Genomic DNA, 144,179 nt, shown 5'->3' with positions numbered 1-144,179 from the left:
CTTCCGTCGGGAAGGGAGAAAGGCAGGCGGCTAATGTAAACAAGCCGCCTGTCATTCTCCCCTGTGTAAAAATGGAGATACTATGTAGGACCTTAGATCTCTGTTTTTAGACTAGTAGCCATGTCCAATCACAGTAAGAAACACGCCACTAGGATACACTTAAACCCTCCCTCTCCAATACAGTTAACTCCTTCCCTGCCAGTGTCATTTTTACAGTAACAGTGCATATGTATAGCACTGATTACTGCAGTAATGTCACTGGTAACCCCAAAAGTGTCAAAAATGTCAGTCAAGGGTCCAATCTGTCCGTCGCAATGTCGCAGTCCCGCAAAAAAAAAACGCAGATCGCCGCCATTACTCGTTAAAAAAAAAACAACAAAAATGACAAAAATCTTTCCCTTTGTTAGTAAACGCAATAACTTTTGCGCAAACCAATCAAAATACGCTTTTTGCGATTTTTTTTACCAAACATATGTAGCAAAAACAAATTGGCCGAAAATGTTAAAAAATGTAGATTTTTACATTTTTTTTTTTGGGAATTTCATATAAAAAAATGTGAAAAATATTGTTATTTTTGCAAAATTTACGCTCTTTTTTTGTTTATAGCGCATGATCAAAAAATCGCACAGGTGATCAAATACCACCAAAAGAAAGCTCTGTTTGTGGGGAAAAAAGGACGTCAAATTAGTTTAGGTACAGCGTTGCACGACCGCGCAATTGTCCGTTAAAGTCACGCAGTGCCGAATCGCAAAATACCCCTTGGTCAGGAAGGGGGTAAAATCTTCCGGGGCTTAAGTGGTTAAAGCAACGCAGTGCCGAATCGCAAAAAAACGGCCTGGTCATTAAGGGGGTAAAACCTTTCCGGGGCTGAAGTGGGTGCACAATGATGTTATGATTTAAAAGTCCTGATCTTGTTATCTAAAGACCAAATCTAAGCACAGATTCCTCTACAGCCATCACAGTCATTACTCCAATGTTTAGATTCAGAACTCCGTTATCCATCCACTCATTGGATCAGAATGGAAGTCTTACCAGCGGTGGGGATGATGATGGTCGCTGTATCCTATGACAGTACTTTGTCATATGACAGGGCTTTGTTATTGCTGTGGGGCTTTAAATATGACATTGCTGCATGTGAGTCAGCTGTTTATAGGAAAGGGAAAGCAAAACTTAGAGACAGAGTTCCCTTTTTACTTCTTTACTACAAAGTTATTGTTTTTTTTTTTTTTTGTTTTTTTTTTTGGGGGTGGAGGGATTGGGTGGAAGGGGAGGAAGGAAGGGAGGGAAAAAGAAAGGGGAAATGAAAAGAAAAAAATAGCTGAAGGGTAGCATATATATTTTATGATCTATTGTGAAAAAAATAAATAACATTTTATGGTTTTGTGTAAATTGATGTTTTTGTTTTGTAATGTCATATTTTCACTTGTTATGTATGTAAAGAAATTCAAAAAAAAAATATTTATAAAAACGCTTTACTACAAAGGACAGTATCCAGTACTTTGGCAAACCTTCAACAACCACAAACACGCCCAGAAAATACAATCACTTGCAAAAGAAAACTTTTTTTTTTTTCGACATCCCTTTTTCTTGCCGTGGAATCAACGAAATTATATATAACCACTTCAGCTCCGGAAGGTTTTACCCCCTTCATGACGAGGCCATTTTTTTTAGTTATTCAGCACTTTAACCGGTTGCCGACCGCCCGCTGCAGTTATACCGCGGCAGGCAGCCGCTCCTGCGCGAACCGCCAAAGGTATAGGTCGGTCGCGTGCCTGCAGCTAGGGGGCGAGCGCGCGCCACCCCCACTCGGCAGTGGGGACCCCGATGCACGGGGCAGGTGACTCCAATTGCTGCCTGACACCCGCGATCGCTCCCTGCTGAGAGAGAAGGACGGTCGGATGTTGTAAACACAGCTGACCGTTCTTCTCCCTAGAATAATCATAGAGCCCCTGTGATCCTTCTATATAGGGAACACAGGTCTCTGTGATCATTTCACAAGCCTTGCCCCTATACAGTTAGAAACACACCCCTAGGTACACATTTAACCCCTTGATCACCCACAGTGTTAACCCCTTCCCTGCCAGTGTCATTAGTACAATAACAGTGCATATTTTTAGCACTGTAGTAATGTCACTGGTCCCTCCAAAAGTGTCGAAAATATCAGTTAGGGGTCCGTTCTGTCCGCCGCAATGTCGCAGTCCCGCACATAATCGCAGATCGCCGCCATTACTAGTAAAAAAAAAAAACAATAAAAATTACATAAATTTTCCTGTAGTTAGTAGATGCAATAACTTTTGTGCAAACCAATCAAAATACGCTTATTGCGATTTTTTTTTTTTACCAAAAATATGTAGCAGAAAACAAATTGGCCTAAAATGTTAAAACATTTTGATTTTTACATTTTTTTTTTTTTTTTTTAGGACTGTTATATAGTATTTTTTACAAGGGGATAAAAAAACCAGTGCAGATACTCTAAAATTGGTGAACCATAATAAATGTAAAATTTAATGGAAAAAGATGCTAAATGGTAATAAATACTTATGAATTCTTCATCAATCTCCAAACAATAAATAACAAAATGCTCATGTGCAAAATGGAGTATCAAGAAATATTAATAAAGTGCTAAGAGTGATCTGAAAGGTGATCAGGAAATTGCTAAATCGATTGCAACTCAGTGAATATCCTCTGCGGAGTGAAAAAACATAGTTTTTTTTTTAGCGCAAAAAAATAAAAAACACAGAGGTGATCAAATGCCACCAAAAGAAAGCTCTCTTTGTGGAAAAAAAGGACATTTTTTTTTTTATTATTATTATAAAGACTGAAAATGTTAAAAAAAATAAAAAAAAATGATATTTTCTACTGTCTGTTATAAAACCGATTACGAAAAAATAAAAAATCGAATTTCTTCATAAATTTTGGCCAAAATGTATTCTGCTACATGTCTTGGGTAAAAAAAAACCTCAATTAGGCCCCTTTCACTCGGGCGTTCCGATCAGATTCGCCTGTCAGTTTGTTAGGCGGATCTGATCGGATGCCCCATTCAGCCCTATGGGGCAGCGGATGTCAGCGGTGACATGTCCGCTGACACCCGCTGCCATCCGCATCTGATTCTGTCCGTGAAATCCGGACGGATGGAAACCCTATTTACCATCCGTCCTGGGGATCGGATCGGATGGGATTGGATGAGAGCGGACAAGCGGTCCGCTCTCATCCGATTCCCTATAGAGAGCAGCAGGGCTCTGACACCTCCCTATCCGCACACAGTGCGGAGACGGAGCTGTCATCTGCCGGCTCAGCGGGGATCGGCGGATTGATCCCCGCTGAGCAGAGCACGGTCCGCAACAGAATGCGGACCGTGTGAAAGAGCCCTTAGTGTATATTAATTGGTCTGTGTGACGGCTAGGGTCCTTTCACACAGGCTTTCCGCCCGGCAGACTCCATTTTGCTCAGCAGGGATCCCCGCTGAGCAGGCGGATGGCAGCTCCGTCTCTGCTCTGTGTGCAGAGACAGAGCTGTCAGATCCCCGCTGTCCTCTATGGGAGATCAGATGAAAACAGACCGCCCGTTTTCTTGTGATCCGATCCTCCAGACGGATGGAAAATAGGGTTTCCATCTGTCTGGATTTCACAGACAGGATCGGATCGGATTGCAGCGGGTGTCAGAGGACATATCACCGCTGACATCTGCCGCTCCGTAGGAGTGCATGGAGCATCCGTTCAGGACCACCTGAAATACTGACAGGTGAACCGGATCTGAAAGCCCGTGTGAAAGGGGTCTTATAGGGTCTACAAGCTATGGGATAAATATTTGAAAATTGATTAATCCTGATGTACTGATGGCCTAACTCATTTCTTGAGGCTCTAAAATGTCAGGACAGTACTACTAATACCCCCCCCCAAATGACCCCTTTTTGTAAAGTAGACCGTGTGAGGTATTTAGTAAGAGGCATGGCGGATTTTTATTTTTTTTAATTTTTTTTTATTACAATTTTTTGAAAATGAAGAAAGGTAAAAAAAAACTTTTTTTTTTTTCATACTGTCATCAGTACATAGTTTTTTAGTTACATAGTTAGTGAGGTTGAAAAAAGAAACCAGTCCATCCAGTTTAACCTATAATGAGTGTGTCTAATTATTTATGTCAACAGTACATTGTATACACTGTAAGTTGTGGTTGTTCTGCTCCCTGCTGATACCACTGCTTGTGGAAGAGAATTCCACATCCTTACCGCTCTGACAGTAAAAAAAGCCCTTACGCAGTTTAAGGTTAAACCGCTTCTTTTCTAATTTTAGTGAATGGTTTTTAGTGAGTCCTTTTATATTCCCTTTCGCTGAAAAGTTTGTTCCTTATGCTTGGGTCACCAGTACAGTATTTGTACATTGATATTATATCCGCTCTCAAGCGTCTCTTCTCCAGAGAGAATAAGTTCAGTGCTTGTAGTCTTTCCTCATAGCTGATGTCCTCCATTCCCCTAATTATTTTTGTTGCCCTTCTCTGGACTTTCTCCAGTTCCAGCACATCCATCCTGAGGACTGGTGCCCAGAACTGGACAGCATACTCCAGATGTGGCCGGACCAGAGTCTTGTAGAGTGGGAGAATAATCTCTTTATTTCTGGAGTGAATCCCCTTTTTTATACATCCCAGTATTCTGTTGGCTTTGCTTGCAGCAGCTTGGCATTGAATGCCATTGCTGAGCTTGTCGTCTACTAGTACCCCCAGGTCCTTTTCCATCTAAGATTCCCCCAGAGGTTCTCCCGCTAGCGAGTAACTTGCTCTCGTATTTCTGACACCCAAATGCATTACCTTACATTTTCCAACATTGAATCTCATTTGCCATGTAGTTGCCCACCCCATTATTTTGTTCAGGTCTTCTTGTAAGGTTTCCAAGTCCTGTATAGAAGTTATTGCCCTGCTTAATTTAGGATTGTCTGCAAATAGGGAGATTGAGCTGTTTATCCCATCCTCTAGGTCGTTTATGAATAAATTAAACAGGATTGGTCCCAGGACAGATCCTTGGCGGACCCCACTTTCCACACCCGCCCAATCCGAGTACTCCCCATTAATTACCATCCTTTGGACTCTCCCCTGAAGCCAGCTTTTAATCCAGGTACTCACCCTATGGCCCATACCTATGTACCTTAGTTTGTACAGTAAGCGTTTGTGGGGAACGGTGTCAAAGGCCTTTGCAAAGTCCAGATACACCACATCCACAGGCTTACCTTTATCTAGGTGGCAGCTCACTTCTTCATAGAAAGTTAATAGGATGGTCTGGCAAGAGCGATTTTTCATTTTTCATGCTGATTACTACCGATGATACCATTTTCAGTACTAAAGTCTTGTATATGGTCCCTTATCATCCCCTCTAATATCTTGCAGACCCATGATGTTAGACTAACTGGCCTGTAATTCCCAGGGATATATCTCGGCCCTTTTTTAAAAAATATTGGTACCACGTTGGCTTTTTTCTAACAGCTGTTACCATTCCCATCAGTAGTCTATTCTTAAAAATTAGGAACAATGGTCTGGCTATCACATTGCTGAGTTCTTTAACCACTTAAGCCCCGGAGGATTTGGCTGCTCAAAGACCAGAGCCTATTTTGCGATTCGGCACTGCGTGATTTTAACGGACAATTGCGCGGTCGTGCGACGCTGTACCCAAATGAAATTGGCGTCCTTTTTTTCCCACAAACAGAGATTTCTTTCGGTGCTATTTGATCACCTGTGCGATTTTTACTTTTTGCGCTATAAACAAAAAAAGAGCGAAAATTTTGAAAAAATAACAATATTTTTCACATTTTTTATATGAAATTTCCAAAAAAAATGTAAAAATCTAAATTTTTTAACATTTTAGGCCAATTTGTGTTCTGCTACATATTTTTGATAAAAAAAAATCGCAATAAGCGTATTTTGATTGGTTTGCGCAAAAGTTATTGCGTTTACTAACTAAGGGAAAGATTTATGTCACTTTTATTGTTTTTTTTTTTAACGAGTAATAGCGGCGATCTACGATTTTTTTTGTGGTACTGCGACATTGCGGCGGACAGATTGGACGCCTGACTGACATTTTTGACACTTTTGGGGGTACCAGTGACATTACTACAGTAATCAGTGCTATACATACAGTGCCTTGCGAAAGTATTCGGCCTCCTTGAACTTTGCGACCTTTTGCCACATTTCAGGCTTCAAACATAAAGATATAAAACTGTAATTTTTTGTGAAGAATCAACAACAAGTGGGACACACTCATGAAGTGGAACGAAATTTATTGGATATTTCAAACTTTTTTAACAAATAAAAAACTGGAAAATTGGGCGTGCAAAATGACTCAGCCCCTTTACTTTCAGTGCAGCAAACTCTCTCCAGAAGTTGAGTGAGGATCTCTGAATGATCCAATGTTGACCTAAATGACTAATGATGATAAATAGAATCCACCTGTGTGTAATCAAGTCTCCCTATAAATGCACCTGCACTGTGATAGTCTCAGAGGTCCGTTTAAAGCGCAGAGAGCATCATGAAGAACAAGGAACACACCAGGCAGGTCCGAGATACTGTTGTGGAGAAGTTTAAAGCCGGATTTGGATACAAAAAGATTTCCCAAGCTTTAAACATCCCAAGGAGCACTGTGCAAGCGATAATTTTGAAATGGAAGGAGTATCAGACCACTGCAAATCTACAAAGACCTGGCCGTCCCTCTAAACTTTCAGCTCATACAAGGAGAAGACTGATCAGAGATGCAGCCAAGAGGCCCATGATCACTCTGGATGAACTGCAGAGATCTACAGCTGAGGTGGGAGACTCTGTCCATAGGACAACAATCAGTCGTATACTGCACAAATCTGGCCTTTATGGAAGAGTGGCAAGAAGAAAGCCATTTCTTAAAAATATCCATAAAAAGTGTTATTTAAAGTTTGCCCCAAGCCACCTGGGAGACACACCAAACATGTGGAAGAAGGTGCTCTGGGCAGATGAAACCAAAATCAAACTTTTTGGCAACAATGCAAAACGTTATGTTTGGCGTAAAAGCAACACAGCTCATCACCCTGAACACACCATCCCCACTGTCAAACATGGTGGTGGCAGCATCATGGTTTGGGCCTGCTTTTCTTCAGCAGGGACAGGGAAGATGGTTAAAATTGATGGGAAGACGGATGGAGCCAAATACAGGACCATTCTGGAAGAAAACCTGATGGAGTCTGCAAAAGACCTGAGACTGGGACAGAGATTTGTCTTCCAACAAGACAATGATCCAAAACATAAAGCAGAATTTACAATGAAATGGTTCACAAATAAATATATCCAGGTGTTAGAATGGCCAAGTCAAAGTCCAAACCTGAATCCAATCGAGAATATGTGGAAAGAACTGAAAACTGCTGTTCACAAACGCTCTCCATCCAACCTCACTGAGCTTGAGCTGTTTTGCAAGGAGGAATGGGCAAAAATTTAAGTCTCTCGATGGGCAAAACTGATAGAGACATACCCCAAGCGACTTACAGGTGTAATCGCAGCAAAAGGTGGCGCTACAAAGTATTAACTTAAGGGGGCTGAATAATTTTGCACGCCCAATTTTTCAGTTTTTTATTTGTTAAAAAAGTTTGAAATATCCAATAAATTTCGTTCCACTTCATGATTGTGTCCCACTTGTTGTTAATTCTTCACAAAAAATTACAGTTTTATATCTTTATGTTTGAAGCCTGAAATGTGGAAAAAGGTCGCAAAGTTCAAGGGGGCCGAATACTTTCGCAAGGCACTGTATGCACTGTTACTGTAAAAATGACACTGACAGGGAAGGGGTTTATTTTATTAGTGATCAAGGGGTTAAGTGTGTCCCTAGGGGCGTGTTTCTAACTCTAAAGGGGAGTGGCTTTTGATGTAACCACAGAGACATACGATCCTACATAGCAGGATCGTATGATCTCTGCTGTTACAGCAGGGAGAATGACAGACGGCTTTGTTTACATCAGCCGCCTGCCTTTCTCCCTCTCCACCGGGAGATCGCGAGTGTCCGGCGGACATCGGGTCCGCTGGTCACACGCGCAGGGATGCAGGGGAATGAGCGGGGGCCTGCAGGCTCCTGGGCGAGCGACGTAGTACTACCTCCTTTTGCCCAGGGGGGGCTGACAGCCACAGTAAATATACTGTGGGCGGTCGGCAAGTGGTTAAGGACCCTCGGATGTGAGCAATCTGGTGGCTTATTTATGCTAAGTTTTTCAAGTCTAGTTCTGAGTCTGTCTTCTGTTAACCATGAGGGTGCTTCCTGTGACGTGTTATTAACATTACAGTCTAGGTTGCTGTATCCCCCCAATTCTTTTGTGAAGACTGAGGAGAAGAATTTATTTAGCAACTTCGCCTTCTCTCTGTCCTTTGTAGCCAGGTTCCCTTTGTCGTCCTTTATGGGGCCAATATGTTCTGGCCTCACTTTCTTACCATTTATATACTTAAAGAATTTTATTTATTTATTTTTTTTTTTACTTTTTTCCGCTGTGTGCCTTTCATGTTCTATCTTAGCCGCCTTGATTGAGCTCCTGTATTTTATTTTATTTTTTTCAAAAAAGTTTATTGAAGAACATAAAGTAGAACATTACAGAAAATGTCATTGCTAACATTACAAGGCGTTTACAGGGTAACACAAATTTTTAGCATCAATTATAAAGGTATACTGAAGGACAATGAGATCTTCGCATAAGAATTGCCCAATAGCAAAAATACAAAGGGAGTACAGTATTAACCATAAGGGTCTCATTATGTGGGGGTAATCAGGAGGAATGTAAAAGAATATGATAATAGGCTAAACTGCAAAGAAGTCTAATCATTTCTAGTCTGGAAAAAAGGACAATGACACATAAAGAGGGGAGAATTGTCTCCATTTAGAGTCAGCTCATTAGAAGGGGATATGATTCTGGAGCTTGTGTAACCAGCACAGAAGCTCCGGTGTAATAAAGGGAAATGGGGGGGGGGGGGGGGAGGAAGAAGAAAGGAAAGGAAAGAGAGAAAGAGAAAGAAAAAAAAAAAGGGTGGGGAAGGGGCAAGGGCAGAAGGACTCCATAATATTGTAAAACATTATTAGAAGGAGTTATTTTAAGAGACAAATGTTTATTAGTTCCTGAAGGCTTTGATTTGAAGATATTCCTGCTTGGCGTGAACAGAGATCCAGTTTCGCCAAATATTAACATAATTCCGTGCAGTCTTCAGTTCTTCCATAATTCTCACAAAGTGCTTCTAGACACTCAGAAACGGTACAGCTGGGTTTATCCCGTTTCAAATTCCGAATTACATCAGTAGCTGGAGCTCGCACACTCTCACCCACTCTCTTTCTCTTTACTGTATCAGTCACTTCCCACTCCTCAACTGCTTGAATGGCCTGATCGATCCAGGACCAGGTATCAAAATCATCTTCTCCTGAGGGTGTGGGAACTCTCCCTGAAAAGAACTGTAGCTTGCGATAACCATAATTGACTGGCACTACTGGATTCTTCAGGAGCCCTGTTACCAGTTTTCCAAACTTAGCCACTAGAAGGGAAGAGGAATCTTCAGAGGATGTAGCTGACTTCGTGGTGGTTATCTCTGGGTTGGGCATGGTGGATCCTGAGCTCTCTGGAATAGAGCGTGACTCACCCAGATGAATCAATAGAGCGGTAATATTTGTGGTTAGTTGGAAGCTATCCTTCTTCAGAACTGGAGGGACTCCCTTCTTCCATTCTGTCAAGGCAAAGGTAAGGTTGGAGCTAAGGTCTGTCTTCACCTCCAGTATATAGGCCCTCTGGCCTAGGTCTAAGCTGACCAATGCTTGGTGGATTTGGTCCTCAGTCCATTCTGTGCCAGGGACACTAATCACCACACACAGCTCCACTTCGCCGTTTTCTTCTCTACACCACTTGGGCATGGCCATGGGGTCCATCTCAGAGTCCTTAGGGGTGCTGTCTTGGGAAGTTGATCGCAGAGTAGCGGGAATCCCGGACGAGCCCCCACGTGTAGCGCTACCCCCTCAGGAGCCGCTGAAGTAAAACGTTTCCCTTGCTCTGCCTTTCAACCCCCAAGATCAAGCTCCACCCCACTGGCACACCTGGTAAATTTCTGGGTGTATGTGCCTTTAAGAATACACTTTAACACAATGAAGCACCAGTTTAAGTATTTACTGGAACAACTAATATTGCAAAAGATACAAATCAGCACAACAGAATATGAGATCAAAGATTAGAGAGGGTTTGATCTTTCAGGTCCCGATAATGAATGTAAGATCCAGAAAGCAAACACTACCCAAATAAGATACTTAGCAATGCATAAAAGGGAGTATACAGTCATAAATTCCAAAACTGTAGTTAGTGAGATTGAGTAAGAAACATTGTGGTATAATCTACTATTAAGCAACCTGAAACCAGGTACATTCAAGCAGTTACTGTGATAACCTCTCTATTCTATCTAAATAACTGACATAATATTGATTCGGAGCCCCCTTTAAGGATTATCTGATGTAGTCACTCCCTTGCAAGGCCTTGCGGTTCTTCGCCGGAAGGTCGGAGCTCTTAATCACTTGGGTAAGTGATATTTGTATTCCAAGATGGAGATAGGAACTATTTATGATCCACCAAGAGTAGTGAAGGTATTAACATCCAGGCGCTGTATAGCCTATATGCAGAACAAAGGTCTGTGTGTGTATATGATTCATCTCTCTTCAGCTGCCACACAATACTTATAACATTGAAGTGTCCTATGACAGCCTCTGAATCGCAGTTATGCCTCCTCAGTATCTGTACTGCGTCACAGGTCTTTCTTATTGTGACAATTGAACTACTATAGTTAATGTAGCTGGATGTCTCTCACCAAACCCTTTGATGCTCTGCTGCCTCAGTCAGCCCATCCGGCTTTACTGGCTCTGCCACCGCTGTGTGATCACCGACATCCGCTCTGCTGAGGACGGGCTCCGCTCTCTCGCCAGGCCGCATGCATAAGCCTCAAACATAAACTGTGTCCCAGCACATTTCTCAGGCTGGTCTGTCCTTGCTGAGTTCCCCAGGAGAAGAGAGAGACAGGCTGTGAAGCAGACAAGAGTCTAGCTCTGCACTGATCCTCCCTTTCCCCCCGTTGCATCCTGAGATTGTAGTTTCTTCTGCAATCCAAACAACAGTCTGCTCACAGTTCAGAACTACATTTCACACAATCCTGTTCTTCAATTTCCTGTGGGAGGCTGATCTCTGCTGAAAGCAGTCTTAAAGGTCCACACACTTGAAGCTTGAAGAAACAGGGGGTAAATCTGCATTATCAAAGAATGACAGTCCACTACATATCTGACTGCAATTTTTTTTTTCTTTAAAGCATTCAAAAGATTATATATCTTCAAGGTAAGACTACATTGCTTAAGTTAAGCTTTGTCTTCATATTGCAGCATAGAAAGGTGATGCATGAAAATCCATATCCTACTGATTGCCCAAAACGTATAAAAAATTCTACATATGTGGTTGTGTTATCCAGGCGGATGAGAAGAGCAAACAGCAAACATTCGCAAATGTGCCCAAAAAGTATACATATTTGTTCTCAGTCTCTGCTAGGAATAAATGTGGTGTCCAGAACTGTGAAGTTTAAACTGCGTTAGTTTGTGTTGGGACATAGTAGATGCTGCCAATAGAAACTCCTGTGCCGAAGATGCCAAGGAAGTCCATGCAGCAGTTGTTATCAGTCTTTTCGTCTTCGTCATCTGCCTTTTCCTGATCTCTGATTGGACGCACCTGGCGAGCTGAAACAAAATAAAAGTTAAAGGGCTTTAAATTGGAACTGCACTCTTGCACCCTTCATCTCAAATTCTACCTCTATCATGACTTCCTCAACCGGAAGTTAGCACTCTTTAGAGAGGTCCTCACTTCAAGTTTTGGCTCAATAATGGCTTCATCAAGAGAAAGTTAGCACCCTTCCAAGAGGTCCCCACTTCAAATTTCACCGCTATCATGACTTCATCAAAAGAAGATTGCCATCCATCAGAGAGTTCCCCACTGTAAATTTTTCCTTCATCAAGAGTTCATCAAGAAAAGGTTAGTACTCTTTACAAAGATCTTCACTTCAAATTTCATTCCTATCATGACTTCATTGAAAGAAGGTTAGCACTCTTCAGGGACATCCCGACCTCAAATTTCACCTCTATCATAACTTCCTAAAGAGAAGGTTAGCACTCTTTAGAGAGGTCCCCACTGCAAATTCTACCTCTGTCATGACTTTTTCAGGAGAAGGTTAAGACTCTTCAGGGACATCCCGACCTCAAATTTCACCTCTATCATAACTTCCTAAAGAGAAGGTTAGCACTCTTTAGAGAGGTCCCCACTGCAAATTCTACCTCTGTCATGACTTTTTCAGGAGAAGGTTAGGACTCTTCAGAGACGTCCCTATTTCAATGTCTGGCTCTATCATGGCTTCAACAAGAAAAACTTAGCACCCTTCAGAGAGACCCTTACTTCTAATTCTGCCTCTATTATGACATCATCAGGAGAAGGTCCCTACTTCAAATTCTGCCTTCATCATGAGTTTTTCAAAAGAAGGTTAGCCCCTTCAGAGATGTTCTTACTTTAAATTCCATCTTTATCTCTTTTCAAACAAGTTCCCACCTTTAAATCTTCCTCTATTATGACATCAATAAGGAAAGGTTGGCACCCTTTAGAGAGGTACACAGTTCAAAGTATACCTCTGCTAGGACTTCATCAAGAAAAGGTTAGTACCATCAAGAGAGGTCCCCACTTCAAATTCTGTCTCTATCATGACTTCATCTATGGAAGGATAACCACCCTTCAGATAGGCCCCACTTCTAATTCTGCCTCTATTATGACATCAATGAGGAAAGGTTAGCACCCTTTAGAGAGGTACACAGTTCAAATTATACCTCTGCTAGGACTTCATCAAGAAAAGGTTGACACCATCCAGAGAGGTCCCCACTTCAAATTCTGTCTCTATCATGACTTCATCTATGGAAGGATAACCACCCTTCAGATAGGCCCCACTTCTAATTCTGCCTCTATTATGACATTTTCAGGAGAAATTTGGCATCCTTTAGAGTGGACCCCACTTCAAATTCCACCTATATCATGATTTCAGCAAGAGAAGGTTAGCACCCTTATGAACAGCCCCCACTTCAATTCCATCTCTATCATAACTTCATCAAGAGAAGATTGGCACCCTTGAGAGAGGTACCCACTTCAAATTCTGCCTCCATCACAAGTTCATCAAGAGAAGGTTAATACCCTTCAGCAGTGCCACTGATAGGCCAGTACAACTGGCCCTGTTGTACCGGGCCCGGCGTCCTCAGTTAAGCGTGGTGGGGTGGGGGGGGGGGGCGGCAGCCTCACAGACAGCACAAAATAAAAAAACAAACAAACCAGCTTTCTAAACTACACCCCCACTCAGCTGCTCCAACTAGCTTTGGGTGGTGTATTATTGCCATCTTCCGGGCCCCTTCTCTCTGATGATGTGGGAGTAGAGGGACTTTTTTCTGAGTTTCGGGCGCATGAGCAGTGCATTCTGTGCCCACTCCGCTGCATAAAGTACCAGCCTCCGGCCTGCCGCTGCGGCTGCCTGTTTCCTTCCCTGACGGAGTAATCTTCCTCCGCTCAGCTCCCCACTCAGTCAGTAGTCGGCCCGAGAGACGGGGAGCAAGAGGCTGTGAGGCGAGCGGCAGTGGCAGGCAGCTGCTGGGGGTGGGTGAAGGATATACTACAGTGCACTGTACATTATTATAATGTTACCATCCATTTTACCATCTATAACACACAGGGAGCAGTCAGCAGAGGTTCTCTGTCACAGTGTGTCACAGGACATGGCTGTTGGGTGCTGATTTTGTTAACTCATTGGTCATAAGTTAACAAGGTCAGCACCCGACTGCCATGTCTTGTGACACACTGCGACAGTGCCAGCCATGATAGAGCACCTGCTGACTGCTGCCTGTGTGTTATCCTAATGCTAATAATCTTAAGCTCCCTGTGTTGATGTTCGTTATCAAGGCTTTTACACGGAGTGGAATCTGTTTGTTCAGTAGGGGGATCTGTCCGCTGATCCCCCACTGAGTGAAGTGGGCAGATGACAGGTCTGTGACCACTCAGAGCAGAGTGGGCTGTGTCTGTGTCCACTCTACATAAGCTAAGGATGGCTGGTGTAAACAAACCGGCTGTCCGTTTATACCCGACTGCCCTCCAATTTGATCCGCTAGACCTGTGTTTCTTTTTCAGTCAAGGCACCCTTTAAAAATTATGGACAGTCTCCAGGCACCACATTCTAAAAAGTAGGACTAAAAACAATTGCACTTTTGTAAACTGGTACTGACTGGGATTCCAATGTTTCTCTTCTCTCTCTCCGTTTTTCTCCATCACCCAGGTAATGTGACCCCAGAGTTGATGGAGAGGGGCAGAGGAGGGTCATGCAAGGATACTATGCAGGCGACTGATATCCTCCTTATCAACTGATGACACCATTGGTCGTTTGGACATCAGAAAGTGGATGGTTGAAATGGTGCACAATGAAAACCTGTGACTAATGCCTCGTTTCCACTGAGCGGAATGGTTTGGGTCGGAACAGTTTGGAAGGGTTAGAATGGTCCGGTCTATTCAGGTGAGTGTTTCCACTGCAAGTTGGGCCACCAGGGACCATGCAGGGTTTACACCAAATGAGGTGTTTGTTTTGCTCTTTCGTTTGACATGAGCATTGAAGTTTTCCTGTCCGCCAATCAGTGGAATCTATCGTGTGACGCCAGTAGCTCCGCCCTAACCGTACCGTACCATTTCCTATGGCCCTACATCTGAAGCAGGACCAGGAATGGTGCGGTTTGGTTCGGTTGTATGGGCCACTTTCATAATGGAAACACTCAAATTAGCGTACCGTACCGAACCGGCCCGAACCGATCCGCTCAGTGGAAACGAGGCATTAGTGTAGCTAAAAGGCAGGTCTCATTCACATGCCAGCTTGTATACAATTTTTGGGCAATTTTTAGGAATTTTGCCAGGGCACCCCTAAAGAAACCTCAAGGCACCCCAGAGTGCCTGGGCACCCTGGTTGAAAAAGGCTGCGCTAGACAGAGGGGAACAGATCCCTTTCTGTTTTGTTTAGCGGATCGGATTGGAGGTAGGCGGGTGCAAATGGACACAAGTCCGTTTAGATCAATTGCTCCATAGTAGTGAATAGAGGGTCTGATCAGGTCCGCCTGAAAAATGGACAGGTGTACCTGATCAGACCTGTCATGTGGACCCACCCCCAACTTTTTCCCTTTACCTGCTTTCTGCCCACCCTCAGTAAATTTACAGCAGCAGGGTGGCACGGCAGGCTGGATCACATACATGTACTTCATTCAGTCTGTTCCTGCACTTTGTTTCACAGCGGGATCTGGGGAGGGGCCAGGGGTGGGGTTGAGGGTGGGACTGAAGGGGACCCCGTCAGGTAGGCTGTACGGGGCCCCATGATTTCTATCAGCGGACCTGCCCCCAGTGAGGTCCCCAAATTCCATCCTTATCATGACTTTATCAAGTGAAGGTTAGCACTCTTCAGAGACATCTCAACCTCAGTTTGTACCACTATCATGGACTTCCTCAAGAGAAGGTTAGCACCTTTTAGAAAAGTCCCCACTTCAAATTCTACCTCTGTCATGACTTTTTCAGAGAGGAGGTTGGCACTCTTCAGAGAGGTTCTCACTTCAATTTCTGGTTCTATCATGGCTTCATCAAGAAAAAGTTAGCACCCTTCAGAGAGGCCCCGATTTCTAATTATGCCTCTATTATGGCATCATCAAGAGACGGTTGGCACCCTTTAGAGATCCCCACTTCAAATTCTGCTTCCATCATGAGTTCATCAACAGAAGGTTATCCCCTTTCAGAGATGTCTTCACTTCAAATTTCAACTATATTATGACTTCAATAGAAGGCTGACCACCCTTTAAAGAGAACTTACTACCAATGTTGCCTCTAATATGGCATCAAGGTTTGAGTAACAGGCCAGTGTGCCCCTTTCTGACCTCTCTTCCTCCCCTTGGTACAGCAGGTGGTGTACTTGGATGCTAAGCAACTAAACCAATAACATAAAAGCAGTGTCAGAACTCAGAAAGGGGTGTTGGGGGCATTGTTGCCTGTTATTCAAAGCCCACAATTTGATTCACCCCCCCCCCTCCCATTTAGAGAAGTCCCCACTTCATATTCTGCCTTACAGATCATTACATTCTCAAGAGAAGGTTATCATCCTTCAGGGAGGTCCCTGCTTCAAATTTTACCCTTTATCAAGAGAAGGTTAGCACCCCTTGGAGAAGTCCTCCTCACCCACTTTTCATCAAAAAAATGTATTTGAAGCTTGAGGTTTGTAGAGTCTCTTTCGTTTTGTCTATTTAATCCCCCAGACCTATTTATATTCACCTTTGGCATACTCCCACACTATTCTTATCCATTGCTTTTTACGAACGACCTGAAAAATACCCCGTGCTTCTGGGTTGGGGGGGGGGCATAGAATCTCTTCCTATGATACAGTGCGGAGGTCCATCTGCCACACCTCAATCGAAGATAGGCTAAATTAACCCAACCCCTGACCTAATCCTTGCCCCGATCCCCAACCCATCATTGAGATCTCAGTGGTGGGAGCCAGTAGATGAGCATTTTTCAGGTAATGCAGAATATTTAAGATAAAGTGTTTAGCTCACCCAGCCATTTCCCGAAGTTTGCCAGAAACTGGAAAGGCCATAAGAGGAAAGAGACAACACCGTCCATCTTCAGCCTTCTAATCAGTGAGAAATCTGAAAATATTGAGAACATTCAAATTACATAAGAAAACATACTGTACATACATAAGAGAGATTTACCTTCACTTCCTGTCCCATAAACAAAACAGGAAGTGAGAAAAAATCCCTACAAAGTGAGAGTGGAACTAGTATCCCAATTGGAAGATTTCCTCTAATTCTGTTCTGGTGACAATCCAAAATTTGGGATTTTCTTTCACTTTCAGAGGGAACATTAAACAGAACAAATAGAGAGGGTGAATCTCCCTACCGGGGGCACAGACAGCGATAAAACCCTGGCAAGGGTTCTAATTCCTCTCCACTCTATCCAAAACTAAAGAAAAAAGTTTGCCTTCAGTTACGCTTTAATTGAGGAAATGATTGCCTTTATAAGACATTCTCCTCAACTCTCAATGAGCTTTGGAAAGCCAGAGCATGTTGCTCTGTGGAGAGATACTGGGTGGCGGCAGCTTTGCGAGTAAGGATGACTTTTTTGGGGGTATCAGGATGCAAAATCTCTCTTTTTTTCCCCTCACTTCGATTTGTTGTGAATGAGCACTGCATGTTAGTTGTGGTCATGTGCACTGCTCTATATACACTCCACGTATCCCATAGTCTATAGTCCATCTCAGGTTCAAGCGAGAGAGGATGGCTGCATTCTTACATTCAGTGGGACCATAGAGAACAAACGTAGCCACCCTCTATGTAATGGGAAGTCAGATCACAGCAGCAAAAACAGAGAAATCTAGAGATTTAGAGGAGGCGGAGAATAATAGAATGGACTTTTTTTAAAAATCATTCTTATCTAGGTGGATGTAGCATCGGTCCGTCGGCTCTAAGGCTGAGAACTAAGTGATCAAACACCACTGATCGCTCGGTTCTCATTACTCTGTGAGCAGGGAAATGGTGACTGTCAGTTAACCAGCTCTCTGCTCTACCCATCCACACTCACTGAAGCACTGGGCTGTGGAGGGGTGGGAGCGGTGGCTCAGGCTCTCAGCGGCTTGCTGAGAGGCTGAGCCAGGTGCCGGTCCAGGCATGTGGGTGGATCCCAACCATATGTTCACGATATGGTTGGCTCTGTGATGTCAGCCAACAGTGGGCATTAGCCAGCTGTCTGCTGAAAATGGGTCACAGGAGTGCAGAACGAACTGCACTCCAGTGATCCACAGGACACAAACAGCCAAACAAGCTTTCCCCGTACTTTTCCTTTAAGAATATGTAGCACTGTCCCCGCAGGGCCTGCTGAATAATGACTTGACGGGCTCCCCTGATTACCAACACACAGTTATCTTGAGATATAGTTTGCTGATCCCTCCTTACTCCTGATGGCTCATCACACAAATAAACAGTCTAGGGGTGTTGTTTTTTTTTATGTTTATTTGGAACTGGGATAGGAGAAGGGAATAGTGGGATACTCCAGTTGAATTATTCACATTAGTTGAGGACTTTTATCTTCAAGCCTTCTAGGTTAAATGGAAACAGCTAGCATGCTTAATCCACACTGCCACAAGTGTAGAAAGGGGTTAAGTCTCTTGCTCTTTACTTCCTAGCAAGACACTCTCCCTACCATCCCCTTTCAAGCGACACCCATTCACTGACTATCCTAAGAGCAGGGGTGGCCCCCCTCAGGTCAGGCCATTTGACATGAGATTCTGTACTGCAGAGACAGATCATCCAGTGTCTCCCCTCTCAGTCAGCTTCTCTGGATCTCCGGGTTCAGTTCCTCACTGCTACTCTCCAGGCCCTCAGGATGACCCCCTGAGGCCGCATGGCCGGCCCCCTCCCTTCGGGACTGCGCTATCCAGACGAAAGACCTCGGACACATGTGCTCCTGGCTTTTATACAGTATCCTAGCATGCACCAAGACACTTTTCCTCTGCCAAATCGCCAGGGCTGTATCAAAAGCCTGTGCACCCACTTGTCAGGTTTCCTCCCACTGTCCAATATGCCTCCCTATTGGACCAGTGTGAAACACTCTGCAGACAGAATGAGTTGCATCCTGAGCACAATGAGCAGACCTCACTAACAGATCCTGCTTTCTGGTAGGCAGAGAACAATATAGATTTACCTGCAGCCCCTCTGGTAAGCAGACAGAGCTCAAACTATACTTTCTCTCACTAGCACCTACCTAGGAGGGTGTTACAAATACATTCTGAAATAGAATTTATATTTGTTTAAATATATTATTATTATTTAATTATAAATTTATTATAACATTTTTGTTTCACTTTAAACTAAATCTGGCAGATTTGCTCCTCAAAGACAGTCACTTCATCAGACAGGCACTACCCAGGTCACCTTTTAAAACATCGAAGGAGCCTGGTGGGATACATTTAGTAAATAGTGACTACATCCAATCAGATGCTGTTCTGGTATTCAGACAGCTGCTGGTGCTGCAGGTATCAGAATACAATAGCCAGTAGCCATATGGATGAATCCAGTGGCGGCTGGTGCTCCATCAGTCAGGGGGGGGCGGCAGACGGACCTGGCCGCTGACCCCCCTCTATATCACTCCAGCCTGCACCACCACATCCCCCCCCAGCCACATTACTTACCTTGTTCCTCCAGACTGACAGGCGGCAGCGATGGCGGCGGCTTCCCCCGCAGGCTCCTTCATGTCCCTTCTCGGCGGCCATCTCCTCCCCCCTTCTTGGCTAATAGCATGCCTTCTCCTTTTGGCCAATCGGGAAACAGGTCTCAGGACCCGCTTCCTGATTGGCCAGGAGGAGAATCAGTGTAGCAATAGCGAATATTCGAATATACGTTCACTATTTGTCACACAACTGGGTGGGCCCATGGGCCCACCCTTTTTTGAAGCCTATTAGATCCTCTGTTTAAAAAAAAAACCCCATTGGAATCCATGCACTGGCGTCCTGGATGTAGATTAGGGGGCCGGACACGTGGATAGGGGGGGCTGCACCCCTGCGCCCCCAATGGAGGAATCTATTAGGTTTCTCTTGATCAGGCCCACAATTGTTGCATGTTCAGCTAGCCGTTTTTTTTTTTAATGATCGGAGAGGTTGCAGAAAGGAAACTTCTGGGAGAAAGAATATTCTGCCAAAGTCCCTGAAATGGAAACAACGTACAGAAATGAAAATGCATTCTGCAGGATTTTTTACGGTTAAACGGTTGCGATAAGCGTCTCGCTCTTCTCATTTTATACAAAAGCATCAACCTAGCTATTTATAGAAAGTTGCGTCACGGACTTCTCCGCGTTTCCAAAAAGTGACAAATTTTACGATCTATTATACACAACTTTCTTGTTTAATTGCCGTCTTTAACTCGCCAGCCGCGTCCGACTCTCACAGCATAATACAATTTCCGTTCTATATCACAGGATGATGTTATGATTTAAAGGTCCTGAGTCTGGTTATCTACAGATCAAATCCAAACACAGATTTCTCCATGGCTACACCACATCCTAGTCATTACTCATTTGCCGGAACGTTCCTTAGACGTTCCGTTATCCATATACTCATTGGATCAGAATGGAACTCTTACCGGTGGTGGGGATGATGTTCGGTGTATCCTGCGACAGTGCAGAAACGCTAGGAGACAGTCGCTGGCTGAGAAGTTCTGATTGAGGAAGTGAGACGTCACAGCAGTTAAAGGGCTTTATTATTGCAGGGACTTTGAATACGAGATGTTTATAGGTAGGGGAAAGCACAAGCCAGAGCCGGGATTTTCTTTTTGTCATCAGACTCGGCTGTTACATGTTTTACTTTATGGTGATCAGGGAACTGCAAGTAGAAGCTATGCAAACATTCAACAGGCAACGACATGTTCGTAAAATAATATCTTTATTACCGAACAAAAAAAATCTTTTTTCCGCATTCTTTTTTTTTGCGATTAAATCAACAACATTATAAGTAAAGTAACTAGCTAAAGGCTAAACTTTTTTTTGTGTCCCCATTGTGGAGGTTTTCTTCACTTCCTGTCCCATAGACACAACAGGAAGTGAGAGGAAATCCCTCCAATGTGAGGGAATTCCTGAAACGAGTGTCCCCATTGGAAGATCTCCCTTCTATTCCAGTTCTAGTGACAACCCAAAATGTAGGATTTTCTTTCACTCTTGGTGATAGCAGCAAAAGCAAGAGGTGAAGGAGGAAATCTTCCAATGGGGACACCTGCTGAATTGACACATTGGGGAGATTTGCTCTCACTTCCTGTTGAATTTCTAGGACAGGTAGTGAAGGGACATCATTAACAGCCATGAAAAAGCAATCTAAAAGGGGTCTGAAGTAGAACTAAAGGCACAAATCCTTGTTTATTTTGGATTGATTAAGGGAGGGTTATAACCCATGTAAGTGTTTTTTCCATCTGTGTCCCATTGGGTAGATTTCCGTTCACTGTCTGTCCCAGGAAGGGCACAACAGGAAGTGAGAGGAAATCCCTCTAAAGTCAGGGAATCCATAGAACGAGTGTCCCCATTGGCAGATTTCCCCTCTATCCCTGTTCTGGTGAAAACTCACAATTTGAGATTTTCTTTCACTTTCACTCTCGGTAATAAAGGTAAACAGGGCAAATAGAGAGGGAGCATCTCTCAAATGGGGGCACAGAGAGCAAAAAAAAAAAAACATCACTGTAAGAGGGCTATTCTTCCCACTGACCACTAATGTAAAAGGGTTGTTCTTCCCATTGAAAACCAATGTAAAAGGGTTGTTCTTCTTATTGACCACCAATGTAAGAGGGTTGTTCTTCCCATTGACCACCAATGTAAAAGGGTTGTTCTTCCCATTGACAACCAATGTAAGAGGGTTGTTCTTCCCATTGGCCACCACTATAAGAGGGCTACTCTTCTCATTGACCATCAATGTAAGAGGGATATTCTTCCCATTGACCAGCACTATAAGAGGGCTACTCTTCCCATTGACCATCACTGCAAGAGGGACAGTCTTCTCATTGACCACCAAAGTAGGAGGGCTATTCTTCCCATTGACCACCAATGTAAGAGGGATATTCTTCTAATTGACCATCAATGTAAGAGGGATATTCATTCCATTGACCACCACTATAAGAGGGCTACTCTTCCCATTGACCACCAATGTAAGAGAGATATTCTTCCCATTGACCACCACTATAAGAGGGCTACTCTTCCCATTGGCCATCACTGTAAGAGGGACTGTCTTCTCATTGACCACCAATGAAAGAGGGCTGTTCTTCCCATTGACCACCAATGGAAGAGGGATATTCTTCCCATTGACCATCTCTGCGAGAGGGATATTCTTCCCATTGACCACCAATATGTGTCATGGTCTTACCTTCTTGCTGTTCTCCTTCGTTTGACATGTGCTGGCGGCCATCTTGGTTTCTGGGTTTCTTGTAGCCTCCCACCCTGCGGCTCCTCCTTCCCACTGGGAGGAGCTGGATGCCTAGCTCATATATATAGGAGGTCTGTGGCTTCAGTTCCTTGCTTGGTCCTCCTGTGTTCACATGCTTCTAAGACTGCTGCTGCTTCTGGTTCCTGATCCTGGCTTCGTCTGACTACCCTGCTGGTTCCTGATCCTGGCTTCGTCTGACTACCCTGCTGGTTCCTGATCCTGGCTTCGTCTGACTACCCTGCTGGTTCCTGATCCTGGCTTCGTCTGACTACCCTCCTGGTTCCTGACCTCTGGCTTCGCAAGGACTCTGCCTCGGTTTCGCCATCCGTTTGGACTTTTGCTTTACAGCTTGATTTTCAATAAAGCCTTCTTATTTTCACTTATCTGTTGTTGTACGTCTGGTTCATGGTTCCGTGACATTAGGACCAAGCCATGAATTCTGACGGTACAGGGCCATCCTTGCTACCCACGCTGGTTGCCAGACTTGATCAGCAGGATCACCTGTTGGGTCGGTTCGCCGTGGCGTTGCAAACCCTGCTTGAACGCACGGCTCATTTCGCTCCCGTTGCCGATGGGTCGGTTGTCGCTCCTGGGCCCGCTCCTACTGCCGCTCCGGTTGTTGCGCCAGAGTCTACCCCGACACCTGTTGTTGCGCCTGCGGTGTTTCGGGGTATGACCGGTTCTGCCCCCCTTCCACAGCGCTTTGGGGGAGAGCCAACTCAGTGCCGAGGTTTCCTTAACCAGGTGGGCATTTATTTCGAGTTGCTGCCACATGCCTTTCCTACTGAGAGATCAAAGGTGGGCTTCTTAATTTCGCTGCTTTCGGACAAGGCCTTGGCCTGGGCCAGCCCTTTATGGGAGAACAACAATCCGGTGGTTGCCGAGTTTTCCGGTTTTGTTGCTTCTCTTCGGAGGGTATTCGATGTGCCGGCTCGTGCTGCCTCTGCTGCGAAGCTCCTTATGTCCATCAGACAGGGTTCAAGATCCGTAACTGAATACGCCATTGAGTTTCGTACCCTGGCAGCAGAGGTGGGCTGGAATAATGAGGCTCTGGTCGCTGCTTTCTCTCATGGTCTCTCGGATGCCTTGAAGGATGAGGTTGCAGCTAAGGACCTACCAGTGGAGCTCGAGTCTCTTATTTCTTTCTTGATTTTGATTGACACCAGACTCAGGGAGAGACCTTCCTTTAAGGAGAGTCTGCGGAGGCCTCCTAACAGATTGGCGCCTACCTTTGCTGTCCCACCCGTGCCTCCCTCTCCTCCCACGCCTCCTGGGGATGACTTGGCTGGGGGTGAACCCATGCAGCTGGGCTTTGCTCGCCTGTCCGAGGGGGAGAGGGTACTCCGAAGACGCGAGGGTCGATGCTTGTACTGTGGTCTCGGTGGGCATTTTCGGTTGGCATGTCCGAACCGTCCGGGAAACGCTCGCACCTGAGATCCTGTCGGGGGCAGATCTTGGGTGGAGTCTCCTCGTCCCCGGTTTCCCGTGTTGACAAACCACTGATCACTGTTGTCCTCTCCTGGGTCGGGGGCTCTGTGACGACCCAGGCGTTGGTGGACTCTGGTGCTGGTGGTTTGTTCATTGATAGTGTGTTCGCTGCCGCCAATTCCATTCCTCTGCAGGCCCGAGGTTCTCCACTGGCTCTTGAGGCGATAGACGGCAGACCCCTTCTGCCGCCACACGTGACTCATGAGACCCTTCCAGTGGGGATTGCCATTGGTGCCGTTCACAGAGAGTCGGTCTGCTTCCAGGTTATTTCGTCTCCACACTACTCGGTGGTCTTGGGGTACCCCTGGCTCCAGAAGCATAATCCGACTTTCGATTGGAGATCGGCCGAGATCCTCTCGTGGTCACCGCAGTGTGGGGCTAGTTGCATCCATGGGCCTGTCAAGTTGCTGTGTACTTCCTCGGACTCTCTGTTGCCTCCTGAATACGAGGAGTACCGGGATGTATTCGATAAGGTGCGCGCGGTTGCCCTACCTCCGCACCGCCCATACGATTGTGCCATCGAGTTACAACCTGGTGCCGTTCCTCCTCATTGCAAGGTCTATCCACTGTCGGTAGCGGAGAATGAGGCCATGGAGGAGTACGTGAAGGAGGCGCTTTCACGCGGACACATTCGCAAATCCTCGTCCCCGGCAGGATTTTTCTTTGTGAAAAAGAGGGGCGGTGAGTTGAGGCCTTGCATCGATTACAGGGGTCTCAATCGCATCACGATCAAGAACGCTTACCCGATACCCTTGATTTCCGAGCTGTTCGATCGCCTTAAAGGGGCCACGGTCTTTACCAAACTCGATCTGAGGGCGGCATATAACCTTGTAAGGATCAAGGCGGGCGATGAGTGGAAGACCGTGTTTAACACCAGGACCGGTCATTATGAATCCTTGGTTATGCCCTTTGGGTTGTGCAATGCGCCCGCAGTCTTTCAGGAATTCATTAACGATGTTTTCCGTGACCTGTTGCAGCAGTGTGTGGTGGTCTATTTGGATGACATCTTGGTATATTCTGAATCCATGGAGACCCACATTCTGGATGTCAGACGAGTGTTGCAACGGTTACGAGAGAACAAGCTGTTCGGTAAGCTTGAGAAATGCGAATTTCACCGATCCCAGGTAACCTTTTTAGGTTACATCATTTCCGCTGAGGGGTTCTCCATGGATCCTGAGAAGGTTTCGGCTGTCTTACAGTGGCCCCAGCCCAGTGGTCTTCGCTCCCTGCAGCGCTTTTTGGGCTTCGCCAATTATTATCGGAAGTTCATCAGGGACTTTTCCATGCTAGCCAAGCCTCTCACGGATCTGACCAGGAAGGGCAGTAATTCCCAGGTCTGGCCGCTCGAGGCCATCTGAGCTTTTGAGGCTCTAAAGTCCGCCTTTGTGTCGGCTCCGATTCTGTCGCATCCCAACCCTGGGTTGCCCTTTGTCCTCGAGGTGGACGCGTCTGAGACGGGAGTAGGCGCCCTTCTGTCTCAGCGTAGAACACCAGAGGGTCCTCTGCTTCCTTGTGGGTTTTACTCCCGGAAACTGTCTTCCGCGGAGTGCAACTATCAGATTGGTGACAGGGAGTTATTGGCCATCGTGCAGGCCCTTAAAGAATGGAGGCACTTGCTCGAGGGTTCGGTGGTTCCGGTCCTCATCCTGACGGACCACAAGAATCTGACCTACCTTTCTGAGGCCAAGAGATTGACACCACGTCAGGCCAGATGGGCTCTGTTCTTGTCACGTTTTAATTACGTGGTCTCCTACCTACCCGGTTCCAAGAACATCAGGGCGGATGCCTTATCACGGCAGTACTCCGACCTGTCCAGGGAGGAGTCGATTCCGACTTCGGTCATACCTCCGAATCAGGTCCTGGCCGCCATTCGCACCAGCCTGACCTCTCCCCTGGGTGAGCAGATTTTGGCGGCTCAATCTGGTGCTCCCTCTGGGAGACCCAACGGCAGATGTTTTGTGCCTGAGGAGTTGCGCACTCGGTTGTTGCGAACCTACCATAACTCCTAAACCGCGGGGCATCCTGGAAAGAATCAGCTGTCCTGGGCTGTTTCACGTCTGTTCTGGTGGCCTTCCCTACGTTCCGACATCGCCGCATATGTAGCGGCATGCTCCGTTTGTGCCCAGAGTAAGTCCCCTCGGCACCTTCCGTTGGGCCTTCTGCAACCCATAGCCACCGGGGAGCGCCCATGGTCACACCTGGGGATGGATTTCATTGTGGACCTCCCTGTATCCCGAGGCCATACGGTCATTCTCATGATTGTGGATCGATTTTCCAAAATGTGCCACTGTGTTCCTCTCAAGAAGTTACCCTCTGCACAGGAGTTGGCCACGATTTTTGCCAGGGAGGTCTTCCGGTTGCACGGTTTGCCCAAGGAGATTGTGTCCGATCGGGGGAGTCAGTTTGTGTCCAGGTTCTGGCGCGCCTTTTGCTCCCAGTTGGGGATTCATCTCTCCTTCTCCTCGGCCTACCACCCTCAGTCCAATGGGGCCGCAGAACGATCCAATCAGGCCTTGGAGCAATTCCTTCGTTGCTATGTCTCCGATCACCAAGACAATTGGGTTGACCTCCTGCCTTGGGCTGAGTTTGCCAGGAACACGGCGGTGAACTCTTCCTCTGGGACGTCTCCCTTCATGGCCAATTATGGGTTCCAACCTGCCGTGTTACCGGAGGTATTCTCTTCCCAGGATATTCCGGCTGTGGAGGATCACCTTTCCATCCTACGTGCTTCTTGGGTACAGATCCAGAAGTCCCTTGAGGTCTCTGCGCAGCGCCAGAGACTCCAGGCTGATCGCAGACGAGCGCCTGCTCCTTCCTACCAGGCCGGAGACCGTGTATGGTTGTCCACCCGCAACCTCAACCTTCGATTGCCCACTCCCAAGCTGGCGCCTCGCTTTGTTGGTCCCTTCCGAGTGCTTCGCAGGGTAAACCCGGTAGCCTATGCCCTTGCGCTTCCTCCTGGCATGCGGATCTCCAACGTGTTTCATGTTTCCCTGTTGAAGCCACTGGTGTGTAATCGTTTCACTTCCTCGGTTCCTCGGCCTCATCCGGTCCAAGTGGGCAATCGTGAGGAGTATGAGGTGAGCAATATCCTGGACTCACGCCTGGTCCGCGGTCGGTTGCAGTTTTTGGTTCATTGGCGTGGTTATGGTCCAGAGGAGCGTTCCTGGGTTCCCTCCGCAGATGTCCATGCTCCTGCCTTGCTCCGAGCCTTCCACGCACGCTTCCCTCAGAAACCGTTCGTACTCCGCGGAGGAGGGGCCCTTGAGGGGGAGGTACTGTCATGGTCTTACCTTCTTGCTGTTCTCCTTCGTTTGACATGTGCTGGCGGCCATCTTGGTTTCTGGGTTTCTTGTAGCCTCCCACCCTGCGGCTCCTCCTTCCCACTGGGAGGAGCTGGATGCCTAGCTCATATATATAGGAGGTCTGTGGCTTCAGTTCCTTGCTTGGTCCTCCTGTGTTCACATGCTTCTAAGACTGCTGCTGCTTCTGGTTCCTGATCCTGGCTTCGTCTGACTACCCTGCTGGTTCCTGATCCTGGCTTCGTCTGACTACCCTGCTGGTTCCTGATCCTGGCTTCGTCTGACTACCCTGCTGGTTCCTGATCCTGGCTTCGTCTGACTACCCTCCTGGTTCCTGACCTCTGGCTTCGCAAGGACTCTGCCTCGGTTTCGCCATCCGTTTGGACTTTTGCTTTACAGCTTGATTTTCAATAAAGCCTTCTTATTTTCACTTATCTGTTGTTGTACGTCTGGTTCATGGTTCCGTGACAATATGGGAGGGCTATTCTTCCCTTTGACCACCAATCTAAGAGGGATATTCTTCCCATTGACCACCAATATGAGGACCTTTCCTGTCATTGACCACCAATGTAAGAGGGCTATTCTTTTTACTGATAACTAATGTAAGAGGGCTAATCTACCAATTGACCACCACTGTAAGAGGGCTAATCTTCCCATTGACCATCACTGTAAGAGGGCTAATCTTCCCATTAACCACCAATGTAAGAGGGATATTCTTCCCATTGACCACCAATGTAAGAGGGATATTCCATGTATTGACCATTTCTGTGAGAGGGATATTATTCCCATTGACCATTTGTGTGAGAGGGATATTCTTCCCATTGACCATCACTGTAAGAGGGATATTCTTTCCATTGACCATCACTGTAAAAGAGATATTCTTCCCATTGACCACTACTATAAGAGGGATATTTTCCCCATTGACTATCACTGTAAGATGGACATTCTTCCCATTGACCACCAATGTAAGAGGGCTATTCTTCCCATTGACCACCACTACAAGAGGGATATTTTTCCCATTGACTATCACTGTAAGAGGGACATTCTTCCCATTGACCACCAATGTAAGAGGGCTATTCTTCCCATTGACCACCAATATAGGAGGGCTATTCTTCCCATTGACCACCAATGTAAGAGAGCTATTCTTCCCATTGACCACCAATATAGGAGGTCTGTTCTTCCCATTGACCACCAATTTAGGAGGGCTATTCTTCTCATTGACTACCAATGTAAGAAGGACAATCTTTCTATTGACCACCGGTGTAAGAGGGCTATTCTCCCACTGACCACCAATATGGGAGGGCTATTCTTCCCTTTGACCACCAATGTAAGAGAGATATTCTTCCCATTGACCACCAATTTGAGGACCTTTCCTGTCATTGACCACCAATGTAAGAGGGCTATTCTTTTTACTGACCACCAATGTAAGAGGGCTAATCTACCAATTGACCACCACTGTAAGAGGGCTAATCTTCCCATTGACCACCACTTTAAGAGGGCTAAGCTCCCCATTGACCTCCACTGTAATAGGGTTAAGCTTCCCATTGACCAAAACTGTAAGAGGGCTAATCTTCCCAATGACCAAAACTGTAAGAGGGCTAAGCTGCAGCAGGGGCTGACCTCTGTCAGACATTTGTCAATACTATTACCAGGATTTACATGATTGTGTCATCTCTGAACTAGCCCCACCTGAAGGAGAATTAAAAATTGTAGTTATGTATTATTCATTTCAGGAAAGATAATAGACTCTAAGAAAAATCAACAGCGTCTACTCACTCAGCATGCCATAGAACAGTGTTTCCTAACTCCGTGCCTTATGTTCTCTCAACAGTACCTCATCCGCAAGCGTGCCAGACATTGATCTGCTTCCCTTCACTAAGGCTGAGTTAAAGATTATGTATTTGCTAACCGTAACCAGCAATCCCCAGACACATACCCCCTCCAGATCCTGTGCATGTGCTTCCCAATGCTGTGCTCTATGTGTCATCATCATCTGTATACATGAAACTTTGCAAATACTTTAATGTGATAAACATCTTCCCACCGGCTGCTGAGCCGTAAACACTTTCCCGGAATCAGCTGTTGTTTGTAGGAGTCACACTCCAGAAACAACAAACAAAGGCCAAGCTCAGTGAATCCGTGAAATAATAAAAACTGGTTATTGTAAAGCTAAGGGTTAATCTGCTTATAAATGGTCTTCAGTTGCACTACATACATCATCACTGAGTCTCTGTGCTTCTCTATGCAATGTAGGTAGATCATGGCTGGTGGGAGGGGCCTATGCATAGCTTCTCGAAAACATCGCACCACCCTGGCTCAGTACTCCTCTCAAGAGCCTTCAGCTCTGATGCAAGTAGGGGGCTGGCTCTGTGAAAATAGGAAAACGCCTTGATGGATGGGTGCCCATCTGGAGGAGTGGGCGTTCCTAAGCAGGCTGCATTTACATTGGTAACACCCACATGTGATCCTGAGCCTCCTCTGATTGGAAGGAAATGAGGTGGGCTCAGTGGGGAGATAAGCAAGCAGTAGATTTAAGCTAAAGTAGAACTCAAGTTAGTTTTGGGTAGTATGTGGAAGAATTAGAACTAGGGATCGACAGATTATCGGCAATGCCCATATATCGGGCACCGATATGCACTTTACCCAATATATCGGAATCGGCCCCGGAGGTTACCAATATTGCCGATATTTCGGGAAAGTGCTTGTACCGGAGTGATGTCTGCAGCTAGAGGCATCACCCCGGTACCGGCGTCCATAGCTGACGGTCGGCTGTCATGTAATGACAATCGATGCAGCTGAGAAGCCGCTCGGCTGTCATTACAAGGAGCGGGGGAGATGTCTCCCCCCTCCCGCCACCTTCTGCGGCGACCCGAGCAACCGTCCTGCACGGCCGCCGAAGAGAAGACCCAATCAAAGCCGCATTAAGCTCTGATCGGGTCTCCATGTAAAAAACCCAGAGGTGATGTGGCGTTTTGAATGCTTTTAAGTGCAGAGAAGGGCTTTGGGGTCTTTTAGACCCCCAGATCCATCCACAATAGGACCTGTGAAAAAAAAAAAAAAAAAACTTTTTTAAATGTCCGAAAATATTGGCCAATATCGGCCAATTCCAATATCCGATGACCAAAATATCGGTATCGGTAATAAAAAAAAAACAATATTGGTCGATCACTAATTAGAACCTCTATGGGGTTTTATAGCCACCTGTGTCCCGGCTGGGAAGATTTCCCTTCATTTCCTGTCCATGTGACACAACAGACTTTTAAAAAAATCTTACCAGCTTTATAACTTACAGCCACATAAGCCTTTGTGATGGGAGGTGCCGGATCCTGAACGCCACACTAGGTCACTCATTAACAGGGCCGGTGCTACCACTAGGCAAACTAGGCAGCCACCTAGGGTGTAGCCACGTACAGTTGTTACTGGGTCCAACCCCCCCCCCCCCCCTGAGCATCCTGCCCAAATATCCAGTCAGCGTCCCTGCTGCCACAGCCACACCGCTCAGCAAAAGTGCAGGCTGTACAGCAATCAGAGCTGTCCCTGAATGTACGGCGGATTACAGCCACCCTCTGTTCTCAGTGCTAGGGTTTTGTTGCTAGGACCGCCCATCTCTTAGCAACCAAACCTCCTCCAAACCTATCTGGTCCCAGTGCCCAGCCTTTCGGCTTCCACTTGTCCTGTAGCTGACTGCTGCAATGTGAAGAAATAAATCCTAATGTCACCTGGGGTCTTCACAATGCTTCCTCCTCTCCTGCCACTACCTTTGGGGATGAAAGGGAGATTCTGATGTAAGGGGGAACTCTGGAGTCCCCAATTTAAAGAGGGAGTACTCTAGGGACCCTGATGTTAGAGGGGGCTATGGGGACCCTAATGTAAGGGGGGCTTTGGGATCCTAATGTAAGGGGAGACTTTGGAAACCCTAATGAAAGTGGGGTCTCTGATGTAAGGACGGACTCTGGGGACCCTGATTTAAGGAGAGGGAACTCTTGGGACCTTGATGTAAGGGGGGATGACTTTGGAGACATTGATGAAGGGAGGGAGGACTCTGGGGACCCTGATGTAAAGGGAGAAAATCTATGGGGGCCCTGCTGTAAGGGGGGGGGCTTTGGGATCCTAATGTTAGGGGAGACTTTGGAAACCTTAATGAAAGTGGGGTCTCTGATGTAAGGATGAACTCTGGGGACCCTGATTTAAGGAGAGGGAACTCTTGGGACCCTGATGTAAGTGGGGGTGACTCTGGGGACATTGATAAAATGAGGGAGGACTCTGGGGACCCTGATGTAAGGGGGGCTTTGGGATCCTAATTTAAGGGGAGACTTTGGGAACCCTAATGAAAGTGGGGTCTCTGATGTAAGGACAAACTCTGGGGACCCTGATTTAAGGAGAGGGAACTCTTGAGACCCTGATGTAAGTGGGGATGACTCTGGGGACATTGATAAAATGAGGGAGGACTCTGGGGACCCTGATGTAAAGGGGGGCTTTGAGATCCTAATGTAAGGGGAGACTTTGGTAACCCTAATGAAAGTGGGGGTCTCTGATATAAGACAAACTCTGGAGACCCAGATTTAGGGAGAGGGAACTCTTGGGACACTAATGCAAGTGGGGATGACTCTGGGGACATTGATAAAATGAGGGAGGACTCTGGGGACATTGATAAAATGAGGGAGGACTCTGGGGACATTGATAAAATGAGGGAGGACTCTGGGGACATTGATAAAATGAGGGAGGACTCTGGGGACCCTGATGTAAAGGGGGGCTTTGAGATCCTAATGTAAGGGGAGACTTAGGTAACCCTAATGAAAGTGGGGTTTCTGATGTAAGGACAAACTCTTGGGACCCTGATTTAGGGAGAGGGAACTTTTGGAACCCTGATGTATGTGAGAATGATTCTGGGATTATTGATAAAATGAGGAAGGATTCTGGGGACCCAGATGTAAGGGGGGGCTTTGAGATCCTAATGTAAGGCGGAGACTTTGGGAACCCTAATGAAAGTGGGGTTTCTGATGTAAGGACAAACTCTGGGGACCCTGATTTAGGGAGAGGGAACACTTGGGAACCTGATGTAAGGGGGATGATTTTGGGGACACTGATGAAAGGAGGGAGGACTCTGGGAACCCTGATGTAAGGGGAGGACTTTGGGGAACCTAATGAATAGGGTAAACTCTGATGTAAGGGGGTCAGGTCCAGGGGGCCCAGGCCTAAAGCTGTGTAAGGTGCCCCAAAATCTCTGAATGCTGCCCTGTTCCCCATAAACTGCGGCGACGTTTCGCATACCACTGCAGGATTGGATGATGTTAGCTGCAGACAAAGCCGTCTCCTGCAAACCTCAGCCAATCCGTGTAGAATAGGTGTCCAGCCAATAAGGTGCCGTGTAAGCCATGATGCGCACAACATCACTTCCTTGGGGGTTGGGGGAAGGGTGCAAGTAGCTGCTCTTGCTCTTGCCTAGAGAGCAAAATAGTCTAGCACTGGCCCTGCTCATTAACCACCTAGTGACCATCGGCTCCAATTGTACTGCAGACGAGCGGCTGCTGTAGGCAAAGTGACATACCTGCACATTGCTGCCTACTTCCGGGTTTAGGGGCGCGCATGCGCATGTACACGCGGGAACAATCTCCTTGCAAAGCAGGGATGAGAAGTTTAGAGATCAACTAGTAAACGCAGCACACTGTACACACATTACACATGGTTAGGCACATATTTAACCCCTTGATCCCCCCAGATGTTAACCCCTTCCCAGCCATTGTCCTTAGTACAGTGACAGTGCATATTTTTTTTTAGCACTGATCACCCTATTAAAGCGGTAGTAAACTGATGTGAAGTTTTTTTGTACCCTGCAAGATAAAGCCATCTATGCATCGCATACTAGCACATTATGTGAAACTTACCTTAGAACAAAGCTCTTCCAGCTGACAAGGCTTCCATCTTCACCCGTCTTCCTTCCGGGTTTGTGGATTCTTGCTGTGTGACTGATCGCAGCCATGATGACGTCACTCCTGCGTGCCGCCATTTACGGCACAGGAATGTGAAGGAACGGCCCGAGACTGCATGCGCCGGTGATGTAGCCTCCTAAACGGTGCAGGTTTAGGAGATATTTACAGTACCTATAGGTAAGCCCAGGGGTGGGCAGGAGGGATGGTTGCCCTGGGCACAATGGTTTATTCCAGGGATGGGGGGGGGGCCTTGACCCCAACCCTAAGGGAAGGGGGGGGCGCAGTTTGGCATTCTTGCCCTGGGCACTGGATGACCTTCTCCCAATACTGGGTAAGCCTTATTATAGGCTTACGTATAGGTACAAAATATGCATGGGAGTTGGCTCCCACTTTAATATCACTGGTGATGTCAGTGACAGATAGTCAGTCTCCCCGCCCCCCTAGCGTCAGTTAGTGACAGATTACCCGTTCCACTATTGCAGTTCCATTATAAGTCATTGATAGTAGCCATTACCCATTAGTAGTATAAAAAAAAAAAAATATTCCCGTATATATACCATAGTTTGTAGGCGCTTTAACTTTTACGCAAACCAATCAATATACGCCTATTACGATTTTTTTTATCAAAAATACGAAAAAAAAAATATTTTGGCCAAAATTTTATGAAGAAATTCGATTTTTTGAAATGTTTTATTGGATATGTTTTATGGCAGAATTAAAACATATTGTTTTTTTTTTTCAAAATTTTCAGTTTATTTTTTTTTATTTATATTGCAAAATACCACCATAATACAATCAAATACCACCAAAAAAAGAGCTATATTTGTGGGGAAAATATGTTATAAAATTAATTTCGGTACATCGTTGCATGACCGTGCAATCGCCGATTAAAGTAACACAGTGCCAAATAGCAAAAAAAGGCCACACCTTTTGGTATGAGTCCAGAATATTTATATCTTCATACATAAACAAACACGTTGCGGGGCCCGCTGCTCGCTTCATCAGAGCCTGGATAGTGGATGGAGGAAAAAAGGGGGCATAAAATGATTCATTGTAATTAGAAAAAACTTATTGGAAATAAACCTCCATTCTAAAAAAGAACTGTTTGTATTGCAGTCCCTGCCAGACCAGCTGCTGAAACTCGACACTACAAAAAAAGTCTTGACATAGGCTTATAATGTGGAAAAAAAAATTGTTATTGGGTTCATAAAAAGGTGTGGTGTTCCATTATCCTTTATTGTTGCCTGTGTCCCTATTGCAGGGCTGTCTGTAACGCAGGGCAAAAAGGGCAGCTGCCCCGGGCCCAGTCAATGCTGTGGGGCCCCAGAGCAGCTGACCCTTCAGCCCATGCTGCGTGTAAATAGTTTATAAGTGTATTTTGGGAGGCCACAAGAAAATGTTTGCCCTCGGTCCAATCAATATTAAAGACGGCCCTGCCCTATTGTATAGATTAATATATACACTTCCTGTCTGGGTGACACAACAGGAAATAGAGGGAAATTTGGGGACAAAGACTGATAAAACAGATGCTCCACTCCTTCTCTACTGCATACAAAACTAAAACAAAAAAAATACACATATAATGTATACATATTTATACAGTAGGTAGCAATTTTTTGAGATGGGAACGAGGGAAACCTATTAGCAAAGGTATAAAGGTATGTAGGCATAGGGCACACCCACCTGCCGCACCCCCCTTAAAGGAGAATTATACAAAAACAATATTGTTTAAATCCACAAGTGCTTTTTTTTTTTTTAACCACTATTATTTTTCTTTATATTGTTTTTTTGACTTTTATAAATGCAACATACATGTACACGCATACACACATACATACACACATGTACACACACATACATACATGTACACACATACACACACACACATACATGTACACACACACTTGCATACACACATGTACACACACATACATACATGTACACACACACACACACGTACACACACATACATACATACATACATACATACATGTACACACATACATACACACATGTACACACATATACATACATACACACATGTGCACACATACACACGCATACATACATACATGTACACACATACACACGTACACCCATACACACACATACATACATGTACACACATGTACACACATACATGTACACACATACACACATGTACACCCATACACACATGTACACCCATACACATACATACATACATGTACACACATGTAAACACACATGTACACACATACATATATGTACACACATACACACATACACACACATACATACATGTACACACATGTACACACATACATACATACATACATACATACATGTACACACATACACACATGTACACACATACATACATGTACACACATACATACATGTACACACATACACACACATACATACATGTACACACATACATACATACATACATACATACATACATATACACACATACACACATGTACACACATACATACATGTACACACATACATACATGTACACACATACACACACATACATACATGTACACACATGTGCACACATTTATAAACACAGATCCATACAGAAAGCCTTTTAAAAAACATCAGAGAACTGTACCCTAACTTTCTGCGGGGTATTGCACTGTACGGGGAGGCAGAGAGCACACACTGTGCTTTCACTGTCCTAGGTGTGCCCAGCTCCCTCCCTGCTGATTTACAGTTCTGCTGAGGATCGGGGAGCTCGGTCTCAGCCGCCCTTGCCGCTTCTCCTATCCAGGTATACAGGGAGCCCGCTCGGGCCCCCTGCAACATGAGGCCCGGTTGCGATTGCGACTCTTGCAACCCCTGTACATAATCCCCCCTCCACCTGATTCAAATCAAGGTCCATAAAGACATGAATGAGCGAGTTTGGGTTTGAGGAACATGACTGGCCTACAACCCGATAGAACACCTTTGGTATAAATTAGAGAGGAGACTGTGAGCCAGGCCTTCCCGTCCACATCAGTGCCTGACTTCACAAATGCACTTCTGGAAGAATGGTCAAACATTCCCATAGACACACTCCTAAACCTTGTGGACGGCCTTCCCAGAAGAGGTGAAGCTGTTATAGCTGCAAAGGGTGGGCCAACTCAATATTGAACCCTACGAACTAAGGCTGGCCATACACCATACAATTTTCTTATTCAATTTCCTTTAGATTTACCTTCAACTATGTAGTGCAAGGGCCTGCCTGATTGCATACAAATTGAAAGTGTTCAGGTTTGAACTTATATTATATGGTTTTGGTAAATCTAAAGGAAAGTTGAACAAGAAAATTGTATAGTGTATGGCCAGCCTAAGACTGGGATGCCATTAAAGTTCATGTGCGTGTAAAGGCAGGCGTCCCAATACTTTTGACAATGCAGTGTATATATACTGAAAATATAATATACCGTATATATATATATATATATATAAAATCACATATACTGTATATAGATATATACATACACATTATGTATATTCTCTCTCTCTATAAATATATATTGTATTTGTTTTTTAAATGTTTACAGTATATATATATATATATATAAAACTTAATCAATGAAAATGGACTCTAAATTAGAATTCTAAATTCTAGTAATTTTCAGTGTAGTAGTGTCACCTGACTTTTGCTGTTCGGCAGATAAGAACCAAGTGTCCTGGGACCAAACCAGCACCACTGCGGTGGTAATATTTCCAGTGAGCGATGTTTAGGAGACCCAGCTGCAAGTGTAAGATTAATACAAATACAAGTAGATTTTAACAGTCTGAGTTAAACATTGAGCTGACAAATGTGAAAATTAACACCAAGATCCAGCTTGAAATCCTAAAATGTGTTATCGATTTACTTGGGTAATATAGTGAACGATGAGAGCGGGTGTAAGCTTTTGTGCCAAGAAATTTTGTAGAGGGCTGTGGGACACTTTTGGAGGTTGGGGACACTATGGAGGGCTGGAGGCTCTGCAGCAGGCAGGGGGGCACTATAGGAGCCAGGAAGAAGGTAGGGGAGGGAGAGAGAGGGAGGGAGAGAGAGAGAGATGAAGGGAAAGAGAGAGAGAGAGAGGAGAGAGAGGGGGAGAGAGAGAGAGAGAGAGAGAGAGATGAAGGGAAAGAGAGAGAGAGAGAGGAGAGAGAGGGGGAGAGAGGAGAAAGGAGAGAGGAGAGCGAGAGAGGGGGGGAAGAGAGGGAGAGAGGGGGGTAAGAGAGAGGGGGGAGGGAGAGGGAGAGAGGGGGGAGAGAGGGGGGGAGAGAGGAGGAGAGGGAGAGGGGGAGAGAGGGGAGGAAGAGAGAGGGAGGGAGAGAGGGGGAGAGAGGGAGGGGAGAGAGAGAGAGAGGGAGAGAGAGAGGAAGAGGGGGGAAGAGAGAGAGAGGAAGAGGGGGGAAGAGAGAGAGAGGGGGAGAGAGAGGGAGAGAGGGGGAAGAGAGGGGGAAGAGAGAGAGAGAGAGAGGGAGAGAGGGGGGAGGGGGAGAGAGAGAGAGGGAGAGAGAGGGAGAGAGGGGGAAGAGAGGGGGAAGAGAGAGAGGGAGAGGGAGAGAGGGGGGAGGGGAGAGAGAGAGAGGGAGAGAGAGAGAGGAAGAGGGGGGGAAGAGAGGGAGAGAGAGGTGGGAAGAGAGAGAGAGGAAGAGGGGGGAAGAGAGAGAGAGGGGGAGAGAGAGGGAGAGATGGGGAAGAGAGGGGGAAGAGAGAGAGAGAGGGAGAGAGGGGGGAGGGGGAGAGAGAGAGAGAGGGAGAGAGAGGGAGAGAGGGGGAAGAGAGGGGGAAGAGAGAGAGAGAGGGAGAGGGAGAGAGGGGGGGAGAGAGAGAGAGGGAGAGAGAGAGAGGAAGAGGGGGGGGGAAGAGAGAGAGGGAGAGAGAGGTGGGAAGAGAGAGAGAGGGAGAGAGAGGGAGAGAGGGAGAGAGGGGGGGAGAGAGAGAGAGGGAGAGAGAGAGAGGGGGAAGAGAGAGAGAGGGGGAAGAGAGGGGGAAGAGAGAGAGAGGGGGGGAGGGGGAGAGAGAGAGAGGGAGAGAGAGAGGAAGAGGGGGGGAAGAGAGAGAGAGGGAGAGAGGGGTGAGAGAGGGGGGAAGAGAGAGAGAGAGAGGAAGAGGGGGGAAGAGAGAGAGAGGGAGAGAGAGAGGGAGAGAGGGGGGAGAGAGGGGGGAGAGAGGGGGAAGAGACAGAGAGAGGGAGAGAGAGGGGGGGAGGGGGAGAGAGAGGGAGAGAGAGAGGGAGAGAGGGGGGTAGAGAGAGAGAGGGAGAGAGAGAGGGAGAGAGGGGGGGAAGAGAGAGAGAGGGAGAGGGAGAGAGGGGGGAAGAGAGGGAGAGGGGGAGGGAGAGGGAGAGAGGGGGGAAGGGGGAAGAGAGAGAGAGGGAGAGAGGGGGGAAGAGAGGGAGAGGGAGAGAGGGGGGAAGAGAGAGAGAGGGAGAGAGGGGGAGAGAGAGAGAGATTGAGTTCAGCTCCTCTATAATCAGTAGAGAGAGCGGGGGCTGATTGTTCTAGCCAACTCAGTTTTAGGCAGGCTGCTGGTCTGATTGCTTCCCCCTGCATTGTGGAAGATTCTGTTTGATGGCCTATGTGTCCTGGTCAAGGTAGATATGGATGCGCGTGCCTCCAAATGCACAAGGAGCCCGTTCCAATGTCCCTGGGGTTCCCTCAGATCATGCCCCAAATAGAGAAGGTAGACAGGCCTTAATGTAGTACAGTGTTTCTCAACTCCGGTCCCCAGGGCACACTAACAGGCCAGATTTTAAGTATTACCTTGGGGAGATGCAGACTAGAATACTGCAATCACTGAGAAGCAAAAGATATCACCTGTGATGTATGTCAGTTTTCTTGCAAACCTGGCCTGTTAGTGTGCCCTGAGGACGGGAGTTGAGAAACACTGGTGTAGTATGTCACAATGTTTAATAAACATAAAGCAAAATATCCACTCACAGTTTTAGCGCTATATCATATGCTGATAGTATGGCATCCGTGGCGGATGTCCGGGTGCGGGTGCGTTCCACGATCAGGAACCACTTGTCCATTGCGCAGGATTCCCCCATATAAATATCTTTTCAGGAAGAATGCTTCTTACATTGGTGGTCAGTTGGAAAAATGCCTCCATTCGTTGGTGGTCAGTGGGAGGAATGCCTCCCCTACATAAGTGGTCATTAGGAAGAATGCTCTTTTCATTGGTGGTTATTGGGAGGAATGCTCCTTACATTATTGGTCAGTAGGGGGCGAACAGTTTGACCCAAGCATGAGTTCGCCAAACACTCCAATTTGCAGGGTGTTCGCTCCGCTGAACATCCTGCAATGCACTGAGCGCTGCACAGAGCATTCTGCGCCCTGATTGGGCTAAGCTTTGCCCAATCAGAGCACAGTGTAAGCTGGTTGTTAAGAAGCGGGGCCAGGAAGCCGATCACTGTGTCCCTAACAACCGATGAGTCATCTGCTGTCAATGGGTTTCCCCACTGACAGCTGAATAAAAAAAAAGTGCCAGTTAAACCCCCCTCCAAAAAAAAAATACTGCTTGGGGTCCCCCCAGTCGAGCATACACCAGTCTGTGATGGTACAAGGGGGTGTGGGGCCACCAGATGACCTTGCCAGGTGACCCCGCCTGTACCCATATAAGAACTGTCGAAGCGGAGAGAAGGCATTCAGGAGCCACCCGTCCCAGAAGACAGAGAGTTATTGTTTTTTTTTCCGGGTCGACGATGTGGCGGGCGGCGTGAATAATGATGGATTTGCATCGAGGGACACTGTTTTTTTTTATTTTATAATAAAGGCCTTCCCGAAAACCTGTCTCCCTTTTTTTTTTTTGTACACTTTTGTTGAATGGGTAGGCATACTATGTACCCGATACTTCCTCACATGGCGGACCAGGATCTGGGGGCCCCTTTGTTAAAGCCTGCAGACCCCCCCAAACCACCGGCAATGGTAGTAGGGATGAGGCCCTTGTCCCCATGCAGAGCCCCCCCTGCCCCAAAGCACCCACCCCCACATGCTGAGGGCATGTGGTCTGGTATGATTCGAGGGGGGGGGGGCGCTCGCTCCTCCCCCCCCCCCCTTTTCTGTCCTGCCAAGCTGCATGCCCAGATAAGGGTCTGTTATGGATTTTGGCGGGACCGCCACCAGAGTCATAGCCGACAAAAGTAAAAATGGTGGCACACTGCAACAGAGTCAAATTGTGAAGACGTCTTTATTGGTCAATGCCAGACAAAGAATCACAGAAAGTTTGACGCGTTTCACAGGAGCAATTTGCGATTAATCATAACGTTGTTTACGCATGAATTGCTCGTGTGAAACGCGTCAAACTTTCTGTGATTCTTTGTCTGGCATTGACCAATAAAGACGTCTTCACAATTTGACTCTGTTGTAGTGTGCCACCATTTTTACTTTTGTTGGCCAGGTTGGGAACCGAGATTCGGCCGGTGAGTTGAGAGCACCTGGAGTGGAGCTTCAGCCTGGAATGGGGTCATGAGGAGGACAGGAAGAGGGAGACTGGGAGGGGGGCTAAGTTGCTGCACCATGGGCCTCTGGTTTGTACTTGTCCCCTGGGCCGAAAGTTGCCAGTCAGCCCCTGACTGTTCTTGAAGGTTAGTCTGCCACAATTTGCAAATATGCTGTTTACTCCTAACTTATGTGACATTTGTTCAGAAAATGTAAACGTTTGTCACATAAAACGTACTTTATGCTTTCCTTAGGCCCCTTTCACACTGTCCGCTCCATCGACGGACTGTTTTTCTGATCGATCCCCCGCTGAGAAAAACAGATGTTAACCCCTTCTCTGCCAGTGTCATTTATACAATAACAGTGCATAATATTTAGCACTGATCACTGTATTGGTGTCACTGGTCCCCAAAAACTATCTCTAAAGGCCCGTACACACGTACCGATTGTCAGCCGTAAAGATTCGGCCGGCGACCGATCGGCCGATTGTCGGCTTGTTAGTATGATGCTTCGACAGCCGACAGCGCACTTTCGGCCGAAAAGAATCTGTCGTGCAGGCATTAAAATTTTTGTTGGCCAACACCAGAACGGCCGATTGTTCGCCAGTCAGTACAGAATTTGGCCGACAATCAGCAAATTTGCAAGACTGGGTATGCTCAGAAAAGAAAAAAGACACGGAAAGTTAACCATCACATGACATCACTTCTGCAGTCGGCTGTTGTTGGCCGACAAAATTCGTGTGCAGTCTTTTGCACTTTTCAACAGACAAGACAGCCCTCGGACAAAAGATGGCCGATCGTTCGGCCGACGATCGGTACGTGTGTACGGGGCTTTAGTGTCAGATTTGTCTGCCGCAATGTGGCAGTCCCGCTAAAAATCACTGATCGCCGCCATTACTAATAAAAACAATTTAAAAAAAGCCCATAAATCTATCCCATAGTTTGTAAACGCAATAACTTTTGCGCAAACCAATTATTATACACTTTTTGGGTTTTTTTTTTACCAGAAATATGTAGCAGAATACATATTGGCCTAAACTGATAAAGAAATTAGATTTTTTAAATTTTTTTATTGGAAACGTTTTATAGCAGAAGTCAGAAAGTAAAAAATATATATATATATATATATATATATATATATATATATATATATATATATATATGTATTTTTTTTTTTTCAAAATTGTTGGTCTTTTTTTGTTGATAGCGCAAATAATAAAAACCCCAGAGGTGACCAAATACCATCAAAAAGAAAGCTCTATTTTTGGGGGAAAAAGGAAATTTTATTTGGGTACAACGTTGCACGAACGTGCAATTGTCAGTTAAAGCAACGCAGTGCCATGTCGCAAAAAAAAAAACGGCCTGCTCATTAAGGGGGTAAAATCTTCCGGAGCTGAAGTGGCTAAACTAATAACGAAATTAGATTTTTTACATTTTTTTATTGGATATGTTTCATAGCAGAGAGTAAAAAATATTGTTTTTTTTTTTTTCAAAATTCTCGGTCTTTTCTTGATTATAGCGCAAAAAAATAAAAACCGCAGAGATGATCAATCAAATACCATCAAAAGAAAGCTCTATTTGTGGGAAAAAATGGACATCAATTTTGTTATCTGGATACAGTGTTGCACGACCGCACAATTGTCAGTTAAAGCAATGCATTGCCGTATTGCAAAAAAAGGCCTGGTCATTAAGGGGGTAAAACCTTCCGGGGCTGAAGTGGTTAAAAAAATCCTCCAAGAGTGCACAAGACGCCAATTCTAGGTATGAAGACAACGTCTCTTTTGAACCTGCAAACAGTGGTAAAGAAATGGGGGGTTTTCAGTGGCAGGTGCTCCCCTTTAAGGGTCCAATCAGTGTGGGGATAAATGTCTTTTAGCAGAAAGTAACCCAATAAGGGTTAAGTACGCCCGCCTCCTCCCTTCCTGCCTGTCCTATCTTCTGGGCTCTCGGTAAGCCGGTTATTTGTGCGTATGTGGACTGAGATTAAACACCATCAGGAAGAAGCTGATATTGATGCAGGGCGAGAGGGGGGCTGGGGGGAGCTTATACTGGCATGACATAACATACACACTGGGGGAAATTTAGGAAAATATGTGCAGCGTACAAACTGACTTTATAACACACTCCTCTTTTTTTGGCTGATGTACTTTTCTATTTGTTAGTTTATAATGCATAATACCATTTTTTGGTTTATAATACATAATACCCATTTTTTTTAGTTTATAATACATAATACCCATTTTTTTAGTTTATAATGCATAATACCCATTTTTTTTTAGTTTTTAATACATAATACCCATTTTTACTTTATACTACATAATACCCATTTTTTAGTTTATAATACATAATACCCATTTTTTTTAATTTATAATACATAATACCCATTTTTTTTTAGTTTATAATACCCATTTTTTGGTTTATAATACATAATACCCATTTTTTTTAGTTTATAATGCATAATACCCCTTTTTTTAGTTTATAATACATAATACCCATTTTTTTAGTTTATAATACATAATACCCATTTTTTTTAGTTTATAATGCATAATACCCCTTTTTTTAGTTTATAATACATAATACCCATTTTTTAGTTTATAATACATAATACCCATTTTTTTAGTTTATAATACATAATACCCATGTTTTAGTTTATAATACATAATACCCATTTTTTTATTTATAATACATAATACCCATTTTACTTTATAATACATAATACCCATTTTTTAGTTTATAATACATAATACCCATTTTTTTAGTTTATAATGCATAATACCCATTTTTTTTTAGTTTTTAATACATAATACCCATTTTTACTTTATACTACATAATACCCATTTTTTAGTTTATAATACATAATACCCATTTTTTTTAATTTATAATACATAATACCCATTTTTTTTTAGTTTATAATACCCATTTTTTGGTTTATAATACATAATACCCATTTTTTTTAGTTTATAATGCATAATACCCCTTTTTTTAGTTTATAATACATAATACCCATTTTTTTAGTTTATAATACATAATACCCATTTTTTTTAGTTTATAATGCATAATACCCCTTTTTTTAGTTTATAATACATAATACCCATTTTTTAGTTTATAATACATAATACCCATTTTTTTAGTTTATAATACATAATACCCATGTTTTAGTTTATAATACATAATACCCATTTTTTTATTTATAATACATAATACCCATTTTACTTTATAATACATAATACCCATTTTTTAGTTTATAATACATAATACCCATTTTTTTTTAGTTTATAATACCAATTTTTTGGTTTATAATGCATAATACCCATTTTTTTTAGTTTATAATACATACTACCCATTTTTTTAGTTTATAATGCATAATACCCATTTTTTTTTAGTTCTTAATACATAATACCCATTTTTACTTTATACTACATAATACCCATTTTTTAGTTTATAATACATAATACCCATTTTTTTTTAGTTTTTAATACATAATACCCATTTTTACTTTATACTACATAATACCCATTTTTTAGTTTATAATATATAATACCCATTTTTTAAATTTATGATACATAATACCCATTTTTTAAATTTATGATACATAATACCCATTTTTTTTTTTTTAGTTTATAATATCCATTTTTTGGTTTATAATACATAATACCCATTTTTTTTAGTTTATAATGCATAATACCCCTTTTTTTAGTTTATAGTACATAATACCCATTTTTTTAGTTTATAATGCATAATACCCATTTTTTTTTTAGTTTTTAATACATAATACCCATTTTTTTTTTTAGTTTTTAATACATAATACCCATTTTTACTTTATACTACATAATACCCATTTTTTAGTTTATAATACATAATACCCATTTTTTAGTTTATAATACATAATACCCATTTTTATTTTAGTTTATAATATATAATACCCATTTTTTTGGTTTATAATACATAATACCCATTTTTTTAGTTTATAATGCATAATACCCCCTTTTTTTTAGTTTATAATACATAATACCCATTTTTTTTAGTTTATAATGCATAATACACATTTTTTTTTTAGTTTTTAATACATAATACCCATTTTTTTTTAGTTTTTAATACATAATACCCATTTTTACTTTATACTACATAATACCCATTTTTTAGTTTATAATACATAATACCCTTTTTTTTTTTTTAGTTTTTAATACATAATACCCATTTTTACTTTATACTACATAATACCCATTTTTTAGTTTATAATATATAATACCCATTTTTTTAATTTATAATACATAATACCCATTTTTTTTTAGTTTATAATGCCCATTTTTTGGTTTATAATACATAATACCCCTTTTTTTTAGTTTATAATACATAATACCCATTTTTTTAGTTTATAATGCATAATACCCATTTTTTTTTAGTTTTTAATACATAATACCCATTTTTACTTTATACTACATAATACCCATTTTTTAGTTTATAATATATAATACCCATTTTTTTAATTTATAATACATAATACCCATTTTTTTAGTTTTTAATACATAATACCCATTTTTACTTTATACTACATAATACCTATTTTTTAGTTTATAATACATAATACCCATTTTTGTTTTATTTATAATACCCATTTTTTTGGTTTATAATACATAATACCCATTTTTTTAGTTTATAATGCATAATACCCATTTTTTTTTAGTTTTTAATACATAATACCCCCTTTTTTAGTTTATAATACATAATACCCATTTTTTTTAGTTTATAATGCATAATACCCATTTTTTTCTAGTTTTTAATACATAATACCCATTTTTACTTTATACTACATAATACCCATTTTTACTTTATACTACATAATACCCATTTTTTAGTTTATAATACATAATACCCATTTTTACTTTATAATACATAATACCCATTTTTTTACTTTATAATACATAATACCCATTTTTTTTAGTTTTTAATACATAATACCCATTTTTACTTTATACTACATAATACCTATTTTTTAGTTTATAATACATAATACCCATTTTTACTTTATACTACATAATACCTATTTTTTAGTTTATAATACATAATACCCATTTTTACTTTATACTACATAATACCTATTTTTTAGTTTATAATACATAATACCCATTTTTTTTTTTTAGTTTATAATACCCATTTTTTTGGTTTTTAATACATAATACCCCCTTTTTTTTAGTTTATAATACATAATACCCATTTTTTTAGTTTATAATGCATAATACCCATTTTTTTGTAGTTTTTAATACATAATACCCATTTTTACTTTATACTACATAATACCCATTTTTTAGTTTATAATACATAATACCCATTTTTTTTTTTAGTTTATAATACCCATTTTTTTAGTTTATAATACATAATACCCATTTTTTTAGTTTATAATGCATAATACCCATTTTTTTTAGTTTTTAATACATAATACCCCCTTTTTTTAGTTTATAATACATAATACCCATTTTTTTTAGTTTATAATGCATAATACCCATTTTTTTGTAGTTTTTAATACATAATACCCATTTTTACTTTATACTACATAATACCCATTTTTTACTTTATAATACATAATACCCATTTTTACTTTATAATACATAATACCCATTTTTTTACTTTATAATACATAATAACCATTTTTGATATCATTTTGTTAGTGAAATAGCAAAAAATGTTGTCTTTAGTTTTAAATATTGCATTGTAAGTCACCTCCCACCCCACAGTACAGACTGGTTGGCTGTCTATTCTGGACTGTACAGGGGCAGGTAGGGATCAGGTTTGGGTTCATGACTACCATGGTTTTGGGGAGAATCCTGTGGGTTCCAGATTTGCCATCCTGGTACACTATGTGCAATTTCCCCCGGGAAAAACCCGGGTTTTAAAAACCATAATGCAGGGCCGCTGACAGGGGGGACAACTAGTCCTTTTGTAGGGGGCCAGGGCACACAGGGGGGCCCCAACAGCATGGGGAATCGATGCGGTCGGGCGGAGGGGCAATTACAGAAGGAAGCCCTGTGTGGCTCTCTGCAGCTGCTGAATGGAAGAAGGTACCCTCAGCCCCAGAGCATTTTACGCAGATAGGAGACGTAAATTTACGATACAGGAATTTGGGTGTATAGTACGTTCTATATAGAAATTTTAGCTGGATGACTTTGTCTCTGGAGGAAATTACCAATGGGATTTGTAAAGGAAGGACAGCCTGCCACACCTCCTCCCTAATGTTTGGAATATTAGTCCTCCAAAGGGATTCGGTAGCCGATAATCTATTGGTTTTAGAATGTAATAAAGTGGAATAATACGTGGACACTAGTTTATCATGAGAGGGATTATTGAGTAACTTCTCCAACGCAGAGGGTTGAAGTGAGACATTAGGTAGTCCGAATTGTGCAGCTGCGGTGTGTCTCAACTGGAGATACCTGAAGTGGGCGGTAATAGGTAGCTTGTATGTGTGTTGTAGGTCAGCAAAGGAACGGAAGGTGCCCTTTGAGTATAAGTGAGAGACTAATTTTATCCCATGTTTGGCCAAAAAAAGCACCATTGGTTCTATGAAAGAATTCTTTAAATCTCAGATTATGCCATAGAGGTGCATTAGGGGAGTATGCTGTAGTTGACTCAGATGTGGCCAATTTAGAAGCAGTGAAGACCCTGAGTGTCATAGGGCTTAGGATCTTAACTTCACACCCAAGGTGAGTAATAGAATCTGCTTACCAGATTATAAAACCACTAAATTATAGGCCCATTCAGCAGGCATAAACGAATCCCAGGGGATATGAAATAAGAAAAGCTTCCTTAGTGCATTAAAAGATATCTCTTTAACCACTTTACCACCGGAGGATTTTCCTGCTAAAAGACCAGGGGTTATTTTGCGATTTTTTACTGTGTGACTTTAACGGACAATCGCGCGGTCGTGCGACGCTGTACCTAAACGAATTTCACGTCCTTTTTTTCCCACAAACAGAGCTTTCTTTTGGTGGTATTTGATCACCTGTGCGATTTTTTGATCACGCGCTATAAACAAAAAAAGAGCGTAATTTTTGCAAAAACAACAATATTTTTCACTTTTTTTTATATGAAATTCCCCCAAAAAAAAATGTAAAAATCAAAATTTTTTAAAATTTTCGGCCAATTTGTTTTACGCTACCTATGTTTGGTAAAAAAAATCGCAAAAAGCGTATTTTGATTGGTTTGCGCAAAAGTTATTGCGTTTACTAACAAAGGGAAAGATTTTTGTCATTTTTGGTGTTTTTTTTTTTAACGAGTAATGGCGGCGATCTGCGATTTTTTTTGCGGTACTGCGACATTGCGGCGGACAGATCGGACCCTTGACTGACATTTTTGACACTTTTGGGGGTACCAGTGACATTACTGCAGTAATCAGTGCTATATATATGCACTGTTACTGCAAAAATGACACTGGCAGGGAAGGGGTTAACAGTATTGGACAGGGAGGGGTTAAGTGTGTCCTAGGGGCGTGATTCTAACTGTGTAGGGATAGGTCTACTAGTGTAAAAACAAAGATCAACAGTTCTACATAGTAGAACTGTTTGATCTTCACTTTTACACAGGGAGAACTGACAGGTGGCTTGTTTACACAAGCCGCTCTGTCTTTCTCCCGCTGTAGCGGCGATCGTAGTGTGACCGGCGGACATCGGGTCCGCCAGTCACACTCCCGCACTCCTCCGTGAACGAGCCGAGGCGGGCGCGCGCCTCGGCGGGCGCGCGCCCGCCCGCTATTGGCTCTGGAAGGAGTGACAGGCGAGCGACGTAGACCTACGTCACTCTGTCTGGCCGGGGCCGACTGCCGCAGTAAATATACTGTGCGCAGTCGGCAAGCGGTTAATGAATAAAAGGATAATATTGCACTTATAAAATCCAAGGTATAAAGAAGCAAGTTTGGACCAACCCTAGGGGACATTATCTGTGACGAAATGCGTAGGGGGTCCGCGGCGGCTCCGTCATCATACTTGTTCTATCCGATTGGCTGTTTTCACCTGTAGCCAGGTGCATGAGGAAAAGCCCAGAGGAACACTGCTACACTTGCCATTTACATGATTCTGGGATTTGTTTATGTCTGCTGAATGGGCTTTCCATCCTATGAGAGACCTACTGTTATATGCTTCATTTGACCACCTATAATTTAGTGGTCTTATCTAATTCATCCCAAAGGTGTTCTTTTGGGTTGAAGTCAGGGCTCTGTGCAGGCCAGTTCTTCTGCCTCAAACTTGCTCATCTATGTCTTTATGGACCTTGCTTTGTGCACTGGTGCGCAGTCATGTTGGAACAGTTCCAACAAAGTTCCTACAAAGTTTGGAGCATGAAATTGTCCAAAATGTCTTGGTATGCTGACGCCTTAAGAGTTCCCTTCACTGGACTCAAGGAGCCAAGCCCGACCCCTGAAAAACAACCCCACACCATAATCCCCCCTCCACCCAATGATTTGGACCAGTGCACAAAGCAAAGTCCATGAAGACATGGATGAGCGAGTTTGGGGTGGCAGAACTTGACTGGCTTGCACCCCAATATAAAACCTTTGAAATGAATTAGAGCGGTGACTGCAAGCCAGGCTTTCTTGTCATACATCAGTGCCTGACCTCACAATTGCACTTCTGGAAGAATGGGCAAACATTCCCACAGACACACTCCTGAACCTTGTGGACAGCCTTCCCAGAAGAGTTGAAGCTGTTATAGGTGCAAAGGGTGGGCCAACTCAATATGGAACCCTATGGATTAAGACTGAGATGCCATTAAAGTTCATGTGCACGTAAAGGAAGGTGCCCCAATACTTTTGAAAATATAGTGTATATAAATATGATAAAATAAAAGTTATGCATACACCATTTGGGCCTATTATCCCTGAATAAAACTGTCTTGCTGCTGATTAATTTTATATAGTGCTGTATCGTCTGCATGATTTTAATTTAAATAGTTAAGCTCCAGCCTGTGCTCTTTGTCTTAGTGAATTAGAGGCTAGCATTGCAATTTCAGTGTCATCAGCTCCTTATTCTTGTAGTAAAACACCAGTCTGTATTCTTTTTCTCTAGTGAATTTTGGCAAGTTCTCCCTCATTTAAAAATGTTATATTTTACACTGCTCTATCATCTGTTCAGTGTTGCATTCGAAGCCTCATCAAAAACCCTAATGTATAGTATCTACCATGTCCCCACGACAGTTCCAGCTTTTTACTATTTTGAATAACGGTACATTATTTTGCCTTTTAGCCTTAAAAAAATGGCCAGACTTTAACAAGATTCACACTCTATAGACTTTAATGGGATTTTGACCAAAATTCAGATTTGCCAAATTTTGGATATAATTTCCTGAACCCTTGGTGAATTGAACCTTGGCAGATTCAACCATCACTATCTCTGGGTATACTCTGTTTTCATAAGGAGCTCCATGCTGCTTTCTCAGGACATCAAGTTAGGTCTTGAGAAATAGAACAAGAGCTTAGTAGAAGGCTGTTTGAATAGGGTTGAGGAATTTTGGACCTGAACGTGTTAACATGTAGTGAATTACAGTAGGGATGGATGAAGCTGTACTTGACTCTTGTCAAGCTATAGGAGCCTCGGGGAATGTTCAGTGAGCCTCTGGGGTTAGTGGGCCTAAGCAAAGTGCTTGGTGAGTCTCAGGTGAAGGCTTTATGAGCCTCAGGGTAAGGGTAGATAGGCCTCTTCAAAGTCTTGGTAAACATTGGTGGAATTGTGTTGAGCCTCAGGGGAAGTATTTGGTGAGCTTCAGGGCAAGACTTGGTGAGCCTCAGGCTCATGGTAGTGAAGCCTCCTGAGATGTCTCTTGTGCAGCAGGGGAATTTGACTTTAGTGCTAAAAATAGATTTTTCTGCTTAAAAAAATTAATTTATTTCCTGGGGCTCAAAAGAATTTGTAGGCCTAATCACTGTGCCATCAAGTGCCTAATGACAAATCCAGCTCTGAACATGCTGTCACGGGGTAATGTGGCAGAGCCTGACGTAAGAGGAGTGGCTTACCGGGTAACTGGCGTGGCATAGGTTCACCAGAGGCGCGGAGTCTAAGTGTTAGCCGGTTTTCACCAGGGCCCCAGATGGTGGGGATGGACTTGGCTGCTTGCTAACACCAGGTCACGGTCCCCCGGATTCCCTGGTTGAGCCAGGAACAGGTCCAGGACCAATAGCCGGTAGCAGATAAACAGATCAGGATAAGGCAGGAGAATAGTCAGGACAAGCCAAGGTCAGGGCGGGCAGCAGGTAATCAGAATCCAAAGACAGGTAAACTGGAACAGCAGATAATAAGCAGGCACAGGGTACAGGAGAGCTGATGATCACACAGCAATGACTCAGAGTTATCACTGGCTTCAAAAAGGCCATTTGTCACCAAAAGCGGATTGCGTGCGCATGCGCGTTCTCGCATTCGCGCAAAAAGCAAGATAGCCGCGAACTACCCATGGTAGCCTCAGCGCATGCGCATAGGCGTTCGCCGGTTGCGCCTGCGCAGGGTATTGAGTCCCTGACACATGCTTTTAGTATTTGAAACTCAAAGGGCTTTAAAGGCAATTCTCACAATGCGTGTGAATAATGCATTTCTTGTAGAGATCCATAGGGTCTATGATGTTCAACTATTTTATAAAACCAAAATTTTAGTAATGCGTCTGCAAGCTGCAATAAGATACCTTAGAAAATGATGTTGGAATATTTTGGTTGCGTACTCTCGTTTCTTTCTAGGGTAATCTTTTCTTAATTTCCTCCTGTTTTCTCATGTAATACCCCATTCATTTATCTGATGTTGTTCACAAGTCTTCTGTGTGGGCATTTCAATCATTATAATGTCTAAATGATGGATTTCACGTAGAGATCCTTTAGGTTTATGATGTTCAACTGTTTTATAAAACCAAAATTTTAGTCATGCATCCTGCAAGTTGCAATACAATTCCTTAGAATATGATGTTGCAATATTTGGGTCACGTACTCCCGATTCTTTCCAGGACAGCTGTTAATTCATTTCCTCCTGTTTTCTCACTTTTACCATCTCAGTAATTTATCAGATGTTGTTCATCTGTGTGGGCATTTTAATCATTTTGAATCATTTTAGTTTTTTTTTCTAAAATCATAAAACTCAATAATAAAATTCTTTGGTAATATAAAGGTGACCTGTTGCCCAACCAAGATCCAGCATCATAAAGTGCGTGCCAATTTCCTTAGATGGCATGTCAACGGGCATTGGTCTTGTGTCAAATTCATTGACAGGAGTGTTTATTCGGCAGTTGACCTTCTTCTGACCCTTATTTCACCTTACTTCAAGCAGGTTTTGCATTTCTATAGACTTGTATTGAAAGTTAAGCCCTCACGGTACTAGATCTCTTCACTCAGAGTAACCAAAAAAACAACCCTTAATATTAAAAATTACATTATATTTATTAATAATATTTTAATATTACCCTTAATATTAAAAATGTCTGCACCACCAAATGATATCCCAAAAATATAAACACCTTTTATTAAAGCAATAATAATAAACTATATTACCAAAAGTATTGGGACGTAGTCTTTACACGCTCATGAACTTAAATGGTATCCTTGTCTTAGTCCGTAGGGTTTATTATTGGGTTGGCCCACCCTTTGCAGCTATAACAGCTTCAACTCTTCTGGGAAGGCTGTCCACAAGGTTTAGGAGGGTGTCTATGGGAATGTTTGACCATTCTTCCAGTAGCGAATTTGTGAGGTCAGGCACTGATGTTGAAGAGAAGGCCTGGCTCGCAGTCTCCGCTCTCATTCATCCCAAAGGTGTTCTATCGGGTTGAGGTCAGGACTCTGTACAGGCCAGTCAAGTTTCTCCACCCCAAACTCGCTCATCCTTGTCTTTATGGACCTTGCTTTGTGCACTGATCCAAATCAGGTGGAGGGGTGATTATGGTGTGGGGTTGTTTTTCAGGGGTTGGGCTTGACCCCTTAGTTCCAGTGAAGAGAACTCTTAGGGCGTCAGCATAGCAAGACATTTTGAACAATTTCATGCTCCCAACTTTGTGGGAACAGTTTGGGGATGGCCCCTTCCTGTTCCTACATGACTGCGCACCAGTGCACAAAGCAAGGTCGATAAAGGCGTGGATGAGCAAGTTTGAGGTGGAAGAACTTGACTGGCCTGCACAACCCGATAAAAAACCTTTGGGATGAATTAGAGTGGAGACTGCGAGCCAGGCCTTCTCGTCCAACATCATTGCCTGACCTCAAAAAATGCGCTTCTGGAAGAATGGTCAATAATTCCCATAGACACACTCCTTAACCTTGTGGACAGCTTTCCCAGAAGAATTGAAGCTATTATAGCGGCAAAGGGTGGGCCAACTCAATATTGAACCCTACGGACTAAGACTGGGATATGCCAATAAAGTTCATGTGCGCGAAAAGGCAGATGTCCCAATACTTTTGATTATATATATATATATATATATATATATATATATATATACACACACACACACTGCTCAAAATAATTAAAGGAGCACTTTTTAATTGCTAATTTAATTCAAGTCAATTAAACTCCTGGGATATCGATCTGGTCAGTTAAGTAGCAGAGGGGGTTGTTAATCAGTTTCAGTTGCTTTAACAACAGGGGCAATAGATGGACAACAATGAGACAACCTCCAAAATGGTTTTACAGGTGGAGGCCACTAAAAAATTTTCCCTACTCATCTTTTCTGACTGTTTTCACTAGTTTTGCATTTGGCTAGGGTCAGTGTCACTAATGGTAGCATGAGGCCATACCTGGACCCTATAGAGGTTGACAGGCAGTCCAACTCCTCCAGGATAACACATCAATATGTGCCATTGCCTGAAGGTTTGCTGTGTCTCCCACGACAGTCTCAAGTGCATGGAGGAAATTCCAGGATAGAGGCAGTTACTCTAGGAGAGATGGATAGAGCCGTAGAAGGTCCTTAGCCCATCAGCAGGACCGGTATCTGCTTCTTTGTGCACTGCCAGAGCCCTACAAAATGATCTCCAGCAAGCCCCTGGTGTGAATGTCTCTGGCCAAACAATCAGAAACAGACTTCATGAGGGTGGCCTGAGGGCCCAATGTCCTTTATTGGGCCCTGTGCCCACTGCCCGACACTGTGGAGCTCGATTGGCATTTGCCATTGAACACTAGAATTGGCAGGTCCACCACTGGCGTCCTGTGCTTTTCACAGATGAGTGCAGGTTCACCCTGAAGCACATGTGACAGATGTGAAAGTGTCTATAACATTGTTCAGCATGCCCGGTTTGGTGGTGGGTCAGTGATGGTCTGGGGAGGCATAATAATGGAAGAACGCACAGAGCTCTACAGGCTAGACAATGGCACCCTGACTGCCATTAGGTGTCAAGATGAAACCCTTGGACTCATTGTCAGACCCTACGCTGGTGCAGTGGGTCCTGGGTTCCTCCTGGTGCACAACAACGCCCGACCTCATGTGGCGAGAGTATGCAGCCAGTTCCTGGAGGATGAAGGAATTGATACCATTGAATGACCCCCATGCTCGCCTCCCCTAAATCCAAGAGAACACCTCTTGGACGTTATGCTTCGGTCCATCTGACGCCACCAGGTTGCACCTCAGACTGTTCAGGAGCTCAGTGATGCCCTGGTCCAGATCTGGGAGGAAATACCCCAGGACACCATCCGTCCTCTCATTAGGAGCATACCCCGACGTTGTCAGGCATGTATACAAGCACCTGGGGGCCAAACAAACTACTGAGGACCATTCTGAGTTGCTGCAATGAAATTTCAGCAAAATGGACCAGCCTGCTGCATCATTTTTTCACTTTGATTTTCGGGTTGTCTTTGCATTCGGCCCCCTGTAGGGTGATAATTTTCATTTCCATCAAACAATGTGGCATCCTTTCCTTCCTAACATAACACATTACCCAGTACAAACCAGTATAGATCCTAACACATCACCCAGTCCATACCAGTATAGATCCTAACACATTACCCAGTCCATACCAGTATAGATCCTAACACATTACCCAGTCCATACCAGTATAGATCCTAACACATTACCCAGTCCATACCAGTATAGATCCTAACACATTACCCAGTCCATATCAGTATAGATCCTAACACATTAACCAGTCCATACCAGTATAGATCCTAACACATTACCCAGTCCATATCAGTATAGATCCTAACACATTACCCAGTCCATACCAGTATAGATCCTAACATATTACATAGTCCATACCAGTATAGATCCTAACACATGACCCAGTCCATACCAGTATAGATCCTAACACATTACCCAGTCCATACCAGTATAAATGCTAACACATTACCCAGTCCATACCAGTATAGATCCTAACACATTACCCAATCCATACCAGTATAGATCCTAACACATTACCCAGTCCATACCAGTATAGATCCTAACACATCACCCAGTCCATACCAGTATAGATATCCAGCATGAGATTTTTCCCCACTAAGATCTGATGTGTTTTCAAAGTGTCCCTTTAGTTTTTTTTTTGAGCAGTGTATATACTCTGTATATATATATATATATATATATATATATATATATATATATATATATATACCATATATATACCATATATATACCGTATATATAAAATGTATAGATTTAAATAATCCACATAGAGGCAAAAATCTACAAAAATCAACTTTATTAATTCACAAAATCTCTTCAATATCTATGAATGAATGTCATAGACGAGGGGATGAATATTATATATAACACTTATAGATGGGTTCCTGTTGTGGTCTAGATCAGGAGATGAGTTGGCTTGAGTTGAGACATTCTGTGTAACGTCCGCATTCTCGAGGACAGTGGACAATGTCGGTCACACGCGGCATTCATATCAGGCAGAAAAAAGGTGAAAGGTCAGCGTGACATCATCCGGACAAACTCTGCAGAGGGAGGGCATAGGGTCAAAAGAAGGTTGAAGAAGGTGTCGGGGGTTAAAGTCCCGGACAAAGAGCTTACCTTCAAAATCCACCGTGCCATCTCCGTTCAGATCAGCTTCTCGCACTACGTCAGCAATTTCACTATTGGTCAACTTCTCTCCTAGAAGCCTTTGCATGGCTTGCTGTAGCTCCTCCAAGGTGATCTCTCCATCACCATTTGCATCAAACTGGAAAGAGACAACCAAATTTATTTATTCTATTTATTTTGACTAAAGCTGTCCATAAAAGCTGTCCATACACGCTACAACCTGATTGTCTCTAATGAAAGGTTCTTTATATAAGGCATTAGGTCTTCAAGGACTTAACGTGTATATAAACCCTTAACAATAAATGGATAGAGTAAACCTCTCCAAGTTTTTTTTTTTTTTTTTTGCTGTATGTGACCATTGAGAAGATTGCCCTTTACTTCCTATTCTGGAAAAACAGCAGGAAGTGAGCAGGAATCCCTTCAAAGTGAGGGGACATCCACTAATGTACAGTTGTCACCAGAAGAGGTATCCCCATCAGTGACAGCTGTAAGATTTTGGATGTTTAATCATTTCTGTCTTGTTGACAATGGTCTCCAGGACAGATGGCCAGGCGGGGACACAGATAAATCTGAAATTTAAATGTCACCCTGTAATATTTAAGCCTAAATATGTTCATTTAGTATTACTTATTTAAATTTATTATTACTTATTTTTTCTTATTTTTACAATTTTTTTTATAACAAAAAATAAAAATTAATACAATTAATAAAATCAGTTTTTTTAATTGAATTAAAATACATGTAACAAATCCCCCCCCCCCCATTTGTTGCCATCTTGAATGGGTACCCCCTATTGGAGACTGTTACCCCATACTCCAGAGTTTTATTCAGCCAGGATATCCATTGATGATCGTCAAGCCCAAGTGTGATTACCCCCTGTATATACGCCCAACACCCCTGTAGGGGTACAGTTTTCTGGTGAGTGCCGGTGAGCACCACAGCTACTTCACCGGCACAACCACTTGTGGATCACCTCGAGATTCCTCATTTTGGATCCCGAATTCACCATCTGGACTTTTGTTTTTAAAGCACCTGGTCACTTATGCAATAGTCACTTTATTTATTGATCTATTTATTTATTTATATATCTAATAATTTATTTCATAACACCTACCACCACTTTTTGACCCAGGAAACGCTCCCTGGGACTATTCACTTATATATGATTTATGTATAGAGGCAAGCACTGTCCATTTGCACTATCCAGAGTAATGTTGCTTTATTGCAATCTGTTTTGTAATTTTAACATCAATTTATTTATATATTTAGCACTTCAAAACAGTATTTACTAGTTGCTATTATATACCATCTCACCAATATAGTCACGTATTATCACGGATATTTAAACACCCATGTTTGTAATCAATATCCATAGTAGTATATATATATATATATATATATATATATATATATATATATGTATATTTTTTATTTATTTTTTTGCACCTTCAATTCTTTTTCAGCACCAAGTGTTTTTTGTGCTATTAATTGATTAACTTTTACTGCACCCTTGCACTTAGTATCACCTTTGCACTTTAATTTGATATAATTCATTTATATCATATGATATAAGATGTTTTTTGGCATTCAATGACCTAATTTTTACATTTTGTGGTTTTATGCATTTTTTACCTTCGGTGCAAATCCCATCCAGTATATAAAATTATACACAGCTCATTTATATTAGTGCTCTTCACATATGCACACTTTCATACATATGTGACATAATTGCCGGCCAACTTCTTTATCCTGGGAATATGCCTCGTACACACGCAACGATTGTTGGCCGTGAATTTTTGGCCAACGTCCGATCGGCCGATTGTTGGCTTGTTAGTATGATGCTTCCGACAACCGACTGCGACTTTTCAGCCGAACAAAATCTGGTGTGCATGCTATAAAATTTTTGTTGGCCGTCAACAGAACGGCCGATTGTTCCTCAGTCAGTACAGATTTTGGCAGACAAAAATGTGATGAGCAAGACTGGGCATGCTCAGAGAAGAAAAAACACATGAAAAGTAAACCAGAACATGACATCGCTTCTGAAGTTGGTTTTTGTTGGCCGATAAAATTTGTGTGCAGTCTAGAGCACTTTTCGACCAACACAACAACACTGGACAAAAGACGGCCGATCGGTCGGCCAACAATCGGTGCGTGTGTACGAGGCATAAGTTCTTACCTATTGACCTAGGCAGCGCCATTACCTCCCATTCCCCCCCACATCCAAAAGGAATAGGGCATGACAGGTCCTCTTTATGGAGAGATCTGGGGTCTATAAGTCCCCACATCTCTCCTCTATGCTGGAAAGCCTGCGATCAAAAAAAAAAAATGATCTCAGGCTTTCCAGCTGAACACACGGCAGTGTTTACAACGTTATCACGTCGTGCCCGGCCTCTGAGAGTCATAGAGACGACCAGGGGCCATCTTGTCCTCGGTCAGCTCTATGGTAAACTTCCGCCGCTGGCAGATTCCTTTTCCGTAGAAGCACCGGAGGGCAGCAGAAGGGGGGGGGGACGTCCCCTCCCACTGCCTGTAAAAACAATCAAGCGGCTGAACCGCCGCTACGCTTGTTTATACTGTGCAGGGAATCGCTGCACAAAAAAAAAGATATATGACTGATACCCATCATTCAGATATCTCCACTCAAACCTAAGGATGTCATATGACAGCTGGCAGTATGGAAGTGGTTAAGCAGCTTCTGATGCCAGGAGGCGGGGCTTATAGTTATGTGACTGCCATGATTGGCCGTCACAGCGGTCACATTGCAAGATCGCAAGTAGCGATTAGGAGCTTTTCATCAGGCACCGGTAACTGTGCCAGGAGTGTGTAGGGCGTGTGCTCTTGGCACAAGTTTGGTGAGCAAATATGCAGCCACTCGTCGTCAAAGCCCACCCACCAAGAGACCGCATATTTGCATTATTAGTCAGTATTTGATGCACTAACAGGTCAAAACCTTCAGTGTTCATAGATCAGTGTCGTGTGCAGAACCATTAAATCGTTCCCACATTCATTTTTAAATGTTGCTTCTTTCATATCCACAACACATCAATTGGATGTTTCTTTACATTCTCTGCCGGCCCTACACCCTTCTCACCTCTTTGAAGGCATCTCGGAGTTCCTTCACCCCAATCATCCCCGCCGTCTCCTCCAGCAGCTTTGGAGTCATCAAATCCACAAAGTCCTGGAAGTCTACACGACCACCAACTATGGAAGAAGAAGGAGGTCACCATAAAGAAATGAGCACCGGGTGTAATATAGAGGAGCCGGGTGTAATATAGAGGAGCCGGGTGTAATATATAGAGGAGCCGGGTGTAATATATAGAGGAGCCGGGTGTAATATAGAGGAGCTGGGTGTAATATAGAGGAGCCGGGTGTAATATAGAGGAGCTGGGGGTAATATAGAGGAGCCGGGTGTAATATAGAGGAGCTGGGGGTAATATAGAGGAGCCGGGTGTAATATAGAGGAGCCGGGTGTAATATATAGAGGAGCCGGGTGTAATATAGAGGAGCCGGGTGTAATATAGAGGAGCGAGTGTAATATAGAGGAGCCGGGTGTGATATAGAGGAGCTGGGTGTAATATAGAGGAGCCGGGTGTAATATAGAGGAGCCGGGTGTGATATAGAGGAGCCGGGTGTAATATATAGAGGAGCCGGGTGTAATATAGAGGAGCCGGGTGTAATATAGAGGAGCCGGGTGTAATATAGAGGAGCTGGGGGTAATATAGAGGAGCCGGGTGTAATATATAGAGGAGCCGGGTGTAATATAGAGGAGCGAGTGTAATATAGAGGAGCGGGTGTAATATAGAGGAGCTGGGTGTAATATAGAGGAGCTGGGTGTAATATGGAGGAGCCGGGTGTAATATAGAGGAGCCGGGTGTGATATAGAGGAGCTGGGTGTAATATAGAGGAGCCGGGTGTAATATAGAGGAGCCGGGTGTGATATAGAGGAGCTGGGTGTAATATAGAGGAGCCGGGTGTAATATAGAGGAGCCGGGTGTAATATAGAGGAGCCGGGTGTAATATAGAGGAGCTGGGGGTTATATAGAGGAGCGGGTATAATATAGAGGAGCCGGGTATAATATAGAGGAACCGGATGTAATATAGAGGAGCCGGGTGTAATATAGAGGAGCCGGGTGTGATATAGAGGAGCTGGGTGTAATATAGAGGAGCCGGGTGTAATATAGAGGAGCCGGGTGTGATATAGAGGAGCCGGGTGTAATATAGAGGAGCCGGGTGTAATATAGAGGAGCCGGGTGTAATATAGAGGAGCCGGGTGTAATATAGAGGAGCTGGGGGTTATATAGAGGAGCGGGTATAATATAGAGGAGCCGGGTATAATATAGAGGAACCGGATGTAATATAGAGGAGCCGGGTGTGATATAGAGGAGCCGGGTGTGATATAGAGGAGCCGGGAGTAATATAGAGGAACCGGGTGTAATATAGAGGAGCTGGGTGTAATATGGAGGAGCCGGGGGTAATATGGAGGAGCAGGGGGTAATATAGAGGAGCTGGTTAATTTGCGTATGTACCAAAGATCACTTAATCATAGACGCTTGCAATAACGACGTGATGCTGAGCCTCCATCAGGGCCATCTTTAATATCGATTTGACCCTGGATAAACATGTTCTTGGGCACTCCCAAATCCACTTATCAAATATTTTCAGGCAGTGTGGGCCAAAGGGGCAGCTACTTTGGGCCCCACAACAATGACTGGGCCCGGGGCAGCTTCCCCTTTTGCCCTGCCTTAAAGAAAGCCCTGGCCTCCATGATTGAAAGAACTGCAATTCAGTGAATGATCAGGCCAGGGACAGTCTGGTTGAGGAGGAAAGGATAGATGATGCTGAATGTCCTCCAGCCTCCAGTTAGAAATGAAGCAGACTCTACCGTAATGAGAAGCTCACAGTGTGCAGTAAAATCAGAGTAAGCTATTTAGGGTTCATAAAAGCAGGATTTATCATAGTTTGGCAATTGCAGCTTAAAACATATCACACTAAAAGTGACACTTGTGTTCCTTATGGGCGGGGCTTAGAATGTCCCTTTTTATTTGACCATGTTTAGGATGTGCTCAGTGTTATTTTAACCTGACTGGCTGCTTCTATGAAAATATAACCTGTCTTGGGAGAAATATGCATGCAGCAAACTAATGCCAGCAAATAGTCAGAATTTCTTATCTCTATGGTCGTTCCCAGTCAGTGAGGCAGAAAGTACGGAAGCTATGTGACAGGACACAGGAGAACACGTCTGCACAGATGTGTGGGAAACCCAATTAACATGAAAAATAAAAATAAAATGAATATCCAATTATCCCTTGTTCTAATGGTAGCCATTCCATGTACAGGCAGAAACTTGCTCTCTGCGATCCTCAGGGGTGGGGTCTGTGCTCCCTGTCACATCCTCTAACCACCAGCTCCCAATGCACAGGCTAAGAATGATCACATGAGAATTTGAGATAGACTTTACATGATCTTCTCCTAACCAAAAAAAAATGAATTACTCCATCAATTTAAAGTTTTAACATTGTATTGTCGCTTTTTTCATACATTTGTAGAATTGGGGGCGTGGTTATTGGTGACACCCGCCTTTAGGATAATGCTGAAGCTATTATTGGAAGTCTGGTGAAATGACTAAAGGGTTTTGTTATTCATAACAAGCTCGGTCACAGTAGAGATGTGATATCTTAAAAAGTTACTTTTATGTTTTTGTAGTTAAATGACCTTGGCCAACCAATCAGAAACAGAATTCAGAAAGAATTCAGCATTAAGCCAAAAACCTATACTACAGCATATAAGCATTGACCCCTAGCAGCCCTTGCTGGGAATGTATGGGCCCATTAATCCAAATTTTTACTTAAGATTCACACAGTTTATACCCACTTCAATACCAGGCACTTTCACCCCCTTCCTGCCCAGGCCAATTTTCAGCTTTCAGCGCTGTCACACTTTGAATGACAATTGCGCGGTCATGCAACACTGTATCTATATGACATTTTTATCATTTTTTTCACCCAAATAGAGCTTTCTTTTGGTGGTATTTAATTACTACTGGATTTTTTATTATTTTGAGAAATAAAAAAAGACCAAAAATTTTGAAAAAAAAAAAAAGTTTTATAGGTTATAATATTTTGCAAATAAGTAATTATTCTCCTACACTCAAGTGCACTGATAGGTTGCAATGATGGGCGCTGATAGGTTGCACTGATGGGTACTGATGAGGCAGCACTGATGAGTACTGATGAGGCAGCACTGATGAGTACTGATGAGGCAGCACTGATGGGTACTGATGAGGTTGAACTGATATGCGGCACTAATAGGCAGCACTGATGAGGCTGCACTGATATGGGAAACTGATGAGCACTGATAGGCAGCACTAATGGGCAATGATAGGCAGCACTGATGGGTACTGATAGGCGGCACTGACAGACACTAACAGGTGGCACTGATGGATGGCACTGATGGGCACTGATAGACAGTACTGATGGGCACTGATGAGGAGGCACTGATAAGGCTGCACTGATCTGCGGCACTGATGGGCACTGATGAGGCTGCACTTATATGCAAAACTGATGGGCACTGACAGGCAGCACTAATGGGCACTGATAGGTGGCACTGATGGGTACTGATAGGTGGCACTGATGGGCACTAACAGGTGGCACTGATGGGCACTGATAGACAGTACTGATGGGCACTGATGAGGAGGCACTGATAAGGCTGCACTGATCTGCGGCACTGATGGGCACTGAAAGGCGGCACTGATGGGCGGCACTGACAGGTGGCACTGATGGGCACTGATAGGCAGTACTGATGGGCACTAATGAGGAGTCACTAATAAGGCTGCACTGATCTGCAGCACTGATGGGCACTGATAGGTAGCACTGATGAGCAATGATATGTGGCACTGATAGGCAGTAGTGATGGGCACTGATGGACACTGATTAGCACTGATGGACACTGATGGGGCTGCACTCATAATCAGGACACTTTCCGGTTACCGGCTCTCCTCTCCTCACACTGACAGCACATGAGGAACGTACTGCCAATTACCAGAAAGTGTGTTCACATGTGATCAGCTATGATTGGACACAGCTGATCACATGGTAAAGGGTCGCTGTGATTGGCCCTTTACCCCAATTTGTGATGCGCTGTGTCCTAGGCACACAGCAATCACAGAGTCTTCCCGATATGCGCACCAGGGGGCGCACAGGAAGCTCGTTCTCAGAGGACATCAGTAGACGCCCTCCTGGAAATGTGGGAAAGGCGCTGTAGCCATTATTCCGCTATAGCGCGTTCAGCAAGAGAATAATGGAAAAATCAGTGAATCCTGGGTGAACATTGGGTGAATATTAGGTGAAAATATATATGAAATATATTTATAAATAATATCATGAAATTTCTAAATATCTTTGCAGGGGATTTTATTCCGGTTGTTTGGTTTGAGTTACACCTACAGCTGCAAGCAAGCTTGGGCACATTTTTTTGCGCATTTCCACATATTGTGTGTAGGGAAGCAAACTTATTTTTAGTCCCCTACCCATGGGAAACACAGAAAAGAAGTCCCTGACACTTTTTTTAAAATGTACCGAACCACATGGTGCTGTAAGTGCATTGTACATGCATGGGAGTGCCAATTAAAAATTAACAGTGCCGTTGTGCGCCTGCTAAAGGGCAGCACGTTTCTGTGCATGTCGGGAAAGCCTGCGATTTTGCAACCATTCACAACACGCAAAGATCTGATCCTTAACATGCATGGCTTTAAAGAAGGCTACTTAACCACTTCTGGACCGGAAGGATTTTCCCCCTTAATGACCAGCCCATTTTTTGTGATTCTGCACTGCGTTATTTTAACTGAAAATTGCGCGGTAGTGCAACGCTGTACATAAAAAAAAATTGATGTCCTTTTTTTTCCCGCAAATGGAGCTTTCTTTTGGTGATATTTGATCACCTGTGTGACTTTTATTTTTTTGCGCTATAAACAAAAAAAGAGCGACAATTCTGAAAAAAAAAAACAATATTTTTCACTTTCTGCTATATGACATTCCCAATAAAAAAAATGTAAAAATCTAATTTTTTCATCATTTTAGGCCAATTTGTATTCTGATTCATATTTCTGATAAAAAAAAAAAATTCGCAATAAGTGTATTTTGATTGGTTTACGCAAAAGTTATTACTTCTACAAACTAGGGAAAAGATTTATGTCATTTTTTTTTACTAGTAATGGCGGCGATCAGCGATTTTAAGTGGGACAGCAACATTGCGGCGGACAGATCGGACCCTAACTGACATTTTTGACACTTTATGGGGGATCAGTGACATTACTACAGTAATCAGTGCTAAAAATATGCAGCTACTGTAATAATGACACTGGCAGGGAAGGGGTTAACCTAGGGGTGATCAAAGGGTTAAGTTTGAGCCTAGGGAGTGTTTTCTAACTGTATGGGGGCATGGCTTGTAAAATGATCATAGAGACCTGTGTTTCTATATAGAAGGATCACAGGCACTCTGTAATCATTTCAGAGAGATCGGTCAGATGTGTTTACAACAGCCGACCGTTCTTCTCTCTCAGCGGGGAACGATCGCGGGTGTCCGGCGGCAATTGCAGCCGCTGGCCCCGTGGATCGGCTTCCATGCTGCCTAATAGGGGCGTGCACCCCGCCGGCCCAATGGAGTGCTCTCGCGAACTGACGTACTTATACGTTGGTTTGCGCAGCCGAGCCAGCCTGCTGCTGTATATCTGCGGCGGGCAGCCCTGTGTATCGCCATTCCCGCTGCCTAGTGGGGGCGGGATCGCTCGCTCGCCCCCAAGCACCATGCGTGCGACCGACATAGGGCTACGTCGGTTTGCGCAGGAGAGGCTGCCTGCTGCAGTAAATCTGCGGTTGGCGGTCTTAATGTGCATAAAATAAAATTATTATTATTATACAGGATTTATATAGCGCCAACAGTTTGCACAGCGCTGTACAACATGGGGGCAGACAGTACAGTTACAATACAATTCAATACAGGAGGAATCAGGGGGCCCTTTCATTAGAGCTTACAATCTAGAATAGGCTGTTGATGCACTACAACATCCCAAAAAATGGACATGCAGCATTTTTGACAACACATCGCACCACAACACACATAGGTGCGTGACTGTGCATTCTGGTGTACTGCAGAACACGTGAATTGGAACCCCATGGCCAGAGTGCATCATTCAAAATAAAGGGCACTGCAACAAACTTACACATGTAGTGTGCAATAATGGGTGTTTGGGTATCATGCCCGTTAACGCACGCACTCCCACAATGCTCTGCACTGAATAGGCCCTAATGCACCAAAGCACACCAAAATTGTCCATTTAGTGTTCCTTACAGCACATGTTAGTGAGTTGGTGTTACGTGCCGCGCTACAACACAGGGTCTGCCAGCAAGGTGTGACGGAGGGTTATGTAGAATGAATGGCACGGCAGTGCAAGAACGCACATAACGCATGTTGTGTCAATGTAACAATGTGAAAACTAACGAGAAATAATGTGGTTGCTGATAAACACCAAGGATTTTTTTTTATATAACTATTATGTTACATTCAACTATAATGAACTATTGCTGCCTCATTTCCTGGCAGGAGGACATCGAGCCCAGTGGTCTCCAAACTGTAGCTAGGGGCCAGATATGGCTCTTTGCTTGCTTTTATCTGGCCCTTTGGGCACTATTTTATCCACTGATACCAACAATGGGGAGTAATTTCCCCCACTGACACCAATTAAGAGGCAGAATTTCTCCCAATGGCAGCAATGATGGGGGACTATTTCTCCCAAGGAAACCAATAATGGGGCGAGGTGACACTAATAATGGGGCATAATTCCTCCTAATGATAGAACCAATGAGGCATAGTTCCTCCAATGACACCAATGAAGAGGCACAATTTCTCCCATAGACATCTATGATGGGGTAAAATTCCTCCCACTAACGCCAACAATGGGGTAAACTCCCCCCCCCCCACTGATGCCAACGATGGGGTAAACTTCCTCTCATTGAGGCCAACAATGGGGTAAATTTCCTCCCACTGACACCAACGATAGGGTAAATCCCCCCCTCCCCCCACTGATGCCAACGATGGGGTGAAATTCCTCCCACTGATGCCAACGATGGGGTAAAATTCCTCCCACTGACGCCAATGATGGGGTAAAATTCCCCCCCCCCCCCACTGACACCAACGATGGGGCAAATTCCTCCAACTGACACCAACGATGGGGTAAATTTCCCACCACTGATGCCATCGATGGGGTAAAATTCCTCCCACTGACACCAACGATAGGGTAAATTTCCTCCTGCCAACAATGGGGTGAAATTTATCCCACTGACGCCAACGATGGGGTAAAAGTCCTCCCACTAACACCAGCAATGGGGTAAAATTTCCTCCCACTGACACCAACGATGGGGTAAACTTCCCCCCCCCACTGATGCCAAGGATGGGGTAAAATTCCTCCCACTGACACCAACGATGGGGCAAATTCCTCCAACTGACACCAACGATGGGGCAAATTCCTCCAACTGACACCAACGATGGGGGAAATTTCCTTCCACCAACACCAACAATGGGGTAAAATTCCTCCCACTGACGCCAACGATGGGGTAAAATTTCCTCCCACTGACACCAACGATGGGGTCAATTTCCTTCCACCAACGATGGGGTCAATTTCCTCCCACTGACACTAACAATGGAGTACAATTTCTCCCACTGATGCCAACGATGGGGTAAAATTCCTCCCACTGATGCCAACAATGGGGCATTGTGTTTTTCCACTGACGTCAGGACCTTTTCCACTCACAATGGCCATAGTCTGGCCCCTCTAAAGTCTGCAGGACAGTAAACTGGCCCTTTGTTTAGAAAGTTTGGAGAAAGTTTTGAGACCCCTTGGAGACCCCTAGCCCTTCCCTCACCTGTCTAACTGTCCCTGGCTCAGTTCTTTCAATCATGGAGGCTCATCATCACCTGTAGGTGTTCCCTATGTAAATACAGCCCGCCTAGGAACGCCAACTTCTCCAGACTGACACCCACTTATCCATTAAAGCATTTTGGTATTTGCATAACTGCTTCCATTGCTTGTATAAAGGCTGAGGGCTCCAGAGTCCTGAGAAGAGTACTGAGACAGGGTGCTGTTATGTCCTCATGAAGCTATGTACAGCACATTGCTGCCCCCTCTCACCAGCCATGATCTGCCTGCATTGCATATAGAAGCACAGAGGCCCAGTGATGACATTACTGGCTCTATAATAATATATGTAATCAAAACAGAATGATTTTATTTAACACCTTCACGACCACACTATAGCCAAATGACAGATAAAGTGCAGTTCTGGGAGGGCGTCCATGGATGGTTGCCTCCCGTGCGCTCCCTGGTGTGCGCATCCGACGTGCTCTGCGACTTTGGACTTCGGACACAGCTTATCACAGGTTGTGGTAAAGGGCCAATCACAGTGCCCTTTACCATGTGATCAGCTGTGTCCAATTACTGCTGATCACATGTAAACAGACTTGCCAGTTATCAGCATTCCTTTCCTCCCACGCTGTGTCTGTGTGAGGAAAGGAGAGCCATCAACTGGCAAGCCTATCAGCACAACGTTTACACTGCTAATCAGGGCAGCCTCAACAGTCCCAATCAGTGTCCATCAGTGCCGCCTATCAGTGCCCATCAATGCAGCCTATGAGTGCCACATATAAGAGCCCATCAGAGCCGCCTATCAGTGCCCATCAGTGCAGCCTATGAGTGCCACATATAAGAGCCCATCAGTGCCGCCTATCAGTGCCCATCAGTGCAGCCTATAAGTGCCACAAATAAGAGCCCATCAGTGCTGCCTATCAGTGCCCATCAGTGCAGCCTATTAGTGCCACATATAAGAGCCCATCAGTGCCGCTTATCAGTGCAGCCTGCTAGTGCCACATATAAGAGCCCATCAGTGCTGCCTATCAGTGCCTATCAGCGAAGCCTATAAGTGCCACCTAAAAGTGCCCATCAGCGCAGCCTATGAGTGCTGCCTATAAGTTCCACCTATTAGTGCCCATCAGTGCAGCCTATAAGTGCCCTATCAATGCCGCCTATAAGTGCCCTATCAGTGCAGCCTAAGGGGGCCATCAGTGCAGCCTATCAGTGCCACCTATCAGTGCTGCCTACAAGTGTCCATCAGTGCAGCCTATAAGTGCCCTATCACTGCCGTCTATAAGTGTCCATCAGTGCAGCCCATCAATGCAGCCTATCAGTGCCCTATCAGTACCGCCTATAAGTGCCCTATTATTGCCACCTATAAGTGACCATTAGTGCAGCCTCAAGTGCCCTATCAGTGTCACCTATAAGTGTGTATCAGTGCAGCCTATCAATGCCGCCTATCAGTGCCACCTACAAGTGCCCATTAGTGAAGAAGAAAAAAAATTACTTATTTGCAAAATTTTGTTACACAAACTTTTCGGGACTTGTTGTTTATTTAGCAAAAAACTTAAAACCCCAGTAGTGATGATAAAATACCACCAAAAAGAAGCTCTATCTGGCTCAAAAAAAAAAAAAATGTCATGTGGGCACAGTGTTGCTTGTCTGAGTAATTGTCATTCAAAATGTGACAGTGCTAAAAGCTGAAAAGTGTCCTGGGCAGGAAGGGGGTAAAAGTGCCCGGTAATGGAGTGGTTAAAATAGTTATTATGTAGATGGGGGGGGGGACCAGGGAAGGTGAAATAGAAGCAAATTATACTACACCTTAAAAGCATGACCCCGGGTAGAAGGTGGGTGTACATTGGGCGCCCCCCCCCCCCCCCGGTGCCCCCCCCCCCGGTGCCCCCCCCCTCCCAGCACTCACGATTCATGTTGATCTGCTGCGATAACTCGATCAGCTCCATCTCCGTCGGCATGTATCCCATAATCCTCATCAGGTTGCCGAGGTCCTTGCAGGTGATGAAGCCATCTTTGTCCTTGTCAAACTCTACAAAGGCATCTCGGAGCTCTGCATAGGGGAAGAGAGACTCCGGTGAGATGGTCTGCTCTGTGTATTCCTTCCTGATCTGTGCAGGAGTTCCCTGCAATACAGACCGCTCCCTGCTGCTCACTCCCCTTCTGCATGGTACCTGGTCTTGTCTCCGCCCCCTCCTGTAGTTTTCTTTAGTGGGTGGAGCCTATTTGGTTCCTCTCACAGCCCTACTCTAGTGATAATGGCACTGTTACTTTTACAAAGTAATATCTGGATTTGCAAAGGCATTTGGTGCACACAAAGTTAAAGTATAACTAAAGGCAAAACTTTGTTTTAAATTTTGGATAGAGTGGGGATAGATAAGAACACCTGTCGGGTGTTTTGCTGTCTGTGCCCCCACTAAGGAGATTCCCCCCTCTCTATTTGTCCTGTTTACCATTATCATTGAAAGTGAAAGTAAAAACCCACATTTTGGGTTGTCCCCAGAAAAGAAATAGAGGGGAAATCTTCCAATGGGGACACTAGTTCTGCTGACCCTGGGGGCCCTAAGGGATTCCTTTCATTTGAAGGGATTTCCTCGCACTTCCTGTTTGGCTATGGGACAGGAAGTGAAGCGAAATCCCTGCAAAGGGACACAGATGGCGAAAAAAAAAAAAAATCTGACAGGTGGTATAACCTTCCTTACTCTATCCAAAATGAAAAGAAAAGTTTTGTGCCTATAGTTCTACTTTAATGAAATCCTTTGTGGCCATTGAGGAATGAATTTAAAGTTCAGCTTTAAAGGAGAAATGCAAGATCAGAAATATTTCTGCCCACCCCTGCCACAATATATAGCCAGAGGCCAACATTACTATACAGAGCTGGCAGCCTGAGTTGCCTTCTAGTTTCTGGATCGTTTCTTGCCCACTGAATAACACATAAACATTGCTCAACAAAAAAATTAAAGGAACACTTTTTAATCAGAGTATAGCATCAAGTCAATTAAACTCCTGAGATATTGATCTGTCAGTTAAGTAGCAGAGGGGGTTGTTAATAGGTTTCAGCAGCCTTGCTGTTAATTAAATTAACAAGAGGTGCACTAGATGGGCAACAATGAGAAGACCTCCAAAACAGGAATGGTTTACAGGTGGAGGCCACTGCCACTTTTTCTCCCTACTCATCTTTTCTGACTGTTTTTCTCTAGTTTTGCATTTGGCTAGGGTCAGCGGCACTACTGGTAGCATGAACCCATACCTGGACCCTATAGAGGTTGCACAGGCAGTCCAACTCCTCCGGGATGGCACATCAATACATGACATTGCCAGAAGGTTTGCTATGTCTCCCAGCACAGTCTCAAGAGCATGGAGGAGATTCCAGGAGGCAGTTACTCTCGGAGAGCTGGACAGGGCTGTAGAAAGTCCTTAACCCATCAGCAGGACCGGTATCTGCTCCTTTGTGCACTGCCAGAGCCCTACAAAATGACCTCCAGCAGGACACTGGTGTGAATGTCTCTGACCAAACAGTAAGAAACAGACTTCATGAGGGTGACCTGAGGGCCCAATGTCCTCTACTGGGCCCTGTGCCCACTGCCCGACACCATGGACCTGGATTGGCAGTTGCCATTGATCACCAGAATTTTCAAGCCCGCCACTGCCATCCTGTGCTTTTCACAGATGAGAGAAGGTTCACCCTGAGCACATGTGACAGATGTAAAAGGGTCTTGAGAAGCCACAGATAACATTATGCTGCCTGTAACTTTGTTCAGCGTGACCGGTTTGGTGGTGGGTCAGTGATGGTCAGGGGAGGCATATCCATGGAGGAACGCACAGACCTCTACAGGCTAGACAATGGCATCCTGACTGCCATTAGGTATTGGGATGAAATCCTTGGACCCATTGTCAGACCCTACGCTGGTGCAGTGGGTCCTGGGCTTCTCCTGGTGCACAACAATGCCCGGCCTCATGTGGTGAGAGTATACAGCCAGTTCCTGGAGGATGAAGGTAATTGATACCATTGAATGGCCTCCATGCTCGCCTGACCTAAATCCAATAGAACACCTCTGGGACATTATGTTTTAGTCCATCCGACGCCGCCAGATTGCACCTCAGTCTGTTCAGGAGCTCAGTGATGCCCTGGTCCAGATCTGGGAGGAAATACCCCAGGACACCATCCGTCGTCTCATTAGGATCATGCCCCGATGTTGTCAGTCATGCAATCAAGCACGTGGGGGCCATACAAACTACTGAGGACCATTCTGAGTCGCTGCAATGAAATTTCAGCAAAATGGACTAGCCTGCTGCATCATTTTTTCACTTTGATTTTCAGGGTGTCTTTGAATTCAGCCCTCTGTAGGGTGATAATTTTCATTTCTATCAAAAGATGTGGCATCCTTTCCTTCCTAACACATTACCCAGTCCATACCAGTATAGATCCTAACACATTACCTAGTCCATACCAGTATAGATCCTAACACATTACCCAGTCCATACCACTATAGATCCTAACACATTACCCAGTCCATACCAGTATAGATCCTAACACATTACCCAGTCCATACCAATATAGATCCTAACACATTACCCAGTCCATACCAGTATAGATCCTAACATATTATCCAGTCCATACCAGCATAGATCCTAACACATTACCCATTCCATACCAGTATAGATCCTAACACATTACCCATTCCATACCAGTATAGATCCTAACACATTACCCAGTCTATACCAGTATAGATCCTAACACATTACCTAGTCCATACCAGTATAGATCCTAACACATCACCCAGTCCATACCAGTATAGATCCTAACACATCACCCAGTCCATACCAGTATAGATCCTAACACATTACCCAGTCCATACCAGTATAGATCCTAACACATTACCCAGTCCATACCAGTATAGATCCTAACACATTACCCAGTCCATATCAGTATAGATCCTAACACATTACCCAGTCCATACCAGTATAGATCCTAACACATTACCCAGTCCATACCAGTATAGATCCTAACACATTACCCATTCCATACCAGTATAGATCCTAACACATTACCCAGTCCATACCAGTATAGATCCCAACACATCACCTAGTCCATACCAGTATAGACCCTAACACATTACCCAGTCCATACCAGTATAGACCCTAACACATTACCCAGTCCATATCAGTATAGATCCTAACACATTACCCAGTCCATACCAGTATAGATCCTAACACATTACCCAGTCCATACCAGTATAGATCCTAACACATTACCCATTCCATACCAGTATAGATCCTAACACATTACCCAGTCCATACCAGTATAGATCCCAACACATCACCTAGTCCATACCAGTATAGACCCTAACACATTACCCAGTCCATACCAGTATAGATCCTAACACATTACCCAGTCCATATCAGTATAGATCCTAACACATTACCCAGTCCATACCAGTATAGATCCTAACACATTACCCAGTCCATACCAGTATAGATCCTAACACATTACCCATTCCATACCAGTATAGATCCTAACACATTACCCAGTCCATACCAGTATAGATCCCAACACATCACCTAGTCCATACCAGTATAGACCCTAACACATTACCCAGTCCATACCAGTATAGACCCTAACACATTACCCAGTCCATACCAGTATAGATATCCAGCATGAGATTTTCCCCATTGAGATCTGATGTGTTTTCAAAGTGTTCCTTTCATTTTTTGAGCAGTGTATAATGCAGCAAGAGAGGTGGGAATTAATGCCCAAAGTTAATGTGTGCCGTGAGTGTGCTGAGAGCGTGCTCACTGTGTGCTCTAGGGCTGTCACCTCATCCCTTTAAACCAGGACACATATGAATTATATAGGTTCTGTGGCTGATTAAGGTGGTAATTAAACTCATTTAGTGCCCTATGTGCATTAAATAAGCCTCAGAACCTGTGTAATTCACATGTGTCCTGGTATAAAAGAATGAGGTGGCAACCCTAGTGTGCTCAGAGCACGCTGACTTTGGTCAAGGCTTTTGACCAGGAGCTAGTGGGACTGGATACTGATCAGGTGAGAGCCAACCACTGCAGTCACATGATACAAAGGCCACGCTGCCCCCTGGAGGCCCTTTAAGTGGGCTTTAATGCTTAGGAGGCTGCAGGGTGTCTGAATCATGTGACTGCTGTGGTTGGCTCTCATAGCAGTCACATGATTAGGAGGCCATCCAGCTGACCCCCAATCAGAAGGCTTAACTGACAGCTGTCAGTGACAGCTCGGTCAGTGTGCCAGGAGCGCTCATTGTGCGCACTCTCAGCACACATCTTCTTCTAACCAGATCCAGGCAGCTGAAGTTACCTGCAAATCTCTGCATTTCTTTTGAAAGCCAAGCTTGGCCCTGCCCCATTTCCATTCTCAAGCTTATTTATTGGTTAGTATGACTGCCTGTCACCTTTAATGACCAAAGAGGATCAGGAGTGGCGGGGTCAAACTTAACATTTCCAGGTAAAATTTGGATTGAAATATAACTTTAGCTGCCTTTATCTCTGTGTATACAGATCATGTCACTGTGCACTAAGCCTACATTTACATTTGTGCGTGTCGGGAGCGCGTGCTAAATTGCAAGCAATGTTCTCTCCTCTAGAAGATGCACAGCGGTGACATTCATTTTTAATGACACCCCCATGTACCCGCTGCCGCACACGTTTCTGTGTGCACCAAAATGCATGGTGCTGCGGCACATTGTCACACAATTGTGAAAAAGGATCAGTAACTGAAATGAATGATTGAAATTAATGGGCTGCCCTACATAGGATACGTGGAAAGGCATGAGCTCCATCACACCCACATAGTGTGAGCCAGGGCCAGATCTAGACAATAGGATCTGGGGGTGCAGTAAGGAAAAGTCAGGGGGCACAATGGTAACACTGTGTGTCACTGACAGTCTGTCACGACCTGGGAAACGCTAGGCTGGTTTTAGATTAGGATGATTATCCCCTTTTATCAGGTCTCCCTATCAGAGTCCCCCTTTACATCAGAAGTACCTATCAGAGTCCCCCTTTTCATCCTTATTGGAGTCTCTCATTTCATCAGGAGCACCCATCAGAGTCTCCATTTACATCAGGATCCCTATTAAAGTGCCCCCTTGCATCAGGGTCCCCATCAGAGTCCCCTCCTAAATTAGGGTCCCCATCAGTACCCCATTGCATCAGGGTCCTCATCAGAGTGCCCCCTTAAATCAAGATTCCGATCAGAGTGCCCTCATTATATCAGGGTCCCCATCAGAGTGCACCCTTACATCAGGTGTCCCCATCAGAGTGCCCACTTACATCAGGTGTCCCCATCAGAGTGCTCCCTTACACCAGGTGTCCCCCTTACATTGGGTGTCCCCTTCAGAGTGCCCCCTTACATTAGGTGTCCCCATAAGAGTGCTCCCTTACACCAGGTGTCCCCCTTACATTGGGTGTCCCCATCAGAGTGCCCCCTTACATTAGGTGTCCCCATCAGAGTGCCCCCTTACATTAGGTGTCCTTATCAGAGAGACCCCTTACATTAGGTGTCCTAATCAGAGTGCTCCTTACATCAGGTGTCCCCATCAGAGTGCTCCTTATATCAGGTGCCCTCATTAGAGTCCCCCTTATATCAGGTGTCCCCATCAGAGTCCCCCTTATATCAGGTGTCCCCATCAGAGTCCCCCTTATATCAGGTGTCCCCATCAGAGTCCCACTTATATCAGGTGTCCCCATCAGAGTCCCCCTTATATCAGGTGACCTCATCAGAGTCCCCCTTATATCAGGTGTTCTCATCAGAGTCCCCCTTATATACGGTGTCCCCATCAGAGTCCCCCTTACATCAGATGTCCCCAATAGAGTCCCCCTTACATCAGATGTCCTCATCAGAGTCCCCCTTACATCCTGTGTCCCCATCAAAATGCCCTCTTACATAATTTCCCCCCATATGACTCATGGATCAGTGGATGCACCCTCAGAGACCTATGGGGCTCAACTAAAATCTGGGGTGGGGGGACCCCCCCTAGATCCGGCCCTGGTGTGAACGGATCATCCTAAAGGTAAACTTGGATTAGGATTTATTGTTTTTTGTATCAAATGCTCGGTTGGAATTAATCAGGCTAGAGTCAAGCTGCCATTAACCCACTACAGCCAACCTGAAATTGACCCAACAACAAGCTACCATAGATCACACATTATCACATGGGACCTTAGCACATGGCAACGTATGGAGTATATATGTGTGATGCCAATTGCTTAGCATGGCACCCCAATGCATATACTATACAGTATGCATATACCATACAATGCATATACTATACAGTATGCATATACTATACAATGCATATACTATACAGTATGCATATACCATACAATGCATATACTATACAGTATGCATATACTATACAATGCATATACTATACAGTATGCATATACTATACAATGCATATACTATACAATGCATATACTATACAGTATGAATATACTATACAATGCATATACTATTCAGTATGCATATACTATACAGTATGAATATACTATACAATGCATATACTATACAGTATGAATATACTATATAATGCATATACTATACAGTATGAATATACTATACAATGCATATACTGTACAGTATGAATATACTATACAATGCATATACTGTACAGTATGAATATACTATACAATGCATATACTATACAGTACGAATATACTATACAATGCATATACTATACAGTACGAATATACTATACAATGCATATACTATACAGTATGCATATTCCATACAGTATGAATATACTATACAATGCATATACTATACAGTACGAATATACTATACAATGCATATACTATACAGTATGCATATACTATACAATGCATATACTATACAGTATGCATATACTATACAGTATGAATATACTATACAGTATGAATATACTATACAATGCATATACTATACAGTATGAATATACTATACAATGCATATACTATACAGTATGCATATACTATACAATGCATATACTATACAGTAGATATTAATGCGTCTGTACTAGAGCATGCCACACTGCATGCTCCATGTGTTACATTGTCACAAATAGTGTGATTTATCATACATTGAAGTATGGGGACGTCCAATAGACGTTGCCCTGCTGTAACCCAGCGCGCCTAGAAAATGCAGTGCTAAGGGGTACACAATCACAGAAATTATTTTTACCTTCAATCTCGTCTGTTCCCAACTCCCGATACTGTGAAAAAAGGGAAGACTATGAGAAAAGGAAAGCAGATCGCTACACACAGACATTCATCAATCCCTGGGTATAAAGATTGCTACAAAGTGTCCAACAAGTATCCAGCAGCTTTCCTGCACTGCAAAGCTTACTGTGATTTCACTGCACACTGAGCTTCTCACAACGTACATTAGAAGATGCAGCAAGTCAGATAGAGCCTGCCTCATTGCCTGTCCGGAGGACATCCAACATCATCTAGGCCACATGTGTCAAACATGCCAGGTCATTTTATGTGGCCCTCACACCTCTCCTGCAGCTGCGGTACCCCCCTCCCCTCTGCCCCCACCTTGTCTCGGCAGTTGGCAGCAGAGAGGACAGAACTCCTTCGCCAGATCCTGCGCTTCTCTGTGCAGCCAAAAAGAGGCTCGTCTCTGCCCCTGTCCCAGCAGTTGTCAGCAAAAGGGAGGATAGAACTTCTCCTACCAATCCTGCGCCTCCTCTGGTCCTCCTCCAGACCCTGCACTTCTGCTTCCCAGCTTCTCAGTAGCAGATAAGTGGGGTGCACTGTGATGTATGGAGAGGGCGGGGCACTCTTGACTTCTGACGGTTGGGGGAGGCTCTTGACATCTGAAGGAGGGGGGGGGGGGGGGGTTGGGTAGCTCTTAACATCTAGTCTTTGAAGGCAACTAAACTTGCTGGTGCGGCCCACATAGAACCAGGGAAGTCAAAATATAAGCAGAATAAACGTCAGCTTTTAGGTCCGGTTCACGCCATAGAAACAGTCCAGAGGCGTTTCTGCATGCGCATTTTTGGCGTTTTTTTATGCATTGCAGTTCATTTTTTATGCGTCCCAGTGCATTTTTCCCCCTTTTTTTTCTTCACCTTAAAGTGGTTGTAAAGACTGAAGGATTTTTACCTTCATGCATTCTCTGCATAGAGGTAAAAAACATTCTGTGTGCAGCACCCCGACCCCCCCCCCCCCTCAGCACCCATAATACTCACCTGAGAGAGCGGGGGGCAGGGCCAAGCCGTGGCTTTATGTGTTTTATAGATGCATAGATCTAGGCTTAGGAACTAGTAGGCACCAGTGCCCCCTTTGAATGCTGCTTGCTCTGGGGGGGAGAAAGCTCTATTTGTGGGGGAAAAAAAAGGACATCAATTTTATTTGTGTACAGCATCGCGCGACCGCGCAATTGTCCACTAATAAAATAACGCAGTGCCGAATCGCAAAAAATGGCCTGGTCATTAAGGGGTGAAAATCCTTCCGGTCCAGAAGTGGTTAATAGCACCCCCATGCATCTTTTGCTGCGGCACCATGCGTTTCATGGCAGTGTGGTTTTGGAGAAGAGTCAAGAAATTATTTTAGTGTAGTCCATTGAAACGAATGGACCCCCTACACACCATGCAGAGGAATAAGCTAAAAACATGCGGAAATGCATGCACACTCCAAGTGTGAACCAAGCCTAATGCATTCTTCTTATTACATCTTTTCCAGACCATTGGCTCCTTACATCTCCCTTCCCCTATTTCCTTTAGACTGTAGGCTTTTGTGTTTGGGGCCCCATTATTATTATTATTATAAAGGATTTATAAGGCGCCAACAGTTTGTGCAGCCCTTTACACCCCCCCCCCCCCCCCCCATACATTCACTGTATAATTGTCTTTACTTCAATATATGAAATCACACACACTAAGTTGGGTGTTATGGAAATAAAGTGTAATATAAGAGTATATAAAAGCAAACATAAAAATAAACTAGGATGAATAAATAAGGATTGCAATCCCCAGCATGACCTTCTGGTTTAGTGCTGACTGGGCATTCTGGGAGTTGTAGCCCCTCAACAGTAGTACACCAGAGGCCGCCCAGGCCTGCAGTCACTGAGTACATATTTAGACCTCTACCACGGGGAGACCCCAAATTTTTATTTTTTTAATCTAAATTAGCATTAACCATTTGCCCTCTGGAAGATTTACCCCCCCCCCCCCCCCTTCATGACCAGACCATTTTTTTAGATTCGGCACTGCGTTACTTTAACTTGAATTACTTTTACTTTAACTTTACTTTTACTTAACTTTTACTTTAACATTACTTTTACTTTAATTGTTTTTTTAACAATTGCGCGGTCGTGCGACCCTGTACCCAAATAAAATTGATATGCTTTCTTTTCCCACAAATAGAGCTTTCTTTTGGTGGTATTTGATCACCTGTGTGATTTTAATTTTTTGTGCTATAAACAAAACAAGAGCGACAATTCTGAAAAAAAAAACAAAAAAACATTTTTAAATCAAAAATTTTTCATCATTTTAGGCCAATTTGTATTCTGCTACATATTTTAGGTAAACAAAATCGCACTAAGCTTATTTTGATTGGTTTGCGCAAAAGTTATCGCGTCTACAAACTTGGGGAAAGATTTATGTCATTTTTGTTTATTTATTTATTTTTTACTAGTAATGGCGGAGATCTGCGATTTTTAGCGGGACTGCGACAGATCGGACCCCTAACTGACATTTTTGGGGGGACCAGTGACATTACTACAGTAATCAGTGCTAAAAATATGCACTGTTACTGTAATAATGACACTGGCAGGGAAGGGGTTAACCTATGGGTGATCAAAGGGTTGAGTGTGAGCCTAGGGGGTGTTTTCTAATTGTATGGGGGGAGGGACTTGTGAAATGATCATAGAGACCCGTGATCCTATATAGAAGGATCACAGGAGCTCTGTGATCATTTCAGAGAGAAGAATGGTCAGCTGTGTTTACAACAGACCGTTGTTCTTTTCCCCACAAACAGAGCTTTCTTTCGGTGGTATTTGATCACCTGTGCGATTTTTATTTTTTGCGCTATAAACAAAAAAATAGCGTCAATTCTGAAAAAACAAAAACAATATTTTTTACTTTCTGCTATAAAAAATATCCAAAAATGTAAAAAATCAAATTTCTTCATCAATTTAGGCCAATGCCAACAATCTGCTACATGTTTTTGGTAAAAAAAAAAAATCCCAATAAGCGTATATTGATTGGTTTTCCTGAGAGTTTTCGCATCTTGAAACTATGGGATAGATTTATGGAATTTACATTTTTAAAATCGTTTTTTCTAGTAATGGCGGTAATCAGCGACTTATAGTGGAACTGCGACATTGCAGCGGACAAATCGGACACTTTTTTTGCAGACCAGTGACATTATTACAGTGATCAGGGCTAAAGAAATATGCACTGTCACTGTACTAATGACACTGACAGGGAAGGGGTTAACATCAGGGGCAATCGCACGCCCCAGACCTGGATGTGCAGGATCATGTACAGGTACGTGATCCAGCGCAGAGCAGCCGCTTTTCCGCTGTATATATATACAGTATGCGGTCAGCAAGCGGTTAACGTATATGACTGACAGTCTTTAAAAACATCACAGGCTGATATAATGCAGAAATAATTTGCTTTACATTTAAGCCGTCAGGGCCAAGTAATCAGCAGTGGAAAATGAGTAAGATTGCTGCACTAATACACTTTTAGGATTTCAGTGGGGAGGACAACTGGTGGACATATTGGCGGCTACAGGCAACACAGACGGTTCTTCTATCAGACACTTCTGGAAAGGTCTAGTGTTCCATATAACTTATCCCACCAATCCAAAGCCAACAGCTGACAGTTATAATGAGAATTGTACATTTCTTAACTGAGCTAGAATGATTTTCTATCGAGCACAGAAGACAATTCCTCATTTCACACCCCATACAGGTGATATTGGCGGCTACTCACCCCCTGCTTCTCTGCAATGCCCTTACGAAGGAAGATACAAGCTGGGCCAAATCCCTGCATGCCAGTGCCAAGGGTCAGGACCGGTAATGCCAACTCGGGGTCTGTAACTGCAAGCTTCCGGCGAAACCGCGACACCGCTCCTACCGCCTGGGAGAGAAGAGCCGAGGAGTCAATTATACAGAATCCAATGTCACTGGGAGAGATCTGCTAGGAGTTACGATAGATAGATAGATAGATAGATAGATAGATAGATAGATAGATAGATAGATAGATAGATAGATAGATAGATAGATAGATAGATAGATAGATAGATAGATAGATAGATAGATAGATAGATAGATAGATAGATAGATAGATCTATGATAGATAGATAGATAGATAGATAGATAGATAGACAGACAGACAGACAGACAGACAGACAGACAGACAGACAGACAGATAGACAGATAGATAGACAGATAGATAGATAGATAGATAGATAGATAGATAGATAGATAGATAGATAGATAGATAGATAGATAGATAGACCTATACTAGATAGATAGATAGACAGACAGACAGACAGACAGACAGACAGACAGACAGATAGACAGATAGATAGATAGACATGCAGTATATAGGAATAAAAAATTCCCGAAGATAGACACACTGATAGGCATACACTCGATAGATAGATAGATAGATAGATAGATAGATAGATAGATAGATAGATAGATAGATAGATAGATAGATAGATAGATAGATAGATAGATAGATAGATAGACCTATACTAGATAGATAGATAGATAGATAGATAGATAGATAGATAGATAGATAGATAGATAGATAGATAGATAGATAGATAGATAGATAGATAGACCTATACTAGATAGATAGATAGATAGATAGATAGATAGATAGATAGATAGATAGATAGATAGATAGATAGATAGACCTATACTAGATAGATAGATAGATAGATAGATAGATAGATAGATAGATAGATAGATAGATAGATAGATAGATAGATAGATCATAGGGAGAGATTTACTAAATCTGGTGCAGCTGTGCATAGCAACCAATCAGTTTCTAACTTCAGCTTGTACAATGAAGCTTTGACAAGCAGCCCTCGTTCACAATGAACACGGCTTTGAAATTGTGCAACTTCATCTGAAATCGCATGATTTCAAGGTCACGACTTCGGGTGCGACTTGAAAGACATCTGTGAGGCTTCATGCACCAATGTCTATTGAAGTCGCACCCGAAATCTGCAAACGTAGCGCAGGAACTACTTTTGCAAATCGGTGCGGCACCACAAAGTCGGGAACGGTGCCATCGCCGGCAATAGGCTGCGACTTATAGCTTCAGTGTGAACGAGGGCTAAAACCTAGAAGGTGATTGGCTACCATGCACAGCTGCACCACATTCTGCATATAAAGAGACAGACAGACAGACAGACAGACAGACAGACAGACAGACAGACAGACAGACAGACAGATAGACAGATAGACAGATAGACAGATAGATAGATAGATAGATAGATAGATAGATAGATAGATAGATAGATAGATAGATAGATAGATAGATAGATAGATAGATAGATAGATAGATAGATAGATAGATAGATAGATAGATAGATAGCAGAGTTGTATAAATTACTCAAAACCCATACTTGAGTAAAAGTACAAGGGCTCGATCAAAAAGTGACTTGAGTAGAAGTGGAGGTGCTCCATCAAAAAGTGACTTGAGTAGAAGTACTAAAGTATTCAACATTTTTTGTACTTAAGTATTGCAAGTAGTTTTTTAAAAAAATTTTGCTACTCAAGTACTGAAAGTAAAAGTACCAGTAGTTTTGAAAAAACAATTGCTAATCAAGTACTGAAAGTAAAAGTCCAAGTACTGTGTTATGTAGTTATTAAAGAAAGAAGTCAAAAGTTTGACCATCATATTGTTTTTTAATATTTCAAATGCAGCTTTTATTTATACATACAGTAGCTTTTATTTTGGTATGCGCTGATAATACACATGTTTTGAGCTTCATGAAATCTGCCATCTACTGTTCTGGCAGAGGTAACTTTTCTAATAGTAACAAGTAACTATGCAGCACAAAAAAAAAAAAATATCGGAGTAGAAGTATTGAAATCATTTAAAAAATGTAGTGAAGTAAAAGTGGAAGTAGGAGAAAAAAATTCTACTCTAGGAAAGTACAGATACCGCCTTTCCGTACTTAAGTACAGTAGTGAAGTAGTTCTACTTAGTTACTATACATCTCTGATAGATAGATAGATAGATAGATAGATAGATAGATAGATAGATAGATAGATAGATAGATAGATAGATAGATAGATAGATAGATAGAGAGATAGATAGATAGATAGATAGATAGATAGATAGATAGATAGATAGATAGATAGATAGATGGATAGATGGATAGATGGATAGATGGATAGATGGATAGATAGATAGATAGATAGATAGATAGATAGATAGATAGATAGATAGATAGATAGATAGATAGATAGATAGATAGATAGATAGATAGATAGATAGATAGATAGATAGATAGATAACACAACAATCTCTCACACATGAATGTATCCGGCACTGACATATTATTGTATGTATGAATTGGATTTTTTTGTGTACTTTCAACAATTAGTTTGGCAGTAACATTTGGCGATGTCCCCTACTTTTTTAGAACAGTCCTGACTGTATCTACCTCTAATCATACAATAAAGTGTCTTAACCCATGAAAACTCCGGAATGATACGTTTATTGAATAAATGCATTATGTGTAGAGTTACACTTTTATACCATCTGCAGTGTATGGAAGAGATAACTATTATATTAGAATTCTATTTATAAAGGTTGCTAGTTGCCTATATTATCATTGTAGTTATAGTTTTGCCCATGCTGTATATTCTGATACATAAAATTACATTTTGTTATCTATAAAAGTATTTAAATAAAACATTTTAAGGGATTTATTTATAGTAATAAACATGAGAGGTAGGAAAACCAGGCTAAATCAGATCCTTTCTTTGATTTTCCCAAAGATTTTCACAAAGAGCACACGATAAACCTGACTGATCAACATGGTAAACAAATCATTTTCCTTCAAATTTTCTTTTCCTGTATTTTTTTTTTTTTTAAACAGCCTCCATAGCACCCAAAACACTGAATGAGATTGTCACCCACCTTTCTGCCGAAACCCTTCTTCCCTACGCGGGGTCACCCAACAAGGATGGACAGACAAAAAACAGAATGTACACGGCTCGGTGGACAATGGAGCTACAAGGGTAGAGCAGCGTTGGGTGATGAAGGTCAACCTTTTATCGAAGGCTGAGGAAGAACGTTGAAGAAGACACAACGAAGGTCGAGGGTAAGGATGGGTAGTCTAAACAATCAGATCGGTTGAATAAAGGCTACGAAAGATGTAGATATTGACATGGACAAGAGAGGAGCATAGACGATGGATGCCACAGGAGCTATGGGAGTGGATTGGTTTTAGAGATCACCAGAAAGAGGATAAGACAGATTATATCACATGCCTCCTCTCGGACTCTAAACATCTGCTGAATTAAGAGCCCCCCCTTCCTCCGGGACATCTGGCAAATCAGTTTGGGATATGGAAACAGCAGCTATGTTCCAGGAATAATAGCCGCCTGCACTTAAATGTACGAGCTAGTCTATTCATTTCATGTCTTCTTATACCAGTTGGATGTCCTTGTCTTGATTGTCATCTGCCTCTTCAAGATTCTAAAGCCAATGACAGGAGGCTTCTGAAGATATCAGACTTCTATTATCCGGCTCTTACGTCTTGGTTCACGTTACAGTTTGTATCATCATCCAGAATGTGGGCTTCGATAGTCCTAATGGTCAGCTTCAACTGTATGAACACTTCTGGTCAAGAGGTGAAGGCAATAACTTTTTGGCATCTACTGACATTTGAAATGGCACCCCCCCCCCTCTTGAATTAACAGGCACTCCTACTATTATCCATGACACCTGGTCATCATGCCCACACATGGTCATGGTCTTGATATGGTCATTATGCCACACCCCCATACCCCTTTTTTAATGTTGGTGGTAAAAGTTTTTTATAAATGCTAAGCCTAAATGATACATACAACAAAAAATGCTAATATACCACCCAACAATCATAAAGCATAATTTTTATATAAAAGTCAACGTTTGCTGGTGCTAATGAGTGCTAAAGGGTAATCAAGTCAAGAACAATTGGGATAATCCGAGTATTGAGAAACTTTATTTCAGCAGAAAGTTTGTTCCACATTGGCCCCCTGTTGGCCAAACTATTAAATACAATGCCAAGGAAAATAAAGTTGTCTCATGATGACCCATAAACGAAACTTCATACAAGTTAATAAGTTCTGTATTTTAAAACCACAAAAGCAAAGATTTGCATTTGGGAGTAATGGAACACTAAAATTGAACAATTTCCTTTTCCTGCTCACGTATCTTGTATTGCTTTAGAAATTGCTTGACTGATTTTACCCTAAGCATAAGCATAAGTGTGCGTATTTTAGTTACATTAAATTTTAAATGGATTTATTTTTTTATATATTTTTTTTTACTTTTTTTTTAACTTTCCAAAACATAAGTCAATGGATTAAAATGTTACAGAAATAGGCTTTGTTTTGATGACCAACAATGGCATTTCAAAATTCATTACAGCATCATGAAGGCCATACAATGGGCAAACACAGATTTGAAAAGGCAGCTAGCTCCCTTAAAATAAATTTCTAGAAACATTGACTGACGGCAGAAAAAAGATCTATGTACGACAGATCGAGGAATTTGTACACTTTCAAATACATTTCGAAGGAACTATAGAAATGCTATCTGAAAATTGGCACCACAGATGGGGCAAGCGATGCCTGGATTCAATTCAGAGGCGTTTTCAACCCTTGGAGAAACTTGGCCATCAGAAACCTTGTGGGACTACAGATACCAGGATAGCACTATGAGTGTAGTTATCCCCTCTTCTATTGAAACCGCCCTGTGGACCAGAGGAAAGTTGATAATTCAAGTAGAGATCATGAGATTAGACCTTCCTGTCCTGTAGGCACAACAAGAAGTGAGAGAAATTCTCTCCAAAGTAAGGAGACAATTCCCCCAGGAAGGAGTATCCCAGCTGGATGATGTCCTTCGTTATTTTCTGGCAGTTTAAAATGTTAAAATCTTCCCCTTAATTTCCATTCCAGAGACAATGGTCACCAGGACAAATAGAATGGGTTAATCTCTCTAGCAGGGATACTGGCAGCAATAAAAACCTGGCAAAGGTTCTAGCTCTTTACCATTCTACCCAAAAATAAAAAAAATAAAAAATGTTTTGCTTTTGAATACATTTAAACCAAATGAAATATAAAGATTAGAGTAATAATCCATGCAGAATACAATATAACAAATAACATTTGAATCAATCAAACCTTCATATATTCTAAGAAGTATTATAAAGAAGTATTATTATTAAAGCTATATTGTTCCTACCAATACAAATTTAAATGGACTTTAAAGGTTCCATACCAAAATTTAAAAATTGTTCATTTTATTTGTAAAAAAAGCTTAAAAAGGTTAAAACAAAAAGACACCCTGACAATATGGGTCAGGGTGTCCTCTTGTTTTAATCTTTTTAATCTTTTGTATTAATAAAATGAACACATTTTACATTTTAGTATGGAACCTTTAAAGTCCTATTAGTTTGTATTGGTAGGGACGATATATCGTTTAGTGTCACTTATTGGGGGGACGTGGTACCAGTAAAATCATGTGAAAACTAGAGGTTGTAGTCTGTAGTCCCCTTCCCATTTTTTTTTCTATAGCTTATGTATCTTTACTCTTCAACCAAAAGGTTGGCCAGATGAAGAATGGAAACCAAAATGGCAGTCAAGGTTCTCGTCTATCCAGGTCATGGTTGAGCCAGTGGTAGAAGTCACTTTCAGCTGAATTTGTTTGGCAGTGTTGAAGAAATGGCTTGGATAAGCTCCGAAACGTCATCAACATTAGAGAATCAGTCTGGTTGAAGGTGACCAACTCCTATTAGCTAATTGAAACCAAAGCAGATCACTCTAAGAGGAGGCAACAGACCTTTTCAAGAAAACATTACAATATAAATTCAAGGCATAGCAAACAATAATATGAACATAGCAACAAATTAAAAACCCAACATAATACTATTTTACGTTAAAGTTTACCACTGGGCTTTCATACTTACTTTTGGAATGACCTCTATGTGTAGGCTTTGGCCATGATTGCTCACATTACCCATCCTGCCAGTCACTCTTCACCCCAGTAGAGAGCTTCCATAAAACAAGGCATAGTGATTGGTTTCTAAACTACGCTCCTTGCATTCTCTTGAATAACTACCACATTCCGTAACTCAAGGCTCTAACATGCTCTTCAACACAAATGGAGATCGTGCATGTGAACATCATTAGTGAAAAGTCTTGTGCATCTGGTGGGGTCTGCTGTATGACTCTATGACAATGACATTCTGGAAGTGGGTGGAATTCATGCACGTGAAAGTGACAAGTAAATTGGGACAGACAGAACTGTAGAGGGGGAGAGTGACAGTGACAGATGGGCGTCCAGATCTATGCCATCCAGGAGTTAAAGCCAGCAACGTTGGGATTAGCAGTAGACTATTCGCAGTCCAATATAATAACTTAACTTGACCAAGGAGATTACCGTGTTTGTCCCGTGCACTGAAGCTTGAAGAAAGCAGCTTGTAACCTTGCTATAGTTAATTTGGCTTAATTTATGGTGTTTAAAGCTGGGGATTCTTTTTTTTTGATGCCTGGGAAGACGTGAGAATTAACGATGTCTCAGAAAGGAAATCACTAGAGTGTGGTAGGCCAGTTTATCAGCATGGCCTGGGATTATCTGAACAAAATCTTGTGACCTGATTAATATTGATGTCAATATGTCACGGCAATTCCTAAAAATTACAATCCTATTTCATCTCACTGACCTTTTAGAAAACACGTATGGTCTGTATGAGCTTGTAGGAGGACCTCTGAGGGTTGTTTCCGGACCTACAGATGGTCCATTACAATCTCTTGATGGTTCTCATTACAGGCCTGGATAGGAGCGCTACACACTTTCTTACTGAGAGCTCAAATACAGTATTCATACCCTTTGAAATGTTCCACATTTTGTCACATTACAACCAAAAACATAAATGTATTTTATTGGGATTGTATGTGATAAACCAACACAAAGTGGCACATAATTGTAGATGGAAAGGAAAATGATAAATGGCTTTCAGATTTTTATGTGATAGACCAGGGCTTCCCAAACTTTTTTGGGCCGAGACCCACTTCTGAATACAGTTATTTTCTCGGGACCCACTTGCTTGTAATTGAATATTGTAAAGCGCTACGGAATTTGTGGGCGCTATATAAATGCAAATTTTAATAATAATAATGCATATTTCAAAGGGAGGGGGATGTTAAAATAAAAATATCAATTTACTACTTTTCAATTTATTTTTGAATACATTTAATATTTAAATAAATATAAGCCTATATGGCACTCACCCTCCTTCCTCTCCCAGCGGTCCATAGTGAAGGTGAAGCCGGTTTGCCCTCTCCAGGGCCCAGCACACCTAACTCAGAGTCTCCATGATGAGGAGCTCTATGCTGGTCTTGGTTTCCTGGCTCTTCTCCTTCAGTTCCTCTACTTGGGTCACAGAAGCTGCCATGAACTCCTGACACCGCTGGGCCGCCTGGTCCTCCTATGACACCAAGGCTGCTGTCTCTACCCGCTATAGCTGAGAGAATCCCGCCACCAGTCTAGCCACCACCGCTGCCACCAGCAGGACCGATGAGCTGGCTCTGCACCCCATGAACATATTCTACATAACAGCCAACATACCTACTCACTGATGCAAGTATCCTGCTCACGGGAAATGCAGATCAGTCTCCATTAACTGTGTGGGCGGGGTCCTCAATCCATGGCGATTTGACTGCTCTGGCTCTCTGTAATTTGCACGGGCTCGCACAGCACAATTTAAGCAGGCCCGCTCTCAGTGATTTCCAGCTCATCGACACCCACTCAAATGCAGCTCGCGACCCACCAGTGGGTCCCGACCCACAGTTTGGGAACTCCAGTGATAGACCAACACAAAGTGGCACATAATTGTAAATGGAAAGGAAAATTATAAATGGTTTTCAGATTTTTTTACAAATAAATATGTGAAAAGTGTGGGGTGCATTTGTATTCAGCCCCCTTTACTCTGATACCCCTAACTAAAATCTAGAGGAACCAATTGCCTAATTTCCTTCAGAAGTCACCTAATTAGTAAATAGAGTAATTTCATCTCAGTATAAATACAGCTGTTCTGTGAAGCCCTCAGAGGTTTGTTAGAGAACCTTAGGGAACAAACAGCATCATGAAGGCCAAGGAGCACACCAGGCAGGTCAGAGATAAAGTTGTGGAAAATGTTTAAAGCAGGATTAGGTTTAAAAAAATATCCCAAGCTTTGAACACATCACGGATCACTAGTCAATCCATCATCCGAAAATGGAAAGAGTATGGCACAACTGCAAACCTACCTAAGACATGGCCGTCCACCTAAACTGACTGGCTGGGCAAGGAGAGCATTAATCAGAGAAGAAGCCAAGAGGCCCATTGTAATTCTGGAAGAGCTGCAGAGATCCACAGCTCAGGTGGGAGACTCTGTCCACAGGATAACTATTAGTCATGCACTGCACAAATCTGACCTTTATGGAAGAGTGGTAAGACGAAAGCCATTGGTGAAAGAAAGCCATAAGAAATCCCATTTGCAGTTTACGAGAAGCCATGTGGGGGACACAGCAAACATGTGGAAGAAGGTGCTCTGGTCAGATGAGATCAAAATTTAACTTTTTGGCCTGAAAACAAAACGCTATGTATGCCGGAAAACTAAAGCTGCCCATCATCCTAAACATACCATTCCTTTTCAGCAGGGACAGGGAAGCTGGTCAGAGTTGATGGGAAGATGGATGGAGCCAAATACAGGGAAATCTTAGAAGAAAACCTGTTAGAGTCTGCAAAAGACTTGAGACTGGGACGGAGGTTCACCTTCCAGCAGAACAACAAAACACACAGCCAGAGCTACAATGGAATGGTTTAGATCAATGCATATTCATCTGTTAGAATGGACCAGTCAAAGTCCAGACCTAAATCCAATTGAGAATCTGTGGCAAGACTTGAAAATTGCTGTTCACAGATGCTCTCCATGCAATCTGACAGAGCTTGAGCTATTTTGCAAAGAATAATGGGCAAAAATGTTGCTCTCTAGATGTGCAAAGCTGGTAGAGACATCCCCAAAAAGACTTGCAGCTGTAATTTCAGGGAAAGGCGGTTCTACAAAGTATTAACTCAGGGGGGTGAATACAAATTCACACCACACTTTTCCGATATTTAATCATAAAAAATTTTGAAAACAATTTATCATTTTCCTTCCACTTCACAATTATGTGCCACTTTGTGTCAGTCTATCACATAAAAATCCCAATAAAATACGTTTACGTATTTGGTTGTAACATGACAAAATGAGGAAAATTTTATGCGGTGTGAATACTTTTTCAAGGCACTGTACTACGGTGGTCCAGACAGAAATAACAGTCATTTCTACAGCTGGGACCAGTGCGACGTGGGTGCCCTAGCTTTTTTTTGTTGGTGCACTTAGGAAACCTACTCATTCACCGCAGGTAGGTGCAAGTGTAGGCAAGTGCAGGTTGACCTCCCTATACGAGTGGCACTGTACATCTATCTTGCAGGGAAAGTAGATGGCAAGAGAAAAATTTATTCTTCTTAGAGCTCAGAACGGTCATCGGGTGGACTGCTGTCTGATTTGACACTGCCACCCGGGTGACCTCGCAGCCATCTTTGGTGAGGGCAGAGCTTACAAAAAGCCCTGGCCCACTGCTGTTGGCACCACATTCTGTATGTTGTGAGGTTAGAGACAGGAACCCACCTGACAGGAAGAGTGAACCTAGCTCATAAGGTTCCAGAGAAGGAGGGACAGTATCGGGATTGGTGCAATCTTCTTGGGGAACTTTTCCACTACTGCGCTACTGCATCTGCCTGCCTACTGCCTCTTTGACAGTTGCTGTTGGCCTCGGTTCACCACTCTTCTGCTGTGAGTTCAGTCTCCTGTTGTGAGTGCTGCTGATTGTTTATCACTGTTTACGAGACTCAACTACGGCACCACCTGCCTGGAGTTTTCATGTTCTCCAAGTGCCTGCGTGGATTTCTTCCCACCAGGGGAGGAGCAGGCCAGGGGGCAGGGGGGCAATTGTCCCCCTGGGCCGCTTTGATGCCCCAAAAAAGGCTGCGCCACTTCTGCCAAAGACATGCCTAAAGGACTCCTGGTGAAAAGAAATAAAAAGTCCCTGCCACTGACCTACTGAGTGCCGGTTGAAGACAAGGACAGAGCTTGGGCTCCCCCCCCCCCCCCCAGCATGGATGGTGTAAACTGTGCCTGAGCAGAGGCCAGCTGCATGCCCCACTAGAGACTCTCCTCCCCCAGCCAGCCCCAACTGAGCTCCCCCCCAACCGCCCCCTGCTGGCGAGGGTCAGTGAGTAGAGAGTTCCTGGAGTGGAGCTTCAGCCTGGAATGGGGGTCAGGAGGAGGCTGGGAAAAGGGAGATTGGGAGGGGGGCCAAGTTGCTGCACCATGGGCCTCTGGTTTGTACTTGCCCCCTGGGCTGAAAGTTGCCAGTCAGCCTCTGCCTCCCACACTCCAAAGACATGCTGGTAGGTTAAATGACTCCTGTCTAAATAAGCTCTAGTATATGTACAGTATGTATGAATGTGAGTTAGGGACCTTAGATTGTACGCTTCTTGAGGGCAGGGACTGATGTGATTGTACAATATCTATGTAAATCGCTGCATAAATTGGCAGCGCTATATAAGTACCTGTAAAAAAAATAAAAAATAAATTGTGTCTGGAACGGTTAACAATACACTCCGCATCCTCAACTACTGTATGTTTGAGTCTTCCCTTTGGGTGCCTACCACCTGGGTGTCCCCCTATCCCTTGGCCTGCACACTAACTGACCCAAAAATGTAACTGATCACCACCACTCCTGTTCCAGAACCAGCTGATAATAGGATTGCTCCAGGTATAGGCTGGATGTGTATATGCCAGTTTTATCTCCTTAACTTGAGATGTCAAAAGGCATTACCGCTGTGCCCAGCTTCCTGCAGCCTTTAGGCAATTGCACCCAAGTCACATGTGGCTCAGCATTACATAAAGACAAGAGAGTTTTCCTTAAAGTTGAAATCCAGGTAAACCAGGGTAAGTCCCTGTCTTCTTAGTCCTGTGTGAAGCAGCTGCCCTTCTACACATTTACCACAAGGGGTCAGCACAGGCCCCATTCATTGAACTGCTTGCAATTTTCTCAAAGAATGCAATGTTTTTTTTCTGATTGGACGAAATAGAGAGGTGGGGCGTAATTGTCACAATGTCCACCTAATCCAAGCAGAGAACATCTTGCACTCAACTGTAATAATGCAAGGTGTTCTGTGATTGGCCATAAAACAAAGTACTGGTGCTACCACCCAAATGAGGTGAGGAAATATCCCAAAGCAGTCGGGTGCAGCTGCAAGCATAATAGTAAGAAAACCGATCCACAAATCCTTACTAACTCAAAACTAGCTAACTTAAAATATTTGCAAAGTTTACTAGTTCTCCATAAAAGACATAATAAATGTAGCAAATGTTAATGTGTTTCAGTCTCTTGTTCACAACACAACAACACAACACAACAACACAACAAGGTTGAGAGGACTGAAACGCGTTGGAATTTGCTACATGTTATTGTGTCTTTTATGGAGAACCAATAAACTTTGAAGATTTTTTAAGAGCAAGTAAGGAGTTGCAGATTGCTTGTCTTACTGTTCTTTTAATGGTGCCTTCCTATGGATACAATGCAGCAAGGCAGCCTCTCAGCATGGCACATAGATGTATACTTGCATTTGTCAAAGCTGGACCATAATTAAAAAACATTGTGCATAACTCAGAGCAACATCCCATATACACTATATTATCAAAAGTATTGGGACGCCTGCCTTTACACGCACATGAACTTTAATGACATCCCAGTCTTAGTCCGTAGGGTTCCATATTGGGTTGGCCCACCCTTTGCAGCTATAACAGCTTCAACTCTTCTGGGAAGGCTGTCCCCAAGGTTTAGGAGTGTGTCTATGGGAATGTTTAACCATTCCTGTAGAAGCGCATTTGTGAGGTCAGGGACTGATGTGGACAAGAAGGCCTGGCTCATAGTCCCCGATCTAATTAATCCCAAAGGTGTTCTGTTGGTTTGAGCTCAGGACTCTGTGCAGGCCAGTCAAGTTCCTCCACCCCAAACTGATCCATGTATTTTTAGACTTTGCCTTGTACACTGGTCCAAATTATTTGGTGGATGGAGGATTATGGTGTGGGGTTGTTTTTCAGGGGTTGGGTTTGGCCCCTTAGTTCCAGTGAAGGGAACTCTTTAGGTGTCAGCATACCAAGACATTTTGGACAATGTCATGCTCCCAACTTTGTGGGAACAGTTTGGGGACGGCCCCTTCCTGTTCCAACATGACTGCACACCAGTGCACAAAGCAAGGTCCATAAAGACATGGATGAGCGAGTTTGGGGTGGAGGAACTCGAATGGCCTGCAAAGAGTCCTGACTTCAACCCGATAGAACACCTTTGGGATGAATTAAAGCGAAGACTGTGAGGCAGGCCTTCTCATACACATCAGTGCCTGACTTCACAAATGCGCTTCTGGAAGAATGGTAAAACATTCCTATAGACACACAGTGGTGGGATTCAGCCGGTTCGCACCGGTTCCATAGAACCGGTTACTAACTTTCTGCAAGTTCGCAGAACCGGCTGAATCCCTCTGCGCGTCTAAGGACGCGCAGTACAATTGAATGTCCTGCGCTCGGACCGCGCAGCCGCAGAGCGGAGCAGTGCCCCCCGACCCGCCCATTCTGTGACAATAGTGAATGAGAATTCGCTATTGTCACACGGATCCTCCTCCTGGCCAATTCAGGGAGCGGGTCCTCCCACTTCCTGATTGGCCGAAAGGCAAACACCGTGCCATTGGACGAGGAGGAGGCGCCTCGGGAGGACTGAGGACTCGGAGACGCGGGGAGCTGGGGACTGAAGAGAAGCTGCGAGACTGTCCGTGAGGTAAGTGCATGGGTCTCGCAGGGGGATCGCTGGCACTCTGCAATTGGGGGCAATGCTGTGGCTGGCACTCTGCAATTGGGGGCAATGCTGTGGCTGGCACTCTGAAATTGGGGGCAATGTTGTGGCTGGCACTCTGCAATCATTGGGGCAATGCTGTGGCTGGCACTCTGCAATCATTGGGGGCAATACTGTGGCTGGCACTCTGCAATCATTGGGGGCAATGCTGTGGCTGGCACTCTGCAATCATTGGGGGCAATGCTGTGGCTGGCACTCTGCAATGATTGGGGGCAATGCTGTAGCAGGCACTCTGCAATCATTGGGGGCAATGCTGTGGCTGGCACTCTGCAATCATTAGGGGCAATGCTGTGGCTGGCACTCTGCAATCATTGGGGTCAATGCTGTGGCTGGCACTCTGCAATGATTGGGGGCAATGCTGTGGCTGGCACTCTGCAATGATTGGGGGCAATGCTGTGGCTGGCACTCTGCAATGATTGGGGGCAATGCTGTGGCACTCTGCAATGATTGGGGGTAATGCTGTGGTCACTGTGCATTGAAAGGGGGCACGCTGGTCTCTCTGCATTGAAAGGGGGGCACGCTGGTCATTGTGCATTGAAAGGGGGGCACGCAGCGCTGGTCACTGTGCATTGAAAGGGGGGCACGCTGGTCACTGTGCATTGAAAGGGGGGCATGCTGGTCACTGTGCATTGAAAGGGGGGCACACTGGTCACTGTGCATTGAAAGGGGGGCATGCTGGTCACTGTGCATTGAAAGGGGGGCATGCTGGTCACTGTGCATTGAAAGGGGGGCACGCTGGTCACTGTGCATTGAAAGGGGGGCACGCTGGTCACTGTGCATTGAAAAGGGGGCATGCTGGTCACTGTGCATTGAAAGGGGGGCACGCTGGTCACTGTGCATTTAAAGGGGGCACGCTGGTCACTGTGCATTTAAAGGGGGCACTCTGGTCACTGTGCATTGAAAGGGGGCACGCTGGTCACTGTGCATTAAAAGGGGGCACGCTGGTCATTCTGCTGGGAAAGTCGGAACTGGTTACTAAAATTTTTGAATCCCACCACTGGACACACTCCTAAACCTTGTGAACAGCTTTCCCAGAAGCTGTTATAGCTGCAAAGGGTGGGCCACCTCAATATTGAACCCCACGGACTAAGACTGGGATGCCATTAAATTTCACATGCATGTAAAGGCAGGCGTCCCAATAATTTTGGTATTATAGTGTAAATACTGTAATACTCTAATAGTCTCTTTCCACACTTCAGGTATTATTAGTTTCAAATCAGTGGATAAACTCCATTATTATGGAAAAACTCACCTTTAAACACTTCCAAACCACTGTGCATTACTTACTCCTGACCTCTGCACTCTGTGCATTACTTACTCCTGACCTCTGCACATTACTTACTCCTGACCTCTGCACTCTGTGCATTACTTACTCCTGACCTCTGCACATTACTTACTCGTGACCTCTGCACTCTGTGCATTACTTACTTCTGACCTCTGCACTCTGTGCATTACTTACTTCTGACCTCTGCACTCTGTCCATTACTTACTCCTGACCTCTGCACTCTGTCCATTACTTACTCCTGACCTCTGCACTCTGTCCATTACTTACTCCTGACCTCTGCACTCTGTGCATTGCTTACTTTTTACTCAGAGCAGGATAGGCTTAGGTCCTATTTAACCTTACCCCTTCAAGGCCCTTCTACTGTTGCACACTGGGTTTGCAATTTGGCCACACACACAATTTGCCAAGGTGCGGTCCTCTATTCAGGGTGCCCAAAGCATTTTGTCTTTATACCTCGAATGTCTACCTCTTGTTCAAAAAGTCGCTGATCAATCATTTGAGGGTGCGTTAAAAATGGGGGTGTGATTTTGTGGGTGTAGCTACAAATTGGCGTGTGGTTTTGTGGGAGTGGTTAAAAGTGGGTGTGGTCAGTAGTGTATCCCTGAATTTAGTTTTGAAAATCTGGTAACCTTACTTTATATTCACTTTGTATTTTATTTTCTACTTTCAAGTTTCCTTTACATCTGTTTCCTAAGTTTACCAGGTGATTATTTTTCTACCTTGTCACTGAGTTTATTGGAAATGTGATATTTAACCCTGATTAGTTATTTATATAGCAGTGGTACTTTGTGTTGTCAGAGCTTCGGGCCAAGATGAATCCTATGACTATAGATAAGTGAAATTGAGGTCCCATTCATATCTTTCCAATGCACACAGGACTAGGACAAGGGGTGGACAGGAGGGCAGGCACCCTGGGCACCGCAGTAAGTGTGTTCCCCCTAACCACTCACTCTCTAAATCAGTGGCTAGAAACCAGCAGGCCTCATGTCTATTCCCCCACAGTTATTACCTTTTGTATCACTTGACCCTCCCTCTTAGAGTGTAAGCTCTAATGAGCAGGGCCCCCTTATTCCTACTGTATTAAACTGTATTGTAATTAGACTGTCTACCCGAACGCACTGCAAAAACTGTTGGCGCTATATAAATCCTGTATAGTAATAATAATAATATTGTCTGCTCTGACAATCACCCAGCATGCCCACTCTCCACTCCATCTGCCTTATGCTGACGCGACCATGCATAAACTACCTTCTAGCTGCTAGAAGCTATGCAATTGGACACACAGAGAATGGGTGCAAGGGGGCAGAGAATGGGTGCAGCAGGGCGATATACCCATTCTTTGGCATGCATTAGGAGCAGCAGAAGGGGGGTTGCAGTCTAGCATCCTTGCCCTGGGCTCTGGACAAACCTGTCCCACTACTGGAAGCACACATTACATGCATTAAAGTGTTGTGGTGCAATTCATTTGGAATGACAGCCTGAGGCACTAAGGCAACACAGTTTTAATATACATTAATTTCATTGCACCATAACACATGTAAATGCACAGTGGGGTGCTCTGAAAAAAAAAATAAAAATAAATCAAGCCCATCCAACAAAGAGACATTTACATAAAGCAAATAGACATTTTCATAAAGCAAAGTGACATCCCCAAATAGTAAAGAGACAGCCCAATCCATCAGAGACATCCCCATATATTCAGCAAGAGACATTCCCATATATTCAGCAAAGAGACATGCCCCCTCCAGCAAAGAGACATCCCAATCCAGCAAAGGGACATGCCCCCTCCAGCAAAGAGAAATGCCCCTCCCGCAAAGATATGTGCTCCCTCCAGCAAAGAGACATGCCCCCTCCAGTAAAGAGACATGCCCCTCCAGCAAAGAGAAATGCCTCCCCTAGTAAAGAGACGTGCTCCCTCCAGCAAAGAGACATGCCCCTCCAGCAAAGAGAAATGCCCCCTCCAGCAAAGAGAAATGCCTCCCCTAGCAAAGAGACATGCTCCCTCCAGCAAAAAGACATGCCCCTCCAGCAAAGAGACAATCCAATCCAGCAAAGAGACATGCCCCCTACAGCAAAAATAAATGTCCCTCCAGCAAAGAGACATGCCCCCTCCAGCAAAGAGACATGCCCCTCTAGCAAAGAGAAATGCCCCCTCCAGCAGAGAGAAATGCCTCCACCAGAAAAGAGACATGCTCCCTCCAGCAAAGAGACATGTCCCCTCCAGCAAAGAAACATGCCCCCTAAAGCAAAGAGAAATGCCCCCTCCAGCAAAGAGACATGCCCCCTCCAGCAAAGAGAAATCCCCCCTCCAGCAAAGAGAAATGCCCCTCCAGCAAAGAGACATGCCATCGCCAGCAAAGAGACATGCCCCCTCCAGCAAAGAGACATCCCAATCCAGCAAAGGGACATGCCCCCTCCAGCAAAGAGAAATGCCCCTCCCGCAAAGATATGTGCTCCCTCCAGCAAAGAGACATGCCCCCTCCAGTAAAGAGACATGCCCCTCCAGCAAAGAGAAATGCCTCCCCTAGCAAAGAGACGTGCTCCCTCCAGCAAAGAGACATGCCCCTCCAGCAAAGAGAAATGCCCCCTCCAGCAAAGAGAAATGCCTCCCCTAGCAAAGAGACATGCTCCCTCCAGCAAAAAGACATGCCACTCCAGCAAAGAGACAATCCAATCCAGCAAAGAGACATGCCCCCTACAGCAAAAAGAAATGTCCCTCCAGCAAAGAGACATACCCCCTCCAGCAAAGAGACATGCCCCTCTAGCAAAGAGAAATGCCCCCTCCAGCAGAGAGAAATGCCTCCACCAGAAAAGAGACATGCTCCCTCCAGCAAAGAGACATGTCCCCTCCAGCAAAGAAACATGCCCCCTAAAGCAAAGAGAAATGCCCCCTCCAGCAAAGAGACATGCCCCCTCCAGCAAAGAGAAATTCCCCCTCCAGCAAAGAGAAATGCCCCTCCAGCAAAGAGAAATGCCATCGCCAGCAAAGAGAAATGCCCCCTCCAGCAAAGAGATATGCCCCCTCCAGCAAAGAGACATGCCCCCTCCAGCAAAGAGAAATTCCCCCTCCAGCAAAAATAAATGCCCCTCCAGCAAAGAGAAATGCCCCTCCAGCAAAGAGAAATGCCCCCTCCAGCAAAGAGACATGCCCCCTCCAGCAAAGAGAAATGCCCCCTCCAGCAAAGAGACACGCCCTCTCCAGCAAAGAGAAATGCCCCCTCCAGCAAAGAGAAATGCCCCCTCCAACAAGGAGACCTGCCCCTCCAGCAAAGAGAAATGCCCCCTCCAGCAAAGAGAAATGTCCCCTCCAGCAAAGTGACATGCCCCCTCCAGCAAAGAGAAATGCCCCCTCCAGCAAGGAGACCTGCCCCTCCAGCAAAGAGAAATGCCCCCTCCAGCAAAGAGAAATGCCCCCTCCAACAAAGAGAAATGCCCCCTCCAGCAAGGAGACATGCCCCCTCCAGCAAAGAGAAATGCCCCCTCCAGCAAGGAGACCTGCCCCTCCAGCAAAGAGAAATGCCCCCTCCAGCGAAGAGAAATGCCTCCTCCAGCAAGGAGACATACTCCTTTCAGCAAAGAGAAATGCCCCCTCCAGCAAAGAAACATGCCCCCTCCAGCAAAGAGACATGCCGCCTCCCGATATTGATCAGTCTATTTATAAGTTCTATTTGTAATTTTTAGTATATTAAATATATTCTGTATATGGTTTTATACACTATACATACATTTATATTATTGTATGTAAGCGGTTAGAGTTCTGCTGACTTAAAATTGCTGACAGTTCTCATTTTCCTTTTTTTTGATATGTTATGAATATTTTATGATTAATGTGTCTATCATCTATCATTATATTGATGGGAGTTGTTTGTATTAGCACTGTACGTACACTCAGCAGTGTGTTCAGTAATTTTTTGCAGCCACCGCACTGTCACAGTTAGTTTACTGGGATTGGATCTCGTGCCCATTGTCTTATTGATTTTGTGGACTTCTCATTTTGTGTCATCCACTATGGGGTTAATGCAATGGTTGGTTATATGTCCACATGTACATGGGTTACGTAGCTTGAAAGCTCCCGGGACTAATCTGTTGGCGTGCGCTGCTCTGCTATGTGTATCGCTTCTGCTCATCTACATAGGGCAGGGAGTGAGATGCTATTTAACCACTTAAGCCCCGGGGGATTTGGCTGCTCAAAGACCAGGCCCTATTTTGCGATTCGGCACTGCGTGATTTTAACGGACAATTGCGCGGTCGTACGACGCTGTACCTAAACGAGATTGACGTCCTTTTTTTCCCCACAAACAGAGCTTTCTTTTGGTGGTATTTGATCACCTGTGCGATTTTTATTTTTTGTGCTATAAACAAAAAAACAGCGACAATTTTGAAAAAATAACAATATTTATCACATTTTTTTATATGAAATGCCCCCCCAAAAAAAATTAAAAATCTAAATTTTTTAACATTTTAGGCCAATTTGTTTTCTGCTACATATTTTTCGTAAAAAAAATCGCAATAAGCGTATTTTGATTGGTTTGCGCAAAAGTTATTGCATTTACTAACTAAGGGAAAGATTTATGTCATTTTTATGTGTGATGTGGAGTGTGAAGGCGTCCCTCTAAGTGCACATTGTTTCTTCAATGATATCAACTTGAAGTCTCAAGTTCATGTGTATATGATTTTATGGACTCTTAAAAAGGACTATTCATTACTACCTTAGTGATTAATTATATTAACCTTTCAATTTATCGTTCATTCAGCATCATTTTCCAAACTGTTCCTTCAATTTTTTAGCTCTAAAAAGTTAAAACCGATTTTCTATTTGTGCCCATTAACTGGACGAAAAACTAACAACAAGACCAAATGACAGATTTTCAAACGATTTTTCGGCTAGTGTATGGCCAGTTTTACTGCACCATAAAGTAATGCAACATTGTAAACAGGCTTTAATTAAATAAACCAAAAACACACCAAAAAATAATCTAAATTCCTTCTTATGGCCTACAATTATTAAAATATACATTGTCTGTGCCTAATATCTGAATGTAAGGTCAGTTACACAAAAGAGTTTTACAGTTTTCTAGCCTCAGTTCATCCTCAGTTTTCAACTTGCACCCTCTAGTGGCAGAATATGGAATTGACGTGCAAATTGTCAGTCTGCATTTTATACTTCTAGCTTTCTGTCCCCATAAACCTAATGGGCCATACACACTATAAGATTTTCTGAAGACTTTTTCCTTTAGATTTACCAAAACCAGATAATATGAGGTCACACCTAAACACTTTCAATGTGTATGCAATCTGGCAGGCCCTACATAGAAAAGGTAAATCTGAAGGAAAAAGTCTTCAAAAAATCTTATAGTGTGTATGGCCCTTTAGTCTATACTTACTGCTTGTTCCCTGAGCTTTATATTTAAACAAAAATTTCTCAGGTATTACTGTTTGTTCTCTGCAAATCAGCCACACACAGAGAGGAAAAGTCTGTCCTTGGCAGTGCCGGGACAAGGTCATCCAGCGACCAGGGCAAGGATGCCAATCTGCGCTCTCCCCCCCTTCCCTTAGGGTTAGGGTCAAGGCACCCCCCATCCCTGCAATAAACCATTGTGCCCAGGACAACCGTCCCTGCTGCCCACCCCTTGTCCTGGCCCTGCTCCCTGGCCAGTATATAGCAGAGGGGACCTTTGCTGTTTGGGTGAGAGTAGCGGTCTCTCTGCAGCGGTCCAAACAAACCCTGGAGAATTCCACGCTAGAGCTCTGCAATCAGCCAATCTCACACTCCCTTTGGATTGCAGAGCTCTAGATGTGACTAGGTGGGGGAGAGTGTCAGGCTGCTGCGGAGAGGCCGCTGCTCTCACACAGAAAGAAGCAGTCCTCTCCGCAGCATGTTGGGGAAATCACAGAGCCAGTCACTTCCCTGATTATGTACAGAATTCTCTTCAATGTGCCATACAGCAAGGAAGAAACACTTTAAAAGGCTGACTGTTAAAAAAAAAAGTCATGATATAGAATGGTAGTTTTTAATAACATTAAATTACAGGATGGTATCATTATAGAGAATAAATACACTGAACAAAATTATATATATATATTACAACACTTTTGTTTTTGCCCCCATTTTTATTGAGCAAAGATCTAAGACTTTTTCTATGTACACAAAAGGCCGATTTCTCTCAAATATTGTTCACAAGTCTGTCTAAATTTGTGTTAGTGAGCACTTCTCCTTTGCCCAGATAATCCATCCACCTCACAAGTGTGCCATATCAAGATGCTGATTAGACAGCATGATTATTGCACAGGTGTGCCTTAGGCTGGCCACAATAAAAGGCCACTCTAAAATGTTCAGTTTTACTGAATTGGGGGGGGGGGGGGGTCTGAAAACCAGTCAGTATCTGGTGTGACCACCATTTGCCTCACGCAGTTCAACACATCTCCTTGGCATAGAGTTGAACAGGTTGGTGTTTGTGGCCTGTGGAGTGTTGGTCCACTCCTCTTCAATGGCTGTGCGAAGTTGCTGGATATTGGCAGGACCTGGAAGACGCTGTTGTATACGCCGATCCAGAGCATCCCAAACATTCTCAATGGGTGACATGTCTGGGGAGTATGCTGGCCATGCAAGAACTGGGATGTTTTCAGTTTCCAGGAATTGTGTACAGATCCATCAGTGCTCATCCATGCCTCATCAGTGCTCATCCGTGCCTCATCCTTGCCACATCAGTGCTCATCCGTGCCTCATCCTTGCCACATCAGTGCTCATCCATGCCTCATCAGTGCTAATACGTGCCACATCAATGTCACATCAGTGCTCATCCATGCCACATCAGTGCTCATCCATGTCCCATCAAGGCCACATCAGTGCTCATCCATGCCTCATTCATGCCACATCATTTCTCATCCGTGCCTCATCCATGCCACATCAGTGCTCATCCGAGCCACATCCATGCCAGATCATTGCTCATCCATGCCTCATTCATGCCAGATCATTGCCTATCCGTGCCTCATCCATGCCACATCATTGCCCATCCGTGCCTCATTCATGCCACATCAGTGCTCATCCATGCCTCATCCATACCACATCAGTGCTCATCCGTGCCACATTAATGCCACATCAGTGCTCATCTGTGCCTCATTCATGCCATATCATTGCCCATCCATGCCTCATCCATGCCACATCAGTGCTAATCCGAGCCACATCCATGCCACATCAGTGCTTATCCGTGCCTCATTCATGCCACATCATTGCTTATCTGTGCCTCATTCATGCCACATTAGTGCTCATCCGTGCCAAATCTAAGCCACATCAGTGCTCATCCGTGCCTCATTCATGCCACATCAGTGTTTATCCATGCCACATCAGTGCTCATATGTGCCACATCAGTGCAATCACAGTGCCCATCAGTGCCACTTCAGTTCTTATCAGTGCCATCAGTGCCCTACAATGCCTCACAAAAGTGTAATAGATAATCAAGAAATTATGTGTGTAATTTATGTCCCTAGAACCCCTGACGGTGCCCCCTGCATGTTGGAACTCTGTATGCGGCCAGGCGATATCGCCATACTGTTGTATACGCCGATCCAGAGCATCCCAAACATTCTCAATGGGTGACATGTCTGGGGAGTATGCTGGCCATGCAAGAACTGGGATGTTTTCAGTTTCCAGGAATTGTGTACAGATCCATCAGTGCTCATCCATGCCTCATCAGTGCTCATCCGTGCCTCATCCTTGCCACATCAGTGCTCATCCGTGCCTCATCCTTGCCACATCAGTGCTCATCCATGCCTCATCAGTGCTAATACGTGCCACATCAATGTCACATCAGTGCTCATCCATGCCACATCAGTGCTCATCCATGTCCCATCAAGGCCACATCAGTGCTCATCCATGCCTCATTCATGCCACATCATTTCTCATCCGTGCCTCATCCATGCCACATCAGTGCTCATCCGAGCCACATCCATGCCAGATCATTGCTCATCCATGCCTCATTCATGCCAGATCATTGCCTATCCGTGCCTCATCCATGCCACATCATTGCCCATCCGTGCCTCATTCATGCCACATCAGTGCTCATCCATGCCTCATCCATACCACATCAGTGCTCATCCGTGCCACATTAATGCCACATCAGTGCTCATCTGTGCCTCATTCATGCCATATCATTGCCCATCCATGCCTCATCCATGCCACATCAGTGCTAATCCGAGCCACATCCATGCCACATCAGTGCTTATCCGTGCCTCATTCATGCCACATCATTGCTTATCTGTGCCTCATTCATGCCACATTAGTGCTCATCCGTGCCAAATCTAAGCCACATCAGTGCTCATCCGTGCCTCATTCATGCCACATCAGTGTTTATCCATGCCACATCAGTGCTCATATGTGCCACATCAGTGCAATCACAGTGCCCATCAGTGCCACTTCAGTTCTTATCAGTGCCATCAGTGCCCTACAATGCCTCACAAAAGTGTAATAGATAATCAAGAAATTATGTGTGTAATTTATGTCCCTAGAACCCCTGACGGTGCCCCCTGCATGTTGGAACTCTGTATGCGGCCAGGCGGTATCGCCATACTCAGAAGGAATAGCAGAATGTATTTTGGGGTGTATCTTTTGCTATGTAAATGCTATGTGGAAAAAGAAAATGCGATTTTCTTTTCTTTTTACATTTTCCAAAAACTTGTGGATAAAAACAACATGTTAAAAAGACTAATAATGCCTCCTAGATTATGTGTTGGGGAGTTTTCTTTCCAAAATGGGGTCATTGTGTGGGCGTTTCCATTGTCCTGGTGCTCCAGGGCCTTCAGAAGTGTAATTGGTAGTCGGAAAATTATGTCTGTAATTTATGCTCCTAGAACACCTGGAGGTGCTCCTTGGATGTTGGACCTCTGTATGTGGCCAGGCTGTGTAAAAGTCTCACACATGTGGTATCGCCATACTCAGGAGGAGTAGTAGAATGTGTTTTGGGGTGTAGCTGCAAGTATACATATGCCATGTTAGAGAAATAACCTGTTAATATCACAATTTTGTGAAAAAAATCTTTATTTTGCAAAGAATTGTGGGAAAAAAATTACAACTGCAAAAAACTCACCATGCCTCTTACTAAATACCTTGGAATGTCTACTTTCCAAAAAGGAGTCATTTGGGGGATATTTGTACTTTACTGGCTTGTTAGGGTCTCAAGAAATGAGATAGGCCATCAGTACATCAGGTGTGATCAATTTTCAATGATTGGCACCATAGCTTGTAGACTCTATAACTTTCACCAAAACCAAATTATATACACTGATTTGGGTTATTTTTAACAAAGATATGTAGCAGTATAACTTTTTGCCAAAATTTATGAAGAACAATTACTAATTTGCAAAACTTTATAACAGAAATGTTTTTTTTTTTTATTCATAGCGCAAAAAACAAAAAAAACCCAGTGGTGATTAAATACCACCAAAAGAAAGCTCTATTTGTGTGAAAAAAAGAACACAAATGTCATATGGGTACAGTGTTGCATGACTGGGTGATTGTCATTCAAAGTGTGAGAGCACTGAAAGCTAAAAATTGGCCTGGTTAGGAAAGGGGGTATAAGTACCCAGTGGGTAAGTAGTTAAAGCTGATTTCCAGGTATAGCCATTTTTTTCATAATTACATTGGTCCAGCTTGGACCAATGTAAGTAAGAATGTGCCATACCTGTAGGATCCCCATGGAATCTGGAAATCACTATAGTAGGTACTAGAGGGCTGCATTGGGTGCGGGCTCCCGCGGGACTCGCCGCAAATCCCACGGGTGCGGGCGGTTTTCCCATTGCTGTGGGTGGGTGCGGGCGGGCGGTCAGGAACTTTTGCGGGAGACCCACGGGGAACTCTATGATGTAAGGACTCACTGTACTTGTGCATGCTCTCCCCGCAGCTATGGTTCCTTCCTTCCCCAGCGCAGCCAATAACCAATGCTGATACAGTGCCAGACTGAACCAGGGGGGCAAAGAAGAAAAGTCTTCCCTGACCTCGCTCCGCCAGCTCTCGTTACTCTTCTCGGGGTATGGTACATGACTGTCAGTGTACCATACCCCGAGAAGAGTAATGAGAGCTGGCGGAGCGAGGTCTGGGAAGACTTTTCTTCTTTGCCCCCCTCCTTTTTCTGTGTTAAGGTTTGGTCTGGCACTGTATTAGGCATTGTATGAGGTTATTGGCTGGGGAAGGGAGGAACTATAGCTGCGGGGAGAGCATGTGTGTAATGGTTTGGTCTGGCACTGTATCAGGCAACGTTGTATGATGTGGTTATTGGCTGGGGAAGGAGAAGGAGGAACCATAGCTGCAGGGAGAGCATGATGAGCCTCTAACTCTAAGACCTCTTTTCAGCATCATTATACAGCATTATAAGATAAGGGCTGTGACTGCAGATAAGGGCCAGCACTGAGATAAAGTTTGCGGGATTGGACACAAACATTGCGGGTGCGAGCGGGTGTGGAACACATAGGTTGCGGGTGCGGGCGGTCCTGGTCATACATTTAGCGGGTGCGGGTTTAAGAAAACAGGCTCACGCAGGGTGCTTTTTTCTTTTGTCTTTTTCCCAGTTCATTCTGGATACCCTTGATCCTGAGGGGGCAGCAAGACCATAGGCTTTATCCACCCGAGTCTGAAGTATCTACCTTCCCTCCGTCATATTTCGCTCGAGCGCAGGAGAATTGTTCTACTACTCTAGTAGGTACCAATACTATGGTGATGCCAGCTAGTTTTCTGCTCCCTTTCTGACAGGGTTACCAACCATCTGTAAATTTACAGTACAGTTTGTAAATCTAAGATGATTTACAAGCTGCCCTTAAATGTTTGTTATGGACAGCGACTGACTGTAAAAAAATGGCTTTCATCTGACTTTAGAACTGCGCATGCATGCATAGGCTGCCAGGATGGAGCGGGTGCACATGCACAGTGACGTCATGGTGCAACTGCCACTTGGAGTTTTTTATGAACATCAGCTGTCCAAGGGCCCGAGGCCAGTAGGGGGCCCCATGAGAGACTCTTTGGAGGATTGGGCGGGATGGACGGAGCGGAATGGATAAGCAGGATTCAGTCCTGAGGGGTGAGATAGAGACCTGGGGGCCCATGGAGAAGGAGAACATCTCCCAGACTGGTAAGAGGAGGGGGTGAGAGCTGTGTGTGTCCACTGACCGAAGAGCTGAGAGAGGGGAAGAGACCCCACTGAGGGGAGATCTGTGTGTGTAGGGGGGGGGGGCAGCCTCTGTATTAGAGAGGCCCTGTGTGTGTTCTGGGGGAGGGGGGGCATTGTACCATAAGGGAGGACCCCCCCCCCCTATGTGTCCTAAGGGGGTTTGTGTGCTGGTCACCTATGTGTATTGGCGGGGGAAGCACTGTGCATCATATTATGGGGGATGGGGTCATAATTGTGAGTAGCAGACATACTGATAACACTCCCTCTTCATTCTCTTACACCCCCCTCTCTCTCTCTCTCTCTCTCTCTCTTTCTCTCTCTCTTTCTCCCCTTCTCTCCTCCCCCTCTCTCTCTCTTCTCTCTCCAACCCCCCAAACCCCCGCTCTCTCTCATCCCCTTTCGCTCTCATCCACCCTCTCTCTCTCACCCCCTCTCTCATCCCCCTCTCTCTTTCCCGTCCCCCCTCCCTCTCACCCCCTCTCTCACCCCCCCCTCTCTCTCACCCCCTCTCTCAGCCCCCCCTCCTCTCTCACTCCTCTCTGTCTTTCCCCCACAGTGGAAAGTCTGTGTTGGATTATATTAACCTAACCTATTAACCTATGTAAATAGAGAAATATGTTTTTTGCCTTTTGTTATACCTTAAACACATTGCTAATAGCACTAGCTACATGTTTGAAGCGTAAAAACAGTATTGATATTTGCACTGTTTTGCACAACGGTCAAGCCTCGGACACACGAGTAGAAATTCGGCCGGGAAATTTCTTCCGATCTGCCGATTTTCGGCTTGTTAGTATGGTGCTTCTGACAACCGACTCCGACTTTTCGGCCGAAAAAATCCTGATGTGCAGGCTATATAATTTTTGTCGACCGTCAAAACACGTCCGATTTTCGTCTCATTAGTACAGATTTCGATGGGGAAAAATCTTATGAGCAAGACTAGGCATGCTCAGAGATGAAAGAACACAAAGAAAGCAATCCAACACATGACATCACTTCTGAAGTAGAATTCTGTCATGCGGGAAAATTTGTGTGCAGTCTAGAGCACATTCCAACCAACAGACACCACTCTGGACAAAAGACGGGCGACCGGTCGGCGGAAATTCGTTGCGTGTGTACGAGGCTTTATTTTATGTACTTTTGTGAAGTTTCAGTAAAAAATATGTCTCTGTCAGTAAAGTGCATGTGTTGTGTCAGTAAAAACATAGTGCTGTCAGTAAATTTTGGGTGTCTTGTCAGTAAACTTCACTGCGGGAGGTTGGAAACACTGCTTACTGAATGGGTGCCCAATTGCTTTGTAAACACAAGAGGCCGCTCGCTTGACTCACAAAAGACTTTGCATTTTCTCACTGTTCTCTTGATGGACTAGGTGGAGAGGTAGGGCGGCGTAGTCACAATCTCAACCTTGTCCAATCAGAGAACACTTTGCATTAATTAGGAAAATGCAAAGTGTTCTCTGAATGGCTCCCATGCCCAGTGGCTGACCTCTTGTGTTCACTAAGCAGCAGTGCAACCATTCAGCATAGGACTCAGAAGCTAGTGGTGATCACTGGAGTAGTGGTGTCTACTACAGTGATTTCCAGTTTGCACAATGATCCACCATTGATGGCCCATACATTCTTAGATTGGACCAATGTAACTATATAAAATTTGCAAAATATGGAATTTAGTTTTGGCTCCAAGTAGAAGAATGCTATTAAATGTTTACTTAACCGGTTGCCGACTGCGCACAGTATATTTACTGCGGCAGTCAGCCCCGGCCAGGCAGAGTGACGTAGATCTACGTCACTCGCCTGTCACTGGAATTTGAGCCAATAGCGGGCGAGCGCGCACCCGCTGAGGCGCGCACCCGCCTCAGCTCGTTCAGGGAGGAGTGCGGGCGTGTGACCGGCGGACCCGATGTCCGCCGGTCACTCGCCTATCGCCGGTACAGCGGGAGAAAGGCAGAGCGGCTTATGTAAACAAGCCGCCTGTCATTCTCCCCTGTGTAAAAATGGAGATCAGACGGTTCTACTATGTAGAACCGTTGATCTTTGTTTTTACACCAATTGACCTGTCCCACTACAGTTAGAATCACGCCCCTAGGACACACTTAACCCCTCCCTGTCCAATACAGTTAACCCCTTCCCTGCCAGTGTCATTTTTGCAGTAACAGTGCATATATATAGCACTGATTACTGCAGTAATGTCACTGGTACCCCCAAAAGTGTCAAAAATGTCAGTCAAGGGTCCGATCTGTCGGCCGCAATGTCACAGTACCGCAAAAAAAATCGCAGATCGCCGCCATTACTCGTTACAAAAAAAAACACCAAAAATCTTTCCCTTTGTTAGTAAACGCGATAACTTTTGCGCAAACCAATCAAAATACGCTTTTTGCGATTTTTTTTACCAAACATATGTAGCATAAAACAATTTGGCCGAAAATGTTAAAAAATTTTGATTTCTACATTTCTTTGGGGGGGAATTTCATATAAAAAAAAGTGAAAAATATTGTTATTTTTGCAAAAATTACGCTCTTTTTTTGTTTATAGCACACGATCAAAAAATCGCACAGGTGATCAAATACCACCAAAAGAAAGCTCTGTTTGTGGGAAAAAAAGGACGTGAAATTCGTTTAGGTACAGCGTCGCACGACCGCGCAATTGTCCGTTAAAGTCACGCAGTAAAAAATCGCAAAAAAAACCCTGGTCAGGAAGGGGGTAAAATCTTCCGGGGCTTAAGTGGTTAAAGCTGAGCTCCACCCAAAAGGGGAAGCTCCGCTTGTCTGCCCACTCCCCCCCCCCCCCCCCGTTGCCACATTTGGCACTTTTTGGGGGGAGTGGGTACCTGGTTTTGACAGGTACCCGCTCCCACTTGCTGGAAGTTCAGTTTCTTCAACACCGCAGCTTGCCCATTAACGATTTGCGCATGCACAGTAGGAAACCGGCTGTGAAGCCGCAAGGCTGGTGGCTTCCCTTAGTCAAGATGACAGAATCAGCACACAATAGCTGATTGGAAAATCGGCTCAGGTGAGGATACGGCTGGATTCCTGAACAGTGCCCAGTCTTTGTAGCTGCTGACTTTTATTTTTTTGGGGGAGCCTGAAGCTCCGCTTTAAGATGTTGTACTGACATCCATATTTTCTAATAAGACAGTGAACAATATCAAGTCATGTAATATAAGTATAGTCCAACTAGTACTAGTTACATATACTATATTTGCTCTGGTTCTAGTAGATTTTGTTTGAACAAAAATAGGTTATTCTATGTTGAAGAAAGTCTCTTGAAGGCTTCTCATGGCCTCCTCCTGCGTTATATTTTGCCACTCTTCAGGTATGTCCGCTGGATTGCACCCGTACCAGTCTGCAAATTGCTCATTAAACTCCTTTAGAACATATTTCCAATAATCTGAGGCGTTCACACTCCGGTCAGGCTGTATGGACCAATCAGGATAGGTCCTGCGATAGTCACTGTAAGGGACAAACTTATTATCTGTTTTCATATGTCTGAATTCACGGATTCCTAATACGTCAGTAGTGCACACAACATTGTCAAGTTTTCTTGTTTTATGGTCTTTGCATCCGCCTAAACCCTGGGGGCGATGAATGGAGGCAAAGTGCTCTTGGTGATCCAGTCCTCCTGCCTCACAGGGAACGCGGCAAAATGGACACTGCGTCCCACATCCAAATACCCTTTTGAACAATTCCTCCTCCGGTTTCAGGGTCATTTTTGAACGGACCACTTTAAAGCTTAAAGAGTTGAACTCCTGCTTTATTTCTTCTTCTGTCTTAAGGAGAAAAGCCTTAATGTTGGAGGAAAACTCCTCAACAGACATCTGGCTCTGGTATAACATGGCTTTTACCACACTACGAGGAAGAACTAACTCTTTTATCAACATTTCAGAAAATTTCTCCATAAATAATGAAATATTTGAACTTTCCAGGACCTCTGGATCACTAAGGACATTCATTAACATTTTGATGATTAAAGAGAGGACTTTAGCGTGCAGTTCTTTCAAAGCTGTGCCTTTTTTGTATTTGTTGCAAATATATTTTGAAATCCATCCATCTACAAATTTATTATAGTTTTGTATATATTCGGTGTATTGAGCAAATTGGTTGTCCAACAAAAGCTTTTTAAGCAAATCAAACTGAAAAAATGTTCGGCTGCTGTATTTTCTGTGATCCTCGCTCAGCAAAATATCATCCACCATCTCTTTTCCGAGGTGTTTATAAATGTACTCGGTTATTGCTGGTTTAAGGCATGTGTCACAGAAATTTTTGGCTGTGTTTTGGCACACATCTTTGGTTTGAAATATATTTTGAAATTTTGAGAAGTATTGAGGTTTTAGTCTCTCTAAGCACAGCTTAGGATCATTTTCTTGAATGTAGTACTCATGCATTGTCTGAAACATGGGAGCAGCCCTGCCTAAAATTAGGAGTTTCACATCTAGCTCAAACAATTCCATAGTTTGGAGCTCCTGAACATTTTCCTGTTTAAGTTCTTTATTGACCATGTCTAGAAGATCCTGGCAGTAAGTCTCTTGATAATCCCCTCCTATGTTGACCTTGTCTTTTACGAAACCTAAACATTTCTTAAGCAACCAGTTTACGAAGCTTGTTAGCTTCAGATGAAGGTGTATACAATCATCTTCCTCACCCCAAGGGCTAGTGATATAATCTTTGTCTACTGTAAAGTCCACATGCTCATATTCATCTAAATGTTGTATTTTGGAAAGTTTTGCAGTCACTAACCCAGATTTGTTTCCCAAGTCTCTTTGGAGATGTCTAAAGATTTTTTGCTTGATATTATGTGTTTTTAAGCTCACCAACTGAAATCCTGAAAAGGCTTCTTCCCACATTTTGGTAAATTCAATATCTATCATCTGGCTATTTGGAGTAATGTTTGTTTTCCTGTAGTACTCCAAGAGGGCAGTGACTTTGTCTTCAATGATTTGGTGCCATTGATCTAGTTTGACTTGGAGCTCATTTTTTTGTTTTTGAATTCTGATGGCTTCTTCAAGTCTGGAGCGTAGCTGAGACTCACATTGATTTCTTAGCATTTTCACACGCTGAAAGAACTCTTCTTTGTATCTTTCAATAAGGTCGCCATTGGTAGAAGCACTTTCAAAATACTCTTCCAAAGATTCTTTTGTGCTTGTCTCCTCTTTTTGCAGAAAATCCCAAAGTTCAGCGTAAAATTTTTCTAATATGTCCATTTGAAGCGGTCCAGTCTGGTTCTTGATTACATTCTCAGACTGGGCCAACCAATGGTAGGTCGCTTTTATGAACTTCCATTGAAGTTCTGAATATTTCACATTCAGTTGGTCATAAGCTGAAGCCACTAGGCTGTTTCTGAAGCTAAAAATAAAGGTTTCATGTCTGACACTGTCCCATAGATGTCTTAGCCACTGCGAAAAACCATAAATTGTTTGAGAGGTCTTGGGCAGCTGTTTAATAAATGTAAGCAGGTTTCTTTTAAGTTCATAAATGTTTTCGCTGTAGCCAACATTTATTGAAGCCATTGGTGGGTCACCACACCAGAGACCAGGAATGTACACACTGTGATTTTCTAGGTCATGGTCAAGGACATCGGCAAATTCTTTCACTTCCCTTCTTTTTTCCATTTTTGCAGCAAATCTGGTCATCTCGTCTAACTGTTCCTTAAATTTTTTTCTCCCTCTTAGGTTATTCCAATGGGCTGCAATATCTGACACGTTCTGATGTACAAATCTGCAGTTGGGCTTCCTTCCAAATCGTTTCATTCTTAGAAACGCATGGACTACGATCTGCAGGATGTCATTCATCTCCACCACATTCTCCATAGACAGATTAATGATAGTGATGTCACTTAACCCAACTACCAGTGTTGCAAGCTCATTGTCATGGTCATAACTGCCTTCCAGGGACATACACTCAGGCGCTTTCAATCCTTCGGTGTCAATCACAAGAATGAAGTGACAGCCCAGCTCCTCCTGGAGGTCTTCTTTTACTTTAATGAGCGTCATGAAGGCTCCTCGAGTGCATCGTCCACTGGCCACCGGAAAATGCAAACCAAACATGGTGTTCAGGAGGGTAGACTTCCCCGTACTTTGAACACCCAGGACAGTTATTACTTTCAGCTTACACTGTCCAGCTGTTTTTTCATCCAACTCAGTCAGAACATCAGTTATCCACTGCAATGGGATATTGGAAGCATCTCCGTCAATCAGCTCTAGAGGAAACCCATCGAGCAGGAGATCAGCTGCTACTCCTGGGAGATGGTGACATTTTCTCTCACTTTTTTTTATTTTTTTCTCCTGAACCAGGAAAGATTCAGCTTCATAAAACTGAGCCAGTTCTCGAATGAAATGTTCAAGGCCTAAAGAGCCCACTGGCTTTTTTTTACCCCCAAGACCTTTCATATCTAGACTTAGCGATTTATCAACGCTTTCATTTGATTTTGGATCTTGTAATTCTGACAGATGCGACATTGAAATAGAGTCAAGGAAAATCCTCATCCATTTCAAAAAGTAACATCTTTCCAAGGGGCTCAGCTGAATGAGCGACTTGATAAACCTTTCGATGTCAGGGGGTATATTGTGCTTACTCTGTTGTACAAGTAAATCAAATTTCTCCTTTGTGAGTTGCATGCTGTATTTTTCTGAGCATTCATCGCCTTGTTTTTTCTTCCTGTATAATTCCTTATCTGTGTCTGCCAGTTTTTTACATAGCTCTCCCTGAAGTATCATTGTGTTTTCTTTATATTTTTCCACGTCCTGGACCTTTTTAGTAATTTCCAATGCACAGTGCTTAGCAGTTTGACACTCTTTTGAATTTTCATCTACACAGATTCCATGTTTACAAGCCTTGTCCACCAAGTCCTCTAGTTTAGGTACTTTGGGAAAAGTGGCTATCACGTCTCCAATTATAATCTGTAACTTTTTCACCAACATGGCATTGGTTATATTTCTCTTTTTTAAAAGCACTCGGTTTTCGTGTATCTTAAGTCTTGGAGAAAGTTTTTTTAAATATTCCCGAGTAGCACTGATTGGACCAGAAGCATTTGATATGACAATGTAATATTCGGTGTGAGCATCTCCTAACTTTAAGAGCTGCTGGTACTCATTCTCACTAATACAGTCGACAAATATGAAAACAGCTGTCGAAATCTCCCCTAGAAAGGCGAACTGTATAGAGTTTGTTGATACATCTCCTCGTAGGTTCATAACCATAAAGGGCTCTGGAAAAACATCTGAGCTCCCTTGGCCAGAAGGGAAGAACCAGGAAGTTTCCACTAAGCCCTCTGAGATTTTTCGAGGGATGTTCCCACCTTCCAAGTTCCTATGGATGAAAAAGGGAAACAGCCTCTGGGTGGAGGAGATAATATGATTTAGAATGGCTGATTTGGACAAACTGCAGTTCCCGAGTCTCACAAAGGAGAAGATGGGCATGGAGATGTTGACTAAATGTGCTTCCTTGAATCCTTTCCTATCTACCAGAGACTGGGGTCTCCATTTTTTCACAATGTCTCTCATTGCCCACAACATAAAGGTACAGTTTGGACTATCACAAGCAGGGAGCAGCAGGGGGACAGCAAACTGACACATGGACATTTTGGACACAATCTCCTGTTGTAAGAAACCATCAGAACAATGCAAGATCGTACATAGGACGTCAAGTGGATGGACACTGCCTAAATGGTCAGTTTCATTTATTTCTTGATCGGAGCTCCCGCTCAGGTTTGATTGTATAGGCTCTGTATTGCGTGCCTTTATATTTAGAGACATGAGCATCCTCAGAAAAAACCATGGAGTGTCCTTCACTGTCTGGAAAGTAATTGGCTCTAAATTGTCTTGTCCAATGGCCAACAATTTACGAAGAGTTATTGCACAACTTTCATAGTTCTCCATTCCGAGCTGAGACAGTATTTCACAGAAGGTCTTCCTTTTTGCTGAGAAAATTAAAGATATGCGAGTGTTAACTTCTATGGAAACATTTTTAACAAATATTTTTTTTATCAAAGTAAGAATTATTCAACAAATGGGGGACAAAGATTTTTTTGAAACCAGACTCCACCCAAATTCTATTTTTTTTCTATCGTTCTTTCCCAAGCCTCTAACCTATCCTGCCTTTTAGATGTTCTTACCTTGTGAAATCAGTTATACTCACCTGAATTCCCCTATCCAGGTCCCTTGCTGACACCAATTCTACCTGCAGGGACCGCTGAACCAGTGCCACACATTAACCCTTGCTAGATGGTCCCCTTCACTCCCCTTGGTTTAACATCAGTCATCTTCTGGATTCTGAGAGAACCCCTCCACTGGCCAGCCTTGGAAAGAACCTGGTGCTGGATGATCACATGACCGCTGCATAGGGCAAGTGAAAAAGGGGGTTTAAAATATATATTTTTTTTAACCACTTCCTGGCCGCCGCAAGTACATATACTGCAGCGGTCAGCCCCGTGCAGGCAAAGTGACGTAGGGGTACATCACTCGCCTGCGAGCCAATAGGGGGCGAGCGCGTGCCGCCGGGTGACCACTGTGATGCCCGCGCGTGTGACATCGAGTCCGCCGGCCACTCGCGATCTCCCGCTGGAGAGGGAGAAAGGCAGGCGGCTAATGCAAGCTAAAGCCGCCTGTCATTCTCTCCTGTGTAAGTGCAGAGATCATACGAACCTGCTATGTAGGATCGTATATCTCTGTAGTTACACAAACAGCCACATCCCTTCACAGTTAGAAGCACACCCCTAGGGACACATTTAACCCCTCCTTTTCCAATAAAGTTAACCCCTTCCCTGCCAGTGTCATTTTTACAGTAACAGTGCATATGTATAGCACTGATTACTGTAGTAATGTCACTGGTACCCGCAAAAGTGTCAAAAATGTCAGTCAAGGGTCCGATCTGTCCGCCACAATGTTGCAGTCCTGAAAAAAAAAATCGCAGATCGCCGCCATTACTTGTTAAAAAAAAAAACAATAAAAATGACAAAAATCTTTCCCTTAGTTAGTAAACGCAATAACTTTTGCACAAACCAATCAAAATACGATTTTTTTTTTACCAAACATATGTAGCAGAAAACAAATTGGCCTAAAATGTTAAAATATTTTGATTTTTACATTTTTTTTTTTTTTGGGAATTTCATATAAAAAAATGTGAAAAATATTGTTATTTTTGCAAAATTGTCGCTCTTTTTTTATTATAGCGCATGATCAAAAAATCGCACATGTGATCAAATACCACCAAAAGAAAGCTCTGTTTGTGGGAAAAAAAGGACATCAAATTTGTTTACGTACAGTGTCGCACAACCGTGCAATTGTCCCTTAAAGTCACACAGTGCCGAATCGCAAAATAGGGCCTCGTCAGGAATGGGGTAAAATCTTCCGGGGCTTAAGTGGTTAACCCAGTGATCAGATAGAGGTGGAGGGAAGGGTGGGAAGGGGCTCCCTTATGTCCTGGAGTTAGGGTTTAAACACAAGAACCAATGACCTATCAATATAGAGAGCAAGACATAGACATCTCTTACATTGGCTTCTCCAGCAGTTTTTAATTCCATTAGTTTGTAACAACAGGACAAAAATTGAAACACAATGTAGTTCTTTTATTTGACTGTTTGTTCACAATGTTACAGTTTCTCTTCTTAACTACATTTGTACAATATATGAAAAAAAAAGCTAATAGGATATGATACCTTTAATGAAGATTGCTTGGCCATCAACCTCCTGGCACTGTGCTTACTCATCTCCCCATAACACTCTTTAGGGCATCTAGGAGCTGCTTCTTCAGTGTTCAATTAGAAGTAAGAATGGTACTTGGACTGGAGGCTGTAGGATGCATTGTTTGAACTGCCACTTTCTTGGGTAATGGTAACAAATCCTTTTGACCTTTTTTTTTTTAGACGGTGCAGGAACAAGTGGCAATATGCAAACCCTATTGAAGATGGGGTTATCTTTAGAAAATACAACAATGCAGTTGCCACTAGTTTTCTAATTATCATAGATTCCTTTTTCTATCTTTGTGTAATGACTAGTGCCAAGACACAACTAAGAAAGAAGGATTATAAATGGAATGTAGACTGAGATTGCAAACAGGGCCAAATCTTAGAAATCAATTCTGGCCACTTGCTAGGCCAGGGGTCCCCAAACTATAGCCCAAGGACCATATACGACCCGATACAAAATTGTATCCAGCCCTCACCTAGGGGCACTGGCATATCTGCAATGTGCAGAGATTGAGGACTAAGGTCAGCAGTGGCTGCCTATGGTCTATCTTCGACCCCCCTCCAACCTGTACCTGGACTCTGTAAGGTGAGGACTCTGATAAAGACACTGATGTGGGGACTCTGATGGGGACCATGGCATAAGGGGGACCCAGATTTAAGCAGGGAATCTGTTCTAATGTAAAATGCACTCTTATGGGGACTCTAATGTAAAAGGAAATCAAATAAGGACCCTTATGTAAGAGAGGAACTCAAATGGAGATTCCTTTATGCCCACATATATTTGTGTAGCACCCTCCTAGATAGGTGCTAGGAAGAAAACATAGTTTGCTCCATCTACTTATCAGGGGAGCCTGATCAGTAGTTAGGCCTGTTGCATGTGTCCAGGGTGTGATTAATCTGGGTTGAGGGAATGTCCCCACTGTTTCCAATAGGGGAGCCTGTTAGACAGTGGAGGAAACCCAGCCAGTAACACACAGGCTTTTGTAACTATCCCAGTGGGTTGGCACAACAGTGGTGCATCCTGGGATATGGTATAAAAGCCAAGGGCACATGTGACAGGGTGTCTTTGGGCGGGAAGCCAGGTCCCAGGAGGAAGGTGACAACCATCTCTCCTCCTGTCTGTGTGGAAGGTGGTCGCAGGCGGTCCGACTAGTGATCCAAACGTGTGGTGCTGAGCCAGGAGGTCCAGTGGATACTGACAAGTGGAGCTGAAGGCAGAGCAACCTTTTGAAAAACAGTGTTCGTGAGTACCGGCAAGCTTGCCAGGGGTCTGCCCAGGAAAGGGACCCCTCCAGTGAGAGTCAGTGGACAGCAAGTGAGAAAAGGGGTGCCAAGTTAGGACCCTAAAGATAAATTATCACAGGATCATACTCTTTATCTTCACTTCAGTGGAAAGGTGAAGCAGCGGCCTTGCCGCACACACTACAGCTATTTGTCCTCGGATTTGTGAAAAGTTCATAGTTGGAGTATCCCACTCATCCCTTCTCCCATCCCAGTTCTAAATAAAACACAAAAAAAACAAATCCCCTGGACTGTTCATTATCTGAGCCAAGGACATAAAGTGATACATTTCATAGACTGTTGCTACGGGTAACCCAGGGGAATCCAGAAAGTGTAAATCTCAGCAGCTCCCTAGGGGGCAGTGCTACATTTGTAAAACATACAATGGGCCCCTCATACTGAAAGGTTTGTAGAGCCTTATTCTATGCCAATCAGCAAGGGGTTGTCAAACAGATGGCATTAGGGGATCAGGCATGACCAGAGGGACATGTCACAAAGCAAAAAAAAGTTAACAAAAATTGCATTTTCCCAGGGGGCAGCAATTTTATTATTGCTGAAAGTGAAACCAAATTCCTTTTTTTAATATTCCTGGAGGTGCCCTGAACCTGTCTAAACTGTATGGTAAATTACAGCTCCTAGCCTCTAGCTTCTGTCTGTAAACAAATTGGCCTGGAATTCTCTTTATCTATAGCAGAGGTCTCCAATCTATAGCCTGTGGGCCAAATGTGGCCCTTTGGGCAATATTCCTCCCACTGACACCAACAAGGAAGCACTATTTCTTTCACTGACACCAACCATGGGGAACCATTCCTCTCACTGGCACCAGCAATGGGGCATAATTCCTTCCACCGATCTAAACAAATAGGCATAATTCCTCCACTAATACTAATAGTGGGGCACTATTCCTCCAACTTATACCAATAATACTGACTACAGGCGCTGTGTAATTTTCTTTACTCCTGCTGGCCACTCTGGCTCCCCCTAGAGTCTGAAGGGCAGTAAACTGCCCCTTTCTTTAGAAACTTTGGAGACCCTTGATCTTTAACATATCCCATGCTAGGTGAGAGTGTGGTATAGCTGTTAATGGGGGAACCCACAAAAAAATGCGTAGAGTCACCCTTAAATTCTATACCAGATATAGATTTTTAAAAAAGGGGCCTCATGCAAAAATTATGAAAAAAAGTGTCCTTCCCCCCCAAAAAATACATACCAGACCCTTATCCTTGATGAGGGTCTGGTATGGATGTCAAGGGGATATCATGCAAGAGAAAGAAAAAAAAAAGCAATTTTGGCTGGAAATAGGCTTTAATGTAGTTAATTCAAGCTGAAGTTTATTATGCTTATATGTTGCCTTCATTGGTTTCTCCATTCCCCTCATCAGCATGCTAATGCAATTTTTATGTAAAACCTGTCTGTTTTGATTACTTACCTTATTTTGGTCCCAGTTGTGTCATCACTGGGTTTCTGTGCTTCTCTATGCAAGGGTGCTGTACATAGAAAACATAACAGCACCCTGCCTAAATATTCCCAAGAGCCTTCAGCCTTGATGCAAGCAGTGGGCTGCTTCTTGGGAGGAGTTATGCAAATAGCAAAATGTCTTAAGGGGTGGGTGTTCCTAGGCAGGTTTCATTTTTATACTTGAACAAATGAACTGAAATCTAATAATTGAAAGGGGTGGGCCAGGGACAGGGCTGGATGACCTCTGCCCATGGAATGAGGAAAGGTTCTGTCTGACTTCCTCTACAGCTTCTAAAGCACATTGTGAGAAGCTCACAGTGTGCAGTGAAATCAGAGTAAGCCATTTCAGTCCAAGAGAGGAGCCTCTACATTTGTGCAAGACTGAAGAGAAGGCCAGAGGGAGGAATTACATTATAGATGGTAGAGCGTTTTAATATTATTATTATTATTATTATTATTAATAATAATAATAATAATAATATTTTTATACAGGATTTATATAGTGCCAACAGTTTACGCAGCGCTTTACAATATAAAAGGGAGACAATACAGTTACAATACAATAAAATACATGAGACTTAAGAGGACCTTGCTCAGAAGGACTTACAATCTAATAGGTTGGGGCGGGTGGTACAAAAGGTTGTAACTGTGGGGAATAAGCTGATGGAAGAGGTCAAAGATTAGTTGGCGATGTGATAGGTTTCCCTGAAGACATGAGTTTTCAGGGATCGCCTGAAAGTATCTAGAGTAGAAGATAGCTGGACAGGTTGAGGTAGAGCATTCCAGAGGATGGGAGAGGCGCTGGAGAAATCCTGTAGACGAGTGTGGGAGGAGGAGATAAGGGAGCTTGAGTGTAGGTGGACTTGAGAGGAGCAGAGAGGACGGTTTGGGTGATATTTGGAGACACAATTGGTGATGTAGCTCGGGGCAGAGTTGTGAATGTTTTTTTATGTTGTGGTTAGTATTTTGAATTTAATTTGCTGGGCGATCGGGAGCCAGTGTAGGGGTTGGCAGAGAGGGGAGGCAGACACTGAGCAGTTGGTAAGGTGAATAAGTCTGGCAGCAGCGTTCATGATAGACTAAGGAGGGGATAGCCTATGGAGAGGTAGGCCTATGAGAAGGGAGTTGCAATAGTCGAGGCGAGAGATAACAAGGAAATGAATGAGTAGCTTGGTGCTTTCATTTGTTAAAAAGGGACATATTTTAGAGGTGAAGTCTACAAGCTTTTGACAATGATTGGATTTGGGGCTGAAATGACAAGTCAGAGTCTAGGATTACACCAAGTACCATGGCATGAGGGGAGGGATTGATGGTTGTCTTACTGATTTTGATGGAAAAGTCATGGAGGAGGGCAAGGGCAGGGGAATATTACCAGCTCAGTTTTAGAGAAATTTTGTTTGAGGAAGTGGTGCGGCATCCAGTGGCGGCTGGTGCTCAAAATTTTTTTTGGGGGGGGGGGGGCAAAAAGAAAAATGTAATAGGTATTGCTTCGCGTCAAAAAACGCAGTAAAAAATTGCGTGACTTTGAAGTCATGGTACAGGCATGGCACAGGTGATGGTATAGGCATGGCATAGGTGATAGTACAGGCATGGCACAGGTGATGGTATAGGCATGGCATAGGTGATGGTACAGGCATGGCACAGGTGATGGTACACGCATGGCACAGATATGGTATAGGCATGTCACAGATATGGTATAGGCATGTCACAGGTCATGGTACAGGAGATGGTATATGCCCCCTTTCAATGCAGTGACCAGCGTACATGCCCCCTTTCAATGCAGTGACCAGTGTACATGCCCCCTTCAATGCAGAGTTCAGCGTGCGTGCCCCCTTCAATGCAATGAACATTGTGCTGTGCCCCCTTCAATGCAATGAACACTGTGCTATGCCCCCTTCAATGCAATAAACACTGTGCTGTGCCCCCACAATGCAATAAACACTGTGCTGTGCCCCCACAATGCAGAGTTCAGCGTGCATGCCCCCTTCAATGCAACTGTGCTGTGCCCCCTTCAATGCAATGAACAATGTGCTGTGTCCCCTTCAATGCAATAAACACTGTGCTGTGCCCCCTTCAATGCAATAAACACTGTTCTGTGCCCCCTTCAATGCAATGAACACTGTGCTATGCCCCCTTCAATGCAATGAACACTGTGCTGTGCCCCAACAATGCAGAGTTCAGTGTGCATGCCCCCTTCAATGCAATAAACACTGTGCTGTGCCCCCTTCAATGCAATAAACACTGTGCTGTGCCCCCTTCAATGCAATAAACACTGTGCCCCCTTCAATGCAATGAACTCTGTGCTGTGCCCCAACAATGCAGAGTTCAGCGTGCATGCCCCCTTCAATGCAACTGTGCTGTGCCCCCTTCAATGCAATGAACACTGTGCTGTGCCCCCACAATGCAGAGTTCAGCGTGCATGCCCCCTTCAATGCAACTGTGCTGTGCCCCTTCAATGCAATAAACACTGTGCAGAGTTCAGCGTGCGTGCCCCCTTCAATGCAACTGTTCCGTGCCCCCATCAATGCAGAGCTCAGCGTGCGAGCCCCTTTCAATGCAGAGCGCCACAGCATTGTCCCCAAACACTGCAGAGCGCCACAGCATTGTCCCCAATCACTGCAGAGCACCACAGCATTGTCCCCAAATGATTGCAGAGCGCCACAGCATTGTCCCCCAATGATTGCAGAGCGCCACAGCATTGTCCCCCAATGATTGCAGAGCGCCACAGCATTGTCCCCCAATGATTGCAGAGTGCCCACAGCATTGTCCCCCAATGATTGCAGAGCGCCACCGCATTGTCCCCCAATGATTGCAGAGTGCCACAGCATTGTACCCCAATGATTGCAGAGTGGCCACAGCATTGTCCCCCAATGATTGCAGAGCACCACAGCATTGTACCCCAATGATTGCAGAGCGCCACAGCATTGTCCCCCAATGATTGCAGAGCGCCACAGCATTGTCCCCAATGATTGCAGAGCGCCACAGCATTGTCCCCCAATTATTGCAGAGCGCCACAGCATTGTCCCCCAATAATTGCAGAGCACCACAGCATTGTCCCCCAATGATTGCAGAGCGCCACAGCATTGTCCCCCAATGATTGCAGAGCCCCACAGCATTGTCCCTCAATTATTGCAGAGTGCCAGCATTGTCCCCCAATGATTGCAGAGCGCCACAGCATTGTCCCCCAATGATTGCAGAGTGCCACAGCATTGTACCCCAATGATTGCAGAGTGGCCACAGCATTGTCCCCCAATGATTGCAGAGCGCCACAGCATTGTCCCCCAATAATTGCAGAGCGCCACAGCATTGTCCCCCAATGATTGCAGAGCGCCACAGCATTGTCCCCCAATTATTGCAGAGTGCCAGCATTGTCCCCCAATGATTGCAGAGCGCCACAGCATTGTCCCCCAATGATTGCAGAGTGCCACAGCATTGTACCCCAATGATTGCAGAGTGGCCACAGCATTGTCCCCCAATGATTGCAGAGCGCCACAGCATTGTCCCCCAATGATTGCAGAGCGCCACAGCATTGTCCCCCAATGATTGCAGAGCGCCACAGCATTGTCCCCCAATGATTGCAGAGGGCCAGCATTGTCCCCCAATGATTGCAGAGTGCCACAGCATTGTACCCCAATGATTGCAGAGTGGCCACAGCATTGTCCCCCAATGATTGCAGAGCGCCACAGCATTGTCCCCCAATGATTGCAGAGCGCCACAGCATTGTCCCCCAATGATTGCAGAGTGCCAGCATTGTCCCCCAATGATTGCAGAGTGCCACAGCTTTGTCCCCCAATTATTGCAGAGTGCCAGCATTGCCCCCCAATGATTGCAGAGTGCCACAGCTTTATCCCCCAATGATTGCAGAGTGCCAGCATTGTCCCCCAATGATTGCAGAGTGCCAGCATTGTCCCCCAATGATTGCAGAGTGCCAGCATTGTACCCCAATCGATGCAGAGACCAGCGTGCGAGCTCCCTTCAAACTTACCTGGCGGCGGGGCAGCTCAGCTTCTTCCTCTTCTGCGGCGGGTCCTTCTCCCTCATCTCGGCGGCGGGAACCGGCGGGCGGCCTGCTCCCTTCAAACTTACCTGGCGGCGGGGCAGCTCAGCTTCTTCCTCTTCTGCGGCGGGCCCTTCTCCCTCGTCTCGGCGGCGGGAACCGGCGGGCGGCCTGCTCCCTTCAAACTTACCTGGTGGTGGCACGGCTCAGCTTCTTCCTCCTCTTCTGCGGCGGGTCCTTCTCCCTCGTCTCGGCGGCGGGAACTGGCGGGCGGCCTCTCCTTTTCTGTGAGCGACGGTGAGTGACTGACGCACGCACCGGCACCGCCCCCATTGCGACGTCAGCGATATCCTGGATGATGATTGGTCCAGGCTGTAGACTGGACCAATCACAGCCAGGATATCAGAAAGTGGGGGTGTCCAATCGCAAAGACTTGCACCCAGGATACCCCCCTACCCTCCAGAAGGCAGCCAATCGGCGCCTCTTCTGGGACGTAACCCCATCCCCCCTCAGCCACCAGTTCCTTCAGGCGAGGCCAGCGAACCCAATTTTTTTTTTTTGTACAACTTTATTTGTTCGTTTTTTTTTTTCTTTTTTTTTTTCTTTTTTTTTAGGGGTAGGGGGCGGCGCCCTGGCGCCCCGTATGCACGGGCCGCCACTGGCGGCATCCATGCTGATATGTCAGTTAGTATATTAGTAATGCAAGAGGAGACTGAAGGAGTGAGGTGAGGAGTAGACAGATAGATTTGAATGTAATCAGCCGATAGATGGTATTGGGAGCCATGGGCGGTTATCAAGTGACCAAGGGAGGGAGGCGGTCTAGATAGAGAAGAGAAGGGGTCCATAAACAGAGCCTTGGGGAACCCCCACAGAAAGGGGCAATGGAGAGGAGGAGGTAGAGTTGTAGGTAACACTGAAGGAGCACTGTGATAGGTAAGAGGAGAACCAAGATAGAGCAGAGTCTTGGAGGCCAAGAGAACTGAGTTTATTGGGAAGGAGCGGGTGGTTAACAGTATCAAAGGCCACAGAAAGGTCAAGTAATAGAAGTATGGAGTAGTGGCCATTGGTTTTAGCAGTTAGTAAATCGTTATTGAGTTTTATTAAGGCAGTTTCTGTGGAGTGCTGCTAGCAAAAGCCAGACTGTAAGGGATCAAGAAGGTTATTTTCACTAAGGTAGGAGCTAAGATGGTTGTAGACTAGGCATTCTAGAAGTTTAGAGGTGAATGGGAGCAATGAGATGGGTCTTAAATTGTTCAGGTCGATCAGTGAGGGATTTTTAGGTATGGGAGTGATCTGCGCATGGTATAGAGGGGAGGGGAAGGTGCCACTAGAGAAGGAGAGATTGAAGATGTGTGTAAGGGAGCATAGGATAGAATAGGAGGGTGACTGTAGTGGTTGTGAGGGAACAGGTTCAGGGGACAATTAGGTGGGCATCTGAGAAAAGATCTGTAACCTCTTCAGTAATAGCCAGTGCAAAAGAGGAGAGTGTTGACTGTGCTGTTAGGCAAGGTATGTTGAGTGGGGAAGATGTACGCACAGTGGAGGTGCCCTCATGTATTGCATCAACCTTGTCTTGTGATTGGCAATCTCTTGGGCAGTGAGTGAGTTAGTGGGTAGACAGGGTGGAGGACGAAGCAGAGAGTTAAAGATTTCTTGCCTAAGCCTGGTTGTGGTTGGTTGATATGAATGAAGGCAGGTATTTCTATATGCATTATAAGTAAGTATACGTCATCTATAAATCTCACCATTGGAGAGGTCAGACAAGGCTGGGAATAGAAGGATTATATCCTCAAGTTTGAAAAGGAATCTCCGGCAGACGGACTCTCCTTGCTGTATGATGGTGTTGAGGATCTCCTCGATTTTATCTCTCGTGCTCCATACAGCAGAACCCAGATGGACATCTTGGGGTTTAAGGAAATCCAGTAAGCTTAGCTTGTTACTGAGACGGCCCAGATCATCCTCTGAAATCTCGCTGAGCTTTCTTCTTAACTGGTCAATGGTCTTTGAGGCCTCTTCACAATAAGCCATGGTCTATTAGGCAAGACAAGATGGGTACAGTATTAGCATACACATGCAAAATGATTACGTATTAGACCCTTTTATATTTCACCTATCCATTTGCAGTAAAGTGACTGTGTAGGCAAAATACTTTGTAAAAAAATGACATATGTTGTATGATTTAAAGAGCTTTTCGTCCCGTGAACTTGCATGCATATTCATTATTTTTTATACAGCAGAAAAATACTGCATTATGGCCACTAGATGGAGCTAACGATCATAAGAAATAGATCATCAGCTCCATCTATGGCCCATAATGTGTTTTTTGTCCTGATTTAATCTATTCTGTATGAAGACAAACATTTGACCTGAAGCTAAAATATCCCCCATTCGCACAAAACCAATGTACAGGTAGCTCCATATGAGTGAATTTTATTTATACTACACCCTACAGGCATTTCCCCATATTTTGTCTCTTTAAAAATGCAACAAGTACAGAAAATTTCTTGGCAGAGATCCATTGAACGTCTAAATTTCTGTAGAAAGCTTTTAATGCTGCCTCTGCTGCACTGAAATCCCAATTCTGCCTGACTTCTCCACTACTGGATGACAGTATCGGTCCCCAACCTTTTTGGCACCAGGGACCATTTTTGGTGTAGCCACTTTTTCAGGGACTGGGGTGGTGGCGGATGGGGAACTGCAGGGTAAAGGAGCACTGTGATATAAAGGGGACTGTACTGTAATAATTACAGTCCCCCTTTACCGTACAGTGCAGTCCCCTTTATATCACAGTGTCACTTGAAGTTCGTTCCCCCATCACGGTCCTCCCTGCAGTCATGGCCCCCCATCACAGTCCTCCCTGCAGTCATGGCCCCCCATCACAGTCCTCCCTGCAGTCATGCCCCCCCCATCACAATCCTCCCTGCAGTCATGCCCACCCCCATCAAAGTCCTCCCTGCAGTCATTGCACCCCATCACAGTCCTCCCTGCAGTCATGCCCCCCATCCCAGTCTTCCCTGAAGTCATGCCCCCCATCCCAGTCTTCCCTGCAGTCATGCCCTCCCACATTCCAGCCCTTCTTGCAGTCATGGCCCCCCTATTACAATCCTTCCTGCAGTCTTGTCCCCCTCCCCCCATCACAGTCCTCCCTGCTATCATGCCCCCCCCCATCACAGACCTCCCTGCAGTCATGGCCCCCCATCACAGTCCTCCCTTCAGTCATGGCCCCCCATCACAGTCCTTCCTGCAGTCATGCCCCCTCCCCCCATCCCATCACAATCCTTCCTGTAGTCATGGTTCCCCTATCACAGTCCTCCCTGCAGTCATGACCCCCCATCACAGTCCTCCCTGCAGTCATGCCCCCATCACAGTCCTCCCTGCAGTCATAGCCCCCCACCACAGTCCTCCCTGCAGTAATAGCCCCCATCACAGTCCTTCCTGCAGTCATGGTACCCCATCCCAGTCCTTCCTGCAGTCATGGTCCCTCATCCGAGTCATCTTTGTAGTCACAGCCCCCCATCACAGTCCTCCCTGTAGTTATGGCCTCCCATCACAGTCCTCTCTGCAGTCATGGCCCCCCATCACACTGCTCCCTGCAGTCATGGTCCCCCATCACAGTCCTCCCTGCAGGCATGGTCCCCCCATCACAGTTCTCCCTGCAGTCATTGCCCCCCCCCCCCATCACAGTCCTCCCTGCAGTCATGACCCCCATAACAATTCTCCCTGTAGTCAAGCCCCCCCATCCCAGTCCTGCTTGCAGTCATGGCCCCCATCACTGTCCTCCCTGCAGTCATAGCCACCCATCACAGTCCTCTCTGCAGTCATGGCCCCCATCACAGTCCTCCCTGCAGTCATGGCCCCCCATCTCAGTCCTCCCTGCAGTCATGGCCCCCCATCTCAGTCCTCCCTGCAGTCATGGCCCCCATCACAGTCCTCCCTGCAGTCATAGCCACCCATCACAGTCCTCCCTGCAGTCATGGCCCCCATCACAGTCCTCCCTGCAGTCATGGTCCCCCATCACATTCCTCCCTCCAGTCATGCCCCCCCCCCCCCCCCAAAGTCTTCCTTGCATTCACCCCATCCTCCCTGCTCAATGCCCATTTTATTATCTGCCTCCCTTGCAGTGTCTTACGGTTGGCAGAGGCAGTTAGAAGCCTGTGTGTATTCTCTCATGTCTCCCGACCGGCCACCAATGTCATCGTATTAGCAAGGCAGGAGGTGGGAGCAGCTACAGATCGGGACAGAGAGCAGGAGCTGCCAAACATATATTAACAATCGGGAGATCATCCACTTGTTGTTATGATAAGTATCCCATTTTTTTAATGTTCATAGAGTCTCGCCTAAAATCTATACCAGGCCCTAATGGTCTGCTATGGGTTTTCTGTGGACCTTTTTTTTGTAAGGTACCCCTTAGAATCCAAAAAAAAAACAGCATACAACCACCCCCTCCGACCCCCCCCCCCCCCCCGCGAAAAAAGGCAGGGAGACAATGCAGGGCTGTCTTTAAGGCAGGGCAAAAGGGGCAGCTCATTGTTGTGGGGCCCAAAGTAGCTGCCCCTTGAGCCCACACTGCCCACAAATAGTTGATAAGTGGATTTGGGAAGGCCCAAGGACATGTTTGCCCCGGGTCAAATCGATATTAAAGATAGCCCTGTGGCAATGGCAGCTGTCAAAGTCATTTGCTGGCAATTTAAATTTTTTTCCTTAAAATAAAAAATCATTGCTCCCGGCTGCATGGAATTTTTTTTTTTATAAATTCCTTTGCATTATCACATCCTCAAACCCCCTCCACTGTGCTTTATGTTTGGCACTCTCTTGCAAATTAGGCCGGAAATTGGCAATTTTTCATTTGACAGATTTGGCCCTGATTGATTTCAATGGGGTTTGGGGTTTGGGTTAGGCATCCAAACTTCTTTGAAGTTAGTGTTAGCAATGCTATGAGGAAGGCTGTTTTAGTTGAAACGCGTTCATTTGTTACTGTTATGTTTATGTAGCCAGTAGACTTATGAATTATTATTTGTATGAATGGCACCAAGTAGCTGGCTTGATCTTACTACTAATTCTATCATTGAAGTGTGGAGGCATTTTAGCCAGAGAACCAGCTCCCGGCCCCGAGAAGCTGTTTCTTAATTGTAAATAAAAGTGAAATCAGTTAGCCATTGGTTTGCCTATCCAGTAGGAACTTTCATCGTCAGATAAGCCCCCCTGCCCGTAGACCCCCACAACCACTGGACCAGGGTTGTGGGGAAGAGGCCCTTGTCCTCATCAACATGGGAGGACCCCCACTGCTGGAGCAGAGGGTGTGGGATTATGCCTATAGGGATAGCCCCCCCGGTAGGCACGGTAAACTCTTTTATTCCTGCCTAGTACTACTCCAGTAGGGGGCAGCATAACCCAATTGTCTATGAAGCATAAGAGCTGCGTCTGTCAATGGACGATAGAGAAGTTTTGATTTTTACATTTTTATTGGGGGGGGGGGGGGAATGTTCTATAACAGAAAGTGGAAAATATTGGGGTTTTTTTTTTCAGAAATGGCGCTCTTTTTTTGTTTATAGCGCAAAAAAAAATAAAAGTCGCAGAGTTGATCAAATACCACCAAAAGAAAGCTCTATTTGTGGGAAAAAAAGGACATCAATTTTATTTGGTTACAGCGTCGCACGACCGCGCAATTGTCAGTATAAGTAAAGCAGTGCCGAATTGCCAAAAATGACCTGGTCATTAACCACTTGCCGACCGCCTCAAGTACATATACTGCGGCGGTCAGCCCTGTGCAGGCAAAGTGACGTACCGGTACGTCACTAGCCTGTGAGCCAATAGGGGGCGAGCGCGTGTCGCCGGAGGTGCGCTCCCGCCCCCGCTCGTTAACGGACACCTCCACGCGAGTGTCCGCCGGTCACTCGCGATCGTCAGTTACAGAGGGAGAAAGGCAGGCGGCTAATGTAAACACAGCCGCCTGTCATTCTCCCTTGTGTAACAGCAGAAATCAAACGGTCCTTCTATGTAGGACCATAGATCTCTGCTGTTATACACACAGCCACATCCCTGCACAGTTAGAAACACGCCCCTAGGGACACACTTAACCCCTCCCTCTCCAATAAAGTTAACCCCTTACCTGCCAGTGTAATTTTTACAGTAACAGTTGTATAGCACTGATTACTGTAGTAATGTCACTGGTACCCCCAAAAGTGTCAAAAATGTCAGTCAAGGGTCCGATCTGTCCGCCGCAATGTCGCAGTCCCGCAAAAAAAATTGCAGATCGCCGCCATTACTCGTTAAAAAAAAAAAACAACAACAATGACAAAAATCTTTCCCGTAGTTAGTAAACGCAATAACTTTTTGGCAAACCAATCAAAATACGCTTATTGCGATTTTTTTTACCAAACATATGTAGCAGAAAACAAATTGGCCAAAAATGTTAAAACATTTTGATTTTTACATTTTTTTGGGGGGAATTTCATATTAAAAAATTTGAAAAATATTGTTATTTTTTCAAAATTGACGTTCTTTTTTTGTTTATAGCGCATGATCAAAAAATTGCACAGGTGATCAAATACCACCAAAAGAAAGCTCTGTTTGTGGGAAAAAAAGGATGTCAAATTCGTTTAGGTATAGCGTTGCATGACCGCGCAGTTGTCCGTTAAAATCACGCAGTGCTGAATCGCAAAATAGGGCCCGGGCAGGAAGGGGGGTAAAATCTTCCGGGGCTTAAGTGGTTAAAGGGAGAAACCTTCCGGTCCAGAAGTGGTTAAAGAGAACCTGTCACTAAAAAAAAATAAAAAAATCATCACATAGGGGACTTTATTGTGTCTTATATGGTGAAAAAATAAAGTTTAGCAAAAAAAGAAAAAGTGTGAAAAAAAATGACACAACAAGCACTTACCCCCCCCCCCAAAAAAAAAAAAAATACTCATGACAGGGGTGCCTATTCACAAAAACATCAATTGGGCTACACATGTTCATATTGCTGTGCACACCAGAGTGAGAGAAATAATTCTAGGCCCATTATTTACAGTTAACTCTAAACCCGATGGTCCGTAAGGGCATTTAAAGCATTGCCTATAGAAAATATAACGTACCAACATATTTCACCGTTTAATGTCAAGTCCTGACATGTTGGGTATCAATAAACTTGGCACAACATCATCTTTCATATTTTACAAAAAAAAAAACTACCTAGTTACGCAGCACAGGTATCCCCCCCCCCCCCCCCCCCGACGGCACCCGGGTCCCGTCCCACGGACCCCTCCTCGGCACCAGGGAGGTCGCCCCAAGCGCGGCCCGCCCCGCACCCCGCATTCCCTCCGGCGGTCGGCGCTCACTGCACATGGCAGGCAGCCCCGGTTCCCCGCACCCCCCCCCCCCCGCCCCGCCACCGGAACCGTACCCCCTGGGCTGACCTTTGTCGGGCTACCTGGTTGATCCTACCAGTAGCATATGCTTGTCTCAAAGATTAAGCCATGCACGTGTAAGTACACACAAAAAAAAAAAATTGGGTAATATATTGTGTTTTCAGGCGCTAAAATTAACTTTAGTGTATTATTTTACTGAAATATTGCACTAACATCGTGTCACATAAAAAAATTGGAATTTCCATCATTTTATTCTCCAGGGTCCCTGCTTTCATAAAATATAAAACATTGTGGGGTTTTATGCAATCTTCAGGGCTAAAATGATTTTTTTTAAACACGCGTGCAAAAAAATGCATAAACGACTTGCCAACCCGCCACAGTACATATACTGCGGTGGGACAGCGCCTGCGGGCACAATCACATACATGTACGTTATGTGCCTGCGACGGGTTTAGGAGCGCCCCGCGACCACTGTGTCTGCCAGTGATCATGTGATTGCTATGCGGTCACATGATCACAATGTCAACAAAGCTGTTAAGAATGAATTAACTCAAAACAGCTGTGTTGCCTATGCTGTGATTGGCCCGCAGCTATTACATTGGACTTGGGCCAATCAGCACCCTGTACCATGTGATTAGCTGTAGCCAATCACAGATCACTAATGATCACAGCTGTCATGAATGGTTAACCTATTCATGCAGTGGCGTAACGTGGGGGGGAGGGCAGCTGGTGAGCATTTAGAGGGGTGCAGGGTTATTTCCGTGCCATCTTGAGTGTGCTGGAGGGCTCCCCCAGACTGAAGTGTTGCAGCTATCCTGGCCATATCTGCTACAGCTTATTGCCTCCCCTTACACCTCCAGTGAGTCATATCTTGGAGGGTTCCTCCACAGTAGCCTATTCCCCTTCAACACGTCCCCTCCGGCCCAGCTTATTTTTGGCGGAGGGGCGGTGCTCAGTGCAGATGGTGGAGGTACGGTAGGTGTTGGTGGCCATCCCAGTGGGGGTACTGAGGAATGGCTGTGGGGCAGCACCATGTGGAACGTTGTGGGGGGGGGGATGAGTAGTGCTGGGCTGTACTGAGGCCTGAAGATCACTTCCCAACAGATGTACAGAACTTTCCAGTCAGAGTTAGTGGGAATCAGTGTCAGGTCAGTGTAGTGGTTGGGTAAGTCAGTGTAGTGGTCAGTTAGCTCAGTGTAGTGGTTGGGTAGGTCAGTGTAAGAATCAGGTAGGTCTGTGTAGTGATCAGTGTAGTGGTCAGGTAGGTCACTGTAACAATCAAGGAGCTCAGTGTAGTGGTCAGGTAGGTCAGTTTAGGAATCAGGTAGGCCAGTGTAGTGGTCAGGTAAGTCAGTGTTGTGGTCGGTGTAGATAAGTGTAGTGGTTGGGTAAGTCAGTGTAGTGGTCAGATAAGTCAGTTTAGTGGTCAGGTTTGTCAGTGTAGTGGTCAGGTAGGTCCGTGTAGTGGTCAGGTAGGTCAGTGTAGGTGTCAGTATAGTAATCAGGTAGGTCAGTGTAGTGGTCAGGTAGGTTCGTGTAGTGGTCAGGTAGGTCAGTGTAGTGGTTGGGTAAGTCCGTGTAGTGGTCTGGTAGGTCAGTGTAGTGGTTAGGTAGGTCAGCGCAGTGGTTGGGTAGGTCAATGCAATGGTTGGGTAGGTCAATGTAGTGGTCAAGTAGGTCACTGTAGCAATCAGGTAGGTCAGTGTAGTGGTCAGGTAGGTCCGTGTAGTGGTCAGGTAGGTCAATGTAGTGGTTGGGTAAGCCCGTGTAGTGGTCAGGTAGGTCAGTGTAGTGGTTGGGTAGGTCAGCGCAGTGGTTGGGTAGGTCAGTGTAGATATCAGGTAGGTCAGTGCAGTGGTCAGGTAGGTCAAAGTAGGAATCAGGTAGGTCAGTGTGTAGTGGTCAGGTAGGTCAGTGTGTAGTGGTAAGGTAGGTCAGTGTAGGAATCAGGTAGGTCAGTGGGTAGTGGTCAGGTAGATCAGTGTTTAGTAGTCAGGTAGGCCAGTGTACGAATCAGGTAGGTCAATGTGTAGTGGTCAGGTAGGCCAGTGTACGAATCAGGTAGGTCAATGTGTAGTGGTCAGGTAAATCAATGTAGTGGTCAGGTAGGTCATTATGTAGGAGTCAGGTAGGTCAGTACTACTGTACTAGTGGAAGGGACTCAAGCAGTGCTAAAAGTCCTCCGGTTAGGGGGTGCAAATTACTTGCACTGTGCTGTTTCAATGATCTTCATTGTTACAACAAACAAAATGTAAAAAGAAGAAAAAACCTCTGGTCACCACTCCCCCAACCCCGACCAGATTAGTACAGTGTTACTATGGTGACACTGAATTTCTCTGATGAAAGTTATGTAAAAAATAAAAAATAAATTATTTATTTATTTTTTTCTAACATACTGTCACCAGTCAGTATCCCTAATCACCGCCGCACCAGTCATATGATGACGCTGTACTGCACTGGTGACAGTATGTAAAAAAATAAATTGTGGAACTTTTTTTTAATTTAAAATGTATTTTATTTATTTCTTCATTTACAAAAAAATTGTGACAAAAAAATTACGACTTCAAAAAATTTGCTACATCTCTTACTAAATGCCTTAGACCATGGGTTAGAACCTTTATGCTTCTCTGGGCCACATTGAGTGTAGAGAAATTGTCTCGGGCCGCATATAAAATATATACTATAGTTAAGGTATATAAGTAATAAAACGCTGCTGCGCCCTTTCCGTGCTACCGCGCCCCCCCCAGCACTAATTTAACACAACTAGTGGATGACCCCCTCCGAGGCAGCCTCTACCTACAGTTAGATGGAAGCCTCTGTGGCCGTGCCCCCAACTCAACTTCCTTACTCCCCAGCAAAAAAAAATAAAAAATTATCTGGGGGCAGTGGGCCGCATCGCCTGCCGTTCCGGGCCGCATGCGGCCCCTGGGCCGCAGGTTGGACATGCCTGCCTTAGACTATCTGCTTTCCAAAAAGGGGTAATATGGGGATATTTGTACTGTCCTGACATTTTAGGGGCTCAAGAAATGAGATAGGCTGTCAGTACATCAGAAATTAATTTTTTTAAATATATATCACAAAGTTTGTAGACACTATAACCTTCACACAAACCAATTAATATACACTTATTGGGATTATTTTTTTTTATCAAAGACATGTAGCAGAATACATTTTGGCCTAAATTTATGATGAAATTTGATTTTATTAGATATGTTTTATGACAGAAAGTAGAAAATATTTTTTTTCTAAAGTTTTCAGTTTTTTTTTCGTTTATATTGTGGTGATCAAATACTACCAAAAGAAAGCCCTATATGTGTGAAAAAAAAAAACATTATATAAATTGAATTTGGGGTGCAGCGTTGCATGACAGTACAAATACCAGGTAAAGTAGCGTAGCAAAAAAAATGCTCTGGTCATGAGGGGGGGTAAAAACTTTTGGGAGTTCAGGTGGTTAAGGATTAGTAAGCTGGCAATATATGACTTTTTAGTTTTTCCGGTTTGATGCAAAATTTTTTTTCAATCCATCAATGATTTTTAATCAATTGCGGGAGTGATTTACAAATAATCTTGAAGCTCCAAAACGCAGGAGGAAAAAAAAAATATAATAATCATATAACGGTTCACATCTCTACTTCAAGTCACCTGAAGCCAAACGCCTAAGGCTCCATGCACACAGGGCGTCATAAAAACGTGCTCCAAAGCTGTTTACATAACGCCGGGAAACAGCAGCTGTAAAAACGTGCTTTCAGTAGCTTTTCCTACTAGCGTTATTGCACGTTTGGCCACAGTAGCTGTTAGCAGCGTTTTTTTCTGCCTCCATTCAAAATCAATGGTTCCCTATGGGAGCCTATTGATTTGAATGGAAGTCACACCGCAGGTCGGATCAGGGTGATCCGACTTGCGGTGCGACCTGCACTGTGAGAATCTTGAGGGGGAACTCCACGCCAAAATGGGGAAAAAAAACGGCATGGGGTTCCCCCCCAGGCCCTTCGGATCTGGTATGGAATTTGAGGGTAGCCCCGCGCCGAAAAAACGGCGTGGGGTCCCCCCCAAAATCCATACCAGACCCTTATCCGAGCATGCAGTCCGGCATGCCAGGAAAGGGGAGGGGACGAGCGAGCGGCCCCACCCCCCCTGGATCATACCAGGCCACACGCCCTCAACATGGGGGGGGGGTGTGGGTGCTTTGGGGCAGGGGGGGCTCTGCACCCCGCACCTCAAAGCACCTTGCCCCCATGTTGATGAGGACAAGGGCCTCATCCCCACAACCCTGGCCGGTGGTTGTGGGGGTCTGCGGGCAGGGGGCTCATCGGAATCTGGAGGCCCCCTTTAACAAGGGGGCCCCCGATCCCGGACCCCCTCCCTATGTGAATGGGTATGGGGTACACTGTACCCCTACTCATTCACCCCATAAAATGCAGTGTATGGAAATGACGACAGGAGACGTTTTGGAAAATTTATTAAAAATCTTCATCCGGCTCTTGTCCTCTCCGGGGGTCTTCTCCTCTCCGAGGGTCTTCTGCTCTTTTGCTGTCCGCCCTTCTTGTCTTCTCCTCTCCGGGGTCTTCTGCTGTCTTCTCCTCTCCGGGGGTCTTCTGCTGTCTTCTCTCCGAGGGTCTTCTGCTCTTTTGCTGTCCGCCCTTCTTGTCTTCTCCTCTCCGGGGGTCTTCTGCTGTCTTCTCCTCTCCGAGGGTCTTCTGCTGTCCGCCCTTCTGCTGTCCAATCTTCTTGTCTTCTCCTCTCCGGTCTTCTGCTCTTTTGCTGTCGGCTGTCCTTCTTCCTCCGGTCCTCCTCCGACGACGTCTTCAGCGATGTGACGTCACATGTGACACAAGGGGGCGTGGTCTCTCGATGACGTCATCTGGCGGCCACGCCCCTAATGGCTATATAATAAGCTGCGGAGACCAGAGGCCGGCATAATCGCTGAAGACGTCGTCGGAGGAGGACCGGAGGAAGAAGGACAGCCGACAGCAAAAGAGCAGAAGACCGGAGAGGAGAAGACAAGAAGATTGGACAGCAGAAGGGCGGACAGCAGAAGACCCTCGGAGAGGAGAAGACAGCAGAAGACCCCCGGAGAGGAGAAGACAAGAAGGGCGGACAGCAAAAGAGCAGAAGACCCTCGGAGAGAAGACAGCAGAAGACCCCCGGAGAGGAGAAGACAGCAGAAGACCCCGGAGAGGAGAAGACAAGAAGGGCGGACAGCAAAAGAGCAGAAGACCCTCGGAGAGGAGAAGACCCCCGGAGAGGACAAGAGCCGGATGAAGATTTTTAATAAATTTTCCAAAACGTCTCCTGTCGTCATTTCCATACACTGCATTTTATGGGGTGAATGAGTAGGGGTACAGTGTACCCCATACCCATTCACATAGGGAGGGGGTCAGGGATCGGGGGCCCCCTTGTTAAAGGGGGCCTCCAGATTCCGATGAGCCCCCTGCCCGCAGACCCCCACAACCACCGGCCAGGGTTGTGGGGATGAGGCCCTTGTCCTCATCAACATGGGGGCAAGGTGCTTTGAGGTGCGGGGTGCAGAGCCCCCCCTGCCCCAAAGCACCCACACCCCCCCCCATGTTGAGGGCGTGTGGCCTGGTATGATCCAGGGGGGGTGGGGCCGCTCGCTCGTCCCCTCCCCTTTCCTGGCATGCCGGACTGCATGCTCGGATAAGGGTCTGGTATGGATTTTGGGGGGGACCCCACGCCGTTTTTTCGGCGCGGGGCTACCCTCAAATTCCATACCAGATCCGAAGGGCCTGGGGGGGAACCCCACGCCGTTTTTTTTCCCCATTTTGGCGTGGAGTTCCCCCTCAAGATTCTCACAGTGCAGGTCGCACCGCAAGTCGGATCACCCTGATCCGACCTGCGGTGTGACTTCCATTCAAATCAATAGGCTCCCATAGGGAACCATTGATTTTGAATGGAAGAAAAAAAACGTATAACGTGGCTTAACGCACGTTAAGCAACGTTATTGAGCCTTATGGAGCCTTTAGCAGCGTCAGACGTTTTTTGCAGCTTGACGCTGGAGCTCCTGAACCCACAGTTTCTGGGTTTTTTTTGGAGCTGTAAAACGCCTATGCCACTTGGAGCTCCTAAAAGCTCTATGTGTGCATGAGGCCATAGAATAACATGGATGGGCGTTCTGCAGCTGCAAAAAAAAACGTCTGACGCTGCTAACAGCAGCTGTAAAAACGTCCAGTGTGCATGAGGCCTAAAGCTCAAAAAAGGTCTGCAGTTTTTTTGTAGCTCGGGCAGATTTGTGTGTTTTTATTCCCATAGAAATGAATGGGAACGCACCATTTTTGTGAACATTTGCGTGTTTTGCTACACATTTTTTCGTGATTATCTGCTCAAATAAAAAAATGTAAAAAAAATAAAAATAATAGTATTTGAATAAATAAATGTAAAATACATACAAGAAAAAATAAAAATTGTATTAAATAAATACATAAAATTAAATAAATATTATTTAAAATAATTAAAATATTAAAATAAAACTAATATAATTAAAATATTATTAATTATTATTATTTATGTATGTTAATTCTAAAATAATAAAAAAATAAATATTATTATTCTTAATATTAAGAATAATAATAATGTATTTAAAATATTTTTTAAGGTTAGAGGCTATTTATTGTTTATTTATATATTTTTACATATTATTAATTTTATTTATTTATATAGTTATTATTTATTTATGATGATTTTTACTTATTTGTGTATTTATTTTACATTTGTTTATTCATTTAATTTATTCTTTCATCATCATCAATATTTTTATTAATATTAATAATATTATTATTTTTATTATTATTATTATAAAATAATAAACACCCAAACAAAACAAAAAAATATTAAAAATGATAATAATAATAATAATAATAATACTATTAATAATAATAATAAAAATAATAATAATAGTAATAATAATAATTTATGTATTATGTGTTAGGGTTAGTGTGTTTAGTAATAATAAAATAAATAAAATAAAAATGTAAAAGTGTTCTCTATTGGCTAATAAAAATAAAAAGGGAAAGCTCAAAAACGCTGTATAAAAAAGGCACAAATTGCACATAAAAAGCGCCACAGTTGGGCATAAAACGCGCAAAAAAAAACAGAAAACCATTTATAGTGGCAATGCTCAGGGGGGGAATGCAGCCTTAAAGAGCCAATTCCCATAGAGGTGGGAGGCGCCACCAAAAAAATGTTTTAAATCAGATTGTTAGAAGATTATATTAAGGTTACTAGCTTATTTACTAATATATTTGTAAACTGTTTACAGCATGTACCTATCTTTTGATGATATTCTCTCGAAATGCACTTCTTTAAAAAAAAAAAAAAATAATAATAATCATAATAGTAAAAATATTAATAATAATAATAATAAAAAATAATACTACTACTAATAATTTATTTATTATGTGTTAGGTTTAGGGTGTTTAGTAATAATAAAATAAATAAAATAAAAATGTAAAAATAATAATAAACGGGTAATAATAATTAAAAAAAAGAAATAAAAGCTAATAGAAAAGCTAAAAAACTGAAAAACCTAGCAACAAATGATGATATGGATGATAGTGTTCTCTTTTGGCTAATAAAAAAAAAAGGCAAAGCTCAAAAACGCTGTATAAAAAGGCACAAATTGCACATAAAAAGCGCCACAGTTGGGCATAAAAAGCGCAAAAAAAAAAAAAAACAGAAAACCGTTTATAGAGGCAATGCTCAGGGGTGAATGCAGTCTCAAAGAGCAAATTCCCATAGAGGTGGGAGGCGCCACCATAAAAATGTTTTAAATCAGATTGTTAGAAGATTATATTAAGGTTACTACCTTATTTACTAATATATTTGTAAACTGTTTACAGCATGTACCTATGTTTGGACGATATTCTCTCGAAATGCACTTCTTTAAAAAAAAAATAATAATAATAATGATAATAATAATAATATTAATAATAATAATAAAAATAATAATAATACTAATAATAATAATTTTTTTATTATGTGTTAGGTTTAGGGTGTTTAGTAATATTAAAATAAATAAAATAAAAATGTAAAAATAATAATAAACGGGTAATAATAATTAAAAAAAGAAATAAAAGCTAATAGAAAAGGTAAAAAAACTGAAAAACCTAGCAACAAATGATGATATGGATGATAGTGTTCTCTTTTGGCTAATAAAAAAAAAGGCAAAGCTCAAAAACGCTGTATAAAAAGGCACAAATTGCACATAAAAAGCACCACAGTTGGGCATAAAAAGCGCAAAAAAAAAAACAAAACAGAAAACTGTTTATAGAGGCAAAGCTCAGGGGTGAATGCAGCCTCAAAGAGTTAATTCCCATAGAGGTGGGAGGCGCCACCATAAAAATGTTTTAAATCAGATTGTTAGAAGATTATATTAAGGTTACTAGCTTATTTACTAATATATTTGTAAATTGATTACAGCATGTACTTATCTTTTGATGATATTCTCTCGAAATGCACTTCTTTCAATAAAATATTTGAACAATAAAAAAATAAAAATGTTTTAAATCAAAATGAAAAGCAATTGTAAGGTGTGTGGTCAGTGTTGCTCCAGGCTGGCAGTTATTTCTACCGGTCGATCGGTTCTATGCATACAGTATAATAATTACCTGGATCGGTCGGATTGTCAATGCCTTCCTCTATACCATAGGGATTATTCTTCCTCTGCAGGGGACGGCTGCGGAGAGCCTCCTCACAAGCTGCGTTAAACAGAATATTAGCGATCACCCCGACCCCTGTCACATCGTCACTCAAAACTGGATTACCTGTAATAGGAAGACTCACGGTACTTCCCCCCCGAACAGAGAAAACCAGTCCGACCACTTCTTACTGGAAGACATGGAATGCAGGAAACAACCATAGTGTCAGGTCACTCTGACAGCTATAGGGGAACTCCAGGCAAATGTTACACACACACACACAGTAAGTCCTTAAATCCTGAAATTCAAATTGTATTTATTTTATTTATTTATTTATTTATTTATTTTTAAATTAAATTATATTTATTTATTTTTTGCAGCTTATCAATCCTTAAATCGGTATTAAACACTTCAATACTGGGCACTTTTACCCCCCATGCCAATTTTCAGCTTTCAGCGCTGTCACACTTTGAGTGACAATTACTCAGTCATGCAACACTGTAAGGTTAGCCTTGCAAGCAACTAGATGACAATACTCCTTAATTTAATAGATAGTAGCTGCTGACACCTGTTACATCCCCACATTCCAATACAACCTAATGTTTCTCGAAACACTGTATCTAAAAAAAAATATTTATCAATTTTTTTTAACTATGGGATATATCTGATATATCAATCCTGATGTACTGACGGCTCTCATTTCTTGAAGCCCAAAAAATGCCAGGACAATACATCTTTTTGGAAAGTAGACAGTCTGAGGTATTTAGCAAGAGGCAAGGCACGTTTTTTGAAGGTGTATTTTTTTGTCACAGTTTTTTGGAAAATGAAGAAATGAAAAAAATTGTTTTTTTTTTTTTTTGCAGTTTTTTTTACATACTGTCACCAGTACAGTACAGTGCCATCATATGACTGGTCTGCCAATAATCAGGGACACTGACTGGTGACAGTATGTAAAAGAGAAAAAAAACTGTATAATTTTTTTCAATTTGTAAAATATATTTTTTATTTTTTTATTACTTTTTTTTTTTTTTTTTACAATTTTTTTTTTTTTTTACAATTTTTTTTTTTTTTTTTTTAACATACAGTGACCAGAGCAATACAGTGTTACCATAATAATGTTACTATTCTGGTAAGGGGATCAGGATTTTATTTATTTATTTATTTATTTTTGTACACATGATTGCTTACAGCAGTGAATTTTATTACTATAAGCAAGCATTTTACTAAATGAAACAGGTTCATTCAGTTTGTTGGGATTATGTTATAAGCAATCATTTTTTTCTGAATGAAAACTACTCATTAAGTGTTTACTATTGTGAAGAGCTGTGATTGGACACAGCTAATTACATGGTACAGATGGGCTGTGATTGGCCCTGCAGCAGCGATATTTTTAAGGCAGTGTGCATTACTAGAGTATTACTAGAGAAAATAAAAATCCCAACTATGACCACTAGATGTCACTATGAGTATAATATACACTATATTACCAAAAGTATTGGGAAGCCTGTCTTTACTTAAAGAGGTTGTAAACCCTCTTGTATAACTTTTACCTATAGGTAAGCCTATATTAAGGCTTACCTATAGGTGCTATAAATATCTCCCAAACTAGCACCGTTTAGGAGATATTTACAGCGCAAACTGCCGATGACGTCATCGGCGCAGGCGCTCTGAGGGAACGGCCACCCGTGCCGTTCCTTCAGAGCTCAGTGCCGTGAACGGCGGCTCCCGCGCCCATGCGCGGGAGTGATGTAATCGCGCCTCCGGCCAATCAGATGGCCCGAGGACGCGAACCCGGAAGCGGGACGGCAGGACATGTCGCCGTCCTGTCGCTGAGGTGGCGGCACGGCGGGGGCTTCGTTTTAAGGTAAGTACTGCATAATGAGCTAGTATGCGATGCATACTAGCTCATTATGCCTTTCTCTTTACAGGGCTTTTTTTTTCTCGGATTTTTTTTTTGAGTTTACTTCCTCTTTAAAGGCATCCCAGTCTTAAACCCAGTACACACGATCAGATTCTCGAACGATCTGTCATCCGTTTTTTGTGGCATGCTAGTCTGATGTGGAAAGTGAAGAGGTTATTTTCACACGAATTTTACCGTACGACAGAATTCTACTTCAGAAGTGATGTCATGTGTTGGATTGTTTTGAATGTGTTCTTTGTCTCTGAGCATGCCTAGTCTTGCTCTTAAGATTTTTTTCAGTCGAAATCTGTACTAATGAGACGAAAATCGGACGTTGTTTTGATGGACGACTAAAATTTTATAGACTGCACATCAGGATTTTATCAGCCGAAAAGTCGGAGTCGGCTGTCGAAAGCACCATACTAACAATCCGAAAATCGGCAGATCGGTCGTCGGACGAATTTTCCCTACAGATTTTCTTATCGTGTGTACGGGCCTTTAGTTCGTAGGGTTCAATATTGAGTTGGCCCTCCCTTTGCAGCTATAACAGCTTCAACTCTTCTGGGAAGGCTGTCCCCGGAATGAGGACGCTGTCCCCGGACCAAGTCTGTCCCCGGTGTTGTCCCCAGCACTGATCTGTACGGCGGTGGGGGAGTTACAAGCACCGATCTCCCTGTGTGGCTTTTAATGAAGCAGCTGACAGCCGCTTCTCCTCCTCTGCCTCCCGCGGCTGTCAGCTGCTTCATTGAAAGCCACACAGGGAGATCGGTGTTTCTAAATCCCTCCACCACGGCACAGATCATCCCCGAATGCCCATCAAATGTCTCTAATCTCTGGGCCGCATGCCCTCCTCCGGCTTCTCCCCCGGCTCCCCGACTCCTCCTCTGGCTCCCTGGGTTGTCTGTGCTCCTCTGGTCCCCTCTGTGTTTCTTTGGCTCCACCTCTGTGTTCCTCCAGCTCCCCCTCTGTGATCCTCCTTTCCCCTTCTGTGAGCTTCTCTGGTCCCCCTCTGTGCTCCTCTGGTCCCCTCTGTGCTCCTCCGCCTACCCCTCTGTGCTCCTCTGGCCCTCCTCTGTTCTCCTCCGGCTCCCCCTCTGTGCTCCTCTGATCCCCCTCTGTTCTCCTCCGGCTCCCCCTCTGTGCTCCTCTGATTCCCCTCTGTTCTCCTCTGGCTCCCCCTCTGTGCTCCTCTGGCCCTCCTCTGTTCTCCTCTGGCTCCCTCTCTGTGCTCCTCTGGCCCTCCTCTGTTCTCCTCCAGCTCCCCCTCTGTGCTCCTCTGATCCCCCTCTGTGCTCCTCCGGCTCCCCCTCTGTGCTCTTCTGATCCCCCTCTGTTCTCCTCTGTGCTCCTCTGGCTCCCCCCTCTGTGATACTCTGGCCTCCTCTGTTCTACTCTGGCTCCCCCTCTGTGCTCCTCTGATCCCCCTCTGTTCTCCTCTGGCTCCCCCTCTGTGCTCCTCTGGCCCTCCTCTGTTCTCCTCTGGCTCCCCCTCTGTGCTCCTCTGGTCCTCCTCTGTTCTCCTCTGGCTCCCCCTCTGTGCTCCTCTGGCCCTCCTCTGTTCTCCTCTGGCTCCCCCCTCTGTGCTCCTCCTTTCCCCTTCTGTGAGCTTCTCTGGTCCCCCTCTGTGCTCCTCTGGTCCCCTCTGTGCTCCTCCGCCTTCCCCTCTGTGCTCCTCTGGCCCTCCTCTGTTCTCCTCCGGCTCCCCCTCTGTGCTCCTCTGATCCCCCTCTGTTCTCCTCCGGCTCCCCCTCTGTGCTCCTCTGATTCCCCTCTGTTCTCCTCTGGCTCCCCCTCTGTGCTCCTCTGGCCCTCCTCTGTTCTCCTCTGGCTCCCCCTCTGTGCTCCTCTGGCCCTCCTCTGTTCTCCTCTGGCTCCCTCTCTGTGCTCCTCTGGCCCTCCTCTGTTCTCCTCCGGCTCCCCCTCTGTGCTCCTCTGATCCCCCTCTGTGCTCCTCCTGCTCCCCCTCTGTGCTCTTCTGATCCCCCTCTGTTCTCCTCTGTGCTCCTCTGGCTCCCCCCTCTGTGATACTCTGGCCTCCTCTGTTCTACTCTGGCTCCCCCTCTGTGCTCCTCTGATCCCCCTCTGTTCTCCTCTGGCTCCCCCTCTGTGCTCCTCTGGCCCTCCTCTGTTCTCCTCTGGCTCCCCCTCTGTGCTCCTCTGGTCCTCCTCTGTTCTCCTCTGGCTCCCCCTCTGTGCTCCTCTGGCCCTCCTCTGTTCTCCTCTGGCTCCCCCCTCTGTGCTCCTCTGGCCCTCCTCTGTTCTCCTCTGGCTCCCCCTCTGTGCTCCTCTGATCCCCCTCTGTGCTCCCCTGGCCCTCCTCTGTTCTCCTCTGGCTCCCCCTCTGTCCTCCTCTGATCCCCCTCTGTTCTCCTCCGGCTCCCTCTCTGTGCTCCTCTGATCCCCCTCTGTTCTCCTCTGGCTCCCCCTCTGTGCTCCTCTGGCCCTCCTTTGTGCTCCTCTGGCTCCCCCCCTCTGTGCTACTCTGGCCCTCCTCTGTTCTCCTCTGGCTCCCCCTCTGTGCTCCTTTGAGCATTTTTTGCGCTATAAACGAAAAAAGAGCAACAATTCTGAAAAAAAAACAATATTTTTCACATTCTGCTATACTGTATAACGCCCCCCCCCCTCCAAAAAAAAAAAAAATTAAAAATCTAAAATGTTCATCCTTTTAGGCTAATTTGTATTCTGCTACATATTTTTGGTAAAAAAAAATCGCAATAAGCTTATTTTGATTGGTTTGCGCAAAACTTATCGCATCTACAAACTAGGGGAAAGATTTATGTAATTTTTATTTATTTATTTAACTATTAATGGCGACGATCTGTGATTTTTTCGGGACTGCGACATTGCGGTGGACAGATCGGACTCCTAACTGACATTTTTGACACTTTGGGGGGGACCAGTGACATTACTACAGTAATCAGTGCTAAAAATATGCACTGTTACTGTAATAATGACACTGGCAGGGAAGGGGTTAACCCTGTGGTGATCAAAGGGTTAAGTGTGAGCCTAGGGGAGTGTTTACTATCTGTAGGGGGGAGGGGCTTGTGAAATGATCACAGAGACCTGTGTTCCTATATAGAAGGATCACAGGCGCTCTGTGATCATTTCAGAGAGAAGAACGGTCAGCTTTACAACAGCTGATCGTCGTTCTCTCTCAGCGGGGAGCGATCTGCTGGCGCCGTGGATGGGCATCCCCGCTGCCTTGTGAGGGCAGGAGTGCGCCTGCGGCGGCACGCGCTCGCCCCCCAGCACCACGCGCGCCACCAATGTAGGGCTACATCGGTTCATGCAGGAGGGCCAGCCTGCTGCAGTATATATGCTCAGCGGGGAGCAATCGTGGGTACCCGGGAGCAATCGTGGCCGCCGGCCCGGTGGATCGGCATCGTTGCTGCCTAGTGGGAGAGCCAGCCTGCCGCAGTAAATGTGCGGCGGGCGGTCGGGAACCTGTTAATGGGTAGCCATACTGACCAAAAGAGAGACTCCGGAAAAGCTAAGGCCAAGTTTGATTTTTACAGGTAATGTTGCATATTCTGAAGTGTCTGCATTTCTGGATCTACAAATCATTTTAACATGATTTTCAATAAATATAATCACTACAGGTATTCTGTCAGCTCAGTTTAAATAACCAAGGTTTGTGACAAGTACAAAAACGTTTGAGACTCAAAATCTGTGATGCAACAGTTTGATTTTTCCAATATCATAAGCCTCTATTTTAGAAGAGCTTACTTTTCTGTTACTTTGGGCCTAATTCAGTATAAGTTTGGAGTAGAGCTGCTCACTTCTCCAGAAATAACTCCAGCCTAAACTCATTGCATCCTAATTAGGTAAGTGGCTGGAGTTAAACCATCAACTAGATGCTTTAATGAATTCGGAGTTGGAGTTAACTTAGACTGAATTCGGAGTTGGAGTTAACTTAGACTGAATTTGAGTTTGGAGTTAGCCAAATTCCCTTTGTGTTTTTCATAAAAGGAAATTTGTCTATTCTGAATCACTATTACACAGCAATGTCATCTATTATGGTTTATTTTAATTTTAAGGTATAGTTATGTATCTTATGTGTTTTAACCTTTAGATTTTCTAATAGCAGACTACACAGCTGTCTAATTAGCAGTCTTCATTCTTTATTCATCTGAAACTTTCAGGCATATCTGATTGTATTCAGCACTTTGGTGTAGTGGGCTAAGCTCACACCTAAAGATTGCTAGGTCATGAGTTCAAGGCCCAACCATGATGACACCCTGTGTGCCATAATTTTTTTTTGGCCACATAGTAATACATTGGCTACATCACCTAAAATTGCATGTCAATGGCCTTGTATATTCAAGAAACAAACATGCATATGTGCAGGGTGCAATTATGCATTTGCCAAGTTTCAGTATTTATTTATAGCTGTCTAAAATTTAAGAAGGTGATGGCACACTTGGGATTTGAACTCATGCTCTCAGTGTTTATAGCCAGGAACACTAACCACTAAACCATTGAGCTGAGCATGATTACCCCTGGAATATTTATTCCCATGTTTCAATAGTTAACCACTTCCTTACAGGGCAGTTACACCCCTGCCCAGGCCAATTTTCAGCTTTTTATACTGATGCATTTTGAATGACAATTGTGCGGTCATGCAACCCTGTACCTAACACAAATGTATGACAGTATTTTCATAAAAAATAGTGCTTTCTTTTGGTGGTATTTGATCACTGCAAGGTTTTTTTTCTATTGGCAAAAAGAAGACCTAAATGTTTGACCCCTAAAATAATGTGTTTTTGTTTATGTAATAAAATTTGGTAAATCAATGTTTTTTGTTGCACTGACGAGCATTGATGAGGCTGCGCTGGCAGGCACTGATGAGACACTAATATGCAGCACTGATAGATAGATAGGTGGCACTGATATGCAGCATTGATGGGCATTGATAGGTGGCACTGATGGGCAATGATTGGCACTGGTGGGCAGCACTGAAAGATGGTAATGATGGGCAGCACTGATGAGGAGGGCACTAACAGGTTCCCTGAGCACTGATTGGCATCAATGATGGCATGGGTGGGCATCCCTGGTGGCTCTAGTGGCATCCCCCAAGGGTCTGCACTGGTAATCAATGCTCTGATTACAAGCACAGACCCCCCCCCCCCCCACACACACACACACACTTACTTTGCATATGAATGCCATTTCT

At 44.2% G+C, this 144,179-nt stretch overlaps 3 protein-coding genes across 7 annotated transcripts; all 3 read right to left on the bottom strand.

Annotated features, from left to right (window-relative positions):
* Positions 1–11,509: 11,509 nt before the first annotated feature.
* On the bottom strand, positions 11,510–36,488 carry LOC309558171 (uncharacterized protein). 4 transcript variants are annotated; one of them, XR_014225409.1, is made up of 4 exons: positions 36,387–36,487; positions 20,219–20,293; positions 16,640–16,732; positions 11,510–11,725 (listed from the first exon to the last, which is right to left on the bottom strand). XR_014225409.1 is itself a non-coding variant. In XM_082261184.1 (4 exons), exons 1-4 carry the CDS (start codon positions 28,609–28,611, stop codon positions 11,571–11,573), a joined length of 330 nt encoding a protein of 109 aa, XP_082117310.1. In that variant the 5' UTR covers positions 28,612–28,626; the 3' UTR covers positions 11,510–11,570. The 4 variants fall into 4 exon arrangements, 1 of the variants encoding a protein (XP_082117310.1); XR_014225410.1 differs by having other exon boundaries at positions 36,392–36,475; XM_082261184.1 differs by lacking the exon at positions 36,387–36,487 and adding an exon at positions 28,605–28,626.
* Positions 36,489–54,827: 18,339 nt separating this feature from the next.
* Positions 54,828–85,397, bottom strand: CABP5 (calcium binding protein 5). 2 transcript variants are annotated; one of them, XM_082261177.1, is made up of 7 exons: positions 85,220–85,397; positions 79,006–79,152; positions 75,237–75,267; positions 67,956–68,099; positions 58,226–58,335; positions 55,126–55,273; positions 54,828–55,049 (listed from the first exon to the last, which is right to left on the bottom strand). In XM_082261177.1, the coding sequence occupies exons 1-7, from the start codon at positions 85,271–85,273 to the stop codon at positions 55,024–55,026; spliced, it is 660 nt and encodes a 219-aa protein (XP_082117303.1). In that variant the 5' UTR covers positions 85,274–85,397; the 3' UTR covers positions 54,828–55,023. The 2 variants fall into 2 exon arrangements, with proteins under 2 accessions (XP_082117303.1, XP_082117304.1); XM_082261178.1 differs by lacking the exon at positions 85,220–85,397 and adding an exon at positions 82,183–82,305.
* A 22,533-nt stretch (positions 85,398–107,930) lies between these two features.
* On the bottom strand, positions 107,931–137,203 carry LOC309557657 (up-regulator of cell proliferation-like; the record flags this gene model as incomplete). Its single annotated transcript, XM_082260446.1, has 3 exons — positions 137,077–137,203; positions 122,852–123,137; positions 107,931–112,603 (listed from the first exon to the last, which is right to left on the bottom strand). Exons 2-3 carry the CDS (start codon positions 123,132–123,134, stop codon positions 107,931–107,933), a joined length of 4,956 nt encoding a protein of 1,651 aa, XP_082116572.1. The 5' UTR covers positions 123,135–123,137; positions 137,077–137,203.
* Positions 137,204–144,179: the final 6,976 nt, after the last annotated feature.

The sequence above is a fragment of the Pelophylax lessonae genome (genome assembly GCF_965119305.1).
Source record: "Pelophylax lessonae genome assembly, chromosome: 6".
Taxonomy (NCBI): Eukaryota; Metazoa; Chordata; class Amphibia; order Anura; family Ranidae; genus Pelophylax; species Pelophylax lessonae.
Note: the sequence above shows the minus strand (reverse complement) of the source record. Positions and strands in the feature narration are given on the sequence as shown.

Coding starts and splice junctions, on each gene's coding strand:
- LOC309558171 (XM_082261184.1), bottom strand. Junction 16,733..20,218: donor GAACATCATCCCCACCACCG/GTAAGAGTTCCA, acceptor CAATATTTTCAG/ATTTCTCACTGATTAGAAGG. Junction 11,726..16,639: donor AAACTTCGGGAAATGGCTGG/GTGAGCTAAACA, acceptor ATTTTGTTTCAG/CTCGCCAGGTGCGTCCAATC.
- CABP5 (XM_082261177.1), bottom strand. CDS start 85,273: ATGGGTAATGTGAGCAATCATGGCCAAAGCCTACACATAGAGGTCATT. Junction 79,153..85,219: donor ACATAGAGGTCATTCCAAAA/GTAAGTATGAAA, acceptor CTTCTCTCCCAG/GCGGTAGGAGCGGTGTCGCG. Junction 55,274..58,225: donor TCCGAGATGCCTTCAAAGAG/GTGAGAAGGGTG, acceptor GTCTCTTTCCAG/TTTGATGCAAATGGTGATGG.